Below are 144,179 nucleotides of genomic sequence, written 5' to 3'. Positions count from 1 at the left end.
TGAAATGTTATATTAACCAAGGACTTAATTGCTTTTTAAAAGTATTATAGTTTGAGTCCTTTTCCTTTAACATGTTGACACTACTGTTTCATTGTCTTCTTGCCTCCTATGTTGCTATTGAGAAGTCTACCTTCAATGTGATATTTTTAATTTTCTGGATCATCTTTATATTAAGAAACTTGTATAATTTTAATTTTTTCTCTTTGAATTTGATGTTCTTAAATATCACACCTGTAAGTGTGAGGTTTTCCTTCTTTAATCCCCATGAGGGTAATAAAATTCCACCTCTTTTTCTTTTTTTTAAGTTTATTTATTTGAGAGAGACAGAAACAGCACAAGTAGGGGAAGGGCAGAGAAAGAATCCCAAGCAAGTTCTTCACTGCCAGCACAGAGTCTGTCGTGGGGCTCGAAACTCACAAAACCATGAGATCACGACCTGAGCTGAAACCAAGAGTCAGAAGCTTAACTGACTGAGCCACCCAGGTGTCCCAACCTCCACCACTTAAAGTGAAAGAAGGATCAAAGAATTTGTAAGCATCTTTAAAAATAACCACTGAGGTTATTTTTAAATAACCTAGATGGCTCAGTAGATTGAGTGCCCAACACTTGATTTTGGCTCAGGTCATGATCTTACAGTCCTGAGATCCAGCCCCACAGTGATGGGATCAAGCCCTGCATCAGGCTCTGCCCAGGCTCTCTCCTGCATCAGCATGGAGCCTGCTTAAGATTCTCTCTCTTCTGCCCCTCCCCGACTCATGTTTATTCCCCTCACTCTCTCTGGCTTTAAAAAAAAAATAAAAGGAAGGAAGGAAGAAAGGAAGGAAGGAAGGAAGGAAGGAAGGAAGGAAGGAAGGCAGGAAAGGAGGAAGGAAGGAGGGAAGGGAGGGAGGGAGGGAGGAAGGAATAAATGATCTCCCTTGGTCAACATAAGGTGTAACAAATCAAATGTCATATCAAACTTTGGAACTTTCTTTGTAAATTAATTTTTTTATCATTTAAGTCAAATTAACATACAATGTTATATTAGCCTCAGGTGTACAACATACTGATTCAACAGTCCTACACATCACTCAATGCTAACCACAACAAGTGTAGTCACCATCCATCACCAAACAACATTATTACCATATTATTGGCTACATTGCCTGTGCTGTACTTTCATCTCTGTGACTTATTTCATAACCAGAAGTTTGTACCTCTTAATCCCCTTCACCTATTTTACCCATCCATCCCCCCACTTCCCTCTAGCAACCACCTGTTTGTTGTCTATATTTAAGAGTATTTTTTTGTTTATTTGTTGTCTCTGTAAATTAACAAAGAGTTTTAAGGACATAAAAGCTATATGTCATGACATAGCAAATACTATTCAATCATTTCTCTAAGCCTTTATAATATTGAAAAATGCTGTTTAAAGTTATAAAAATTCTAAGATGTTAGAACTGTTCAGGAAAATTATCCAAAACTTGGAAACAAGGCAAAAAATGTCAGAATTACTTTTCAATGTCATACTAGAACACTGTCCAGCAGGTCTGCCCAAAATTTATTTAATTTCCTAGGGGATTATATCTTTGACTCATTATTTGCTGTTCATCATAGCCAATACCCTGTGACGATATATATTAATTTGTGGATTTCTGTCTGATTAAGTAATGAATTCTCTCCAATAGAAAAAAAATAATCCTAATGCTTATGGTTGTATTTCTCTGTAAAACAGAGAAATACTTACTTGCTCTTACTTAGCAAGCTTATTCCATCATGCCTTTCATAAAATGACTATATAAATCTTTGTTCCTTGAATTCTTCTTCAAATTAGCCAACTTTACCTTCCACTTGGATCCCTCATTAATGAATTAAATAAATCTTTGACACATTCTTTATATTTGTACAAGACTCATGTTTTTTAACTTTTTGATGAGTATGTTCAATAATTTGTGAGGTTTTCTCCACTGAGATAGACTCATCTGCTGGAGTCTATTCTACTGTATTACCCAAGACGTGTAACTTATGAGTTCTTCCCTGCCAGCAGCATCTCTTCTTGAATCCTGGAGTAAATCCTAAAGACATTATAACTTTTCCTCATTGAGTCTCTGTGTCTTTATTCTTCTAATTTTATGTCTTTATTTTTGTTTCTGGCTGTTCTTTCTGCATTTTGTCCAATTTGTGATTTGGGTCATGTCTTCCTCTACCATGCAGCCTAAGGATTCTCAAATTATGAACCAGTAGGTCAATCTCAACTAGGTAGCTAGAAATCACTCTACATATACATGAGTCTGATAAGTTATTCCCCACGGTACAGACAGCGATTGGAAACTGATTTTATGGTATGACTACTTCATGATCTCTGTATATATAATGGCACCTACTTTTTATCAAGTGAGTAACGACAGAAAATCTAGTTTGTTGGACTTTTTCGATTGTTGTTTTGTATACTCTTGAGTTCAACCCAATTAGGAAAAAACTGAAAAGGAGAAAATCTCTTTAAAATCTAAAGTGGTGAGTGCTTTTGTTTCTGTTTACTGTAGACCTATGTCTGTAGTTACAGAGTTGAAGCTGCAAGCTTTCTATGCGTCTCTGTTTCAAAAACTGAGAAAATTTTCTGTCCCAAAAATAAATAAACGTTGAAAAAAAAAATTTTTAAAAAGGGGCGCCTGGGTGGCGCAGTCGGTCAAGCGTCCGACTTCAGCCAGGTCACGATCTCGCAGTCCGTGAGTTCGAGCCCCGCGTCAGGCTCTGGGCTGATGGCTCAGAGCCTGGAGCCTGTTTCCGATTCTGTATCTCCCTCTCTCTCTGCCCCTCCCCCGTTCATGCTCTGTCTCTTTCTGTCCCAAAAATAAATAAACGTTGAAAAAAAAAAAAAAACTGAGAAAAGTATTTTCCTTTCATGTATGAGCACAAAATATTTTCCTGCTTCTGTCAGATATTAATACATTAAACTACAAAACCTCTTAAAGAAGCTCTGTTCTGTTTGGTTATACAAACCAAGTAGGATTTGCATAAATTTAATACTTCTAAAATTCTTACAAAAATAAAGAAACTTAACTTCTAATACTCTGAGTGTATTGCCTTTAAAAAACAAAAAAAAACTTTTCACAGATACTGCCAGCTCAGAAGTATTTTTATATAATAATTCAAGTTCATGTAATTAAAGTGAATATTATTGGACAAATCACAATAGATTTTCATAATTTTGCTTAAAAAGAGTTTCATGTCAGGGCACCTGGGTGGCTCAGTCCCTTAGGCATCTGACTTTGGCTCAGGTCATGATCTCACAGTTTATGGGTTCAAGCCCCACATCAAGTTCCTCATTGGCAGTGTGTGGAACCTGCTTGGATGCTCTCTCTTTCCCTCTCTCTCTGCCTCCCCCCTCCCCGACTCACGCTTTCTCCCTCTCTCTTTCAAAAATAAATAAACTTAAAAACAAAAAAAGAACTTCATGTCTTTTCCCGATTTTTATCAATGTGGAACATAATAAAAGCATACATTCTAAAAATTTTTTTAATGTTTATTTTTGAAAGAGAGAGAGTGCACACAAGTGAGTGCGAGCAGGGGAAGGGCAGAGAGAGAGGGAGACACAGAATCCAAAACAGGCTCCAGGCTCTGAGCTGTCAGCACAGAGACTGATGTGGGGCTTGAACTCACAAACCATCAGATCATGACCTGATCCAAAGCCAGACACTCAACCAACTGAGCCACCCAGGTACCCCTAAAAGCATTTGTATTTTTTAAGATTTGTATTTACTTCTCACAAAGGAACTAGGAATCTGAAGTTCCTAGACGACTTATACTGATTTGTAAGTTCAGATAAGTTACTTTTCCTTTACATAGTGTTTTAAATTGAGAAACATTATATGTTCAGCTAAATAGAATTATAATAATAAAGCTGATAAACATTTTATATCAACAGTAATTATGTCCTAAAGTATGTCTGCTGAAACTTGTTATTCAAGATGTTTTTTTAAACATTCATGATTTGGGTTTTATTTTTTATTTTAATTTTTTATTTGAGAGAGAGAGAGCAGGGAGAAGAGCAGAGGGAAAGAGAGAGAATCCCAAGCAGGCTCCAGTCTCAGCACAGAGCCCAACACAGGGCTCAATCCTATGGCCCTCGGATCATAACCTGAGCAGAAATCAAGTGTCGGTCACACTCAACCAATTGAACCACCCAGGTGACCCAAGATCTTTTTTTAACTTTAAGACAAAAAAAATTAATATTAAATTGAGTTAATTAATGGCTAATTCTTGGATACCTGTATAGTATCTAACTATTTTTATTGCTTTCTAATTTTTTTAATATGGTTGACACACAATGTTACATTAGTTTCAGGTGTAGCATAGCTTTAATATATGTGCTTTTCTTTCTTTTTCTTGTACATTGTAGAGAGGCTATGCCTCTATGCTCTGTTAACAAATGTGTATATTTTTGCTACTATAAGAGGATATAAAAAGCTGTCTGTGACTATCGAGGATGTGTGTGCTCATGAGTTTTGTGGTCACTAAAACACACAGTTCACAATGAGCTACCTCCAGATTTCCTCTGATTAATAGAAATTAGTTATTTTGGTTAAATGCTGAGTTGTTGAAGCTATGCTAAAACTATTAGAGCAGAGAAGTACAAATGTATATGCATAAAAATGAGATGGGTGTGTTTCTCTTCCAAAGGAAAAAAAGAGTGGTTTTGTTTTAAAGTAAAATATCTTATTGTTTCTGAATATGGAAGGGAATAAAGAAACAACATTTAAATGGATATAGAAAGTTGCAGAAGGTTAGAGAAAATAAGCTCTATTTGCTTTGGTTTTGCATACCTGCAAACAATGAACCCGAAATGAGGAAATGAAATACGTAAAAAGAGGATCAGCAGAGTATGTTTAGTTTGATGAATTCATTCAAAATACAATGCTTTTATGAAAGTTCAGGTCATAATCTCAGGGTCATGGAATAGAGCCCCACATCAGGCTCTGCACAGAGCATGCAATCTGTTTAACATTCTCTCTCTCTTTCTCTCTCTCTCTCTCTCTCTCCCCCCCACCCCCTCTCCCACTTGCATGTTCTCTCTCTCCCTAAAATTAAAAAAGTAATAATAAAGAATAATCTTTCGAGATTCTTTACAATTGCGAAGGAGAAGTGATTTGTTAAAAAAAAAACAAAAAAACTTTTTTTCCAAAACCTGAAAATAAAGCAAAAGGATAACAGCTTATCTTTTCAATGTGACACTGAATGTTACACACTCTTTAATAGGTCTGTCCCAAGTCTATTTAAGAATGTACTTTTGAGTTACTATTTACCATTGATTATAATCCAGACTCTGAAGTTACACACTCTAATTTACAGATTTTTATCCAGCAGAGATACAAATGACTTCTTGGATACATGTTCACTTTATATTTGAAGAAGTGCTATTTTCAATTTTTTGAAATATTTGGCAGGATGAAATCACTGAAATACAATTTTTGAAAAGTCAAATGACCACCCGTGAAACTTTGGTTGTAGGCAGAGACTGATACAGAATCTTCTCCAAAGAGCTATTTTGTGTGTTTGTTTTTAGTGGATGATTGATGTAGCCTTAGACAATTTCGTGTAGTCGCTGATTTCATGAGGCAAACAAAACCTGATGTATAGGATTAAATGCTGCTTTATAAATCATTAAAAAGCATCCTAAAATCAATTCAAAAATTGACCAGAAGCCACTGCACTTTGCTCCAAAGAGAAATAACATGCTGAGTAAGCAACGCAAATGCTACTCACTCTTCTCCAAACTGAAGCAACCTGCTGGGTCAGCACTGTGACAGCTAACACCAGTGGACAATGGCAGTAAAAGTCAAAAACAGCAAAACCTACCAAATGAAAGCCAAAATATTGGAAATTTCATTTACTCTGTGGTTAGTAACTATTTTAGTATAAGTTTCTAGGAAAAGGGTTAAGTCAGAATGTGACATAAAATCATACACCAAAAAAAAAAACAAAACAGTTTTTGAAATATACTAGAAACTGATGTGAAATATGCTAGAAAGCTACCTCAAAAATAAGAGAAATGCCATCAATTCCCATAAGATAAAATAATCAGGTTTTTTCATATCATCTGTTATTGACCAACAGACCTAAACTCAAATCAATTTGATGTTTGGACTCCAAAGGTCAGCAGCATACTCTGCAACAGAAGTAGCAGCTGTTTTCCCACAGATTAGGTCTCTTTAAGCCACTGTCACAAGTCTTCTCCTAAAGTCACCAGAATCAGACATTCTAAGTTCCCATAACCATACTAAGGTCCTGCTGTAATGGTTCTTGGGGCCCTCACCCTATGATGTTATTATAGATGATATTTATTAAAAGTATCCTTCCAATGTCTTCAAAGCTTACAGAGTCTTAGTTGAGCTCAATAAATATGTACAATCATTTCCTTTCCTCTCCCCAACCTCTCCCCCCACCACACACACACACACAACCTGAAATAAGTAAAATTCCAGAATATGCCATGTAATAATGAGAGAGACATTGTTAATTGAAGATTAACAATTCCATGCATACATGGAAAATAGTTTGAGAAAGTGGAGAAAAAAATACTCAAAATCTGATATTTTTGAAAAATGTTATGTATTTGCTTTTCTATTTGGGCCTGAGATTACTACATCCAGAAGCTTATCCTGGCAATGCAATAACAGTTATGAAGTGGGAAAGAAATAGAAAGAGGGTAACATTTCAAGTTTGATTTTTTTTCTCATAAAGTCCATGGATTATGGAAGAAAAGTAAAAGACATGAGGAGAAAAATATAGCATTAATTAGAGGACATAGTTTTGAAGAAACTTGGGAAAAAATATGTTTTTTGTTGAGTGTTTTGGGTTTTTTTGTTTGTTTGTTTTATTTTTATAAGCCTGTTATACTATGAGCTCTGTGGTGCAGGGACTATGCTTATATCCCCAACTCCTAGCACATGTAGTATCAAGAATTTCTAGGCATCAAGGAGCATCTGGCTGGCTCAGCTGGTAGAGCATGCAACTCTTGATCTAAGGGTTGTGAGTTCAAGCCCCACATTAGGTGTGGAAATTACTTAAAAATAAAAAATCTTAAAAAACAAAGAGTACAGTAGGCACTCAAATACTTACTAAAGACATGACAAAATTAACCAATTATTGAGCTGTTAACAAGTGCCTATAATGGTTAACATTATTTACAAATCAAATTTTAGTTAGGACTAGATATGAAGAAGTGTTCTGGGCCAGAGCTTCTCAAACTTCAATGTTCACACAAATTACCTGGATATTAAAATGCAGATTCTGACTCCGTAGTCTAGGGCGGAGCTGAAGAGTATGCATTTCTAACATGCTCCTAGATGATGCTGATACTGCTGGTTTGTGGACCACATTTTGAGAATCACCATTCTGGGCAATCTAATGCTTCGTGTCAATAAGGAGGCTTCAGAGCAGGGTATCAGTGAGCACCAGTGTTGGGGAAGATGACTATCAAGGGAAGCAGTCTTGGGCTAAACAGGCAAGGCAATAGTAGGAGGGTAGATGACTACCCAAGGAGTATTCCACTGTCCTGTTCCCTTTTCCTCTGTAAAATGAAAACTGTTATGTTTTATCTGAAAAAAAAAAAGAAAAAAGAAAAGAGAAAAGAAAAGAAAAGAAAAGAAAAGAAAAGAAAAGAAAAGAAAAGAAAAGACAAGAAAAAGTTTCAAGAATCAGTAAGCAAATGGAAGAAACTATCTTGTAACCTTGAAATCATATTATGTCCATCCATATGGCTTTAGGAATGGAGTAATAAGAAGGCTTGTGAAGTCTCCTCCCATTATGGCACTTTCTCAAGGACTTTCATTTCCTGGAGGAGAAATTGTGGTTACAACCACAGGAGGCCTATTCCCAAGAACTCTGAGTTTAAAGGCGAGTGTTCTGGCACCTCTGGCCTCTCAAACAGATTTCACCAATTAGCTACCCTTTCCCTCTCTCCCTCATTCTACCCACTCTAATCCCACCCACTGTGTTCCAAGACTCACAAACTCCAAAGATACCAAGATGATTCACACTCTGCCCACCCTCTCCCCTGTGTCTGCTCAGCCATCATTCTCCATCATGGCTGTCCTACCAATGGCGGCCACATGCACTCAAGGAGATTGTCCCTTTTCTGAAAACGTTATTGAAGGGTCTGAGAGACTGAATCTATTCACCTAGGTTATTGGCTCAGAAGTTATGTCGATCTCTCATTTGAAACTCCTGAAGTTATCTTTTGAGCTCAAGTTTTATAGAAGCACAAAATACTTAAAGATGATAGAACCCAAAGTATGAAAAAAATATATATATACAGTTATCTCCTATTTCTCACTCTTTACCAGAGATGTGATGTGTAGTAAGTAGTTTCCTGCCTCCCCTATTATTACAATAGCGTTTATTATTACAATGCTGCCACAAGCCTCACAGCACCAACTAAGAGGCCGGTATGAAGATGGGAAGGAGGAAGCTAAATGCTACTGGGATGCCACTGTTGGGGCAGCCACTTTACACAGTTCCAGGGGGTGTAATTAACACAGAATACAATGTGAAAGGCACCCCCTGGAGCTGCAGGATCCTGGAGCACTAGAAGGGACTCTGGAGAAAAGATGACCCACAGGAGAGGACTGTGGAAGGAGAGTGCACGAGGGCCAAGGAAGGGAAAGAAATTCCAGCACTCAGGAACTTTTCTCCAAAAAGTTTCTCCTTGACTCTATATGGATGGATATATGTACTGTAATCATGATTATTAAAATGCATATATTGCCTCAGGAAACTATCAGTGGCCATTCGTTATTTGCTAGAGAACTAATGCAGTTATCTCCCTGGCTTTGTAAAAGAAACACAAATTATTATCTCCTGTGTAGACTATTGAGCATTTATCCCGAATTATAATGCTTTACAAGAAGAAGTATGCATAATACTGAATGGGGTAGTTTATATTGTTGGGAGTCTTACTTTATCATAACAACAACCTATAGATTTTATGGACTATATGTTCCTGAACCTAAATTCAATAAGTGCAAAGGAAAAGAATTAGTAAAATGATCAGCAAGAAATACATGACAAGATGGATGGGCCACCTATAACATAAAGAGAAAAACTGAGTAGTTGAATTTCAGCAAAAACAAAAAACCAATCATGACTCATATGTGCAATCTTATAAAAAATAAGCAATGTTAAATGCATACTTAGTATCATTTTGCTTAATCTAATTTCATCCTAGCAAAAATCCTATTAAATTGGTACACTTATGGTCCCCATTTTATCCCTAAGCAAAGTAAAGCACAAAGAGGATCAGTAATTCACCCAAGGCCGTACAACTGGTAAGGGACAGAACTGGAATTCAAGCCCAGGCAGGCTGGCAGCAGAGCCCAAGCTTTTGTCACTAAGATGTAAATACTCCCTATTACAAGCAACAAACATTTGTTCCTCTCTACCTATGTAATGTTTCACAAACATTATATGAATTATTAACATGGCCATATTTAGTTCTACTTAGGCTAGTCTGAAAAAAGAAACAACATCCAGAAGCCCAGAAAATGTAAGCCTAAAGAAGAATTTCTTAAAATTTATCCAGGATAGGGGCGCCTGGGTGGCTCAGTCGGTTAAGCGTCCGACTTCGGCTCAGGTCATGATCTCACGGTCCGTGAGTTCCAGCCCCGCATCCGGCTCTGTGCTGATGGCTCAGAGCCTGGAGCCTATTTCAGATTCTGTGTCTCCCTCTCTCTCTGACCCTCCGCCATTCATGCTCTGTCTCTCTCTGTCTCAAAAATAAATAAACATTAAAAAAAAATTTTTTTTTAATTTATCCAGGATAATCCAGGAGAGGCAGCACTCTGGCCAGATGGTGTGAGCAGTCAAAATAACTTGACCATAAAGAAGGATGTTTCAGATCAAGGTCATCCAACCAATTGCTCTTGACCCCATACCATAATTATCAACCTTCTGGTTATAATTCATTTTTATTTTTTTAGCTATTTTTTTTCAGTTTTATTGAGATATAATTGACGTATAACAATGTATTAAAGTACACAACATAATAATTTGAGATATGTTATATTGCAGAATGATTACCGCAGTAAGTTTAGTTAATATCTACCACCTCTCATGGTTGCAATTTCATCTTTTAGGTTTTCTTTCCCTCTGTAAGGAGAGAATGGAGAAACAATTGGCACCACTTCACAGCTTTCTCAGAGTAAACTAATAAATTGGTATTCTGAGTTATACATCAGCATTTCGTGAGTTGGGATAAATCAAGACTGTTTGTTTGCTTTTGTGTCATTTACATGGTGACCACACCAAAGTACTGAGACTTTGTTGCTAAAGCAGCTGACCTCCTGGCCTTTCAAGATAATATACCTATTTTGTGTCTAACTAAATGTATATGTCCTTATTTTTTTCGTGCATGTTTCTTCAAGCCCATGCAGTTTTTAAAACCAGGGGAAACTTATTTCTTGACTATGGATTTGTTGACATAAATTCGAAAGTATACAATTTTTTTAAAAGGAGGAAATAAAAGAGAAGGAGAAATAACCACTGATTAATAGCCAGTGGTATGGAATCTAAAAAAAAAGAAAAAAGAATAATGAACTCATTGATACAGAGAATAGGTTGGCAATTGTCAGAGGTGGGAGGCGGGAGTGGGTGAAATAAAAAGTGGTCAAAAGGTACAGAACTTCCAGTTATAAAATAAATACATCATGGGATGTAATATACAGTATAGTTAATAATACTCTATTATATATTTGAAAGTTACTAAGAGAGTAGGTTTTAAAAGGTCTCATCACAAATAAAAAAATTTGTAATATGTGGGGCAATGCATGCTAACTAGACTTATTCTGGTGATCATTTCACAATATATACAAAATCAAATCATGTCATACATCTGAAACTAATATAATGTCATAGGTCAATTATATCCCAATTAAAAATATATGACAGGGGTGCCTGGGTGGATCAGTAGGTTAAGCATTTGACTTCCACTCAGGACTCAGGTCATGATCTTACAGTTCGTGGATTCGGGCCTCGCATTGGGCTCTGTGCTGACAGCTCAGAGCCTGGAGCCTGCTTTGGATTCTGTGTCTCCCTCTCTCTCTCTCTTTCCCTCCCCACTTACATTCTGTCTCTCTCAAAAATAAATAAAGATAGATAGATAGATAGATAGATAGATAGATAGATAGATGATAGATAGATAGATAGATAGATGATAGATAGATGTGTATATAGATATAGATATAGATGTCAGAATGAGGATGGGGGTGTGAGGGAAAAGTCAGAGATTTACTTTCCTGGAAGAGTAATTTTTGTTAATGACTTCTCATTTTACTAAACAAGGCTTCTTTTTTTTTTTTTAATGCTTATTTATTTTTGAAGAGAGAGAGAGAGAGAGACAGAACGCGAGCAGGGAAAGGGCAGAGAGAGAGGAAGACACAGAATCTGAAGCAGGTTCCAGGCTCTGAGCTGTCAGCACAGCTGACACAGAGATAATGACCAGAGCCAAAGCTGGATGCTCAACCAACCGAGCCACCCAGGTGCCCCGTAAACAAGGCTTCTGTATAACAGATCTGGCTACTTCATCCAATCAACTATACTTCAATTAAGAATAAATGACAGACTTGGTTTTCCTCATATACCATGCTTAAATAAGGTGAGTAGTGTGATAGAGTGAGGAAATGAAATAATGAAATTAATAAATAAAGACAGCAGAAGCATTATTGGCAAGAAAGACTGAACAAAAATTAATCATGTTCCCAATAGAAGAAGTTGAATAGAAAGATAATCCAAAGTCACACAAAATCAAGGCTAAATAGAAGCCTCAGAGAAAGTCAGAGTTCTTTGGTCTCTTCCTAATTTCCAGAAAATGCTTTTACAAATGGTCAGGCAACTGAGCATCTGAGATCTAATTGTGTCACGTCTAACAAACTGGTTTGATGTTCTCCTTTTAGAAGAGCAGATGGAGTCGTCTAAAGACTAAGAGAAACCCCTGAAGAAAGATGTGACAGCCTGAGGGACAGACTTAAACTAATGTTTAAAAAATAAATCTTTGATGAATTAGCAAGGATTCTGCAACCCAGATCTAAATGAGATTTTTCACCATTCTTTAAACAAGGCCAAAGTAATTTTCTGATTTTAAGGAAGAAAAGAAGACACAAATTTAAGAAGTTAAATAAAAAGCAGTTGATGAGAAGGAGTTAAACCATGAATACAACATCAAGGAAAGTCACTTTAGATGCTTTCTCTTCATTAAAAATTCCTTTAAAACACAAGGCATTGCAAATAAAAATATAATAAAAGCTATGTATCCACTACCCAGTTTTAATAAATGTTATTATTTTGCCATACTTGCCTCAAATCACTTTTGAGGGATATATATGTTTGACTATTTCTATATTTCCCTTCCCAGTGCAATATTCCTCCCTTTCTCCCAGAAGCAAACATTATTGAGTTTTGATAGGTACTACATCAACTATACATCAACTACACCGACTATATATGTATGAAAACAGATAACACAATACATACATAATATACATATGAAGTACATGCAGTATTAAAATATTAATTGGAAAAACAACAAACTTGTATAGCTCATGTGACTCATGTATATATCTTTTACATATATATGTATATATATATATATATTATTAAAATTGCCTTTAATCTGGGAAATTTTAGAGAATGAATTTCAGAGCTAGTTGGCATGGCTAAAAAACAGTGGTCATTTCTTCTTGGAAAAAAAAATAAGAATAGAAACAAAATTTAGAACAAGGGCTTTGTTATAGTGAATTTGGAAGCTATTTTACAAGCTCTAAGAAGATACTGAGAATGGGAAAGGATTTCAAAAGCGGTAACATGATCAAATTGCTACCAAGAAGCTCTTATTTTATAAATTTGAAATTATAAATGAGACGAGTCCAAAACAGATTTCAAAGGTGAACCCAGGTACTAAAAAAAAGATTACGGTTACTCATTGAACTCTCTTCCATGCATGCTAAACTACTCTCCAGGAGTAACTTACACAGCATCAGAAATTACATTAATTCTTCAAACCTCCAGGGTACTGTTTAGTAAGTTATTATCTGATGTATTAAATTTTCTTAGCGCCTAAATTATTCTCACAACATCAGCTATTCCCTGGGTAATCCCAGTTATGGCCTCCATAAACCCTATAGCTTTCTGATTACTTAAGAGTTCATGTGACTCCCAAAAGTGCTCAATTTATTCACAGAAGTAATTTAGGCCACCTAGAAAATCCAAATAAACAAGTGAAATTCAGTCTGATGCCATTGTGTCCGTATGCTTAAAGACAACAGAGTGGGAAAGGTCAATCTGATGTATGCAAACCTATTAAAGACAGAATCTATTGACTATACAGCCAATCCAAATGGACATTATGATTGGCAAGCAAAGCCAATTAAATAAAGAATAGTTCACTTATTGGTTTTATGTAGTCAGAGCTTTAGTAAGTTATAAATGCTCCATAAGTCTGGCTCTTAGTCAGACTTCCTGGGATCATTAACAGTCTCTTGGTAATTTTATCAAAGAGAGACATATTGATCCCGTATTCCAGCCAAATTCTAATTTAAAGAATTATAGTCTACTCTCCTCCAAATTCCCTCAGATTAAGTGATATGTTCTGAGAGGACAACCACCCACACTTCTAAGGTGCTTCTCCCAACCTCAAGCCTCTCTTGGGAAAACCAAAACTTCTCTCTGGCCCAACTCTATAGCACAGATGCCTTGATGGGTTCACAGAAGCCTCTTTTCTCATCACCCACTTCACAATAAAGTGTACATATTCTAGTCCTTTTTTTTAACAAGAGATGTGTTTTTTATCATTACACAGTTGATCTCAACTGAACAGGTCATGGACAAGTATTTATTTACTACTGATTTCTCTACATATCATCCCAGGAGTGATAAAGAGAAGGTAAAAGTGTGAGGAGCAAAGTTGTGAGCTTCAACTCTTCCTAGAAGAAGGGAAAATAATTAGCTTTATTGCTATTCCTCTTGGAAATAAACATTAGCCTTACTGGTTCATAAATAGAGGCTGGAAAACACCAAACCATCCCATTGTGGTAGCCAACCAGAAATATGATCATTACTTTTTTCATTAAAACACCTAGGGGAGGGCAATCCCTATCAAAATTACACCAGCATTCTTCACAGAGCTAGAACAAACAATCTTAAATTTTGTATGGAACCAGAAAGACCTGAATAGCCAAAGCAATCTTGAGAAAGAAAACCGAAGCTGGAGGCATCACACTCCCGGACTTCAAGCTGTAGTACAAAGCTGTAATCATCAAGACAGTATGGTACTGGCACAAAAACAGACACTCAGGGGGCGCCTGGGTGGTTCAGTCAGTTAAGCTTCCAACTTTGGCTCAGGTCATGATCTCGCAGTTCGTGAGTTTGAACCCCACATCGGGCTCTGTGCTGACAGCTCAGAGCCTGGAGCCTGCTTCGGATTCTGTTTCTGCCTCTCTCTCTGCCCCTCCCCTGCTTGTGCTCTGTCTCTCTCTGTCTCCCAAAAATGAATAAACATTAAAAATTAAAAAAAAAAACAGACACTCAGATCAATGGAACAGAACATAGAACCTAGAAATGGACCCACAAACATATGGCCAACTAATCTTTGACAAAGCAGGAAAGAATAGCCAATGGAATAAAGACAGTCTCTTCAGCAAATGGTGCTGGGAAAACTGGACAGTGACATGCAGAAGAATGAACCTGGACCACTTTCTTACACCATTCACAAAAATAAACTCAAAATGGATGAAAGACCTAAATGTAACACAGGAAGCCATCAAAATCCTCGAGGAGAAAGCAGGCAAAAACGTCTTTGATCTTGGCTGCAGCAACTTCTTACTCAACACATCTCCGGAGGCAAGGGAAATAAAAGCAAAAAATGAACTATTGGGACCTCATGAAAATAAAAAGCTTCTGCACAGCGAAGGAAACAATCAGCAAAACTAAAAGGCAGCCAACAGAATGGCAGAAGATATTTTCAAACGACATACCAGAAAAAGGGTTAGTATCGAAAATCTATAAAGAACTTATCAAACCCAATACCCAAAAAAACAAATAATCCAGTGACGATGGGCAAAAGACATGAATAGACGCTTCTCCAAAGAAGACATTCAGATGGCCAACCGACACATGAAAAAATGCTCCACATCACTCATCATCAGCGAAATACAAATCAAAACCACAATGAGATACCACCTCACACCTGTCAGAATGGCTAACATTACCAACTCAGGCAACAATAGATGTTGGCAAGGATGTGGAGAAAGAGGGTCACTTTTGCACTGCTAGTGAAAATGAAAACTGGTACAGCCACTCTGGAAAATAGTATTGAGGTTCCTCAAAAAATTAAAAATAGAACTACTCTATGACCCAGCAATTGCACTACTAGGCATTTATTCACAGGATACAGGTGTGCTGTTTCAAAGGGGCACATGCACCCCAACATTTATAGCAGCACTATCAACAATAGCCCAAGTATGGTAAGGGCCCAAATGTCAATTGACGGATAAATGGATAAATAAGATGTGGTATATACATACAACGGAGTATAACACAGCAATAGAAAAGAATGAAATCTTGCCATTTGCAATTACGTGGATGGAACTAGAGGGTATTATGCCAAGCGAAATTAGTCAGAGTAAGACAAATATCATATGACTTCACTCATATGAGGAATTTAAGATACAAGACAGATGGACATAAGGGAAGGGAAGGGAAGGAAAAATAATGTAAAAACAGGGAGGGGAACAAAACATAAGAGACTCTTAAATATAGAGAACAAACTGAGGGTTGCTGGAGGGTTTGTGGAAGAAGGGATGGGCTAAATTGGTAAGCAGCATTAAGGACTCTACTCCCGAAATCACTGTGCACTATATGCTAACTAACTTGGATGTAAATTTTTTTTAATAAATAAATAATTTTTAAAAAACCACACACCTAGGAGGGGCACTTGGGTGGTTCAGTCAGTTAAGCATCAACTTCAGCTCAGGTCATGATCTCATGGTTCCATGGGTTCGATCCCTGTGTCGGGCCCTGTGCTGACAGCTCAGAGCCTGGAACCTGCTTTAGATTCTGTGCCTCCCTCTCTCTCTGCCGCTCCCCTGCTCTCAATCTCTCTCTCTCTCTCTCTCTCTCTCTCTCTCTCTCTCTCAAAAATAAACATTTAAACACACACACACACACACACCTAGTAGAGATTATCTATAAGTGAGCATGAACTAACATGGAGCAAAATGGCAGGTCTGATAGGGTAAGCGTGCATGGTGAGCCACCAGTCTGCAGGATAACTTGGGGTGAGATATCACAAACTAGATTTTTTAAATCATCACCAGTCTTACAATTTTGTCAACAGAAAACTAAATAGTTGGGTATTTGTTTGTGTGGTTTCATTTTAAAAATCAGTTAATTCAGTGAGGAAAAAATGAATTACTCTGGTTTGACATCACATAGGCATTAATAGGCATCACATGGGCATTCACAGGTTGACAGGGTTTTAGTTTCCACGTGCATGTTTTGTATCATGTTTGCAAAGTTCGAGCTACCTACAAGTAAGACATTTCTTTGGTAAAAAAGGTAAGAGGCATTGTTATCATGGAAAATAATAAAAATGACCATAGCTCAGAAAGCATTAATGCCATCTCTATGCATTTAAACTACAGCATAGTTGGCTGTGAAACATAAATACATCTAGTTAACACATAAGCACATATTGAGCATCTAAAAAATCATCTTTTCTTTTTTTAAGCAATACTGACACTCATTAGCACCTTTGAATATAATTTCATGCAATATAATTTTTTTATTTATAAAACTGTTTCCAGGTGTGATTATTATTCACCCATCACAAGATATATTTTTAAAAATAAAAACTGACAGCATTCACTTCCAAAATTTATGTATGCTGGTAAAATACTCTAATTATACAACAAGGTAATTTTGTTAATGTAATTTTTTGGTATCAGTTTACACCGCCTAAAGATGTTTGCAAAGTTAAAGAAAAAAAATTTTTAACTCCAAAGTGTAGGTATTTTCCATTAATGCTGTTCACTATTTCCTTATGGATTACAATGGATTACAGCTATATGTAACCCAGGGTGATGTCTGGCAATTCTTTCTCAAATTCCTTTTCTTAATATGCATAACCAGAATCCCAAGGATGGGAGGAAATAGCATCTTTGATATAACTGCAAGCTTATTCTTACCAAAGCAAACTGTGACAGCAGAGTATGAAAGAACTCCTTCAGAAGGAGGGTCCTAAAAGTGAGGAAACGCAGGAAAATTCTAGACAATTCAAATTCACCTAGTTGTGATTCCAGGCAACAAAAGTACAACAAATTACCCCCAGTACTAAAGAACTCCAGAAAGGTATTCCACTTTAGATAGAAATAGAGTTGTAATTATTTATCCACTTGATATTTATTGAATACCTACTGGATGATAGGTAATGTGCTAGGTGATGAGCATCCAGAAATAAAAAGCATGGGTCTCTGCTCCACTCTGATGGGGGAGACAGATGCACGAGGTGATTTGCCTGTAGTGATTAAGTTTGAGTGTGGAAGATGAGATTCTCCTGGGAATGACGGTTATTCAGGAGAAATATCAGTCAGGTCTACTCTGCAGGAAGATCATCTTGATAAAGAACAACAAAGAATAAAAGGTACTGGCCTCAGGGCTCCTCTGAGCATCAGAGTCTGCCAGCAGGGACCCTGGGGTCTCCTGCTTAAAAGGTCCCCCTTACATTCTGAGTGCCCATGGACAATGTGTCCCCTAGAGGGCTTTCCCTGACAACGGGACCTGTTGGGACTTTCTGCTTACTGCATTGTTTATTTTTCCTTTCTCATAATTAAACTTTCTTTAATCCTACAAGGTAATAATATTTGCAAATGAAGAACACCTGCTTATCGAACATGATGAATTTTCCAGGCTTCTGGGGAAAAAGTTGTTCAAGCCAAAGAAATCTAATACACACCTAGAAAGTAACCCGAACTCTCCATGATAGGAATACATGGGCACAGGAGTTAAGTGTATATTCATACAGAGAAACCATGAAAATTGTGCCTCTGTGTGTGCGTGTATAACCACAGAATTCTAAGCTTGTAGGGTGTGCTTTATATCTATATCATATGTTATCCAGATACCAGTTGTATATTATAAGCTGCATATGCAATACCATATGGACACCATAAAATATCACATGTGTTGTCAGGATAATTTTACATTTAGTGCACGATTAAAATGTCTTATATACCTAGTTTTTCTGTGTATACATGGATTTATCTAACAAACTGCTTCCATTATCAAATTTAGATATAGATCAAAGTTAAAGTCTCTTTACTTAAATTTAATAAAAAGCAATATGGAAACGTGAATACAGTTTGTTTTTCTTCACTAGATTTTTCTGCCACGCAGCATTTAACACTGGTGCAGCTGTCAATACCCATTCATCTGCTATCGGGCAGCTTTTTCCTTTCACTCACTGTGACATTTTTAAAGTGGCAAAAAAAAACAGCTTAAAACAGCATATTTGTCACTTTTTTTTCCTAGTGACCTTTTAAGCACTAGGGAAAATTATATGTACTAAACCTTTTAATCATTACACACACATTTCACAATAGTGCTTTAGATAGGGGTATCATTTAATTAAATTTAAGAAATTTACATGGTACGTGCTGCTGTTCATTTAATTATTCAAAAATTTAAACATAAGAAAGCCTCATAGCTCTTAGCTATGGCAACCATGTAACGCAACTATAATTTATATTAAGAATCATTTTTTATAAGTGGAATTTCAGAAATAACTTGTACACACCCGCAGTTTCCAGCTTTTAAGATAAATAGCTATATAAAACACTTTTCTTCAGTAAATAAAAAAGGTATGTGAATGGTTAGGCATCACAAGGAAGGTTTTGAAAAAGAAGATGCAAGAGTGAGTCTCAACCTTATTTTAGATTAGCTGTGTGACCTTGAGGGAGTCACTGTGTATCTCTGATTCGTAGCTACTATCTCATCATGTACAAAATAAGATACTCATAGCCACTTCTATTACAGTGCGATTATGAGAATCAAATTAGCAAATATTTGTGAAAGTGCAATGAAATCTCTACAAAATGGAAAGTAATACTACTTTTAGCTGAAAAACAAATATTGTGTTTCCTACAGGTAGTAGAGAAATGTAAAATTCTTATAACACATTAGAAAGAAATAAAATTTTCAAAACAGGCTAAAATATCAACATTAGCAATACAATATTTAAAGTTAGTGTCCTTTATAAAAATAGAAACAGAAATATTGCCATGCCTGCCATAGCATGACATTAAAAATTGTAAAAGTTAATAATTCTGGATTCCCCATTTAGTCTCATTTTTGTTCTTACACTTTCACTATAACTGACATATCTTTAGAAGTGACCACGTCTTTTTCCTCCGATCCTCTCTACTCTGCAGCCATGAATACAGAAAGTGAATGGGCTTTACACCCTAAGACAGAATAGCCACTTCACCACTTATGAGTTGGTCATCAAGAGTACTTAGCTTCTCAAAGCACCAGATTCCTCATCTCTTCAAAAGAGAACATAATTCCTCTCGCACAGGTTCTTTTGTGGGTCATAAATAGTGTATATTCAGGGCCTGATATGTAATAAGCTCTTGGTCAATGGTATCCATCACTGTTGTTCAGGGAAGAAACTCTCTTACCACATTTTGCTCTGACAGCAACAGGGAAGACTTACTGATTCTACAGTTGAGCCAGAATCCTGTCAGGAATCAAGACACAGGCCTTCCCATCCTTCAGGCGGTCCTCTTGGAGCCCTCCTCATTTGGCTTTGGCATCATGGTGAAGCGACAGCTGGGAAGGACAACCCTCCCTTCAAGGTCAAGGGTCACTGTTGGTTTGCAACCTCAGGAGTTTGTTTTGTAACCTGGGTGAAATTTGAAATTGGCCCCCATACAGAGAGGACAAGGAGAGATGAAAGAAGGAGGCAGGCCGCTCCAGACTGGTAGGTGGCAGTTTTAATAAGCAAGGGAATTTGCAGACAAGGCTTATCTTGAGCAATCACAAAATGAGAAAATCTCCACACATGCCCTTGAGAATCTTAGACGTTTACACACAGGCTTTAACTGGGTTTAGTCACACATGCTATCCAGATGATCTTAATAACACTTTATTCTCACAAGGTTATGTCCAGGAAATAGTTCCTCGTGTGGGAATAGTGGGGTGAAACATGAATTCTAAGGACAGGGGAAGGGGTGAGGAGCCTCCAATTATCTGCATCTAGCTAGCGGATCAACCAGTAGTCACATCCTTTCAATGAGCAACTCCAACAATCATGGTGTCCTTCTCCCCTCCATGCCAGTCTCTTTATATAGACAGGGAAATGGGGGGAATGGACTCAAGTCATGCCTGGTAGTAATAGGACTGTTCTAATAGAGATCACTAAACATCATAAGAAAGATGAGTGTTAGGAGAACTCGAAACCATCATGTCTAGGAGATTTGGGACAACTTGGGCTGGGTCTTAAAGGATGAATGAAATTTGTCAAGGTGGCAGGATTGAGTAGAAAGATTCCCTGACAAAGACAATAGCACGTTCAAATCTCAGAGAAGTGAAACAGTATGAATGGTTCTTTTCATATCACTGAAGCATTGTTTGGGAGCAGAAGGAGATCAACAGTGATTGCATCATTATGGTACCATCTTGGAAAGTCTAAGTTTTATCCTCTCTTCAGCTAGGACCCAGTGAAGTTTTCAGCAAGGAAGCAACACTCCCAGATTTGTGTTTTAGAAAGATTGCTTTAATGTTTATATGGAGAAGAGGTTGGAAAATATTGCACAATGAGAGATTAAGTAGCAGACTTTAGAACAGTCTAGACAAGAAATAGTGTGATCCTGAGCTAAGGCCATATGGGAGTAAGTGGGAGAAGGGGGCAACTAAGAGAATCAACAGAAATTAGTGAATGAAGATAGGGAGTGAGAATACAAAAGTTGAGGATTATTCCTAGTTTCCTGGTTAGTGTGATTAAGTGGATAGAGGACAGATTACACATAACACAATGAGCTAGATTTCATAATAAAATGAACTTGTGCTAAAACACAATTACACCAGAAGACAAAATGAAGCAATCTCATGTTTACACTTATTTATGATAAATGTCTGGATTTAAGAGACACTGTTTTTCAGTATCTGACATTTTGAAATAAAGCCTGAATAACTGTATTCCTGTAAACTTAAAATCACCTTGAATGTGTAGCAGATGCTAGGCCATCTTATGGGCAATGATATGCATTTCAAAACTGGGACACAATTCTTAGTAAAGTTATATCATGCTCAATAATGTTCTCAACAGAACATGGTATAATTCCCCTTCCATTTACATTGTAGTTGCCTTAGAAAATTCTGCATATGTTTAAACTTACATAAGTACAAACTTATTCATGTTCTTAGGTAAAATGGAATACATTCTAGGCTTAGGAAATTGTAAACAGCTTTTTTTCACCTACATGAATGGCTACTGGGAATATCTGAAGTTGTACAGAATACAGGATAATTCTTTGGGTGGACTGTTCCGGGTAATAACAAAACCTTGAGAATCCCTGCTTCCTCATATGCCAAGTCACTGTGGCACCTAAATCATTGAGACAATTAAAAATCTTCCCAACAAATTTGGGGCGCCTGGGTGGCTCAGTCGGTTAAGCGTCCGACTTCGGCTCAGGCCATGATCTCGCGGTCCGTGAGTTCGAGCCCCGCGTCGGGCTCTGTGCTGACAGCTCAGAGCCTGGAGCCTGTTTCAGATTCTGTGTCTCCCTCTCTGTCTCTGACCTTCCCCCATTCATGCTCTGTCTCTCTCTGTCTCAAAAATAAATAAACGTTAAAAAAAATTAAAAAAAAAATCTTCCCAACAAATTTACAAAACATTCTCCAGGGAATGGTATCACTCTGAGCCCTTAAGAATGAGTACGCTTAGAAAATGTTCCAGAGAAAATATCACAGTATCCTTTTCCTCGGCATCTGGGAGGACTGTTTCAGCCCCGAAATAAAAAATCACCTTCCTTAAAAGGAATATTGATCCTACTAATTGAGATCATCTTAACTCAGTTTGAGATAACTCAAACTGTAATGGCCAATCAGAAAGTATGAGAAGGGAAAAGACAGTATCATATCTATTCTTTAGTTTTTAGAAAAAGCCTCCTATCTTTCTCTGAGTGTTTGTGTGACCTTAGACAATGCAGGAACTCTACAGACCCTGCTAGTCCAGGGGTAGAGTGGGGTTAGATACGGAGAATGACCATATCTTTACTTTATGGCTGCCCCTGCCCACTGGCTTGTTGAATCCAGGAGTCTATTGGAGGAATCTCCCACTGGCTTTTGAGAACCAACCTAAATTTTCTAGAATTCTTCGAGCTGGTTGACAATACATTGGCAGCCTGAAATTGGCCATGATTGTAGCATTTAAACTGCAGAAATTGGCAAACACTACAAATCAGGGCTCTCCCTAATACCCAGAGACAGTTGTTAAACATTACTGGTACCTCACTGGTTGAAGTTTTCTTTTATCCTATAGGAAAGGGAAAGATCGTCACTGAGAAGGCATTTTACAAAAGCCCATCATCCTCTACATCCTGTCTGGCCTCACAGCCTGCTCATTATAACCTTAAATCTTGTTAGTGGTGGACTTCACAATGCTGTTGCTCTGAAGCACCCATGCAAGTGTTTCATGGATGAGCAGCCTCTGTGCCAGCCACAGATATATATATAGGCAACTAAAATGACTCACCCTAAATAGACACTTCTGGGAAATCCTAGCACTTCTACCTGTCAAGGAGTGAATTCCAGTCCTCCCTTAATCCTCGTACAGCAGCTAAGTTTTACTCAAACCTCCCCCTTGGGCATAAAAACAGACACGCTCAGTTGTCCCTCACTCTGCTGCCCCTGAAAGATCAAGCTTGGGGAAAAGCGACAATAGCCTCAATGCAACTTGAAACTGACAAATCCCTGAGCTTCAGCGTCTGGGCCAAAAAGAGTTAAGAGTTTTGTCAGCTCCGAGTCACTAGAGGCTTCAGAAGTCAGTCAAATCTGCCCACTCAACACATTTTGCTTTAAATAGGAAAGATGCCAACTGAAGTTGAATGGCAAAGGAGATTTCCAGGCAGTGGTAAAACTAAGAAGAAGGCAGGGAAAGGGAATACGTAATAATAGCAATGATTCTTTCTTCGAACAATATGACCTCACTTTGACTAGCTGTTCTGTCTCCTTTCTCACATGTCCTCTGAGTTAAGTGTTATTTTGGCCATTTTACAAGTGGCAAAGTTAGAATGGTCAGATAAATAAGCCATTCCAGAACATCTGGAGAAAACAGAACTAAAATCTGGGTCTTCTGATATCTTTCTCTCAATCATTCTGACCCTAGGTACATGTTTCCCACTTAGTAACAAGAAGATAATGTAACTAAATATCCCTCCAACCACAAATGTGCTTAGGCTTTTATGCACAGGAACCAGTTTTTAAATAGCTGAAGAGTCAAATATCCATTTACTTCAATTGAATTCTAGCATGTTTAAAAAAAAATCAATATAAACTACAAATAACTCCATATGCTATCTACTCCTTATATCTTTTTTCTTTTTTAAAAAAGTTTTATTGAGCTATAAAAAGCATATGATAAACACAGTAAGTGTACAATGTGATGAGCTTCGATATATATATATAAACCCATGAAACCATTACCACATTCAAGATAATGAATATTCATCACTCCCAAAATTTCCTTGTGCCTTTTGTAATCACTCACCTACCCATCCCACACACCAGGCAACACCTGATCAGTTTTCTGTCAATACAGATAAGTTTTCATTTTCAAAGTTTTATAAAAATAGACTCATACAATATATAGTCTGTATGCGTCCTCTTTCATTCAGCATAACCATTTTGAGATATATTCATGTTGTTGTACATATATGTTGTGTTCCATATAGTTCCTTCCATTTTATTACTGAGTGCATTCCATCGTATGGATATACTACAATTTGTTTGTCCATTCACCTATTGAAGGACATTTAGTTATTTTCCAGTTTGGAGCTATTACAAATAAAGCTGCTATGAGCATTCATATGAAAGTATTTGTAGACATATGATTTCTTTTCTCTTACAATAATACCCTCCAGTGGAATGACTGGCTCATATGTAAGCGTATGCTTAACTTTTTAAAAACTGTCCAACTTTTCCAAAAGTGGCTGCATAATTTTATATTCCCAACAGCACCATCTGAGAACTCCAGTTCCTCCGTATCCTGGTCAACACTTGGTAGGTCAATCTTTTTCATTTTAACCATTCCAATAGGTATGTATCTCATTGTGTGGTATCTCATTGTGGTTTTAATTTGCATTTCCTTAATGAATAATTATATTGAGCATCTGTTCATGTGTTTATTTGCCATCCATATAGCTTCTTTGGTGAAGACTGTTTAAATCTGTTGCCCATTTTTAATTGGGCTGTTTTCTTATTATTGAGTTTTAAGAGTTCTTTATATATTGTTCATACAGTCCCTTCACAGATATATGCTTTGTGCATATTTTCTCCCAGTCTGTGGTTGTCTTTTCAGTCTCTTAACAGCACCCTTTGGAGAGGAGAGGTTTCTAATTTTTATGAGCTTTAGTTTACCAATATTTTATTTTATAGACTTTGGGTGTCATATCTAAAAAATCTTTGTCTAACCTAGGGTCACAAAGATTTATACTTTCTTTTTCTAGACACTTTATAGTTCTAGGTTTCACATTTAGGTCTATGATCCTTTTTGAGATTTTGACTTAATTTTTGCATATGGTAGAAGGTTTGGATTGAAGTTTGTTTTTTTGTACATATAGATATACAATTATTCTAGCACCATTTGTTGAAAATACTATCCTTTTTCCATTGAATTATCTCTGCACGTTTGTCAAAAATCAGTTAGCCATGTGTGCCTGTTTCTATAGTCTATTCTGTTTCAGTTTCATTGATCTGTCTATCCTTACATCATTACCACAGCTTGATTACTGTAACCTTATGATAAGTCTTTAAATCAGGTGATATTAGCCTTCCAGTTTTATTCTTAATTTTCAAAGTCATTTTAGCTACTCCAGGTCCTTTGCATTTCCATGTGAATTTTAGGATCAGCTTGTCAACATCACAAACACACACACACAGCCTGCTAGGATTTTAATCAGGTCTGTATTGAATCTACAAACCATTCTGGAGAGAAATAACAATTGTATTTTTATATACGTGCAACACTCAAAAACTAAAAATAATGCCACTTACAATAGCATCAAAAATATGAAATATTTAAAAATAGGTCTGATAAAAGATATGAAAGACCTGTTCACTGAACAGGTGAACTAATTACAGAAGATCTACAAAACTGGAGTGATATGCTCTGTTCATAGGTCAAATACTCAGTAGTGGAAGGATTTCTTCTTCCTTTTAATAAAAGAAAAGTCGTCACCTTGTAGCTTCTCTTGGAAGTAGGTGTTCCCATTTCACTAAAAGTATCTAAGCAGAAGAGATATGTATAATCTCTGGGTCATATCTTTTTCACTTTCTGTTTTTCCCTTCCCGTGGGCTGGTGAGCATGAGGTCAGCACTCCAGGCCAAGCCTCTTCAGTGTGGTTTCCTGACCTGCAGCAACAGCATCACCTGGGAACTTGTTAAAAATGCAAATTCGTGGTCCCCACCCCAGAGCTATTGAATCAGAAACTCTGGAGTTGGAGCCCAGTACTCTGTTTTTAAAAGTGTTTCAAAGGATTCTGACGTGTGCTAATGTTTGAGAAGATCCACCCTCAGAAGTGCAAAACATCAGTTAGAACCTGGTTGGCTGAATATCCCCACAGAGCAGAGTTGTCCACTCTTCCAGGATTACCAGCCCATCTCCATCCTCACACATGACAGAGAAATAAACTTCTCTTGCTTGAGACTTTTGTCATAACTGTCTCTCTGTTATACCAATTTACCCCATCCCTAACTATAACTCCATCTTACCTCTATGTGATAGTATCTTGCCCTTGTGTCAGGGAAGATGCTCTTTTCGGATATACTGTTTACCTCAATGCTGGTATCAAAGGAATCACTTCATGGCAAGGACTGTGTTTGCAAGGATTGCACACTGATGGGTAGACCACAGTAGCAAGTAGTACCTTTCCCACATAAATTTTTACGTTCTGAAAAGTTGGATAGGGGTGCCTGGCTGACTCAGTCAGTTAGGCATCAGACTCTTGCTTCCAGCTCAGGTCATGATCTCATGGTTCAGGAGTTCAAGCCCCACATCAGGCTCTGACCTGACAGCACAGAGCCTGCTTAGGATTCTCTCTCTTGCTCTCTCTCTGCCCCTCCCCTGCTCATGTGTACTCTCTCTCTCTCTCTCTCTCTCAAAATAAATAAATAAACCTAAAAATTTTTCTAATAAAAAAGGATAATAAAGTTACATTAGTATGCTACATTCAAATAGATATAATTTGGGGTGCCTGGGTGGCTCAGTCAGTTAAGCAGCCGACTTCGGCTCAGGTCATGATCTCGCAGTCCGTGAGTTCGAGCCCTGCATCGGGCTCTGTGCTGACAGCTCAGAGCCTGGAGCCTGTTTCAGATTCCGTGTCTCCCTCTCTCTGACCCTCCCCTATTCATGCTCTGTCTCTCCCTTTCTCAAAAATAAATAAAAAACATTAAAAAAAAATTCAAATAGGGGCGCCTGGGTGGCGCAGTCGGTTAAGCGTCCGACTTCAGCCAGGTCACGATCTCGCGGTCCGGGAGTTCGAGCCCCGCGTCAGGCTCTGGGCTGATGGCTCAGAGCCTGGAGCCTGTTTCCGATTCTGTGTCTCCCTCTCTCTCTGCCCCTCCCCCATTCATGCTCTGTCTCTCTCTGTCCCAAAAATAAATAAACGTTGAAAAAAAAAATTAAAAAAAAAAATTCAAATAGATATAATTTATAAATTGTCATATATAAGTTAGTCATAAAAATTAAAATAAGAAACATATTTTCTGCCACTTTCCCTTTTTGCATAATTCCCTTTCTTTTCTCTAACTTTGAAAAGGAACCACAAGATTTTTTCTTCCCCTCCAAAGTGTTTACTCTTTCCAACTCCTTCACCTCATGTAGGTACTTTAGTTGTCAATAGCAGCAAGAATGGCCCAGAAGACTCTTTCAAAGGAATTAAAAAAGGTATGAATAGCCCTAGTTCCTAAAAGTAATGGAAGTAATACTTAAAGTAATATTCACACTTGATTGTTCTAATCAAATCTTCAATCAGAAAAAAAAAAAAGAGAAAGAATTATGACCTGGAAAAAAATGTATTGTTTTAATTAGTTAGATATTTATCTTTTTATATATCATGATAGATGTATATAAATATATATATATATATACTTTCACTATATTTGAAGCATCTTTATATTTATAGAAATGCTTCAAATATAGTGGAAGTACAATCCAGTAACTCTTGGTGGAAACTTTTCAGTGGTTCATCATGAAGCACTTCTTATGATGCTTGAATGAGCCTGTCAAACAACTTAAATATTTCCTCCTGGTGGCACAAGATTCAAGTCTTCACAGCCCATTCAATACTCTACTTATTTGTTAAGTACCTACTCTGTATCAGGCAGCCTCTTCAATTTTTGAACAACTTTAATTGTTTAAAAGTTCTAACTCATACGGAGATTAACAACCTCCTTGTAAATAGCTTCAACACAGCTCCATTGCAGAAAAACACTGTGCTTGGAACTGGGGTTATAGATACAACTGCCTTCAGGGAGCTTCTAGTGTCATGCGGGTAGGGACAAGTCATTCCAAGATGACTTCCTCATTCATGAACTTGGTACCTCTGTGCTCTTTGGACTCTCCCCTCTGCCACCTTTTCCTCCTCCTCCCAACAATGGAATTAATCTGACAATGAAATTAATAAATGCCAATGCACAGATGCACAAAGTGTTTTGACAAAATGGAGGAAGAAGCCACTAACTCTGCTAAAGGAGTGTTCAGAGAAGGCTCCAGAGAGAACAAAGTATTAGAGAGAGTGCTAAAAAATGAGTAGGGGGGCGCCTGGGTGGCTCAGTCGGTTAAGCGGCCGACTTTGGCTCAGGTCATGATCTCGCAGTCTGTGAGTTCAAGCCCCGTGTCGGGCTCTGTGCTGACAGCTCAGAGCCTGGAGCTTGTTTCAGATTCTGTGTCTCCCTCTCTCTGACCCTCCCCCCATTTGTGCTCTGTCTCTCTCTGTCTCAAAAATAAATAAACGTTAAAAACATTTTTTTTAATTAAAAAAATAAATAAAATATGAGTAGGAATCAAAAGAGAAAGAACATTGTGGGTATAAGAGAGTATGACATTTTTAGGAAACTTCAAATAGCTCAGTATGTCCAGAATAATAGGTCGTGGGATAAAAGATAAGACTGGCACAAATCTGCAAGAGACAAATTAGGAAGAGACTTGTACATCATGATAAGGGGCTTGGTTCTTTATTCTCCAGGCACTGGGGAATCAGAAAAGAATGTTCAGCTATGATTAGAACAATTAGTCTGACTGGGGCACTTGGGTGGCTCAGTCAGTTGGGTGTCTGACTCTTGACTTCTGCTCAGGTCATGATCTCACAGTTCATGAGATAGAGCCCTGCATTGGGCTCTACACTGACAGCATGGAGCCTGTTTGGGATTCCCTCCCTCTGCCTCTCCCAGCTTCTGTCTGTCTCTCAATAAATAAATAAATAAACTTTAAGATTTTTTTAAAAAAGAACAATTACTCTGACTGAAGTGTAGATAATGACTCAGAAAAAGGGGAAAATACAAGAAAGCATAGAGAAGAGAACTATAAAATGTTTATAAGCTTCTTCCTGTTTCTTTCTCCTACGCTCTCCCTGTTCCTTCCTTCAGAAATAGGAAATATGTCTAAACCAAGGTTGCAGAAGTAAGGGTACAGATGAACCAACATATTTGAGAGAGAAGGAAATAAGATCATCATCAAGACTTAGCAACTAATTCAGTACTGGGATTGACGGAGAGGGCTCTTATTCCCCTTGGAGCATCACAAAACTCTTCCCTAGGATCTCTCTTCAGTCATTTGAGAAAAATTATCCCATTCTTTTCCTCACTCACTACTCAAATAAACTAATCCTCATCTCTTCAACCTAAGAACAATAAAATGCCATTCCCCAGTCTTACCACCCTCCAGTGTCTAATTAGGTAAAGAGGGTGCCTTATGCAAAATTTCTTCAACTCAATAATACACTCAAAACTTAGTAAGTTGATAAACTCACTCCTCTTCAGCCTATAGGTATTTACACGAGCCAAAACATCTCCCTCACTGTTCAGTTGTCAAGAAAATATATTAATGCCTCTAAATCAAGAACAAAAATAAAATCACTCAGAAATAAAGTTTAACATTTCATATTTTTGGCACTTAAAATATTCTTCTATTTGTGCTATCCTAACATGAGCATATGACTTGCAAAGTAAGGTAGCCATAAATCAGGCTACTATAACACCCCTCCTCACAGATATTTGTCAGGAAAAAGAATTAGTATACTGGCTAAAGGAACACTAATAAAGTAGTGCATTTCATTTCATTTGGTCCTTATTTAACAATGGCACAAAAGACAAAGAAAATTAGAATTATCATTATCCTGTAACCAGCCCTACTGATGAAACACATTTCTTGCTGCTGGCAAAACTCCTGGACCCAATCTTTATTTTTTAACCTATTGATCCTTTTCCATCAGTGACAGACTTGTTCTGCCATAAGAGTTGGGTTTCCAAATTGGCCTTAAGGAGGCATGTGGGTTAGAAACAATATTGTCATTCGCCTAGTTTTGGCAGGATTGGTGGAAAATCAGACAACTGTTATGTTTTGGAGTTGTAGGCTAATAGTGCCCTCTGTTTTCCATTTTTGCTCCCATCAACAGAATTACCAGATGGCCAAGAAGCCACTAGAATAGAAGTAATGTTCCAATATAGTGGAAAAAGACCAACCCCATAAACATTCTAACATCTATCCAGTGGTTTGAAATAGCAATTTAAATGTTGAAAGGTGAAGAGAAAAAAAAAAAAAAGAAAAGAAAAGAAAAAAGCAAAAACTCTGTAACAGGCAGTGCTTTCACCATCATATCTTGCCTTTTAGAGCAATAAATTCATTACATATTCCAGCACTCTCAGAATATCACACCCATCCTCCCAAATGTCAGACCTTATAGCTCAGAGAACCACAATGACCTGAAAGATTTGTAAGATGCCTCCTAAGTCCCCACAGTGGGTCCACAGTGAAGTACAGGAAAGTTTTAAAAATCTTTCCAGCTGATTCTGATGGTCACAGTGGCGAATGATTTAGAAGAGTCTCAGGTCTACCTAAAGGAAAAATTTTCAAGTGAGGGTGCTGAACAGGGAAGTCATCAGTTGGGTAGCATGTCAGTTTACATACATCCTCTGCTCCTACCTCCCAATTTCTTCTGTGTCCCCCAGTGAAGAGAAGTATATTACCCAGGGTGACTGTGGTCCCCAAGTTGAAAAACAATGCTCTTTGGAATGACAAGTCAGGGAACTGCCTGAAGAAACAACAACAACAACAACAACAAACATTCCTTTCTGAAAGTGTGGACATGTAGAACTAGTAGAATTCAATCATAAAATCACTGTCTTCTTCACTACTGCCTTTGGTTTTGGTTCATTCCATGGAGCTGATTCTTCCCTTCTGCCTGTAAGAAACTCTGGAAAGATGGAACTGGGTTTTCCAGGCATTCTCAGATAACAAAGTCATTTTGTCTGGAAAAGTCTCATTTTATAATTAAGAATCAATTCAAAACTACAGGGCTTAATGTGAAAATTTTCTTCCTTCCCCATTTCAACCTGCACTCCCAGTTTGGGCCTGCACATTCAACTTTTTCTCAATTTCCTTTCTTGCTTCCCCCCACCCTTCCCCCACTCTGTGGGCTTCCCTTTCTCCATGAAAGACTGAAGGTGGGACTGGGGTCAGAAGAGGGAAGGGGAAAAAAAACTAAGGATACAGAGAGAAATGCCTTGCTTGACCAAAACTGATTCAATCTGACACGGTTGCTGATTCTTAAAACTGACTCTCACCCCTGAGATGTAAGGGACGTTTCCTTGGAGGCCCCTGCTCTCACTGAGACTGCTTACCTGAAGAACTAGAAGGATTCATTTGCTCAGGTTCATGACTCACAATTCCTCCCTCCAGCTCCTGACTTCCACCACATGTCTGTAGCCTTTCTTGGACGAGCTTCCCCTGCCTTCTCAACCCCAAAGTACCTGGGCAGTACCTAAGGCATTTTGAGGCCAGCTTTCTTTCTCACTGGCCCACCTTTAATGCATGGAAAAGACTCATGTGTCAGTCCCCGTCCCACCATCAAGACAGGAAACTCTAGCCAGAGCATCTTATTTTTAGGTTCTTCAAGCTTGTCTCAGACACCAGTCAACTGTGTCTCCCAAACAGTAGAGAACAGTATCAGGATATCCACTTTACCCCTTTTAAGCCCGTTTTGCTTGACTTGAGGCTTAGAAGAAGCCTTTCATTCAGTCCATCTGAATGATGTAAGAGAATGAGCAGCATACTAAAAACTCTCTCTAAAAAATCCTCGCATATCTCCAACCACCTCCTCCTGATCCCTCCAACTTCCTTGGGAGATTGGAGGTGAATGCTCTGTAAAATCAGTTCATAGCTACCATCTTCTCAAAACGTGTTTAAGTGATCTTGCACTCACCCTTGGCATGCAGTGTTTCTATTGTCTTCAGGCCTTAGATGAAAAAGGGTTTAAAGACTCCCATTTTGCAACTGGGTGGCTAAAATCCTAGTCCTTTAGACTGCCAAACTGAGAAGGGCAATGGATTTCCATTAGAGGATCTGAACATGCCCTGCATTCAGTTGGCTCTTTGACATTTAAAGTCTGGGCAGACTGGCAGGTCCCATTTGCCAAGGAGCAATTACTTCTGTAGTAATTAGGTCTGAAATGATGTTTCCTCTTTGAATCAAAAGCAGTTATCTGCACAAGATAACATTCAACCAGTGCAGACACAGAAAGTAAATAAACAACCAATGTTTCTTCAACCAGGCACAGCACTGAATTTCATAGCAGATAAAGATTCTGAGAGTATTAAACATTATAAGACTATAATCATAAGGATACCAAAGACATTTATTAATTAAAGCCAAAATCTGGAAACATACACTGAAGCTATTATTTATATTATAATAGAAAAGGAACAGAGGGAAAAAGGAGGAGAAAAGAAAAAATCCTAAATGAAAAGCAAAATTATAAAAATTTAGATAAACCAAGTATTCTAAAGATCAACTAGTTTAATTCTTATTTTACATAAAACAGTAACAATAGTAATAGGCAGCCCTAATGAGCATTTATTGTGTTTCAAGTACTTTATATGTGTTATTTCACTTAATCATATGAAAGGCTGTGGTAAATTTGATTATTGTTCTTTTTTTAAAGTTAATTTATTTATTCTTTATGGGGGAGGGGGGATAGGAGCAGAAAGAGAGTAAGAGAGAGAATCCCAAGAGGGTTCCATACTGTCAGCGCATGAGCCTGATGCAGTGCTCAACCCCACGAACCACAGGACCATGAATTGAGCTGAAACCAAGAGTTGGAGGCTTAACCAACTGAGTCACCCATGTGTCCCTTGATGATCTTGGGTCTTCACTCTCTCCCTCTCCCTGCTATGGAACCTTATAATGCACTGTAAGGGGAAAGTATAATTTTCCCCCTCATCCCCACATTGATACCGGGCTTGGCCATGTGACTTGCTTTGACTAATTTGTTATTAGCACAGGTAACACAAGTAGAGGAATTATGTGTGTTTGTATGATTTGACTTGTCATCTTGTATTCTTGATATCATTGCTGGTACAGGGAGAATTAAAAAACATAAAAATGGAAGGAAAACTTCCAAACTCTTTCTATGAAGCCAGCATTACCTTGATTCCAAAACCAGACAAAGACCCCCTAAAAGGGAGAACTATAGACCAATTTCGCTGATGAACATGGATGCAAAAATACTCAACAAGATATTAGCCAACAGGATCCAACAATACATTAAAAGAATTATTCATCACGAGCAAGTGGGATTTATACCTGGAATGCAGGCTGGTTCAGTATCTGCAAAACAATCAATGTGATTCATCACATTCATAAAAGAAAGGACAAAACCATGATTCTCTCAATAGTTGCAGAGAAAACATTTGACAAAATACAACATCCTTTCTTGATAAAAACCCTCAAGGAAGAAGGGATAGAAGGATTATACCTCAAGATCATAAACTCCATATATGAAACACCCACTGCTAATATCATCCTCAGTGGGGAAAAACTGAGAGCCTTCCCCCTAAGGTCAGAAACACAATAGGGATTTCCACTCTCACCATTGTTATTGAACATAGTATTGGAAGTCTTAGCCTCAGCAATCACACAACACAAAGGAATAAAGGCATCCAAATTGGCTAGGAGGAAGGCAAACTTTCACTCTTCTCAGATGACATGATACTCTGGAAAATCCAAAAGATTCCACCAAAAAACTGCTGCTAGAACTGATCCATGAATCCAGCAAAGTTGCAGGATATAAAATCAATGCACAGAAATTGGTTGCATTCCTATATGCCAATAATGAGGCAACAGGAAGAGAAATCAAGGAATCGATCCCATTTACAATTGCACCAAAAACCATAAAGTACCTAGGAATAAACATAAGCAAAGAGGTGAAAAATCTAAACACTGAAAACTATAGAAAGCTTATGAAAGACATTGAAGAAGACACAAAAAAAATGGAAAAGATATTCCATACTCTTGGATAGGAAGAACAAACATTGTTAAAATGTTGATACTACCCAAAGCAATATACATATTCAATGCAATACCTATCAAAATGACACCAGCATTCTTCACAGAGCTAGAACAAACCATCCTAAAATTTGTATGGAACCAGAAAAGACCCAAATAGCCAAAGCAATCTTGAAAAAGAAAACCGAAGCTGGAGGCATCACACTCCCAGAATTCAAGCTGTAGTACAAAGCTGTAATCATCAAGACAGTATGGTACTGGCACAAAAACAGACACTCAGGGGGCGTCTGGGTGGTTCAGTCAGTTAAGCTTCCAACTTTGGCTCAAGTCATGATCTCGCAGTTGGTGGGTTCAAACCCCACATTGGGCTCTGTGCTGACAGCTCAGAGCCTGGAGCCTGCTTCAGATTCTGTTTCTCCCTCTCTCTCTGCCCCTCCCCTGTTTGTGCTCTGTCTCTCTCTGTCTCCCAAAAATGAATAAACATTAAAAATTTAAAAAAAAAACAGACACTCAGATCAATGGAACAGAACATAGAACCTAGAAATGGACCCATAAACATATGGCCAACCAATATTTGACAAAGCAGGAAAGAATAGCCAATGGAATAAAGACAGTCTCTTCAGCAAACGGTGCTGGGAAAACTGGACAGCGACACGCAGAAGAATGAACCTGGACCACTTTCTTACACCATTCACAAAAATAAACTCAAAATGGATGAAAGACCTCAATATAAGACAGGAAGCCATCAAAATCCTCGAGGAGAAAGCAGGCAAAAACCTCTTTAACCTTGGCCACAGCAACTTCTTACTCAACACGTCTCTGGAGGCAAGGGAAATAAAAGCAAAAATGAACTATTGGGACCTCATGAAAATAAAAAGCTTCTGCACAGCAAAGGAAACAATCAGCAAAACTAAAAGGCAACCAACAGAATGGGAGAAGATATTTGTAAATGACATATCAAATAAAGGGTTAGTATCCAAAACCTATAAAGAACTTATCAAACCCAATACCCAAAAAAACAAATAATCCAGTGAAGAAATGGGAAAAAGACATGAATAGACGCTTCTCCAAAGAAGACATTCAGATGGCCAACCGACACATGAAAAAATGCTCCACATCACTCATCATCAGCGAAATACAAATCAAAACCACAATGAGATACCACCTCACACCTGTCAGAATGGCTAACATTACCAACTCAGGCAACAATAGATGTTGGCAAGGATGTGGAGAAAGAGGATCTCTTTTGCACTGCTGGTGGGAATGAAAACTGGTGCAGCCACTCTGGAAAATGGTATGGAGGTTCCTCAAAAAATTAAAAACAGAACTACCTTACAACCTAGGAATTGCACTACTAGGTATTTATCCAAGGGATACAGGTGTGCTGTTTCAAAGGGGCACATGCACCCCAATGTTTATAGCAGCACTATTAACAATAGCCAAAGTATTGGGGCACCTGGGTGGCTCAGTCAGTTAAGCATCCAACTTCGGCTCAGGTCATGATCTCGCAGTCCATGAGTTCGAGCCCCACATCAGGCTCTGTGCTGACAGCTAGGAGCCTGGAGCCTGCTTCAGATTCTATGTCTCCCTCTCTCTCTGCCCCTCCCCTGCTCACACTCTGTCTCTTTCTCTCTCTCAAAAATAAATAAACATTTTAAAAAATTTTAAAAAAACACAACAAACGATAGCCAAAGTATGGGAAGACCCCAAATGGCCACCAATGGATGAATGTATAAAGAAGATGTGGTATATATATATAATATATTAGTCAGAGAAAGACAAGTATCATATGACTTCACTCATATGAAGAATTTAAGATACAAAACAGATGAACACAAGAGAAGGGAAGCAAAAATAATATAAAAACAGGGATGGGGACAAAACATAAAGGACTCTTCAATATAGAGAACAAACAGAGGGTTACTGGATGGGTTGTGGAAGCGGGGATGGGCTAAATGGGTACGGGGCATTAAGGAATCTACTCCTGAAATCATTGTTGCACCATATGCTACCTAAGTTGGATGTAAGTTAAACAATAAATTAGATATACATCTTTACTGAAAGTCATAATATTTTACTGAAAGGCATAAACTATAAATAAATGAGAGAGGTACCACTTTCATGGGTTATATAAACATATGTGTATATTGCAACCATGTTGACTATCACTAATATGTTCTATATATTCAATTTAGTTCCATTCACCATCCAATAAGGTTTTATGAGACATTAAAAGCTATTTTAAAAATCATATGTAGATTAGTAAACGGATAGTTATGTGACAGAACAATATGGTAAAATGTTCGTTGTAACATCTAAGTAGTGAGTTCACCAACGTTAGCTTACTATACAATTCTTTCAACTTCTTTTCATTTTTGAAGCTTTTCATAATGAAATATTGAGGAGAAATCATATGGAAAGATCAAGGGCTAGAATAGGTCAGACATTCCTGGAAAGGAAGAACCAGGTGCTTTACCATATAAGAAAAGTTTGAATAGAAGTTATAATAATTGGGAAGCCTGCGTGGCTCAGTTGGTTAAGTGTCCTACTGTTGGTTTCTGCTCAGGTCATGATCTTATGGTTTGTGGGTTCAATCCCTGCATCGAGTTCTGCACTGTCAGAGCTGCTTCAGATCCTCTGTCTCCCTCTCTCTGTCCTTACATTCTCCTGCGTGCTCTCTCTCAAAAATAAATAAACATTTAAAAAAAAACGTTAAAATAATTATGAAAGGGTGGCAGTTTGAGAATAGAAAAGTGCAAAATGGAATATAGTAGAATGCAGACATTTATGCCAGATCTGACATTATTGATCTTAGGGAAAGGATGGGCCATTCAATAAACGGTGCTAGGAAAATTGGCTATGCATATTAAAAATTACAAGAATATTAGGGACAAAACTTTAAAACTTATTTCAAAAAAGTAAATACATCTTCTAAATATCTTTGTAAATGGGAAAGTTTTTAATGACAAAAAAGCATAACCCATAAAGGAAAAGAGAAATGTAATGTATCATAAGATAAATTTTATTACATTAAAATTAAAAAGTACCTGGGGCGCCTGGGTGGCTCAGTCGGTTGAGCATCCGACTTCGGCTCAGGTCATGATCTCACGGTTTGTGGGTTCAAGCCCCACGTTGGGCTCTGTGCTGTCGGCTCGGAGCCTGGAGCCTGCTTCAATTCTGTGTCTCCCTCTCTCTCTGCCCCTTCCCCGCTCATGATCTGTCTCTCTCTGTCTCTCAAAAATGAATAAACGTTAAAAAAATTTTTTAATAAAAAATAAAAAGAAAGAAAGAAAGAAAGAAAGAAAGAAAGAAAGAAAGAGAATTAAAAAGTACTGTTCAACAAAACATGGCATTAAGGAAGTAAAATATTGAGGTACCTGGCTGGCTTAATTAGAAGAGTATGCAACTCTTGATTTCAGGGCCATGAGTTTGAGCCTGTGTGGGTGTAGAGATTACTTAAATAAATAAACTTTAAAAAAAGAGAGAATAAAAGATAATTCCACAATCTGAAAACAGTTACTTTTCAACTCCTATACCTCAGTAATATCCATATTCTATAAGGAAATTGTGTAAGTCTTTGAGGAAAACGACAAACAACCTCATGGAAAAAATGGACAAAAGACACAAACAGGCATCTCACAAGAAACAAAGTACAAATAGACCATACATATATTAAAACACGTTCAAACCATTAGTTATAGAGGGAATACAAATTAAAACCACAATGAAATGTTTTAATTGGGCAATATGTATGTGAATGTTTATTTTGTTAATGTTTTTAAACTGTACACATATATACAATTTGCTATATGATTTTATGATACCTGTCTCTTAAACAAATATATTAAACATATATGTCTTAAACAAAAATTTAAAGTGGAAAAGAATGTTGAAAGCCTAATATGGAAGTAAAAATCTAAAAATCTCATCAAGACGGAAAGAGATAAGCAAATTCCATTGGAAATCTTAAACATTTCAGTACCCTTCGACTTCAACAGAAATAAGGCAAAACAAAGGTGCCACTGGTTTATAATATACTTTAGTAACTTTCCTAAACATTCCATAAAATATAATCTAGAAGCTTAAAAGCCACATAGGAATTGATGAAGTCTTATTTATTACTGTCATCAAAATTTATGAATTGTGGTTAAGTATATCTCTGTCCTAGGAAAGAGAGCAAAGGATGGAAACTATGAGCAAATATCTCTTTTTTTCCTTCCTTTCCTTCTCCCTCTTTTTGTCCCTCCCTCCTTCCTTCTCTTCCTTCCTTCTCCTTCTCTCCCTCCTTCCTTCCATCCTTTCTGTCTCCTTCTGTATTCGTTTTCCATTATTGCAGAACAAATTACAAAAAAACAAAAAACAAAAAAAAATTAGCAGTTTAAAATAAAACAAAACAAATTAATTAGTTCAAGGTTTCTGTGGGTCAGAAGTTTGGTGGCAGATTAACTGTATGCTCAGGATCTAACCAAGCTGAAAACAAGGTGTGGCCAGGGCTAGGATTCTCTTCCAAGCTCATTCAGGTTGTTGGCCAAATTCAGTTCCTTGTGGTTGTAGGACTGAGGTCCCAGCATTCTTGCCGAGTATGGGTTGAGGGGTCACTGTCAGCTTGTAAAGGCTGCCCTCAGGTTCTAACTACATGGTGCTCCTTCAACAAGCTTACTTCTTCAAAGTCAGTGGGAGAATCTCTCTCATGCTTCAAATCTCTCTTGACTTCTTTTAAGGGTTTGCCTGATTATGTCAGGCCCTCCTAGGATAATCTCTGTTTTGATTAACAGAAATTCAGCTGACTAGAGACTTTAATTACAGCTGGAAACCACAAATTATTTAAGATCTCTGAAACAGAGTGACAGGTGGCAAGTGGGAGAAAGCTAAAGATATAGAGGCTAAGTCACACAGGACTTTGTAAGCCATATATGGAATGTGGCCGTTGTCCTAGCAACAGTTAGAAATCACTGAAGGAGTGAAGGTTTTTAAGAACAAAAATGTTAGAATGGAAGGGTCAGATCTGCATTTTAAAAGGATGGCTCTAGGGAGGAGTAAGAAGGAGAAAAAGGGCAATTGACTTGAGCAAGTATTTGTGGGATGAAGAGAGAACATGTGGCAAAAAATAAGTCTAGAAGCTATTCCAAAACACTATGGCATGCTCTCAGAAATTCTTTAGTTTGAAAAAATTATGTAGCATTTATTCCATGCCCACGAACAAAGCATGTAACCAAAAAAAAAAAAAAAAAAAAAAAGAAAAAAGAAAAGAAAGGAAAAAAATTCTGCCCCTTCTCCTCTAGCTTACTACAGATATGCAAACATGACTTTTGATAAAATAGTTGAGAGAGAGCAAAAGGCAAAGTGCAAAAGAGAATAAAATTTAGGGGCGAAGATTAGCACATTCCAATTCACACCACGTCTTCATCTATTGTTGCCAGGTAGAGTAAAATTTCATTCTTAAATGTCCTTGAAGTCAAGGTATGCAGGAAACGTGGTCAGTTACAAATGTCATTGTATCCACAGGATAAACTGCTCAGGAGAAGAATAAACATGCCTGATGGCAAGCTTGAGCAAAACTTTTCCCAAGGATCCTCTGTTATTTTAAATAATACACGAAGCATTGAAAGAGGTAAAAATAGAAGAGTGACCAGTGCACAGCTGGGTTTGCCAAAAAAGGTCTCCTGATGAAGGAAAGAGACTATGTCCCTACAGAGAGAAGAGGTAAATCCTACTAATAAATTTATATCCATAAGCAGCATTCGACTGCTTCTTATTCGATTTGTCAAAGTGCTTATTTTGTGATTGGAGCATCCCATGTGTATAATAAATTGCTAACTTCATCTCTGACTGATTTGTAAATCTTGGTCCTTTTCAGGGATTAACTACTTGCTAAATTCATTTATCAAAATTAGAACTAGGTTTTCAGTATGCTGCCCTCCAAATCCCAAGAAACTGTGAAAGATTAACCTTTTGCAGATCCTTCCAGACTGAACACCAGTGGGTGACATCAATGCAAGTGATTAATAGGCACTATCTAAGGTCTGGGGGAGATGCTGACAGACATTCCCCATGGTGACAGCATAAGTCATCTCATAATCAACCCAAGAAAACACACACTCCGATACTCTCCACACTAATGTAACATCTCCAATTCACATCAGAATATCCATAGGCATTCTATTTTGTACTAATACCAGAGGTTTTAGAAGTATATCAGACCTCCTTGATGCTGTAAAACAATTCATTAGCTCACTCTTTTTTTAATTATTCTAGAAGAATCAGTAGCAGCAGCAGAATGAAACATCAAATCCAGAATGAATTAGTCATAGCGTCTCTGTGATGCCATTCTGAAAAAAGGACACTGGCTAACACTTTTGTATCCCACTGACCCTGAACCATTTGAGTTGTGTAGTCTATGTATTCATCGTAGAGAAGCACACTCCTCTTCTGGCTTCTTTCTCCCTTGTCTATTTACAGCCTGCGGTGCTATCTTGGGGCCTTAGAGGCATTTCATCCGAATATCCACATTCACACAAAATGTTCCAACACCTTCCCAGTACAATCCTTGACATTTTCTCTTCCCTCCCTGAGAGGCGCATGCTGTGAGCCTGCTTCTTCTTGCATGTGAAATGGCAGCTGGCCTCGTTAATGGTTCCCTCAGATCCTCTACCTCCTTTATTCCTCTAAACAAACTCTTTGCCTCAGTTCACAACAGGTCTGATGATATCCTAAATAAAGTGCCACCAATACTTTGCTTTCCACTAAAAGGTACAGGTTAGACCCAGTTGGAGATATAAAACGGCATGTGCCCTATCAAAGTATTCCCAGATTCCCTTAATTACACTTCATGGAATTATTCCCTTTGAATCCTCCAAACCAGTTGTGAGTGATCTTTTTTTTCCCCCTTGGGGGTACAGTATATTTTACAGTATAATCATTGGGTGCAGATCATACAGGTTATGCTAACTCCATTCATTTTACAAGCATCTGTGAAAGCTAGCATTACTGAGCAAGTAAGGTTACCATGCACTGTGTGAAGTGATTTGTATGCATTATTTCCACCAAACCTTACAATTCTGTGAGATATATTCAATTACCAATATCCATTTAAACATGAGGGGACTGAGGCACTGGAAGTGTATGTAACTTGCCCAAAGTCACATAGCTAGTGAGTGGCCAGACCAGTAGTCAGACCCTGGCCTGCCTGGCCCAGAGCTCTGGCCTTCTGATTCACCACCTGGGTGAAGCTCCACAGTAGGTCCTAGAATCACATGGATGGGTGAGACACACGGAAGCAGAAAACAATGTTTCTGCCACACCTCCACCTGGGGTTTTAATTCCAAGGAAAACATGCTAGAAGCTATTACAGAACTAAGAACAGTGTGGTGGTCCAGCATGGAGGATGGAATTGATAACTCAACCTGAAAGACTGAAGAAAGCTTCCTGAGATGGATGAGATTCAAGCTGTAAACATGATGAACAATATTCAAGGCAGAGGAATAGGCAATGATCTAAAGTATAGTGTTAGAAGAGGGCACATGCTAGCAAAGTCAAGAAGCTGGACGTGACATCAGTAGAGTGGGCAGTGACAGGAGACTAAAAAGGTTAAGTTGGGCCTTAGTTGCCATGCTAAAAAGTTTGGATATTATTTTTCAGGTAGGGGAGCCCATTGTTTTTAAGGGAAAAAAAAGCATTATTAATGCTGACTTTTATTTTAAGGAATATTAGCCAAGTGGAAATATGGATAATGGAGGAGGCAGTGGAAAGACTAGAAACAAAGGCAGGATAACAGTAAAAAGGAGAATGTAGAGAAGGCCTGAGCCAGACCAGTGGCAGCACCAGTGGAAAGGCCAGAACAAGATACATTTAAAAATTTCTCTACATTATTTGCCATCATCTTTTACACCATGTATTTACTTAATGATTTGTGTATTTTCTGTCTCCTACTAAGTTGTAAATTCCATAAGAGCAGGGATTTTTGCTGATCCCTGTTGCCTAAGACAATTTACCACAGAACCTCCATGGGCATATTTAGAATAAATGAAGTAAATTTAAAAGACTTTAAGAATTGATTGGATTTAATGGATGAGAATGTTAGATGACTAAAATTTCAAGCTTAGAAAACTGAATGGATGGTGACAGAGATCAAGAATTCACAAGACAGAATAGTTCTGAAGCGGCTGCAGAATTCGAGATTGATAGACGTGCAGGCCATTTAAAGTTGGAGACTGGAGCACAAGAGAAAAATTGAAACTACTTTTAGAGAGTCTGGAGGCATCAGTATAGAATTAGAAATGGTGTTGAAGCTATGGAAATGGATAAAACCAGGCAGAGACTATGAGGGGTGGGAAGAGGGGAGTAGGGAAACCATGAGCAACCACAAAATTTAAGAGATAGGAGAAGCCAGACAAAGAAACAAAGAAGCAACAGTGAAAAAAACAAGAGGAGAACCGGAAGAAGAGTTATTCCTGGAAACACCAAGAAGACAGAGTCCAGAAAAGCAGACACCAGCACTTTTGGGGATGATCAGTTGTGCCATTAGTTAAAAAAAGAACATGGAAGATGGGTCATTTGTTTTTGACTGTTAGAATCTCTAGAGAGAATAGTTTGTGGAACAGAGGTGAGAACTGAATGCAAATTGTTGACATTTATAGAAGAGGTAGGAGCAGGGATACCACTAGCTCACAGACCCCTTTGTGCACATTAGAGGAAAGCACCATTCCTTGCACAGGACACATAGACTAGCAGGCAGAGCACCCGCTCCCATGTGCCCAACACCATCAATTGTTTTAGGATACTGAAACCAGAACACAAGGACCAGTGGAAGAGTCAATCTAAGATGAAGGAGAAAAGATCACCCACCACAGGGTACAGGCAGGATGCAGAAAGAATATGCCTTAGAATTTAAGGAGCACAGTAAAGGTTTGATATAGGAAAATAAAATGTATTAGGGGCAAGAAAAATGACGATTTGGTCTGTATTGATACTCATGCCACAAATTGTGCAGTTGTGTAATTTTTTTCCATTAGTGTTCAGAAGTTCAGCAACAGAAACAAAGAAAACAAGTGGTTAGCTTCATCTTAAAATGTTTGAGAAAATTACAAAATGCTTCACTACTCATTTTAAAAATTGACATCAATCATAAAAATCTAGACTGTAGAAACTACAGGAAAAAGAACTTAGTTCCCTCAACAAATAAACTGCAAGTTGAAAAAGAAAGCAAAAGAAAGCAAGGAACGTATATAGTAAAACACATATATATACATATATACACACATATATGTATATATACACACATATATACATATATGCACATATGTGTACATACATATACACATATGTGTGTATATACACATACACATATATGTGTATATATGTATATATATATGAAAAGATATATATATATGAAAAGAAATCAACCAATTACAATGTATGTACTTTATTTGAATACTGATTCCAACAGACAAATTTTTAAATAATATTTAAAAATCTGCAGTGGGGGAGGCATTGGAAATTTGAACATTAATTGGATTTTGTAATATTAAGGAATTGTTAACATTTTTGAAGCAACAGTGCCAACAGTATTGGCATTGATGTTTTGTTTAAAGAGTCCCCATGTATGAAAGATATATACATATATGTTTACAGATGAACTTATTACCGAACTGGAGCTTGCTTCAAAATAATTTGCAAAGCAGTGAAGTGGGTGAAGATACAGGTAAAATAAGATTAGCCATGAGTTAACTTTGCATAAGGAAAATAGGTACATAGGGATTCATTATACCATTCTGTGCCCTTCATACAGGTTTCCATTGTTCTACAATATCCTTTGTTTAATTTCATGACAAAGTTCTATTCAGTGAATAATGGAAAAATTGCATCACTGCTAATGATGGCCAGTTAAGGAGGATACAGATAAGGGAGGATATATAAAGCAGAAAGAGGCATAAAAATTAAAAGGACTGAAACTCAGAGAAAAAAAGGCATAAATATAAACAGAAAAAGAGGAAGCAAGGAGAGTGAAGGACAGACTTGTGAAATGACATTACCACCTTGTGGTCTTTTAGGATATTGCCCCCAAATATGTACACCGTGATGTTTTTTCACACCTATAGGCATCTGTGGGGTTACTGTGCCTATAACTACACCAGGTGTAACTGAGTTAAAGGCCATCCCTAAGCTTTAGTCTGCAGGTTTCTTACTTGTGACTTAAACTTTCTTGACTCGCCTAATATTTTCTGATTGTACCTCCACTCATTGTCACAAGGTCCCTACATTTACTAAGCTTTATTGTCCAAAATGTCCCTTTTTATATATTCATGATTAGTTCCTAATGTGGTTTTTCAGGACTTTATGAACAAATCCTTGTTCACTTTATCCAAACTCCTAATGGTTTAATTTTAAAACAAAGGGGGAAAAAAAAGCTTTACTGAGTTACAACTGATATACAAAAAACTGGACATACTTAATGTATACCATTTGATGAGCTTGAAGATACACACACACATGTAAAACCATCACCACAATCAAGGTAATAAACATATTCATCGCCTCCATTTATGTCATCTTTTCATCATTTTGTCTCCAGCCTGACTAATCTTAATTTATAACTCTTCTTTGAGCTTTCTACTCACCTTTCTCTAATGTTTTCCAACTCCACAGAAGTTATTTTTCTTGCAGTATATGACAAAGCAGCATAATGTATTCATGTATATGGGGTGGCACCATAAGACAAAGGAAACCAAATGTGGAATCAAAGGGATTCTTTTTTCTTAATGTTTATTTATTTTGAGAGATTGTGTGTGTGAGCAGGGGAGGGGCAGAGAGAGACAGAAAGAGAGAGAATCCTAAGCAGGATCTGAGCAATTAACCCAGAGCCTGAAGTGGGCTTGAATTCCCAAACCTCGAGATCATGACCCGAGCTGAAATCAAGAGTCGGACACTCAACCAACTGAGCCACCCCGGTGTCCCAAAACAAAGAGATTCTCAAGCTAAAATGGCCCCTCAACTCAACCAGATGACCCATGCCATAACACTCCACCTCTCTCACAAATAACAGCCCAAATAGCCCAAATGCTATATCACCTGTGTTACCTTCTAAACTCACCCTCTTCTCTGTCCACTTTCTTTCTGTGTGAGCACATGCTCTCCTGAGTGCGTGGACTAATGCACTAGAGTCCTAGCTGGTCTCCCTGCTTCCAGTTGGCAGCCTCTTCAATTGACCTCCTCACTGCCTCCAGTTACTTCTCCAAAATGCAGGTCTAACCATGTGACTCTGTTTAATACCTTCCAGCACTCCTCAACACCCACAAGAAAAGAATCCTAAATGTTGACAGCCAATGTTTTCATAACCCAGTTTGTGCTGCTTTCTACTCTCATTCTTTCTGCCCTTCCCCCAACTTATACACTCTGCTCCAGCCATACCAGGCTGCTTGCTGTTCCCAACAAGCCGCCCAGTGCTTCCCACTTCCTTGCCTTGGCACACATTGTTATCCCTTTCCAAAAATCCATTTTTGGTTTGTCTTAACTCTGATGCTGAGTGAACACTCAGACCTAATATTCATGGCAAGCCTCACTTCCCAACTGAATGTTCCCATAGCTCATTCACACTATTACTCTTAACTCATAGTATTGTAAGAATATGTATACTGGTCTCTCTAAATCCCTTCCTTTAGTCTCCTTAAACTCAAATATAAGGCAACCTGACAAGTGCTATGTAGTAGTCCTTCTTTACCCACACAGGACACGTTCCAAGATCCCAGTGGATGCCTAAAACTACAGATGGTAGTAAACCCTATATACACTATTTTTCCCCCATGCCTATATACCTGTGCTGAAGTTTAACTTATAAATTAGGTGCAGTAAGAAGTTAACAATAGCTAATAATAAAACAGCAATTATAACAATATACTGTAATAAAAGTTATGTGAATGTGGTCTCTGTCTCTCAAAATATCTTATCGGACTCACTCACCCGTCTTCTTGTGGTGATGTGAGACGATAAAATGCCTAGGTGATGAGATGAAGTGAATGACGCAGGCATTATGACATAGCGTTAGGAACTATTGACTTTGTGCCGATTTGTCAGGAGGATCATCTGTTTCTGGAGCGTGGTTGACCAGGGTAACTGACACACGGAAAGCAAAACTGCGGATAAGAGGGGATTACTATATTTACTTAAGTATTCCCAGAACTTAGCACAGTGCCCGGAAAGGCATGGGTATGCAGTAAAGATTGGCTGCCTTCTACTACAGCTATCTGCTGGAATCTAATCTCCAAAATATAGGAGGATAAAAATAGAGTGAGTGAAATGATGGGGCGCCTGGGTGGCTCAGTCGGTTAAGCCTCCGACTTCGGTTCAGGTCACAATCTCAGTCTGTGAGTTTGAGTCCTGCTCGGGGCTCTGTGCTGACAACTCAGAGCCTGCAGCCTGCTTTGGATTCTGTGTCTCCTCGTGCTCTGTCTTGCTCTGTCTCTCAAAAACAAATAAATGTTAAAAAAAAAGATTAAAAAATAAAAAAATAGAGCAGGTGACCAAAGCTTTAATGAAGAAAAGAAGATACCATTTGGGACTTACTGGATTGAGTAGTGTTTTGTTTTTTTTTTTAAATATGAACACTTTTTTTTAAATGTTAATCTTCGAGAGAGAGACAGAGACAGACAGAGTGCGAGTGGGGGGGTGGGTGGCACAGAGAGGGAGACACAGAATCTGAAGCAGGCTCTAGGCTCGAGGCTGTCAGCACAGAGCCCAATGCAGGGCTCAAACTCAAGGATCATGACCAGAGTGAAGTTGGACGTGAAACCGACTGAGCCACCCAAGGGCCCCAGATTGCATATTTTTTTAATTACAATTAGCCAGTGTTGCAAGCATTCTCAAACTCCAAATAGGAGTATTTGTTTAAGTCATCTGGAAGTAAATACAACAAAATATATCAAAAATATGTGCATCATTAGACCCAGAACTCTACTCACAGGGATTGAAATTGGCAGTGTACACAGATTTAGTATTAATACAGTTTTTTTTTTTAATCAAGAAACCCAAAATGTCCAGAATGAGAGCTTAGCAAAGTAAATTGTGTTATAACCATAGAATGGAATTCTAGGCAGCCATTAAAAATGATATAGTATGAAACTGAAAATTATTCTCCTAGAAAGCAAAAAACAAACACTAGTTATAAAACAACTGTGGTCAATTGTGTGTGTGTGTGTGTGTGTGTGTGTGTGTGTGTGTTTCTATCAAGGACTAATGCAATAGATTTATGTACATACATACACCTAATAACAAACACAAGATAACCATGCACAATGGAAGTTTTAAAAATATATATACCAAAATGCAAATCAGTTTATAAATAATTTGTTGACTTCTCTGATTTTTCTCCAGTGAACAGGTATTGTCTTTATAATGATAAGGGGAAAAAAAAATTAAGTGGTGAGTTTTTTCAAAAGACGAGGAAGAAGAAAGGAGTCTAAGTCCCCAAGGCCATCAAGAAAGAAGAATATAGAAAGCTGGCCTGAATTTAAAAGAGCATCTGAATCTTAATAACAGAAAGACCTATGGAATTTTACAGAAGGTTAAGCCAATTGGTCATATGTGCTGTAGTGTCAAATACTCAGATCAATATGTTCTTGAGGTCAGTGTCAGTGAATGGAAATGATCTGGAGAGGAGGGAGCTAGGAGGAAAAGGTGATATGTGTCAATATATTGGGTCAGACTATTCACATAACCCTTCTTTCCTTGGTTGCCCCAGCCCTACCCCCCTATCCCCCACTATGGCTTCCTCCTTACTATAGGGATTTGGAGAATACTAGAAACTTACCTTTATTCATGGAGAACAGGAAGGTTACCTGTGGAATTTGTGAAAGAATATCTAGGCAGTACACCTGTCCAGTATATCTGGATCTACTTCACTAGACTTGGGCTTCCCTCTCCTAACCAGAGGTTAGTGGACAGACTGATTCTTTCCAAATGCTTGGAAACTTATTTAAGTTCAGGTTTCACCCAAAATTTTGCACTGGTTTATTTACAAAGAAAACCAATAAAGAAACTCTCTGCTCTCACTAGAATGGATATCATATATTCATTTTTAAAACCCTTTTGTTAAAAAAATGAATAAATAAACTAAAACCATAATAGATGAAAGAGGAAGTTGAAGGTTATAAGGTTATCATTTCAGGTGTTAACTTGACTAGGCCAAGGGATGCCCAGATAGATGGTTAAACATTATTTCTGGGTGTGTCTGTGAGAGTATTTCCAGAAGAGATTAGCATTTGAATTGGTAGACTGAGTAAAGCAAATGGCCCTCCCCAGTGTGGGTGGGCATCATTCAATCTGTTGAGGGCCTGAATAGAACAAAAAGGTAGAAAGGAAGAAATGCTCTGTATCTCACTGTTTGAGCTGGGCCATCCATCTTTTCCTGCCCTGGATGCTCTTGATTCCCTGGAGTTCAGATCCAGAGTGGAATCAACCCTATTGGTTCTTGGGCTCTGAGGCCTTTGAACTACACCACCAGCCCTCTTGGGTTTCCAGCTTGCAGACGGCAGATCATGGAACTTCTCAGCTCCCATAATCATGTGAGCCAATACATTATTTTATATTTGTTTCTTACTGGTTCTGTTTCTCCAGAGAACCCTAATAAAAAAGGTGAAGAAGTGGAGATAGCAAGAGTAAATTAATATTCCAAGAACTTTGGTTATGAAGTTAAATATAGAAGTCTGTAAGTAAAGGGAGGTATTTACTTATTGTTATTTTGTTTCTCTGTTTTAAGGTATGAAACTTCAGTATTTTCATGTCTTATGAGGAAAGCTATTAAGGGGAAATATTGGACATAAAGGAGAGGACACAGAGGGAGGCACTGGTATTGAACAAGATAAAGGGCATTAAAGCATCTCTACTTCTAAAGCTGCCGAAAAGCAGATGATGAGGATACATAATACTGTGGTTTTGAAGATGTGATGCAGTGGGACTTTTTGATTCTTTGTTAAACTGGAGGCAAGATCAACTGCTAGAGAGAGAGGGAGGTACAGGGGTGAAATAGTGGTTTTTAGGAGCATGATATATTTTTGGAAGAACCACCACAAATAATGCCTTCTTGGAAAAGACATGTCACAGGAGGTATTCTCTGGAAAGCAGACACAGAGACAGTTGGGAGTACAAAGGATCACTGGAAAGTAACACCTATAAAAGAGGACTTATGCCATTCCAGAAGCTCAGTGTTGTTCTCTTTTGTTGGTTGGATATTCAAAGGCAGCAGATACAACTTCGTAGGTAGGAATTCATGCCATTAAACCTACACATAGCCTCCATCACTGCTAATGTGGCCACTCCGTGTACCTATCATGCTAACTCCAGGGTGGCCACTAATAAAAACTGGCTAATGTCAATGGCCAAGCCATTTTGTCTACCTGGTTGGTTAGTGCCTCTTCGATGATGGATTGCTATCTGGGGCATGTTAATGTATGATAGAAAGATATTAACATTTTTGCCCACTCCCATATATCCATCTATATGTCTCTATCTCAGATCTTGTCACTGATTTCTCAGTCTTCTTTCCTTTCATCTCTGACCAGCTTGTCCCTGCTTACTAGTCCTTATATAGTGTAAACTTCCACACAAAGTGAATAGCCTATGATACCATACAGTACTCCCTCCACTGGGAATGTTTTCTTTTACCACTATTTTTCAAGAACACCCTGAGTGGAGTGGTAATTCAGCTGCTGTCCACATCCAGTTTACATCTACATACCAAGCCAACTTGTCTATAAACCAAGCTGAGGCTCTTTCTCCTTCCTTCAGCTGGTCATACAGGACCTCCCATATGACCATAGGTATAAGTTGGAGAAGGGACAATGTGCAAATATGATGACATAGGGAACAGGTTATCTGCTCAGTCTACTTAAATCTTTTGGTACTATTCATATTTTGTCCCAGACATTCTATCGTCATCAAAAACCAACCTCCATCTTTCAGAGCCAAAATATAATGTGAAGACAGAGTTGGGGTTAAAGAGGGACAATAGTGTTATTGCTTTGCCAGGCAAAGGAGGCTGCAGCAGGCTACAGCCTTCAAAAACTGAAAGCCTTATGTAAAGTCATCTACCTTGTCCAAGGGCCAAACTGGCAAATTAGATATGACAGGATCGACCATTTCTGCATCTTTTAGATCTTTAAGAGTGGGACTAATCTCCATCATATTCCTCAGGATGCAATATTTTTTATTATTTTATTGGCTTGGGTGAGGGAAGTGTCAAAGGCTTCCATATGGCCTTTCCCACTATGAAAGGCCACTGATATCCCACTGATATCACCTCATAGGCCAAGGATCCAATATGGAAGTTACTCCAACGTCCAAATATATAAACTCCAGTTTTTCAATGGTACTGGGAAAATGACCACCAAGAAGTTTTATGAACCTAATAGATCCAATACAGCCAGACTTTGATAAGGACTCCACTTAGAAACTGATCTCCACATGCCCCAACTCTAATGGGGGGGGGGGGGGGACCATCATGATACTTCTGTCTCCAGTTATTACTACTCTATGTTCAACAGACCTCAGATTTTCCAGGTAAGTCTTCTTTTTCCAGTGTACAGTCTCAATGGCTATAAGTCCCTTCAGATAAGGACTGGAGAATCATTACAATTTTATTTAACTATGGTGTTACAGTTACCATCCCCCTGAGAATCTAGCCAACTCCTTTGTAAATGGATTTCAGATGTAAAAATTGTTCCTGTCTTTTTTTTTTAATTTTTTTAAATCTTTATTTATTTCTGAGAGAGACAGAGCGTGAGCAGGGGAGGAACAGAGAGAGAAGGAGACACAGAATCCGAAGCAGGCTCCAGGCTCTGAGCTGTCAGCACAGAGCCCGATATGGGGCTCGAACCCACGAACTGTGAGATCATGACCTGAGCCGAAGTCAGACGCTTAACCGACTGAGCCACCCAGGAGCCCTGAAAATTGTTCCTGTCTAATGATTGGGCAGGAGACTTGTATTAGCAAAACTGCCCTCAGGCTTTTGCTCATCCAGTTTTGCTCTTATTTACATATAGTATGCTCATCTCTTTTGCCCCAGGGAATGCTATTTTCTATTAACCATCTCCACCAGAACCAATCCTTAGGTGCACAGGGCTCTGAGCAAATGTTTTATTGTGGGGTTCAGTCCATATTTTAATTAGATTTAAAGTGTAATACAAGGGGCACCTGGTGCTTCAGTTGGTTGAGCGTCCAACCCTTGATTTCAGATCAGGTCATGATCCCAGGGTGGTGGGATCGAGCCCCACACCAAGCTCTGCACTGAGCATGGAGCCTGCTTAAAACTCTCTCTGCCCTTCTGCCCCTCTGCCCCTCTCCTGCTTGCTCTCTCTCTAAAAAATAAAAATAAAAAAATAAAGTGTAATAGCAAACTTATAGGCCCATGTGAAGTATGGTGACTTATCAATGAAGTTCTAGAATAATAGAGAAGAGGTAATTTTACATATTGTTTTTCTGCCCAGTCAGTGCATATAAGGATTCTTTGTAGTGTCCAGAAACCATCTCTTTGTGTTTAGGTCTAGGAACCATCTCTTAATGTTCTTTATTCTCAAATGCACCATGACTGGCTAATTTCCGAACCTCTACTGTAAAAAAAAAAAAAAAAAAAAAAAAAAAAAGTAGCAACACTATTATTAATCACAATGTTATGGCTCTTCAGAATGTTTGCTTTGAAACAATAAAGATCTTTTTGCATCTGCCTGCAGTTCCTTTATACCATTTATTTAATGCTTGTTACATCATTACTTATGATCCTGCATCATCCTTTGTAGTTTCCATGAATATTGGCTTCCACTGACTCTCTCAAAGTTATTCCTGTGCTTTATTGATGATAACTGCAAATGTGAGTCTTATCCAGAATGCAAGAAAATGTGAACAATAATGTGTTAAATTTACCATTTTGGGTTGTATAGCAAAAATATGGAATAATGTATCTTCCAACCACGTCTTCTCTTGAACTCTTTAGGCCGTATCACTGCATTCCAAGAATATAGTCCCTTTTTACTTGACATCACTGTCTTCCATATACTACTATCAGTAGGGAGAATAGGTGAGGGATGCTTTAGTGGAGTAAGAACAAGGGTCTTATTTGCAGAAAGAATGTCTATCTTTCATCTGGCATGGCTCAACTGTGATCCACGTTAATCAGAGGCAAAAGACCCTTTGTTATCACAGAGCCATAGTCTTGAAAACCCTCAAAAGAGTTAGCTGCGATCACCCCGGGAAAATTGCCTATGCTTAAGGAAAGAGTGGAGCGACCACTCTCAGTACTAGTGGGAGGAGAGCTAGCAGAGTAAAGGATGTCTAAAGCCATACCAGTTGCCCTTGTGCAATAGAACAAAGCTAGTACCATGGTCAAAACATACATATTTGAGTCAATGCATGGGCCTACATACATGTGGTTTAGTCCCAAGAGTCAGCAGTAGACCATTGGTAAGCCAGAACCCTAAACTCATTCTGGTCCTACATGAGTCAATCATTCCAAAACCAGCATGTCAGAACTATTTAGGTAGTGGTCTTAAATGATCTGTGATGTGCTAGAGGTGGCTGGTACTAGCTCATGAAAGCCAACTGTAACATCTCTTCCAAACTCTGCATTCAGTGACATCATGTTAGTAGCTTGAAACTGGCCATCATGAGAGTTATCTACACCTTGGGAATCAGCAAACTCTTCAGGGCCTTTTTGTGAGAGAGCTGGTTGTTAAACATTTATCAGCACACAGCTGACACGATCCCATGAAAAAAATATCATGAGTAGTAGTTGTGATCCACTCACCGGCTGGCCTCCTATAACTCAGGCCTGGCCACAGGGCTGCAGGACAACCTCATAAGCATGAGTTCCTGAGCTCGTTGGGACATCTGGTTAACTCCAGATGAGGGAAGGGGGCCAAAAAGCTCTTAAATGGAAACATAAGAACTGGAGCCCAGGGGCACCTGGTCTAGTATTGCAGTATTCTGCCTGGATGACAGTCCCAGCCCCACCTGGGACTAGGCACCAGAGGAAGACTTAAGGTTCTCCAAAACACAGAGCCCATAGTAGGGGCTCTGCTTGCTCACATTTAATAATCTCTGTTAACTCTCAACTCATCAGGCTCCCTTGGCTGCTACCTCATGCTTGTTGTTTGCCTTGGTAATCATGACCATCTCGTTAACCATCACCATCTGGCCTATACATTAAGGAGCACCATTATCCTTGCTATCACTGAGAAAAGTTCTGTGATAGCTTCTCCTATTATCAACCCTGGCTTCCATAGAAAGGCCATTACTGATCTTTTTGGTGATGCTGGTAACCCTTTCAGCTGCCCGTTACAGATGTCCTTTGTGAAGGGTGTATCCTCCAAACCTCCCTGTGAAACATAATCCTCCGTTGAGTCTTGTGGCCTCATACATCCAGTTTCAGCATGTATACACTTTCCTGCCCCTTTAGTACCTTTTTCTAATGTCTATCCTGGCAATTCAGGCATTTCAATCTCACCCACTGCTTTTTGCCTACTTCTAGGAACCACCCTAGCAGCAAGTCTGCATCACCCTCTGGAGCTCTGACTCGGATGTTAAACTGTACACCCCAAGAGAATGCCCGCAAATCAGTCAACTCATTGTAAGCTACCAAAGAGACGAGCTCTATTACTTGACTTGTAATTCCTCTGTTAAGTGATCTAGCTTTTCATTATCCAACTGCAGGGTGTCGATGTAATTTACTAACAATAATCCAATTCTATTATCTTCAGATTTATCATTCTTCCTATTATTTCAAACTCCTGAATGATCACACTGGCCAATGCATTTCCATCTACCAGCACAGTACCCTATTTCATCATCAGTGAAAGTTTAATCAGGTAGTTTGCCACTTAGTGCCAGGGCCTGTCTGTGTACCACCTACTAGGATAGTGAGTGAACCAGCTCCAAACTCCTATCTTACTACTGCTTTCTTGGACCACTCATCACCAATTGCTACAGACTCGGTTTTCTTGGAAACAAATGCCAAGACAAGAGTTTGACATGTAAAAGACTAATTATTAGGGAATAGCACCTGTGAAAGAGGAAGAAGCAGGATTTGTCAGGGGAAAATTCCAGATGATGAGGCATGCCTGACAGTCTCTGCCAGATCAATGGGGAGCTCCAGGGCAAAGACTCCCCACTGGAAGAGTTCCACACTGGGAAGAAATCATTAGGTCTTTGTACCACTGGCTGGGGGCTGCCCTGAAAGGAATGTGATGTCAGTTTGAATGAGGCAGAGCCTGAAGGAGCTAACAGCTGGAGGCTATCAGCTAATCACACTCCATACAAAGTTTTTTCTTTGAGATCTGAGCACCACATTTCCAAATCTTCCATAAATATACAAATATTGATAAGTTCAAATACTTACCTTGTTAGGGTAAATATATATGAATGTGTTTATAAATTAAGGTTAACCATCTTAAGAATAAAAATAGAACGCATAGGGGCTCCTGGGTGGCTATTTATGTTAAGTGTCCAGCTCCAGATTTCGGCTCAGGTTGTGACCTCACGGTTTGTGGGTTCAAGCCCTGTATCTGGCTCTGTGCTGGCAGTGAGGAGCCTGTTTGGGATTCTCTTTCCTTCTCTCTACCCCTCCCCTCCTCTCTCTCTCTCTCCCTCTCTCTCTCTCTCTCTCTTTCAAAGTAAATAAATAAGCTTTTAAAAAAATAAAAAAATAAATAGAATGTATCACCTTTAACCCAGTCATCGTAAATTTTATATATACAATAGAAAGTAGGGAGTAAAACAAAACAGAAAGTACAATAAAACATAATATGAGATACTGAGAACGAAGTTTTAATAATTGCACTAAAAGTAAATGTTTTAACTCACCAATTAAAAAAGACCCTCAGAATGAATTTGGTGATACACAAATTGTTGCTTTTAAGAGCCATTCAGAGCAAAAAGACACAGAAAGGTTGAACATAAATAAGGGAAAAAGGTATACCAGGCAAATATGAACAAAATAAAGCTAGGTAATCTATAGTAGCAGGTTTAATATCTGACAAGAATATATATTCTTTTGAGATAGATGATAGAACAATATAGATGCAATAGAAATGTTATTCACTGATAAAAGGAACATTAGAACAGTCCAAAGAGCTACCTGGCACTTCTTGATCAGAATAAATATGTGCATACTCTACAACCCAGCAATTCTTCTCCTTGGATATAACCCCAGGAAATTGTTACTCGTGTCCACTAGTAGATACGTAATAAGGAAGTTCATTATTGTATCGCTGTTGGTGGTGGCAGAGTTGGAAGCAACCTGGGTGTCCATCACTGAGAGAAAGGATGAGCATAGTGTGTTAGAGGAGCACCATGAAGTATTATGCAGCTGATGGACACAGTACCTTAGAGATGCATATTCACACAGCTACACAAATTCATCTTTACAATGTAGTACTTGGTGAAAAAGTGAGAACAAGAATGAAATCAAGAACATCAGTTGTGTGAATTTAAAACTATACACATACTGTCAAAGTACATTCAAATAAAAAGGTATATAATAAAATGGTTATTTATGAGAAGTAGGGAAATAGGCATAGAGGACATACCTGAAAAAAAGGAATCAAAAAATTAAACAGCAAACTAACTAGAAGGGCTTTGTTAGGACCAATAGTGATAACACAGATTTAGCAGATGAGTACAATAAACTCAGCCCTCTTAAAGGTCCATGCTACATTACAGATTTTGGAACTAACTGTAGAGGCATCAACTAGCAGAACTGCGTTACCCAGAGGAGTGGATGAGGCACATGGTTGGACACAGCCAAGCCTAAAAATTGGCTGGACATTGGTGGGAGAAAAACAGAGGTGGTCAATAGTTGAGGATGCTTGGCAGGAGGTTCTGAGGTGACATACCAGTATCTAGTCTAGGGTAACTGATAGACCAGAAGAAGGATGTTTGCACAGAAAAGGAAGAGGTCCAAGTTCTGTAAGTTTTAATGGGCTAAATGAAAAGGTAAGGTGAAAGGAAAGAAAAGGAAAGGAAAGGTGAAAGGAAAAGAAAGGAAAGGAAAGAAAGGACAGGAAAGGAAAGGAAAGGAAAGGAAAGGAAAGGAAAGGAAAGGAAAGGAAAGGAAAGAAAGGAAAGGAAAAAGAAAAAATGAAATCTGGATAAACAGGAAAATGTAGACAAAAATAGGTATAATAAAGGTTTTACATTTCTGCGGCACATTTCAGATGATGAATTAGGCATGGACTATATCCATGCAGTTAGGCTGTTCATATGAAATGGAAATGAAGAATACAGAAGTTTGAAGACACCAAAGAACTTTCAGCTTGAGTTACTGGAAGGGATATTCACAGGTACAGTTAGGTTTTCTGTGGTGATGCCAGCAGTAAGAAAAAGAGAGGACTGTGACTCAGATACTGAAGCTCTTCATGAGTAAGGAGGTATAACCAGAAGAGTAAGAAAGAATAGTGAGGACAAGTTGAGTATGATCTAGCCATGTTTCATGAATTTCACATAGGGCTAGTGTTTGTTGGAGAGAAATAGCAGTGAGGGCCTAAGAAAATATCCTCCATGCTGAGCCCTGGACACAGGGTTAATGAAAGAATGCACAGCCTTTGCTTTGGGGACTGTGACTAAATGGTACCCTCAGAAGAAAGGCTATTCTCACTTAAGGCAAGAAACTACGTACCCTGTAAAACAGCTAATATTTATATATTCTCATCCCTTAAACCCCACCTCCAACATACACATATACACACACACTCACTCACTCACACCCCTTCCCTTACGTACTTACAACAGAAAAGTTCTAAGACAAGCCATGTTCCTATGATCTGTATTAATTGGTTCAGGCTGCCATAACAAAATATCGCAGATGTTGTGACTTAATCAGCAGACATTTACTTTCTGTCTATAGGCTGAAGTCCCTAATCAAGGTGCCATTTTATTTGGTTTCTAAGAACTCTCTTCCTGGATTGTAAAGGCTGTGTGCTCACGTGGCCTTTCCTCAGTGAGCGTGTACTTGGAGAGGGAGGGAGCAAGCTCTCTAGTCTCCTCTTATAAGGACACTAATCCTATTCCACCCTTATGAGTTAGTTCATTTACTCTTAATTACTTCCTTAGATAAACTCCATCTCTAAATATAGCCACACTGGGGGTTAGCAGACTATAGCACATGAATTTGAGGGCAACACAAACATTCAGTTCAGAATAATCCAAAAAGTAGGTGGAAATGGCCCCATTCAAAAAGAACCTACATAATATTTCATAGATCAAAGACTTGAAAAAGTAAAGCTCAAAGACAGCTCTCCAAAGACAAGATGCCTTCCTGTGGTAGCCAGTGTTCTGATACAGTGGGATCATCAGCTCATGTACCTTCTGAAAGAACAGGGATTTTAAGCAGGGAATGCAACAAAGGAAGAAAAATGATATGCCAAAGTGACAAAGTTATATGAAAGAGTCCCAATTTTTATGTGACATCTTTTCAAAGGTATTTTGGTTATTGTAATGAGAAAATGAAGCCCATAAAACCCATCATCCTTGTTGGGAGTTCCTGCCACCTGACCAGGGTCTTTCCATTACCCAACACTTAACTCTAGTTTCTGGATGTCCCCAAAGAGATACTCTGAGTTGACAAGGAAAAAGAAAAGCAGAAACTAAATTCCATTCAACTATTACAGTGTCTATTAGCAAACCCCCTTAGCTTTCATTTTTTTTTTTTTTATAATTTTTTTTTCAACGTTTATTCATTTTTGGGACAGAGAGAGACAGAGCATGAACGGGGGAGGGGCAGAGAGAGAGGGAGACACAGAATCGGAAACAGGCTCCAGGCTCTGAGCCATCAGCCCAGAGCCTGACGCGGGGCTTGAACTCACGGACCGCGAGATCGTGACCTGGCTGAAGTCGGACGTTTAACTGACTGCGCCACCCAGGCGCCCCAGCTTTCATTTTTTTATTGCAAAAGATAATTTAAGCTGATGTTGTCAACAAAATATCAGCTAACATAAGAGGAAAGGAAAAACAACAACAACAACAACAACAACAACAACAAAAAACTGCTCCTCAAACTGAGGAAGGAAACTCACTAGCAATGGGAAATGTGGTCAAGTGGTTACATTTTCTTTCTTGTTTATTTTTCTTTTTAGAATATTTCAAAGCTGGAACTCAAAATCTTTTTTAGCAGGATTGCTTTGGGTTCTTGTTAGGGATGTCACTAAGACAGCCTTTTACAAGGCACCTACACAGCCTTCTGCTTCCATGTGAAAAAAAAAAAAAAACTGCAAGAAGCACAATAAAATTTTAAATTCTTTCCAAGTGTTACAAAACTGGGAAAAAAGAGAACAGTTTGAGTTAGACTCTTAAAATGTGGTGAGAAGACTAAAATGGCAATCCTTTATCAACCAATTACTAATACGTCTTTGTAAGAGACGAAATAAATTTTCAACTATTCAGATTCACAATATAAATAGTTGAGAAAACCAACTAGAGAAATTGCAGTACAAAGTAGGACATTTGGTTCATGATCTTGCATTGCAATTAATTAATTAAAATAATACAGTAAAAAAAATATGTCAAAAAGTAGCTTTACACAGATTCCTCTTTTGTGATATCCTGGCTAAGGAACAGAGGACATAATCCAATGCAGCTGCCAAATCTTTAGAAAAAAGTAAACTGTTGCTTGCATAATGAATTATTAATGATGGCCACTTTAAATAATAAATTTCAAGTACAAGTTGGTGATGCTTACCTTGGGTTTTATTGACATTTACACAATATTATGACAATAACAATTACAGATTTTGACTGAAACTCATGTAAAGAAAAAAATCTTGTTTCAGTGTTATAGACATATATATTTTTTATTTGTTTTTGAGAGTGAGAGAGAGCCCAAGTAGGAGAGAAGCAGAGAGAGAGAGAGAATCCCAAGCAGGCTTTACACTGTCAATGCAGAGCCCAATGTGGGGCTTGAACCTACGAACCATGAAATCATGACCTGAGACAAAACCAAGAGTCGGACACTCAACTGACTGAACCACTCCATTTAAAAAAATATACTTTGGGTGGGGCTTGAAAAGCTGCTGGCATGCTAGACTCTAAGAACATTGTATTCTGGTCTCCCCTAGGCAATCAGTGAGAGTTAACAAAATATCTACATACTTCGGTAAGTTTTGGTTCAAGTAAATAAATTAAAACCAAATCACGCAGAAGTACATGGTAAAAAAAATGGATCTCTAACTTCCAAAGTAGTTAAGTACAGCTTCCCCAATGAAGTAGCTTTTCGTGTATCCTATAAACTCAGGAAAAGTTATTCTAAATCGTCATTCCCAGGGTTTCTCTCTCTCCAAGATCAAATACTGTCTTTACTGATTTTTTGCTTGATTGGAAATACTTCCTATTACTTTGATTCATTCATTTAATGAACTAAGTGAGGTCCTATTATGTACCTAGCACCATGTTATAAAGAAAGCTCATGTTGTTAAGGAACATAAAATCTACTCAGGGAGGCAAACTCATAAACAGTAATATGATGAGGTAAGTTCACTGATAAGCGGTGTTCTTGGGCACTCAGTGAGGTGGAGGAAGAGGACCAGAGAACCAGAATGGACAATTAGCCAAACAGAGAGATGGCTTTCTGGAAGGGACACTTCCAAAGGAGTTTGAATTGTTTTTAAAAGTTTTGGCAAGGTAAACATTAACCTGGTCAAGAGGATGAGAAGCATGAAAAAAACACAGATATGTGAACAAGACTGGCAATGTGTGCCAGAACCATAAGCAAATAGACAGGTGTTGCTCTACTCAAAGTATAAGGCAGCGGGAGGTGGAGAGGGACGGGGAGGTGAGACGATCTGAAGCTGAAGGGAAGCGACAGTAAGCCAAGCAAGTCTTCAGCACTATGTGTGAGGGCCATTTTAAACACTGAAGATGCCAACAAAAAGCACAAAAAGTAAGATATGTGGCATTAAATATATGGTGAAAGGGACACTTGTTTATGTCAACGGTTTATGACAGTCAAATAAGAAGGCAGTGTCAGCTTGCTCCACCTCAGCTGGGAATGTATATATCAGGCACTCAAATTTTTCACCACTCTGCATATGTGCATATCTGCAAACGACCACAAAAGAGCCCCAAGAAATGACTTGAGGCTACAAATAAATTTCATAAAATAAGCAAATATGTAAATATGGAATCCATGAATATTGAGGATAGACTGTGTGTGTGTCTGTATGTGTAACACCACACCCTAACAATAGAGAATATTCCTTCTTCCCAAGAATGCATGGAACATTCCCAAAAGTGGATCATATGTTAAGTCAAAACATCAATAATTTCCATAAAGTAGAAATATTACAAACACCTGGAATAAATCAAGAGATTAAGAACAAAACCAGATATTAAAAATGTCCTTCCACCTAGAAATGAAATAACGTTTTATTAAACTCTTGGGTGCAAAGGAACAAATTACAAAATTCCTGAAAAATAGTAACTAAAACACTGCAAGTTAGAATATACAGTATTCAGTTGAAGATAGTATATAGAGAAAATTTTAGAACATTTCACACCCATACCAATTTAAAGGATCAATTATATTCCCAACCAAAAAAACTAAGATAAAAAGTTCTCCATTGAGGGGTGCCCAGGTGGCTCAGTCAGTTTAGCATCCAACTTCGGCTCAGGTCATGATCTCCTCATTTGTCAGCTCGAGCCCCACGTTGGCCTCTCTACTGTCAGTGCAGAGCCTGCTTTGGATCCTCTGTCTCCATCTCTCTCTGCCCCTCCCTTGCATATGCTCTCTCTCTCAAGAATAATTTTTTTTTTTAAAGTTGTACACTGAATGATGGAGGAATGACTCCTACTGGACCAGGATTCCCAAGAAAAACCATAAACTTGGGATATACTATATAAAACTACCTAAAAGTGCTAGCAAATAGCAACTTGTAGCAAAAAAAAACCAAAAAAAACCCCAAAAAACAAAAAACCAAAAAACCTAGAACAGAATTTACACTTAGAAAAAGGGAATGACACCAAAAAAATTTTTACTAACACTATGCCTGAGGACAAGCCATGAGTCAGAGGTTTGTGCTGTTGCTAAAACTGAGAAAACCTGCACTTTTACTTGAAGAATGAAAAGACAGAATTCAATGCAACCTCAGCAGCTGGAAAGTATGAAAAGGAATTCCAAGAAGAACCAGAGAGAAATGGCGTTAAAATCTGTGTATATCCACTTTGCCCAAATGTCTGACAGACCTCTGATCTATGCATGTGTGGGGCGGGGGGTGGGGGGGTGGGGGGGGGGGATACTCCAAGCAGCCAAGCTAAAGCGAAAAGAATTGAAAATTTTAGCTGCCGCTTACCAAAGAGGTACCAGAGTTTGAGGTTTGAGTACAGCCAAGTTATACTGCCTACTAAAACAAACAAAATCAATACTTTTTAGATGATCGTAACAGAATCAAGAGTCACTATAACATATCAATCATAATGTCTGGTATACAAATCAAAACTACTAGACATACAAAGAAAATATAAACCATACTCAAAAGAAACCTTATCAACAAATAATCAAATGGAGATTCCAGAACTGAAAATAATATCCAAAATGAAAAAAAAGTCACTGGAAATGAGATGGGGGAAAATGTCCATGAAATATGAAGACTGACCAGTACAAATATTCCAATCCAAAAAAAAAAAAGAAAATAGATATTGGGGAAAAAATGAATAGAAAATCAGTGATGTGTCAAACAGTATCATACAGTCTTTGGAGACTCACAGCAAAAAGAGAATGAGGCAGAATATGTATGTAAAGAAATGGCAGAAACTTACCTCAAATTTGGTAAAAGATAAATTTACAGATTCAAAAAAGTCAAAACTGAAGCAGGATAATACAAAGGATGCACATTTATATACATCATAATCAAATTGCTGAAAACCAACTAAAATGAAAAACTCTTGAAACCAGAAAAAAAATAACACTACATATACACACACAAAAAAATGGAGGTGAGAAGGCAGTGTTCTTAGGACATACAAGTATTGAGGGGTAAATGATATTTATGAGCACGAACTGCTCTCAAATAATTCACAAAAAATAATATAAAAGAGAAAATGATAAAGAAAAGGAAGTGAAATATTGAGGGACTTTGAAAAAGATATATGGCAGTGCACTGAACTATTATTGTAACTTTTCCTAAGTCTTAAAGGATTTTAAAATAAAGTCATGGGGGAGGAGCCAAGATGGCAGAAGAGCATGGAAGTTTTTTTGTGTCTTGCATCCATGAAATACAGCCAGATCAACACTAAAACATCCTGCACACCTGGAAAACTGATTTGAGGATTAACAATAGACACAACCTGAACCACAGAATTCAGCAGGTACACAGCGTGGAGTGGTGAACTTGGGGAGAGAGAAGCCACAGAGGGCAGAGAGCTGTTTTTGCTTGTGGAGAGAGGATGGAGACAGGGCTGGGCGGGGAGTGGGGGGAGATACAGGAAAAGCACCCCCCCCCCGCCCCCCACCAAAAGCAGCTGGAGAGAAAGTGAGCTAAAAAAGGAGAAAGGAGAAAGGAGAGGGTGTGAATTCCATTAAGACTCTATAAACAGGGAGTGCAGAGTCTGAAACTCTGCAGTTCAATACCTGGCGGTGCTCTGGTGAGAAGGGCGAATCCCCAGGTACAGAGTGAAGTCAGGGGTCCTCGGGCCACTCAGGGACAGGTGGTTCCCCTGCTGGAATGACATCTGGTAGAGGCTGTGTGGCCCCCTACTGGCAAAGGTGCCAGCAGACCCCGGATAACAACCACATTCGCTGGTGCTGGAACAAGATCATTAAGCGTGAAGCCTGGTGCCAGAGGTGTTTGTGATTTCCCATAATCCCTGAAACGCTGCTGCTAGGCGACCGCGGGAACATTTTCTGGAGTGGGCTGGCACCCAGCCGCAGTCTCTGGGCATCGGCAGCAGCTCGGTCAAGCAAATGTTCCTGGGTGCTGCCAGCACATTGCTCGGTGAGAGACCCTCCCCCAGAAGGTCTGAGCGGGTCAAAGCCACAGTCCCTCAGAAGTGAGGGGTTAGGAAACACAGCCGCATCTGAGTTAAAATTCAGAAGGGAGGTGCCGCCTGGCAACCTGACGGCTTGGTCACCAACAGTATACAAGCAGGCAATGGAAGGAGGCCAGAGACAAAGGCCGGGTGCACGATTGCTGACCCAGGAGAAGAGAGTTCCGACACTACACACTAGAGCTCGGAGACGCCATCTTCACAGCCCCGGCGCATGTTCGTGAACACACCTACAAGCGCCACAACAATCCACCCTAGTAAGCTAGGGAGCGCCATCTAGTGGAGAACGGAGCCATTACACTAAGCCCCGCCCAACTGGACAACCTTTGCTCTTCAGGAACACAAGTCTCTCCGCCTGCTTAGTTTATGGACTATAAATGCTTCATAGTTTGAATTCTAAGGAAAAACAATGTAATTTCAATATTTCAGTCTGTTCACTGGTCCATCTGTTCAATTTTCTTTTTTCTTTTTCATTTTTCTTGAGTACAGAAAGGAAAAATATTTTCAATTTTTATTAAAAATATTAATTTTTTCTACTATATTTTTTACTTATTTGTAAATTTTTCAAATTTTATTTTACTTCCATCATTTCACTTTATTCTATTTCATTGTATCCATTTTTTGAAATTTTCAAACATCTTTCTTTTTTTTTTCCTCTTTTTTCCTCTAATCTATCAAGCTCCTTTCAAAAACCAGACCAAAACACACCTAGAATCTAGCATCATTTATTTGATTCTTTTGTGTGTGTGTGCTGTTTTTAATTTTTTAATTTTAATTTTTTCCCTTAATTCCTTTTCTTCCTTCAAAATGACAAAATGAAGGAATTCACCCCAAAAGAAAGAGCAGGAAGAAACAACAGCCAGGGACTGAATACAGATACAAGCAAGATGTCTAAACCAGAATTCAGAATCATGATAGTAAGAATACTAGCAGGGGTCGAAAATAGATTAGAATCCCTCTTTGCAGAGATAAAAGAAGTAAAAGCTAGTTAGGATGAAATAAAAAATGCTTTAACTGAGCTGCAATCATGAATGGATGCCACGGCACCAAGGATGGATGAGGCACAGAATAAAGACAAACTTATGGAGAATGATGAAGCAGAAAAAGAAAGGGGGACAAAGGCAAAAGCACAATTTAGGAATTAGAGAAATCAGTGAGTGACTCATTAAAAAGGAACATCAGAATCACATGAGTCCCAGAAGATGAAAAGACAGAAAAAGGGGTAGAAGGGTTATGTGAGCAAATCATAGCGGAAAACTCTCCTAACCTGGGGAAAGACACAGATATCAAAATCCAGGAAGCACAGAGAACTCCATTAGTTTCAACAAAAACCAACCATCAAGGAAGCATATCATAGTCAAACACACAAAATACTTAGGCAAGGAGAGAATCATGAAAGCAGCAAGGGAAAAAAAGTCCCTAACCTACAAGGGAAGACAGAACAGGTTTTGCAGCAGACCTATCCACAGAAACTTGGCAGGCCAGAAAGGAGTGGCAGGATATATTCAATGTGCTGAATCAGAAAAACATGCACCCAAGAATTCTTTATCCAGCAAGGCTGTCATTCAAAATAGAAGAAGAGATTAAAAATTTCCCTGACAAACAAAAATTAAAGGAGTTTGTGACCACTAAACCATCCCTGAAAGAAATTTTAAGGGGAAATCTCTGAGGGGAGAAAAAACGAAACAAAAACAAACAAACAAAAAGACCAACAGCAATAGATTAGAAAGACCAGAGAATACTACCAGAAACTCCAACTCTATAAGAAACATAATGGCAATAAATATGTATTTTTCAGTAGTCACCCTAAACGTCAATGGACTAACTGCTCCAATCAAAAGACATAGGGTAACAGAATGTATAAGAAAACAAGATTCATCTATATTCTGTTTACAAGAGACCCACTTTAGACCTAAAGACACCTTCAGATTGAAAGTAAGTGGATAGAGAACCACCTCTCATGCTAATGGTCAACAAAAGAAAGCTGGAGTAGCCATACTTACATCAGACAATCTATAGACATTAAAATACTAACAGTATAAAGAAGGGCATTATATCATAATTAAGGGGTCTATATCCAGAACATTTCATCCTAAAGCAGTGGAATACACATTCTTCAATGCACATGGAACATTTTCCAAAATAGATCACATACTGAGACACAAATCAGCCCTCAGCAAGTACAAAAAGATCGAGATCATACCGTGCGTATTTTCAGACAATAATGTGAAATTCGAAATCAACTACAAGAAAAAATTTGTAAAGTTAAGAAATACTTGGAGACTAAAGAACATCCTACTAAAGAATGAATGGGCTAACCAAGAAGTTTAAGAGGAAATTAAAAAGTACCTGGAAGCCAATGAAAATGGTAACACCACAGCCCAAACCCTCTGGGATGCAGCAAAGGCAGGCATAAGAGGGAAGTATATAGCAATCCAGGCCTTCCTAAAGAAGGAAGAAAGGTCTCAGATACATAACCTAACTTTACACCTTAAAGAGCTGGAAAAAGAACAGCAAATAAAAACCAAAACCAGCAAAAGACAGGAAATAGTAAAGATTAGAACAGAAATCAATGCTATCGAAACAAACAAAAAAGGTAGAACAGATCAATGAACCAGAAGCTGGTTCTTTAAAAGAATTAAGGAAATTGATAAACCCCTAGCTAGTTTTTATCAAAAAAATAAAATCAAGAATGAAACAGGAGAGATCACAACCATCACAGCAGAAATAAAAACAACACGAGAGTATTACCAACAATTATATGCCAATAAAATGGGCAGTCTGGAAGAAATGCACAACTTCCTAGAAACATATAAACTATCAAAACTGAAACAGGAAAAAAGAGAAAATTTGAACAGAACCATAACCAGTAAAGAAATTGAATTAGTAATCAAAAATCTCCCCAAAAAACAAGAGTCCAGGGCCAGATGGCTTTCCAGGGGAATTCTACCAAACATTTAAGGAAGAGTTAACACCCCTTCTCTTGAAGCTGTTCCAAAAAAATATAAATGGAAGGGAAACTTCCAAACTCTTTCTATGAAGTCAGCATTACCTTGATTCCAAAACCAGACAAAGACCCCACTAAAAAGGAGAACTGTAGACCAATTTCCCTGATGAACATGGGTGCAAAATTCCTCAACAAGATATTAGACAACCGGATCCAACAATACATTATTCACCACTATCAAGCAGGATTTATACTGGGGATGCAGGGTTGGTTCAATATCTGCAAAATAATTGATGTGATTCATCACATCAATAAAAGAAAGGACAAGAACTACATGATCTTCCTAATAGACACAGAGAAAGCGTTTGACAAAATACAGCATCCTTTCTTGATAAAAACCCTCAATAAAGTGAGGATAGAAGGATCATACCTCAAGATCATAAAAGCCATATATGAAAGACCGAACACTAATATCATCCTTAATGGGGAAAAACTGAGAGCTTCCCCCCTAAGGTCAGGAACAAGACAGGGATGTCCACTCTCGCCACTGTTATTCAACACAGTATTGGAAATCTTAGCCTCTGCAATCAGACAACACAAAGACATAAGAGGCATCAAAATCAGCCAGGAGGTAAAATGTTCGTTTACTCTTTGCAGATGACATGATACTCTATATGGAAAACCCAAAAGATTCCACCAAAAAACTGCTGCTAGAACTGATCCATGAATTCAGCAAAGTTGCAGGATATATAATCAATGCACAGAAATCGGTTACATTCCTATACACCAATAATGAAGCAACAGAAAGAGAAATCAAGGAATCGATCCCATTTACAATTGCACCAAAACCCATAAAATACCTAGGAGAAACATAACCAGAGAGGTAAAAAATCTATACACTGAAAACTACAGAAAGCTGATGAAAGCCCTTGAAGAAGACACAAAAAAATTGAAAAACATTCCATGCTCCTGGATAGGAAGAACAAATATTGTTAAAATGTCGATACTACCCAAAGCAATCTACATATTCAATGCAATCCCTACCAAATAACACCCGCATTCTTCACAGAACTAGAACAAACAATCCTAAAATTTGTATGGAACCAGAAAATACTCCGAAAAGCCAAAGTAATCTTGAAAAAGAAAACCAAAGCAGGAAGCATCACAATCCCAGACTTTAAGCTCTGCTACAAAGCTATAGTCATCAAGACAGTATGGTACTGGCACAAAAACAGGCACTCAGATCAATGGAACAGAATAAAGAACCCAGAAATGGACCCACAAATGTATGGCCAACTAATCTTTGACAAAGCAGGAAAGAATAGCCAATGGAAAAAAGACAGTCTCTTCAGCAAGTGGTGCTGGGAAAACTGGACACAGACATGCAGAAGAATGAACCTGGACCACTTTCTTACACCATACACAAAAATAAACTCAAAATGGATGAAAGACCTCAATATAAGACAGGAAGCCATCAAAATCCTCAAGGAGAAAACTGGCAAAAACCTCTTTAACCTTGGCCACAGCAACTTCTTACTCAACACGTCTCTGGAGGCAAGGGAAATAAAAGCAAAAATGAACTACTGGGACCTCATCAAAATAAAAAGCTTCTGCACAGTGAAGGAAACAATCAGCAAAACTAAAGGCAACCGACGGAATGGGAGAAGGTACTTGCAAATGGAAAATCAGATTAAGTGTTAGTATCCAAAATCTATAAAGAACTTATCAAACTCAACACCCAAAAAAACAAATAATCCAGTGAAGAAATGGCAGAAAACATAAATAGACACTCCTCCAAAGAAGACATCCAGATGGCTAACAGACACATGAAAAAATGCTTAACATCATTCATCATCAGGGAAATAAAAATTAATACCACCTCACACCTGTCAGAATGGCTAACATTAACAACTCAGGCAACAACAGATATTGGCAAGGATGCAGAGAAAGAGGATCTCTTTTGCACTGCTGTTGGGAATGCAAACTGGTGCAGCCACTCTGTTAAACAGTGTAGAGGTTCCTCAAAAAATTAAAAATGGTATTTATCCAAGGGATACAGGTATGCTGTTTCGAAGGGACACATGCATCCCAGTTTATAGCAGCCCTACCTACAATAGCCAAAGTATGGGAAGAGCCCAAATGTCCACTGATGGATAAATGGATAAAGAAGATGTGGTGTGTGTGTGTGTATATGTGTGTATATATATATATATATATATATATATATATATATATATATGAAATGGAGTATAACTCAGCAATCAAAAAGAATGAAATCTTGCCTTTTGCAACTACATGGATGGAACTAGAGGGCATTATGCTAAGTAAAATTAGTCAGAGAAAGACAAATATCATATGACCTCACTCATATGAGGACCTAAGATAAAAAACAGATGAACATAAGGGAAGGGAAGCAAAAATAATATAAAAACAGGGAGGGGACAAAACATAAGAGACTCTTAAATATAGAGAACAAACAGAGGATTACTGGAGGGGTTGTGGGAGCGGGGGATGGGCTAAACAGGTAAGGGGCATTAAGGAATCTACTCCTGAAATCATTTTTGCACTATATGCTAATTTGGATGTAAATTTAAAAAAATAAATTAAATTTAAAGTCATAAGAACAGATGGATAAGGAAATACAGATGTGTTATTTTCGAAATATATACATATATATATATATATATATATATATATATATATATGTATCCATATAAAATTTCCTGATTCTGTCAACTGAAAGAATATAGAAGCAGTAACACTCTCCAGTAACAATGAGCACACCTGGCACCCAGAGCTTAGTTTCTAAATCTCATTCTCTATTAAAAAAAAAAAAAAAAAAAAAAAAAAAGGCAGGGCTCCTTGAGGGAATTACTGAATTGAGAGCTGGGGCAGGGAAAGTCCAAGCCTCACCTGGAAAGCCTTATGTTGCCATAACAGAAGTGCTCAAGGAGTAATAGGAGCATACTGAAAGGATGTAGCAACCAACTTAACAGAGCTCTCAATCACCAAATGAACAAACTGAACAACAAAATGATTGTAATGGATTACAGCCTATATAATTAAAGATCCTTCTGTTGAGATATAGTTATTTAAATAAGTAAACTTAAGGAAACTATAGCTCTCCCTTAGAGTAAAATTCCAATTTTAGAATTAAAATTGAAAGAGAGAAAGAAGGAAAGAGAAAGAGAAAATCAACATTAGGCAAACATCACAATAACTGCTGCAGGCGAAAACTGCTAATGGATGCTAAAATAGCACAAAAATCACATAGTTTCAAAGTATTTCCTCCCACTAGATACTTAGTAATTGTAAGTAGAAAATGGGGAGAAACTTGGCAGCCACAACTTTAATGAAATGACCAAGGTTAAACTCACTAGTAATACATATATCAACATTTTATACCTCGTGTAATACAATGAAAAGGGCACATTAATTCTATGGTATTCCTAACAAAAATACCTATATTATCACAGTAAGGAAAAGGGAGAAACAAATATAAAATAGGAGAGGCAAGGGAAAACTGTGAAGGTAAATTAAAAATTGGAAGTGTCAGGGGCACCTGGATGGCTCAGTTGGTTAAGAGTCCGACTTCGGCTCAGGACATGATCTCGTGGTTTCTGAGTTTGAGCCCCACATTGGGCTCTGGGCTGACAGTGAGGAGTCTGTTTGGGATTCTCTCTGCCCCTCCCCAGCTTGCTCTCTCTCTCTCTCTCTCTCTCTCTCTCTCTCTCTCAAAATAAATAAAACCTTTGACAAAAATTGGAAGTGTCAGTATGCACTCACAATTTCTAAAATATATATTTACGTGTGTGTGTGTGTGTGTGTGTGTGTGTTTCCTTGCTCTGCCAGCTAAAAAAGGCCAAGAATGTCATAACCTAGAATTAATGAGCATACCTAGTTCTCAGATTTAAGTTTCTAAGTACCATTCTCCCTAAAAAACAACAAAAATGGCTGATTCCAAGACTCTCAAAGGTTCCAAAATTAGTCTAGAACATCTTATTTTACTATAAAGGAAGTGCTCAAAAAAATGTTTTGGTACACCAAAATAAGCCAGAACTAATTGGGCTCCCCTAAGCAAAATCTCATTTTAACATCAATGTAAGAAAGTACAGTAACAGATTATATATAATCCACTAAGAATAAGAAAAAAAAAAAAAAAAAAACCTAAGGGGGTGCCTGGGTGACTCAGTCGGTTCATGATCTCACAGTTCGTGAGTTCAAAGCCCACATTGGGCTCTGTGCTGACAGCTCAGAATCTGGAGCCTTCTTTGGATTCTGTGTCTCCCTTTCTATTTGCCCCTCTCCTGTTCATGCTCTGTCTCTCTCAAAAAATGAATAAACGTTAAAAAAATTTTTTTTTAAAATAGCAACCTAAGAGTCTGTACTTAAAATACAGTCACATGAATGCTAGATGATACACACACACACACACACTTATACACACGGATGATTCCTTGCAATAAAATGCTGATACATGTGTACCACACAGCAGAACTGAAAATGACTATTTTGCAGCCATGATAATAAAGATTGGTTTAGACAATTATCAAGTGTTATGGAAATGAGATGTTTGACAAGCAAAATACTTACATAATCTTTTTAGTGTTTCTCTCCATAGATTACTTTATTTCCCCACAAGGGGAATAATAAATACTACACAGTGAAGATACAGAACATTCAAAATCAACATCAACATCAACAATGAGTTCCTCAGATGATCAAAATCAACATCAACAATGAGTTGATGTGATACTCTAATAAGGATACATCACTTCTGTAGTATTTTGGCTGGTGATAACCTCATTCTAATCATTAGAAAAACCCAAAAGATAACCCATTAGATAAACCCAAATTGGAAAACATTTTATAAGACACACACTGACACACAGCTATTTTTGCTATAGAGAACTGATCTTCATGATTATCTGATGGTAGAGATATCTTTGTATCTCCACTATCACATTACCTGATAATTAAAGCTTAATAAACAATGGTTGAATGGATGGATATTCACTGCCTCTACTGTAAGATGCTAAGTTCCAGACAGTTTATCTGTTTCCAGCCCTCATCAGAGTGAAGATAGATACAAATCACAGTGGTTAGAATAATTAAATTTTAAACAAAGTAAATAGAATCTGTTCATTGAGTTACATAATATCCCACACTCTCATCTCAACCAAATTTCCGAAAGCAAACTTTTTTCAAAACTTTTTAGGGGCGCCTGGGTGGCTCCAGGCTCAGTTAAGCATACACCTTCAGCTCAGGTCATGATCTTGCGGTCCATGGGTTCGAGCCCCAGGTCAGGCTCTGTACTGACAGCTCAGAGCCTAGAGCCTGCTTTGGATTCTGTGTCTCCCTCTCTCTGTGCCCCTCCCCTGCTCGTGTTCTGACTCTCTCAAAAATAAACAAACATTAAAAAAACATTAAAAAAAACTTTTTAACACTGGGGCGCCTAGGTGGCTCAGTCAGTTAAGCATCTGACTTCAGCTCAGGTCATGATCTGGTGGTTTGAGAGTTCGAGCCCTAGGTCAGTCTCTGTGGTGACAGCTCAGAGCATAGAGCCTGCTTCAGATTCTGTGTCTTCCTCTCTCTCTGCCCCTACCCAGCAGTCTCCCTCTCTGAAAAATAAACATTAAAAAAAATTTTTTTAAAGAACCTTTTTTTTTTTTTAATTTTTTTTTCAACGTTTATTTATTTTTGGGAGAGAGAGAGACAGAGCATGAACGGGGGAGGGGCAGAGAGAGAGGGAGACACAGAATCGGAAACAGGCTCCAGGCTCTGAGCCTGACGCGGGGCTCGAACTCACGGACCGCGAGATCGTGACCTGGCTGAAGTCGGACGCTTAACCGACTGCGCCACCCAGGCGCCCCTTAAAGAACCTTTTTAATACTATAAACCAGAGAATTAGAAATTTAAAGAATCACTTCAAATATATAGTTATACAATAACTTTGAAAAGTCTTGTTTTCTAACCCCCCAAAAAAGAAAATCCACCAAAATAAGTTGAAAGAACAAGATTTATGGTACACTGCAGTTAGAACCCAACTTTATTGTTACAACCAATTTTTATTTACAGAATATAAATCTCTTCAAAAAGATACATTCCTTCATTTAATCAATGATAAAAGGCCTTATTAAGCAGAAATAAAGCCTAAACATCACTTATATTCAAACAGAAATACAAACACCTTCATTAAAAGTTTATGAACATACAGCAAAAATGTATTTTTTACGTAAGCAGTTACATGAATGAGGCTGTTTTTTTATTGTCTTCACTGGCAACCCCATTTTTATCCACAGAATAAATTTTATGCTTAAATTAACAGTAGTAAAAATGTAAAAATTAAATTTTAAACATGAAAATATGCAACCAAAAACAGGAAGTATCTCCATTATCAAACAGATTGACAAGTTCTCAGACACTCAGATACTTTCTGAGGCATATCAAAACACCTACATCAAAATTTGCATTCATCTGAGAGGTATCAATACATTTTCAGTGCTGAGACTATTTGTAGCACTTACAGTATATACAAAGCAGCATTATACTACTATGGTTCACATTTGATAAACACAAATTTAAGGTTTATGCCACAATTGCCCAATTCAACATACAGCTAACGCAGTGACAATTACTCATTTTGTTTTTTCTTCTGAAACTCAATAAGGAAATTATCACTTAAGAACATGGAATAATGCCATGTCTTATTTCTTATGATAGCAGTATATTTTAAAATTCAAATACTTCATATCATGGAAACTTCACCCAGCTGTAAAAAGGTTCCTAAATACAGTACAGTTTAACTTTCCTCTTAGCAGATTCTACCAACTGAGTTACTTTAGTACACATAACTAACAGGAAACTTCTTCAGATTATTGGACAATAAGATCTCAGTGTGTCACTACCTAAAAAGTAGCAGCACACCACAACCATGGCAAGTAAATATTCTTGCCTCCTCCACTGTGTTTCTGGGGTTTTCTTCAGGTCATGAACGCTGGTTTACATGGAGATCAATGGGTCTCAACCTATCTCTGAACATTCCTTTATTAAGAGTTTTGAAATTTAATGAAAACAATTCAAATCAGCAGCGTTTTCTTACCCTTCACTAACTAGTTCAAATACAATATGTAATGTTTTCAATTTTTATAAACATCTTGTGTTTTGTTACAATAATTAATGGTATTTATACCATTAATGGGTAAGATGTAAACAAAAATATGCCTATATTTAGGGATTAGGAGTACTTTACAGAGCAATTTTTCATAACCAGAAAAGCTGAACGATTCATAATGAACAAAGATTTTATTTTAACCTGCTATCTGATATTATCTATAGCATAGTAAGTGCATTAAGTACAGGAGAAAAAAAAAAAAAAAAGCAGATCTTAGGACAGAAACCTAAGAAGTTGAATTTGGGATGACTGAAACACAAAAGGGAATTTTTCTATAAACCCTGTCATTTTTATCCATTCAAATAATTGAATCCTCTGTCCATTTCAAATTATCCAAAAATGAAAGTTGTTAATGTAAAAATTGGAAGTATCTAATTCATTATGTAAGATACCTTATTAATTTCGGTTTTCAAGTATTCAAGTAATGCAAACCCAAGCATTTTGTTTTACAAGAACACATTTACAGACTAAGCTTCAAAGATAGGGGAAAAATCATTTAAAATAACTGATATGCTTTTCTGTCCAAAGACCTCTAACCCAAGACATAACACTATAATCACACACGTGATATATATAACTGGGAAAAAAAGGTGGTTCAATAACTAATGTCTTTAAAAAAAAAAAAAAAAAAAAAAAGGAAAAGAAGAAGCAAAACAGATTACCTTAATATGTTAGTTTCCAATCAAAGGACATTCTAAAATCAAATGAACTAAGGAAGCAAAATCAGAGCATATCAATTCTGAAATAAGGAAAAGGCTGTTTTACCACATACTTATAATTCATTTCCTTTGTGCATATTACTCACATTTGCTTTTTGAGGAAATTAGTGCAAATTGCTCCCAATAACAGAACTCTCGTCCTAGCATAAAGCACTGGTAACTCTGTCTATATCAACTGAATGACTGATTAATATTAGAAGTTTAAGTCTGTATCACTTTGGAATGCATATAAAATGCTTATTAAAAGCAATTTGAAGCAGAGTATCAAACTGATAGTATTTTCATATGTACTATGAAGGAATTTAAAAATGGTACAGAAAGCTTTGTGTAATATAAAAAAGAAAAACCTATATATTTAAAGTGGAACTTTTTAACTTTTCACTGAGAGTGCTTGGGGGAACTTTTTTCCTTTAACTTCCTTTATGAAGTTGAAGTAAATACTTTCAGTCCAGCAAAAATGAAAATAGCACTATGTCATTAAAAGATTACTCATTACTTAGGTCTTTTCTGTCTTTTACAATCCCGTAATGAACAACTTTATACTTATAGAAGCCAACTGAGATATGTTTAAGTTGAGCTACGAGCTATTATTTATCAAGATCTCATACATATGGGATTTCGATTCACACAGATACGTAAAATGTCAAGGTTTGTTTGGGGGTTTTTTTGGTAGAAAAAAGCTAACAACCTTGAAAACAGGAAAGGGTAATACTTCAGTCTGCAATCATCACATTATATTTTTAATTTGCTTTAGCTTAGAATCATGACTCAAAGAAAGGAGCTCTAGAGTGTATTAATTTACTGCTTATAGCAATCTAACCTCACAAAAACTAATGGCCAGCTAAAGAATGAAGAAAAGTCGTATTAGGCACTGAGAGGCTAAATAAATAAGTAATGACATTGACAAAACCTGATAAACCCTATTTCCAGTTCCTCTTGCTATCCCACTGTGCAGCCAGAACTTTTGGCTATTTTGAGTCTAAAACCAAAGAGCTGAATCATTTCCTTACCCCCCCTCCCCTAAAAAAAAATAAAACTACAAAAGGGAAGAGAATGCAAAACAATACACAATCTCATATGCAAGATACAATTCACACTAATTTACAAATGTTTATTTACACTGTTTTATATACATTCCAGGCAGACCTAGTTGAGTTTTTGTGCTCATGTTGATCTCAAACGACCATGTGAACAGTATGATTTACTACCACATCTCTTTGATTTCTGGAAAATCAAGTGGTAGCATGGGGTCAGGAGGGAAAAAAAATCAAATATTACTGGTCAGGTAAGATCATACAAGTATGTAAGGAACAAAAGGAAAAAATGTGGAATTTTGCTTGTTAAAGCATCCAGGCCACTATGGTCTATTGACTACTAACAATGAGTACACATGAATGCCACTTCTCTAACAACCATTTTCATATTTACAAAATGAACTTACTACCAGCTGAGTTATTAGGTAAGGCATTCAAGTTCCTTAGCTTAACATAAAAAGGCAACAGACATCTCAGCAAGCCACAGGACAAATTTTAGAGGAAGTTTTTCCTTTAGGTTCCCTTAAATGGTCAATAAAAAGGGAAGCAATTTTGAACCCTATTATTAGGCTGCAGCATGATACCAAAAACCTGGGAAGGTTTTGGAGCATCACAAAGGAAGTGGGAGCATCATAACTCCCAAAAATTAGCCATAGAGTGGGGAAAGTATCTTAAATATCTTATTTTGTTTCCAACTCCCACTGCATACTCCTAGGGCTAAAGTGAGAGCCTTTATTCCCCTTTACATTCACTTCTAATATGAATCTCTCGAAGAGTACCACAGCTAGCAGCTATGCACAGTCTACCAGAAAAGGCTCAGTGAATCCCTATTCAAAATAGTTTGAAGAATATGGAATAAAGTAGAAAACTGATCTTGTCTCCTCTCATACACACAGTTCTCACTTTAAGAAGTCAGAAAGCAAAAAATCAAGGGTATTACATATTATTCATTGTCCTAAGAAAATGTTCCAACCACAAATAAAAATTCCACCAAAAACAATTTTTCAAGTTCATTCTAACATTATGTAAAAAGCTACTGTTTAATTGGTTCCATTCATTTAGTCAATTAGGTAAAATTCTATTGATCCTTTACTAATACAGTTTAAAAAAACAGAAGTGAACATTAATAACACTGGGGAGGTAGAAAACAAATCTTAGTCTAACACTGTTACAGACACAAGCAGATTTTAAGATTCTATTTATGTAACTAGAATTTACCATTTAAAATGGCCTTAAGTGTTTCTACTTACTTTATTAGCTTTAAACATCTTGAGATAATCCAAGTATTTTAAAGCACTTATCTGAGAATATAAGTCATTTGGAATAATACATCAAACTCCCCAGAAGATTTCTTAGAGGATATATTTGTAGTTGCATATTCTGAATATGCAGATTCATTAAGCCAACTTTGTACATGGGCACTTATGTGACCAAAGTGCAAAGCTTGTCAGACTAATTTTCTAAGTTAACCATGACTGCTCATCCCCACACAGGGGCAGTCTTCAAAACTTGAAGCCTACTTATCGCAAAGATCTAACTTCCTTCCATATAATAATTACCACCCTCTCATTCCCAAACAAAATTAAAAAAATACACAAACAAAATCAAGAGAAACTAAAACAAGATGCCCTCCTACCACAAGTATATCTGCTTAATTCACATTTGTTATATCAGATTCTAAGTGTAGTAGATCAAAGTCCTAAATGTTCCTTATTTCTTTCTTTTAACTGCTTCAATTTAGTTCTCTGAACCTGCATATATCATGTAATCATGTCATTCTAAAGACATGGAGCAACACTAAAACATGAAATGAAATTGTAAGGAATGAATATGCAAAGGTAAAAAAGAATATCTAAATAATATTTTCTTGTTCCCAAGTATGATAACCACTCTTTGTTTCAAAAATTAGCATTTGTTCTACTAGCTAAACAGACAAAAAACACAGAATATTTCATTAAGTAAAACAAAATTTTTGGTAAAAAACAGTATGATACAACCAAGTTTTAAAAATAAACTAGCAACTTAAATGACCATATTTAGTATGTGAAAACATTACTTAATGCAGATTTTGGTAATACAAAATCATATCTATTCCAGGATTATATGGTTAATATTTATACTGCCAGACTATGTAAGGAAAGGAGAATTTAAAGATAGATTCCACCCCCTCCCCAAAAAACACTATCCAATATTCAATTCAAAAAGATGTACCACTAAGCATAGACAGTAAATGCAGTTTACCCTCATACACAGAAATTTTTCTATGAACACCCTAAGTTATCTATACCAGTATCTGGCATTTCAAGACTGAATGATTCATATTTCTTACAGTGTATCGAGATAAAAAAGTTACACTGAACACTTAGAATGTTTACTAAAATTAATATTAAAGTAAAACTTAAAAAAAAAGTTTCTCTGGAACATTTTCATTGCTTACACTCAACCAACAGATGAAAGCAGTCACAGAATTATGTTAAGTTTATAATAAATAATTCACATAAACAGAGATTAAATTATCAAAGAAAGGATTAAACTGATATCTTTATACCTTTTTGCAGATTTAACAAACTTCTAATCCACCACACACTGATAGCAGTAGGTGTACTTCCTGACATCATTCAGTCTATTTAAAAAATAGATTGGTTTAGAGGCATAATTTGTAAAGCAAGATAACCAAATTAAACAACAGAATTTTAACAAATATTGGCTTTTCAAAATTTCTTAAGAAAAGATTTCACAAGCATTGTTCAGCTACTTGAGAATAATCAAATCTCTTCTTTACTCAGGCACTTTTAATGCGGTAACTTCAGGCTTCATTTTAAAGTATTGGTTAAAACGAACAATTGCATACCTAGTGAGAAATGAATAACAACAATTAATCAAAGGTGAAAATCTTAATCCTTCCTTCATTTTCCATTCACCTTCCTAAGCTGATTTTTTTTTTAAGTTTTAAGATTTTCAAAGGACATATTTTTGGTTTACTGCACCACCTACTGGACACTTTTCTAATAGAGTATTTAACAGATTGGTATACCAGATTTCCTTGCAAACCATTAAATGTATGAAACCTTTAGAAGATTTGACTGAAAATAATAATAACTACAGTGTACCCCATGAGTTCTACACGTACACCAAAAAAAACAAACAAAAAAAGTAGAGACAAATGCAATACACAGAATATAATTAAACTTACCCAAGGAAATCAAAGTCAATAGTGGAGTATTTGGCTTGAATCAAAGCCCACAATCCCCAAAAGAAATGAGAAGCCTAAAAAGGAGGAAAGAAAAATCAAGAATTATGGTAATACATTTGTTAATAAAACAACTGTCAAATAATTAATGTTCTTTTTCTTCAACTCCATGCTGAATACAATCTTGATGCTCTGTCTAAAAAACAGCAAATACTGAGCATACAGTTATCTGGATGACTACCTATGTCCACACCAAAAGACATTATAATATGTTTATAACCTCTTAAGAAAATAAAGCCCAATTCCTGTAACTGCTTTGTGGAGACAGAGTTCAGCATCAGTACTAATAGATGTTGGTTAATTATTTTTAATGATTAAAACTGCCAACAGGCTTTTCCTAAAAAATACAGGATTATCAAAGGACTTTGGCTTTTTGACATAAAAATATAAACAAAAGGGAAAATCCAAATCTCAAAAATGAAAAATATATTTAAATATGAAAAATGTTCTAGACATGCCAAACATCTCAAAACAATTGTTATTGGCCCAACAATTTTCTATAACCATGACATACTGTAACATGATTTTACCTACGCCAGACAAAAATGGGTCTTAAGACTTCAAGAGAAAAACAGATGACTGTACGAGCTATAAAATAACTGCTATGTGTGTGCTTTACAATCTATTTCCAGTTAAACAAGAAAATATCTTAAGATTCGAATATTAGCTAATAAAACCTCACTTCCCAAGAAATAGTCTATTCTAACTAGAAATATAGCTAGAAAAAAAGTCTTGAAGGGTTTTATTTCAACTAAATTCCTTATAGTAACAACAAAAGGTATCTCAGAAAAAAAAATTCCTCAACAGCTGTGATCTTGGTATTAAAATAATCAAACAAACCAATTGGGTAGGTAAAGCAACACAATGAATGAGGAAGGATTCTTAATTTGAATTGTGAATTGGGGGGTTTCAAGTCCAGGTTCTGTCACTAACTCTTTTTGCAACTAGTGTCAGAATTATCACTTAAAAGATAAGAAACTATTAGCCATTCTGTATTCCACACAGGATTGTTTTAAAGATTAATGGAGGGGGCATCTAGTGTGTAGGTGGTTCAGTATGTTGAGTGTCCAATTCTTGATTTAGGCTCAGGTCATGATCCTAGGGTCATGGGATCCACACTGAGTGTGGAACCTGCTTAAGATTCACTCTGGAAGTCGCCTGCATGGCTCAGTTGGTTAAGTGTCTGACTTTGGCTCAAGTCATCATCTCATGGTTCAAGCCCTGCATTGGGCTCTCTGTTGTCAGCACAGAGCCCCCTTCAGATCCTCTGTCTCCCTTTCTCTCTACCCCTCCTCTGCTTGTGCTCACACTCTTTATCTCTCAAAAATGAGCATTTAATAAAAAAAGATTCTTTCCCTCTGCCCCTCTACCCCCTACTCGGGGGCCTTGAAGGAAGGAAGGGAATTATATATATTGTGGGAAATAATCTCACTGACCCAATCAAAGGAGGGACACGGAGACTCGGAGCACAGTGAAGCAAGACTTTAATCAACAGTCTTGCAAGAGCAGGTGTCTGACAGACAAGCACACTCGGAGCAGTCACAGCAGACAATTTATCTCCTAGTGTGCAAGTTCCTCCTCTGGATCCTCACTGGCTGAGTACTACAGTGATTATAGCCTTACCCCATCACCTATGCCCATCTAAGGCAAAAAGTAGTCTAATTGGAATAATGTACATTTCCTGAGGTGATGCACAGACTTTCAGTCCCTCTGTTGTTCTTTGGTTCATGCTCACTGCAAAACCTGTAAAAATAAGCCTGCGAAACGGAGAAGGGGAAGAATGGGGAAGTGAAGTGTCCAAGGGTTTGGCACTCATTATGGGGGGAGAGGGGTTTCATATATATGTCCAACAGGTTGTAAACCTACTATTAACTAGACAGCACAGCTTTTATTTGGTATTTCTGAAAAAGAATCATCTCCCTTACTTCATACACACACACACACACACACACACACAGATATCTATAAAACTTTTAACCTCTAAAGATCTCTTTAAAGTATGTTGTTGTAATAATATCCATTTAAAAAATATTATCACACTTTGCTTTTAACTTCCTCAAAAAATCACTAGCAGGATATATAACTTCCCATCAAATACAGATATAGAAAAGAATAAATATTGTAGTAAAGAGTAAACAGCTAAAGTCACATGCACATGAAGTCTAATGGTTAAACAAAATTTAAGAAAAGCTGAGCTCTGGAGTCAAATTGCAAACATTATTACCTATATGACTTTGAGCAATTAACCTCTCTGTACCTTTGTCTGGTCACCTGTAAAATGCAGGTGTGATATGATTTATAATGAGAAATAAATATTTGGTTTTTATCCACTGTCTCTGGCTCACAGTTCCCCAAATCCTTGGAATTTTCTAAGCATAACAGCAATGGAAACATCTTTTTGTTATAATATTTGGTCTTTTATTATAAGTTCCTGAAATAGCTCCAGAACAATAAACGTAAAAGGAGTATCTTGTTATTCAAAACAAGTCCCTTTCAACCACACCTGAGTTTTGGAAAGCACCTCTAGATGAGAACTGGTTGCCAGGGAAACCAATCAGATGATTAGAGGGGTGGGCATCTCACAACCTCCAGGGAGGGGAAAGGGGAGAGAGACGGGAGTTCAGTTTTCAATGCCCAATGTTTTAATCAATCTTGCCTATGTAATGAAGGCTCCATATAACCCAAAAGGAGAGGGTTCAGAGAGCTTCCAGGCCTGGTGAACCAGAATATATCCACACGCTGGAGGGTGGTATACACTATCCTCCTTGAGAACAGAAATTCCTATACTCAGGACCCTTCTAGACCTTGCCCTATGTACCTCTTCATCTGACTGTTCTTCTGTATCCTTTATAACAAACTGGTAAACATATGTAAATGCTTCTCTGAGTTCTAAGTGCCACTCTCGCAAATTAACCGCACCCAAAGTGGGAATTTTGGAAACCTCCGATTTATAGCCAGTGGGTAAGAATCACAGGTAACAAATGAGACTTACAACTGGCACCTGAAAGAGGGAACAGTGGAGTGAAGTGTCGTGAGACTGAACCCTTAACCTATGGGATCTAACACCTATGGAATTGCAGGACACTGCTGAGAATTGGAGAACTACTTAGTGATGTAGAAAAAACACACATCAGAACCGAGTATATATATCTGGTATATAACAAACATTCAATAAAATGCTAATTACTATAATTATATAAAATTAGAATGATAAAAATATAAAAACTTTCAAAAATGGTTTTCTGAGGTGCCTAGTTGGCTCAGTGGGTTAAGCATCTGACTTCAGCTCAGGTCATGAGCTCAGTTTGTGGGTTAGAGCCCTACATCTGGCTCTGTGCTGACAGCTCAGAGCATAGAGCCTGCTTCAGATTCTGTGTCTCCCTGCTCTCTGCCCCTCCCCAACTTGTGCTCTTACGCGTGTGTGCACGCACACTCTCTATCAAAAATAAACATTAAAAAATAAAATATTATAAAATAAAATAAAAAATAAAATAAAAATAACATAACAAAAATGGTCCTCTTTCTACCTGAGGAAGTCCCACATATTGAGAAATGAATTATGAGATGAGATGTGCTTCCTTCTTTTTAAAGTCTAAAACAGTGGTCGTCAACCCAGGGGAGGTGTCTGAGACTCAAAACTATTTCCTATACGGCACAAAAACAGACACTCAGATCAATATAGGAGAACAGAGAACCCAGAAATGAACCCACAGACATATGGCCAACTAATCTTTGGCAAAGCAAGAAACAATATCCAATGAAATACAGTCTCTTCAGCAAGTGGTGCTGGGAAAACTAGACAGAAACACGCAGAAGAATGAACCTGAACCACTTTCTTACACCATACACAAAAATAAACCCAAAATGGATGAAAGACCTAAATGTAAGACAGGAAGCCATCAAAATCCTCAAGGATAAAGCAGGCAAAAACCTCTTTGACCCTGGCTGCAGCAACTTCTTACTCAACACATCTCCAGAAGCAAGGGAAACAAAAGCAAGAATGAACTATTGGGACCTCAACAAAATGTAAAGCTTCTGCACAGCGAAGGAAACAACCAGCCAAACTAAAAGGCAACCAAAAAAATGGCAGAAGATATTTGCAAATGACATACCAGAAAAAGGGTTAGTATCCAAAATCTATGAAGAACTTATCAAACTCAACACCCAAAAAACAAATAATCCAGTGAAGAAATGGGCAAAAAACACGAATAGACACTTCTCCAAAGAAGACATCCAGATGGCCAACTGACACATGAAAAAATGCTCCACATCACTCATCATCAGGGAAATACATACCAAAACCACGATGAGATACCATCTTAACACCTGTCAGAATGGCTAACATTAACAACTCAGGCAACAACAGATGTTGACAAGGATGCTGAGAGAGAGGATCTCTTCTGCATTGCTGGTAGCAACACAAGCTGGTGCAGCCACTCTGGAAAACAGTGTGGAGGTTCCTCAAAAAATTAAAAATAGAACTACCCTAGGACCCAGCAATTGCACTACTAGGTATTTATCCAAGGGATACAGGTATGCTGTTTCGAAGGGGTACATGCACCCCAATGTTTGTAGCAGCACTATCAACAATAGCCAAAGTATGGAAAAAGCCTAAATGTCCATCATTGGATGAGTGGATAAAGAAATGGTGTGTATACATACATACACATATATATATACACTATATGTATATATACATATACTATATGTATATATACATATATACGTACATACGTACATATGTATATACATATACTATATGTATATATATACTATATATATATACGTGTATATATATGTATACACACACACACACATGCATACACACACACACACACACACACACACAAGGAGTATTACTCGGCAATCAAAAAGAATGAAATCTTGGGGCGCCTGGGTGGCTCAGTCGGTTAAGCAGCCGACTTCGGCTCAGGTCATGATCTCGCGGTCCGTGAGTTCAAGCCCCGCGCCGGGCTCTGTGCTGACAGCTCAGAGCCTGGAGCCTGCTTCAGATTCTGTGTCTCCCTCTCTCTCTGACCCTCCCTCGTTCATGCTCTGTCTCTCCCTGTCTCAAAAATAAATAAAACGTTGGGGCGCCTGGGTGGCGCAGTCAGTTAAGCGTCCGACTTCAGCCAGGTCACGATCTCGCGGTCCGTGAGTTCGAGCCCCGCGTCAGGCTCTGGGCTGACAGCTCAGAGCCTGGAGCCTGTTTCCGATTCTGTGTCTCCCTCTCTCTCTGCCCCTCCCCCGTTCATGCTCTGTCTTTCTCTGTCCCAAAAAATAAAATAAAAAAAAAAACGTTGAAAAAAAATTTTTTTTAAATAAATAAATAAATAAATAAAACGTTAAAAAAAAAAAAAGACTGAAATCTTGCCATTTGCAACTATGTGGATAGAACTAGAGGGTATTATGCCAAGCGAAATTAGTCAGAAAAAGACAAGTATCTTATGACTTCACTCATATGAGGCCTTTAAGACACAGATGAACAAAAGGGAAGGGAAACAAAAAAAATATAAAAACGGGGGGGAGGGGATAAAACATAAAATACTCTTAAATATGGAGGGTGCCTGGGTGGCTCAGTTGGTTGAGCATCGAACTTCGGCTCAGGTCATGATGTCACAGTCTGTGGGTTCGAGCCCCACGTTGGGCTCTGTGCTGACAGCTCAGAGCCTGGAGCCTGTTTCCGATCCTGTGTCTCCCCCTCTCTCTGCCCCTACCCCACTCTCACTTTGTCTCACTCTCTCAAAAATAAATAATGTAAAAAAAAATTTTTTTTTAAACATGGAGAACAAACAGAGGGTTACTGGAGGGGTTGTGGGAGGGGGGTTGGGCTAAATGGGTAAGGGGCATTAAATCACTGTTGCACTATAGGATATCTAATTTGGATGTAAATTAAAAAAAATTAAATGTAAAAAATTAAATAAAAATAAATACTAAAAAAATTAAAGCAAGCTCCAAACTCTGAGCTGTCAGAACAGAGCCCAACATGGGGCTTGAACTCATGAACCATGAGACCATGACCTGAGCCAAAGTCGGATGCTTAACTGACTAAGCCACCCAGGCACCCCAACGGTGTATTTTTCTTTAACTTTCTTACATGAGTGTTGAATTTTTCAGTAAGGGAAAAAATTATTTGGTTTTGTTTCAGTGCTGTGTCTTCAAATACTGATGATAGCAGTATTAAAGCCCTTACTCTCTTGCTATTAAAAAAAAAAAAAGGATCAAGTATATTTTAACTTTGGTTCTATTTTTGTTTTAATAAAACATTGGATTTAAAAAATCTGTATTTCTTATAATACTATTAATATGCTACTTGCCTTCTTGAATATGTTAACATCTGCAATGATGGTTTAAAAGCAATGGTGGGTAAAGCTACTAGTACCTTACAATATGTCAAGGCAGTGTCACCAAACACACACACTCACATCACCACTACACACAGTAAAAGACTAGTCTTGTCTGTGTGAAGAATGTCCTTTACGAAGCCATTGAAATTATTAATTTTATTAAATCTCTACCCTTGAGTACACGTTCTAATATTCTGTGAGATGGTGTAGGAAAGTACACATAAAGCAGTCTGCTATACACCCAAAAGAGGAAGGTTGTTTCAAGGAAAAACATTTATGACTGAGTTGTGAGCTGAACTTGCACATTTTTAATGGAACATCATGTTTACTTGAAAGAACAACTGACATTCGAACCACTTATTAGACTTGGGCATTTGGCAGATATTTCTCAGATATAAAAAAGAGCACTTGTCATTTCAATGAAAATAATTGACAGTATTTGTTGCCAATGATAGTCTTCAAGTATTCAACCTAAAATTAGAACTTTGGAAAATTTGTATTTGATTCTGTGAGCCTACCAGCTTCTCAATACAGTATTTAAAACTTTTCTGATGGCACTGATTGTGATATCAGCAAATGTGATATTTTTATATCATATAATGAGATGTATTAACATCTGTAAGATCTATACAACTCAATGAATCAATATTTCCCAAATAATACTGAATGGTGTTAAAATTACAAAATCATGCACTGCCAAAAGAGCCATTCAAAGTGCAAAGTAAATCAATGGATTATAATAGAATAGAATACGAAAAATTAATTGATGTTTTCTGACTGCACATTGCAACTAACCTTTAAGAAATAACCACCTGTTGAGTTCTGGTGATGTATCAAAGAGAAAATACACAATTATCTGAAAAGGCAATGTACTCATTTCTTCCAACACATGTGTGACACAGAACTTTCTTTGTATACTTTAACCAAGCCAATATATTGCAACAGATGAAATGCAGAAGTAGATATAAGAATCTAACTTTTGGGGCGCATGGGTGGCTCAGCTGGTTAAGCATCCGACTTCGGCTCAGGTCATGATCTCGTGGTTTGTGAGTTTGAGCCCCGCCATCGGCCCTGTGTCAGGCTCTGTGCTGACAGCTTGGAGCCTGGAGCCTGCTTCAGATTGTGTCTCCCTCTCTCTCTGCCCCACTCCTGCTCATGCTCTGTCTCTGTCTCAAAAATAAATAAAACATTAAAAAAAAAATTAAAAAAAAAAGAATCTAACTTTTATTAAGCCAGACATTATAAGGATTTGCAAAAGTGTGAAATAATGCCATTCTTCTCACTAAATTGTTTTTTTGTTTTGGAAAAATAGTTATTTTCCATTCAAAATGATGTTTATGTTAACAAGTTTATTATTTTTTACTTAATAAATATTTTGAATTTGTTTTAATTTTCAGTATGACAAATACTGATAATTAACTGAAATAAACAAAAGCACATAGATGTCTTCAAAAAAATCTTGAGGGATGTCTGGGTGGCTCAGTTGGTTGAGTGTCCAACTCTTGATTTGGGTTCAGGTCATGATCTCAGGGTCATGAGATCAAGCCCCATGTCTGGCTGTGGGCTGAGCATGAAGCCTGCTTGGGATTCTCTTTCTCCCTCTCTCTCTGCCCCTCCCCTACTTGCACTCTCTCAAAATAAATAAACATTCAAAAAAAAAATATTGGGGCGCCTGGGTGGCTCAGTCAGTTAAGTATCTGACTCTTGATTTCAGCTTAGGTCATGACCCCATTGTTTGTGAGTTCAATCCCTGTGTCAGGCTCTGTGCTTGACAGCACAGAGTCTGCTTGGGATTCTCTGTCTTCCCCCTCTCCCTGCCCCTCTGCCCCTACTCTGCTTGCATGCTCTTTAAAAAAAAAAAATCGGGGGGCGGGGGGGGGCGGTCCTGGATGGCTCAAGTTGGTTAAGTGTCTGACTTCATGATTTCGTGGTTTGTGAGTTTAAGCCCTGCATCAGGCTCTGTGGTGACAGTTCGGAGCCTGGAGCCTGCTTTGGATTCTCAGTCTCCCTTTCTCCCTGCTCCTCCCCTGCTTGCACTCACGCATGCATGCTCTCTCAAAAATGAAATAAAAAACATTAAAAAAAAAAATCTTGGAAGTGTAAAAAGAAAATCCTGAGATGAAAAAGTTTGAGAACCACTAGTTTAAATCACCTAGCCATATTTAAAGTGATATAAAAATCATCTGTAATCTCTTATCAGGCCAGTTCTGTGAGTAGAAAAGACTGCAATCGAGAAATTCTACACCTAAAAATAACATCAAACCAGCTCTTCCCGCCATTTCAAGCAACATTCATTCATATACTAGTATAAAATAACTAAACAGTTCTACATTAGAGATGCACTACACACAAACTTCACAAAAATCCCTTTTTGACAGGCAACACCTTTTATAGGATGAAAAATGAAAAATTTATATACATTAGACTCTTAAATGGATGAAACGGAAATGCAGGAAAACAGCCCATTCATCATTTCCCCAAAATATCAAAGAAAATACTTAAGTCCTAATAAAATAATGTAATATTCTATGTGATTTACTTATACTCTTATTATTTCTTTCAAATTTGGAAGTTATAGATATGTAAGTCTATTAAAGGGCATTTTAACTTCTAGGCTATTGTTCTGTATAGAAGTTGTTTGTATGACCTGTCATGCATTTCTGACAGCCGCACAAACACAATCGGCGGGGGGGGGGGGGGGGGGGGCTCAGTTGGCTTATTCTGCATCTGGCCTCAGGATCAGAACTGACGCTTCTGTTCCTGACAACAAGAAGGATTAACAAGCCTCACCTTCCTCCTTGAGCCAGACCAGGATGGATCTGGGAGGGATGAGGAATATGCAGAAGCCCAGGCTCCTAAGATTGTGAGATACGATGTAAGAGAAACAGAGAAAAACAGTATAGCTCGGGACTGCACTGAGGCAAACTTAATGACTAACCATAAGTCACACAAGGGTAATATATATTGCCCTGGCGGGAATAGCTTGTTTGAAGTCCCACCTGAGGGGAGGATGCTCTGCCCACAACCCTCTATCAGGACTCCAACTGGGCTATTCACCACGGGGCTTCCCTAGCAAGAAGGTTGGATGTTATAAGTACCTGACTTGGTGTACTAACCCTTCTTTGTTCTTCTCTATACTTCTCTCCTTCCTTGTGTTTACTATAATTGTTTAATTCCTTATATTCTCTTCCCCTTATAATTAATAAAGTCTCCCTCCACAAAGCCAGAAGTGCATCTAGTGTGAATTCATATTACTGACAACAGGTACCCATCTCTGTGGCAAAGAACAATTCAAGGCTTTATAAGACAAACAAGTAACTAAAATGAATCCTCAAACTGGTTTCTGAAAACCTGAAAACTGGTTTCCTAAAACTAACATTTTCTTAGAAATAATCCAAAGTCTGCAAACAATGTGTCTAACAATTAAAAAACCCATATGTATACTCTATTTGATTTTATAATACAAATGCCTACTTTTGTTTACCATCTCAGTATTAATTACAATAAACAATCAGCAACATATGAAGTCTTTTAATATTTACAAGTCTACTCACGCCCTCAGCAGTAAATATTTAACCAGCCATTCATTAAAAAACATCTATATCCTAATCTTACTCAAACCTCTTTTCTCCACTTCAAATCAGCTTTATAATGTATGTATATGCTGTCTTCATGACAAGTGATCAAGGAAGGAAGGGTCTCAGAGGAGGAAACAATATATAAGACACGTCTATAAGGAACAAAAAGAATTTGCCAGAGGATGCAGGGAAGAGGGCACTCTAGGGAGGAAGAAATAACTTATACAAAAGCATATAGGCTTCAAACATGGAATGTACAGAAAACAAGATGACTCTGCTAAAGCAGAAGTGGAGGTGGGAAAGAAGACAGAATTTACAGACTGCTATCATTTGGATTCACCCTGTAGGTCACGGGGAACCATAAAAATGGAAGAGACTTATATTCATGAATTAGATCTAGTTATTAAAAATATTAACTTTTTAAATGTACAGGATGAAATATAGACAGGAGAAACTTGGAGGCAAAGAGACCAGTAGAAGTTGACATAGGTGAGAAACTAGCGGCTTAATCAAATGTCACATAATTAAGGAGATATGGCTGGAATTGAGAGAATTTTAGGAACTAAGAGTAACAGAACTTGGAAATAGAAAAAATTGATAATAAAGAAGAGGAACACATGACATAAAAGAAAATTACTTTTTTTCCTGATTTCAGAATACAGCAACTACATGGATGATATTTAATTAAATCAAGACAGAACAAAGAATAAATAATGGAACAGAGGACAGGATGCATGAAATAAAATTCAAATTTGGACATACTGTGGTCAATTACTAATGGTATCCTGGATGGTGGCAAATACTGATCTTGAGATCAACAAAGGAAAAAAAAAATCAACTTGGGATCATTAATAGGAAGTACAATAAAGTCACAGGACTAGGGGCACCTGGGTGGCTCAATCGGTTAAGAGTCTGACTTCGGCTCAGGTCATGATCTCCCCGTCCATGAGTTCGAGCCCTAAGCTGGGCTCTGTGCTGACAGCTCAGAGCCTGGAGCCTGCTTCGGATTCTGTGTCTCCCTCTCTCTTTGCCCCTCCACTGGTCGTGCTCGGTCTCTCTCAAAAATAAACATTAAAAAAAAAAAAAAGTAATGGGATTAAATCATCCAATGGAAGTATTTAAAGTGAAAGGAGCTGGGAGAACCCAAAATCAGGACAATAGGAAACACCAGTATTGTAAGAGGACTGGGAGAAGAGGAAGAAAAGGAGGAGCCAGGGAAAGAGACTGAGTAGGAAAATACAAAAGAGAACCAAGGAAGAATGGTTATCACAAAAATTAATAAAAAAAAAAATTCTAAAAATCAATGGTAAATACTGTCAAATGATTTTGGCAGAACAAATAAGATAAACACTGAAAGTTCAAACTGTATTTAGTAATTATGTCATTATTGGTAACCCTGCCATGAATTATTTTTTATTTTTAGAATAGTGAGGGGAGAAGACAGATTGCAGTGGCCTGAGGAGTGCATGAAAGATAATAAAGAAAAAAGAGGGTTTGCTTTTGTTTCCCCCTACCTTCCCAATTATTTATTCATTCCAACACTTGAGATTGTGACAGACGTTTACTTAATTACTGTGGGGTGAAATTAAGAGTTGGTAAAAGAATTATGTAAACTGGGCTAGCTTAAAAAAAGAAAAAAAACTGCAAAAAAAATCTTGAAAAAGAAAGGCATACAGGGACACCTGGGTGGCTCAATCAGTTAACTGTCCGACTCTTGATTTCAGATCAGGTCATGAACTAATGGTTCATGGGATCGAGCCCCCATATCAGGCTCTGCACTGACATCAGGGAGCCTGCTTGGGATTCTCTACCCCTTCCCTGCATGTGCATACATGCTAAGTAAATAAATATTAAAAAAGAAAATAATAAAATGATTCTTTAAAAAATGAAACGAAAGGCATATACATCAAATCTCAGGAGAATTAATAATCTCAAGTAAGAGGGGCTGTGAAGCCAAATGTGAGCATTCATCTAAATTCTGCTATATTCTTTCTATTCTAAAGATAGCAAGAGAGGTCCTGATGCAAGAAAGTAACCCACCTCTGGAGAGAGTTGTCAAGAACAGCACATAAAAGAGGACCGCAGCACAATTTAAATAAAAAGAGAAATTCAAACCAAAATTGGCTTCATACCTGGTTCTCAATGGTTTCTTAATGAGGAAAAATCGGAAATTGGTAACAGACTCTCAGAGAATAAACTGTAATGTATATGAAAACTAAAGATTATGTAAATTAAGGACATGCTAAATAAGGAATACTATTAAAAAGGTATCGAAGTTTTATGTCTCTCTCATTAACCATCCTTCTGTTTTTTCTTGAAGTTTTTATTTTGAGAGAGAGCACATGCACATGAGCAGGGTAGGGGCAGAGAGAGAGAGGGAAAGAGAAAATCCCAACCTGTGCTAACAGCACAGAGCCCGATGTGTGGCTTAAACCGTGAGATCGATCATGACCTGAGCTGAAATCAAGAGTCAGACGCTTAACCAACTGAACCACACAGGTGTCCCTCATCAACCATCCTTTATTCTTTTTCTGTAAGACCTTCTACTGATCATGACATTTCATAAATGTTTGCTGTACATGTCATATATTTTTTCTTCTTATTCAGGTTAAATTGTGGTGCCTGGGTGGCTCAGTTCATTAAGTATCTGAAGTCAGCTCAGCTTATGATCTCACAGTTCTTGAGTTTGAGACCTGCATCGGGCTCCATACTGACTGTGCAAAGCCTGTCTGGGATTCTCTCCCCCTGCCCCCCTGCCTTTTCTCGTTTGTGCTCGCTCTCTCTCAAAATAAATAAATAAACTTAAAAAAATAAAATCAGGTTGTTTGTTTAATCAGGTTAAGTAAGTTTCCCTCCAATTCTAATTTGCTATGAATTTTAAACAGGGATGCGTGTTAAATGTTATCTAAAAAGTATTTTGTACATATTATTTGCCCTTCCAAATTGTAAGTACTTTGAAGCAATGCACTGTTGTATTCTTCTTTTAATCCTCCAATCTACATGACCTAGAGTAGTAAGTACTAGGTATCTTATTAATGGGTATTATAAACAACTTGATAATCAAACCAGAAGTAGTTATTTTTCAATACCATGATATATATACAACTGCAGTATCCAAAGCTGTTAAATTTTTATCATCAAAAGTTTACAAGAGAACCCAAGTTAGCTAATAGTAAACAGTGTTTTTGTTTGACTAATCAATAAGCTATGTGGACTTTCTGTGGAAATTAATGAACTCAATGCCTTAGGAATAATTTACGTAAATAGGTGCATGAAAAAATATAAATTATAGCGACAATAATATTCCTCATATTAATATAGACAGTGGCTAAACAGAACTATGTAGGTAAATTTTGAAGTTTATTAAGTAACGTCATGAGAAAGAAAACCCTACATTCTCTACTTTAAGATCATGCTTAAATAAAATAAATGGGAACAGCAGGCATCCTAGGACCAGCTGGAGAGCAGGCCATTAATTTAGCCAACAGTTCACTGAAAATAGATATCAGAACAGAAGATGAGTCAAGTTTCAGCACACCCTCTTATTTCAGATGTATTCTGAATGGCTCTGGGAAAATGCTGCTCTTAAAACAATGGAAAAAGTACAGCCATGAGCCATCAACAGGGTTTATTTGTAAAGACAACATAGCAAATATTCCCCATGTGAATTGTACCAAATTGTATTAAAACTAAGAAGAAACAGCTAAAATAACTTCAACCGAGTATTCAATTTAATTGTGTAACACCTTAGCTGAAAGCTCATTCTAATTCATCACACCACTCTCAAAAGATAATTGAACTCTTTTTTAAAAAATAAATGCACTCGGGGCACCTGGGTGGCACAGTCGGTTGAGCGTCCGACTTCAACCAGGTCACGATCTCGCGGTCCGTGAGTTCGAGCCCTGCGTTGGGCTCTGGGCTGATGGCTCAGAACCTGGAGCCTGTTTCGGATTCTGTGTCTCCCTCTCTCTGCCCCTCCCCCGTTCATGCTCTGTCTCTCTCTGTCCCAAAAATAAATAAACGTTGAAAAAAAAAAATAAAAAAAAATAAATAAAAAAAAATAAATGCACTCAAGAGTACAGAAAAGTGGGTCTTAAAAATAATAATAAAGCATTAACACATCAAAGAAGCTGGAAATAACTAACTGCTTATCAAAAGAAGACCAAGACAAAATACTAGGTAAGTTATGAAAACATAATTCTATTCCTTCCAATCTACTTTTATCATCTTAACAGTAAGATGTGATGATTAAATGTACTGTGGAGGGACACCTGGATGGCTTAGTCGGTTAAGCGTCCGACTTCAGCTCAAGTCATGATCTCACTGTTCATGAGTTCAAGCCCAGTGTCAGGCTCTGTGCTAACAGCTCAGAGCCTGGAGCCTGCTTTGGATTCTGTGTCCTCTCTCTCTTGCCCTTCCTCGTTCGTCTGTCTCTCAAAAATAAACAAACATTAAAAAAAAATTTAAATGTACTGTGGAAAGCCTCGTTTCCCATAAATCTTTCCTTGATTATATGTTTTTTGTAACATAAAGAGAATAGATAGAATATAAAAAACTGCTTCACAATTAATCCTAACTCTAGCTAGAATCCATTCATCATGTAATTACTGAGCACTTACCATGTGGGTAAGGCACTGTTATTTTAGAGGTTAAGAATAAAATAATGAATAAAACAAAATCTCTGTCCTCAAAAGCTCCTTAATATTGGAGTTGTAAAAAAATCATGTTTTGTCCTAATTTTAAACAAAAATACACAAAAGATGATGAAAATTAAAAAGCTTTTTAGGGGCATGTGGGTGGTTCAGTCGGTTGAGCATCCCACTTCAGCTCAGGTCATCTGACGGTTCCGTCAGTTCGAGCCCCACATCGGGCTCACTGCTGTCAGTGCAGAGCCCACTTCAGATCCTCTGCTACCTCTCTGTCCCTCTTCCCCTGCTCCCTCTCTTTTGAAAATGAATAAACATTTTTTTTTAAAGCTGTTTAAATTATATTAAGAATCTTTCATTGTTTATATTTAAACTTACCAATGCAAACTGATTGACCTGAATGAAGAGTATTTCAACCTCCTTTTCAGTGACTTCAGTCCCAAAGCCTTTATACTCTTTGTAAGCTTCAAGGTAAGAACGCAGCCACTGTCCCTGTAGTTGTCTGTCTGGATAGAGACTATAGTCTACATCACTCACACCTGAAATGGAAAAAAGGAACACTAAAACTTTTAAAAACACGATATCTCGTATATACTTGAATAATTCCTAAAGTAATCCTGAAATAACTAGATGTTAATAGCATTTATTAAAATAAACCAAAAAATCTAACGTGCTGAAACTTGAATCCTAATGTATGACCTGTTTCATTATCATAATCAATTCTCATTGCTTCAATTTCTCCTCAAAGTGTGAAGCTTGAACCACCCATATCAGAAGCCCCAAATCTTCATTCTAACAAGCACCTCAGGAGATTCTTAAGCACACTAATATTTAGAGCATTTCCTAGAACTCCAGCTCTAAAAACATTTTTTACCATTACTCACAGGGTAAGAAATACATTTTACATTGAAACTTTATACATTCTCCTGGTACTAAGTTCCACAAAACAATATTTACCCTAACTACTCCTTCCAACTCGGATACCTTCTATGTCTTTTCTTTTCTGCTGCTTGTTTTAAAATAATCACCCACCAAATCTGGTTTTAAGATGTGCTATTTGAAAAAGAGTAACCTAGGGGCACCTGGATGGCTCAGTCAGTTAAGCATCCAACTTCAGCTCAGGTTATGACCTCGTGGTTTGTGAGTTCAAACCCCACATCGAGCTCTGTGCTGATGGTTCAAAGCCTGGAGCCTGCTTCGGATTCTGTGTCTCCCTCTCTCTCAGCCCCTCCCCTGCTTGTGCTCTCTCTCAAAAATAAATAAACATTAAAAAAAAATTTTTTTTTAATAAAAAAAGAAAAAAGAAAAATAGTAACCTAGAAAATAAAGTTTATACTATTTTGTCTACCCCTCAGTGTTCTTCATGAGTTGGTCCAAACTTCACTTCTCTGGTCTTGTAAGTCCTATATGCTCCTCCATGAGTTTTATATCCTACCAACATGTACACTCACCTTGAAGTTTTATTCCTCCTTCCTGCAGTGCTTTCCTTTCTCTTCTATCTGCACATCTCAAATTCTACCTAACTTGCAAACTTCAGCTCAATTTTTTCCTACACAAAATCATATTAGGATCACCAGAGCTTCCTCTTTTATATCTACAGCAGTGATGACCCATTATACTAAGATGGATATGGTGATATCTCATTATATGCACAGCTGCTTTCCCTTTTAATATGTATAGCACATGTGTGGGGATATAGGATGTATATGAAAGGTCTGGTGTAGGGAAATAACTGAAAACACATAAATTAAAACCCTCTCCAACTTCTTCCCAGTTTGCTAAGTATATGTAAATATAAGAATGCATGAATGGTAACAAATACAAATTCAGCAATGAAAAGTTCCTACTAGGTATAAATCATCCAAGAGAATTTTCTAATCTTTAGTTTTAGAGCATTTCATGTTTCTAAATATAGTCATAAAATGTATTTTTTAAAAAATTTTTTTCAATGTTTATTTATTTTTGGGACAGAGAGAGACAGAGCATGAACGGGGGAGGGGCAGAGAGAGAGGGAGACACAGAATCGGAAACAGGCTCCAGGCTCTGAGCCATCAGCCCAGAGCCCGACACGGGGCTCGAACTCACGGACCGCGAGATCGTGACCTGGCTGAAGTCGGACGCTTAACCGACTGCGCCACCCAGGCGCCCCATAAAATGTATTTTTAAATTAATTCCTTTTAACATAAAAAAACCTAAAACTTTTATACTTGACAGTGATAAAAGATTAATTTTCAGGGGTAAAATGACAAGGCTTTCTATTATTCATAGCCAAAGACAAAATAAAAAACAAATTATTTAGCTTCTTAGTTGTCCAACATTCCAAAGCTAAAGTATAAAATGGAAACAACAAACGCTTTTAAAGGATTAGAAAAAAAAAATGCAACTCTAAGTTCTCTGTATTTTACTGTGACCTTTGGTGAGTTACTTTCTCCATGTGTAAACTGGAATATAACCTAAGTTATGTTGTTGTGGAGGGAAAAAATGAGATTTATGAAACACTCTGCATTATGTCAGGTCTTAATGTTAACCACAATGATTATTTATTATTTTCCTTAAAGGATTAGGAAAGAGTCATCTCCTCTTTCTTCTAGTAATAAAGAAAAAAGTCAGTAAAGGGTTAAAAAATGTTGTTCCTACTCCCAGGTGAATTTCCCTAAAGATAACAAACAAAAACAACTCTAAAAGTATCATTTCAGTTAAGCCTCTGACTCTTGATTTCAACTCAGGTCATGATCTCACAGTCTTGAGATCTAGCCCCACACACTGGGCTCCACACTGAGCATGGAGCCTGCTTGGGATTCTCTCTCCCTCTCTTTTCTCTCTGCCCCCTCAAAATAAATAAACATTTAAAAAAAAAAAACTTTTTTAAGAATCACTTCAAAGTTATACATGTTGCTCCATTAGTTAAGCCCTGGATTTTACCTGCAAATTCATTGAAATGATTTCCAATATCATATGCCAGGTAGTTGTATCCAGAATATTCATAATCAATGAACTGTACATCACCTATGTGAGACACAAAAAAAAAGACATAAGAAATCATATACAAGATCAGAAAATCCCTATGCTATTTGTAATTAAATAGCTTCCAAAATTTTGTCTCATTGTATGTGCTTGGTTACATGCACTTGTGAGACAATACAGGGTAAGGCTGTGAATTTTATGGCAATGAGCTTTACAAAATTCAAATTACATATCGTCAACAGCTTGTGAACATTAATGTCCACTTTATTAAAGAAAAGTCAAAGTATAATTCTCCAAATTCAAACAAAAGCAAAATATGTCTTTCACCACAAGGGGGCATCGGATACTTAAAAACTAAAATTTAATTAAAAAATAAATACTATCTTTGGAAATTGTTAATAACCTGTGCAATTTTAACAAATCATGATACTCCAAAAGTGAACGGACAAGCCACTTTACATATACAAATCAAATATAAACTTTAATAGACTTGAATTCTGTGAACCCTGCAGTTCTGCTATAATATTTGGTCAATTTAACGATATTCCTAATTTAAAAAATTAGTTGCTATAAACTCATAGTTTCTAGGAATGCTACATAACTAAAATTTACAATAGAATACCTGAGCAGCATTAAGTTGGTTGTTTTATCTTTTAAAAAGAACAAAGGAATAGTTGCGTGTGAACTTTTTTTAATTTCAGAGATTTCTATATAAGCTAAATTCCTATTCTAAATTAATGCTAAATATATACGTGTATTTCATTACATTTCTCCCAAGATAAAAGGCAAAGTCTGCCTGTCCAGGGGAAATACTCCTGCTCAGGAACTTTCATTTTTGAGTACTAAGTATAATACAGGGTTTGTCTCAAAGATACAGGTCTTTTTAAAAGAGACGAGAAAAAGTTTTTGAAAGAGAGAAAGAGCTAAAGAAATTAAAAAAAAAAAAAAAAAAAATCAAAATGGGTCACTGTCGACACCAGGCATCACAAACTCAAAGGCTTAAGGAGCCATACAGTTAAAATGGATACACGCACAGAGATGGTTGTAAGAATAGTTTCTAAGAGGCTTATATTGAGAAAATGCATAGCATATGCCTTAGTTACACTGTCTTTTAAACATCAAACTGAAGTAACAAAACAAACTCCTGGTCCACACACTCTGGAATTTCCCAAATAAAAGAGCTTTGAATGATACTATCTTGATATGTATATGTATGTTTAATTTAGGGGCATATGTTGATCATATTCAAACTCAGAAAAAGAATTACATGACACAAAAATATCATGGCAAATGGCATATTTTACATAAAAGCAAAAAAAAAATGTCTAATGTCGCAGCATTTAATATATTAATCCTAAACTTGTATAAGTACTAGTTAGGTCTAGAGTAAATTAAGTGAGCATCATCAGAATATCAAAGCTCAGGTAATTAAAATCTATATGCATACTGATGAAATAAATATAAGGTTCTAAAATGCTGGTGACTACAATGAATCACTGCTTTGAACCACCACAAGTATTATAATCTTGAATTCAAAAAACTATCCCACAGAAAGTCTTAAAGTTAATCAAATCACTTTACTGAATTGCAGAACGGGGAGGGAGAACATGTTTTAAAGTTTGTTCTGGGTAACACTGGTAATAAGAGGGTGAATTCCACCATCACAATAAAATACTCTGCAGCCATGAAAAAAAATTTTAATTTTCAAAAATTATTTGATGACCAGGAGAATTACATGAAATGCTACATGAAAAAAAGATACAAAATAGTAAACACAGTGATTCAAATTATTAAACTATGCCTAGAGATAGGGAAAGAACATAATGCACAGGAGAAAAAAAGATGAATGGAAATTAACCAAAACAGTATGTTTCAACTGGTTTCATTACAGGTGATAGACAAGTGACCTTTTTCCCTTGTATTTTAAATTCTTTACATTAAACATTACTTTTAGGAGGAAAAAATCCCGATAGTTTAAAAAGATTAAGATGAATTCTCTAAATAAAACTGTCAATAGATGAAGAGACTAAACCCAATGATTTTGGATATACCTATCCACCCAGCCTTTAAGAAATCAGGATTCAAGAAGATTCGACAAGTCGCACAACTGAGCCAACCAGTTTTATACATATTTTTTTAATTGCAGCTGTTGATTGCTTTAACTCTTTAGACACAAATTCTTGTAGAGCTCATATTAACTCTTACATGCCAATAAAAATACACAGCCCAGTCCTGAAGCTTACTTTTGCCACATAAACAAAAGCTTCAATTTCAATTTTCAAAATTATATTTAGAATTTGGCAAATATAGTTAAAATGGCAGGTAAAAATCCCTGCTTACAAATACAATTTAAATAAGACATAGATCATTTTAACAAAAGTTAAAATCTGTTTCAGTATGAAAATTTTAGCAATGACTGTTTGTAGTAGCATTAATTCATTAAAACTAGCCTTTATTTTTAAATGCAATGTTGAGTTTATAAATAATGAAATTTAAAAAATAAGAAAATGAAGCTAACAAGATACAGATGAGGCTGTTACCAGGCTCCGTGCATGTGAACAAGTGATGCGATAAACCTCCAGTCAGTGCGTTTAAGAAGCACGGGGTGCGCCGCCACATGGCAGCAACAATGGCATACCTAATCTGTAGCAGATGAAGAAAATTTGGCAAACTCACATTTTACAACACACAAAGCTTAAAAGGAAAAAAAATTTTTTTTAAAAATCTGCATTAACTATTCTTTTTTCAAACTATTGCAAACAAAGTGGAACTCAACCTTAAATTTAATATTCTGCAACAAAATAAAATTAAAGAGGCCTACTTCACTTATTTTGGGTGCCAGAAAAATCAAATTACTAGGAAATGCTTTCCTAACAACAGAAAATATACTGAACTTTTTTCTTATATAAATTTAATTTCTGATTTCTAAAATTATCAATTATTTAGAGAAACATCCACATCACTATTAATAATTAATAGTTCACAGGGCATGACTATCTTGTTAATTCTTTAAGACACGAATTTGTAATTGGAGTTTCAAGGGTAGGGAAAAAAATGAGACTACTCCCTCAAAGTTTTTATAAAATCTTATGTGTATGTTCATTTTCTGAAGGCAATCTCAATCTTCCAGATTCTAAAAGGGATCCCTGACCTCTAAAAAAATAAAGCAGCACTGCTTTAAGGCCTAAGACCATGTATCATTGATCTTTATATAATAAGGCACACTGCACATAATGGGTAAAACATAAGATTAATGAATAAAATTATAACCTGGGTTTTCAAAAACTATGTTTCTTTTTATGACTTTATTTTTTGTATGGCTTGAGAGTAATAAAATCCATACATTACTGGGTTTAATTGTTCAAATCTCAGTATGGCTGAAAACAGCCAAATTTTAAAGTCCTTTGAAATCAAAAAATTTAGTTCATTAACTAAGGCTATATAATTCACATGCTACATTTGTTTGGATACCTTTATTTTGCTAAGGGGAAAGGGATAAAAATAAAAAGCAAAATAACCAATATGAGAACCTGAAAATCTTTTCAACTCACTCTACTTGCTCTGCAGTGTTAGGTAAGGCAGAAAGAGAACAAAGAGAAAAATAACCATGATTTCCTACTGTTAGCAAAATGCTTCTTCTCTTTTACAGAAAAAGGGAATATTCTGCTCTGAGAAACTTTCCCTTCATCCCTCACTCTGGCGTCCAGTAGTACCTGTGTACACCTTCACCATGGCGCTCATCATTCTGAATGTAAATATCTGTTTCATGATCTGACTCCTCCACTACATGGCATATGGCTTCCTGGAAGGACAATAGGTCCCTTCATCTTTCATCACGCAATCCACAGAGCAATCTCTAGCACACAGTAAGTATTCAAATGCTTATAAACAAAGGTTTGGCAGAGAATGCTGAGACACAACGATTGACATACGTTTAAATGGGAGATGGGGGAGAAGCAATAAGCATGAAACACTAAGAACGAACGAAGCATGGCATTTCTGACATTCTTATCCAAGTATATGATTGAACATACAGTGGGAATGAATGTATGAGTAAAGAAAAACACACTTATCTAGTAATTATTTTAGGCAGCTCTTCCTTAATAGTTCAGGCTTTTACACAGTGCATTTAAGCTTTTTACTGATTTAAGGATATTTTATGCTAAAATAGTAATCCAGAATACAAGTTAAAACAAGGTTAACACTATCTTTCATTAAAAACTCCACCCTGGAAAATACAGGTTACCAAACACAAAAATAAATTTGTATTTACTTAAATTTTAAAATAAAACCAACAACAACAAAACTCTATGTCATTAAAATACCAATGAAACAACCAAACCACAGTATCTTTCACAAATAATAATACACTGGGTAAGATTTAGAGTCAATCAAGTGACTGAGAATGGTGCCTCATCCATTTTCTCTTTACATTGTGTAAAACTCTCAAGAAAAACCTGGTTTACACCATAATTCCCAGGAAAAGATTCCTTTTTCTTCCATTCATTTGTATTTCTTTAAACAGCTGTAAATCAGCTTCCTGTATTTCACAGAGAAATAATCAATGATTGCCATCACTGAAATTTAAAGTTCTATATTATATCTTTATATGAGCTTTTATGAAGAAATGGGGGAGAATAAATGAAACAACCACCAATAAACAGAGCATCAGACATGAGAAAACATACTGAAAAGCTTTAGCAATTACTTCTAAAATAGCAGTTAAAGAGTTAGCTGAAATTAAAATATTAGAATTAAAGTTGGTTAGTCAATAAGCAATATTACAACTTGTTCTACTTCATATAAATTTTTTTTTAATTAATGATTAATATAAAATACAACTGGTAAGTCTTAGTTCTGGAACAAGAACCACTGCTATTGGGTTTTCTTATCACGTAATAAATTTTATCATCATTAAGTATTCTTTCCTTACCTTTTTAAGATGTCATTTCACTGAAGGCAAGGAATGGGCCGCTGTTTACCAACCACCTAATTCCTGGCACTGCCTAACATTTCAAAAATCTTGATAGTTACCATCAACTTCAGAAAGGAAGCTCACTCTTCTCCCATGTTCCTGAGTCCTGTCAACTGACATGGTGAGAACAGGTAGAGGCAGTGTTTCTTCCTGTGATGCCTACTATCTCCTGTTAACATTCACAGGTACAAAAAGCCTATGAACTGCAGGGTGCTCATCATCCTGTGTGTGTATAAATATGTACTTATGTATACATACACACATACATATATACATTTTTTAACTTTACTCAAGTTACAGTTAAGACAAAATCTGTAAGCTGCACCTAAAGACAAAGTGAATTGTCATCTCACATCTATAAGCCATAATTACCCTATATACAAGACACAACCACTAGCTTACAGTAACCACTCTTTTTCAGAATCAAATACATTTTGTAAAATGCATCCTATAAACATAATAAAGGGGTTGGCAAACTACATATGCTCAGGCCAAATGCAACCCACTGTCTGGTTTTGTAAATAGTTTTACTGGAACACAGTCACACACATTTATTGATGTATTATCTATGGCTCTGTTAGAGCTACACTGCAAAGGAGACTATCTGGTACACAAAGCCTGAAATGTACTATCTACACCTTACAGAAAAAGTTTGCCAACCCCTATTATAACAGCAATAGCTGGGAGCTGCTAGGTACCTACTCCAGTGCTATACACTTGTATGCATGATCTAAAATCTTTCCAGGAAACATATGAAGTAGATGTTAGAAATAAGTTAGGAATAAGGCAAATTAAATTTCTAGGCTATCAGAAGTATAACACTGCCTGGAAACCCATTTAACATGCAGATTCTTAAGCCCAACTACAGAAATTCTTGTTCAATTAGTCTTAGATGAGACTCAGAAACATCCATTTTTCCCAAGTACCCTGGGTGATTCTGGTGCAGATAGTTAAGTTCAAATATAAACAGTTCATAAAGAGATAAAATGGGGACACCTGGCTAGCTAAGTCAGTACAGCATGCAATTCTAGATCTCGGGATTGTAAATTAGAGCCCCATTTTGGACACAAAAATTACTTAACAATAAAATTTTAAAATAGAGAGAGAGAGAGAGATAAAACAATGTGTCTAATACCACCTACTTCTGTATGTGATTGAGCAGGGGTGTGAACCTAAGTGTGCTTGGTTCCAACATCTATACCCTTTCCAACTTCTCTTAGTTGTAACTAAGCTTTAGCACATCTACTTTTAAGAGTTACTTAGGGGCGCCTGGGTGGCTCATCCGGTTAAGTGTCCGACTCTTGATTTGCGCTGAGGTCATTATCTCACAGTTCGTGAGTTCCAAGCCCTCATCGGGCTCTGTACTGACAGCACAGAGCTTGCTTGAGATTCTCTCTCTCTGCTCCTTCTTCCCTCTCTCTCTCAAAATAAACTTAAAAAAAATTACTCAGAAATGTTTAATCCAGTGACAATATACAAAATCTAAAGTATTATGGTGAAAAAATACATGTGGAAACTTCAAGATGATCCAGTATCAATTCATGAAGTTTAATAACTAAAATCTGCACTTCTGAGAAATTAAAGGTCTGAAACATACTAGAGATACTAAGCTTGATGATGTCAAAGCCAGTCCCTTGGCTTTCATCTTATTATGTTTACATATTTATATCTCATAAGTGGGTACAAAACACTTAAGTCCTGAGCTCAAATCACATGAATGACTTAAAAAGTGGTAACAAATTAAACACACCTACGATAGGATATGCAGCTTAATCACTTATTCTATGTAGAAATTATTTTAATCTCAAAAGACTTCACACTTGGGCTTTTAGATACCATAACAAGGTAACTAGTTAAGATAAAGAACTTTTGCCATCCCTATTTCTAATTTTAATTATCCTCCTTAAGACTGCGGCTGTAAAAATTAATGCTAGTTTAATTGTTTGCTAATTACATTTACTAAATGTATAGAATTTTACAATTTTTTAAGCATGAGGCATGGTAGGTATCTCCTCCTTATAACTAAAGGTAAATATGCCATACAGTTATATTACTTCAAAACCATTAGCTCCTAATTTGAAACAGATAACAATACAAAGAACAAACCTCATGCCACACTTTCATGACCTTTAGATTCTACTGAACATTCCAACCCTATTTGCTTAATACTATGTATCAACTAATCACATAGCAATTGACTTTTTTTTTTAATGGATGCCATAAAGTCCAAACTTGCCTTCCTAACAGACACTGTTAAAACCACTGGTAAGGAAAAATAACAGAACATATCCATAACTAACACACAAAATATAACCACAAAGACAAGAAGAAACAAATGGTACACAATAGACTTTCTGAAGAGAGGAAAAATAGATCAAAATAATTACATTTGTTGAACTGTGAAATTCATTCTTTCTGTGTAGGGAAGAAAAATTAGGTAACTCTTGGTAAAATAAACAAATGACAACATAGGAGTCAAACTGAAGCATAAAGATTTTGTTTGAAAAATGAGAACTTTTCATATCACTGATCAATAGTTTAGATAGGCAACTGATTAAATAAAAAAGTAAAAATGCATTTTTTTAATGCCTAAGACAAAGTAATCTGATTTTTTTGGTCCCTTGTATTTTAGTTTCATAAACAAGATTGTTCTGTGAAATGAATATGCAAAAGAAACTTATAAAATAAAAATATGAAAAGTTAAAACTATATTCCAAAGGAAATAACAGATTCTCTTTGATTAACTTGCAGTTAAAAATAAAGCTGAGTGTCCACTTCAAAAGTAAGATGAAGTCCCTCACTTGAAATTCTATTATAAAATGTGTTATTTGGTCTTGCACTGAACTAAAAAGCTAACACATTGTTTAATGTAAAACTAGTACTCATGTCTCACAAATGGCATTGAGATTTGGTTACTAGTAATAATGCAGTATATACATGACAAATGACAATTATATGTAATAAATGGACAATATATAATGAAGGACACTGTCAAGTACTTCATGTTTTAGGGTATACCTTAAGTTTTTTTAAAAAATATTTCTACACCAAAACTTCAAGACATTCAAACTAAAGATGTTAGCTCACTGCATTTAAAAATAGAATCTCTAATCCAGATAAAAATATAAAATATAACAGATACTCAGACACGTTTTTGAAAATATGTGCTTCAGTCTACCATCCTTGACAGTGCTTTTTGGTTGACTTTCTTCAAGCTAAAGGCAGTTACAAATATTAATAACCTTTCCATTAGAACAGTCTCGACTTACAATCTAATAAGAATGGTCATAAATAGCAATTTAATAGAATTATGACCATTTAATCAGAATTCTTTGACTTTAGCATCTTCACAAAAATACTTTTGACTTAAAATAATCTTCCAACTATAATGACTACTCTCAAAACGGATTTCCTTTAAAATGCAAGGGTCAGAGTTTCAGACTTTCTGGATTAATACTAAACCTTCAGCCAAAATTATATTTTTTAATTTCAACTTATTACTAAAGGGAAATCTATGCTTTAGCAACCAAACCTCAAACCACTTTATCCAATAATATAATACAACCAAGAGTTTCTTAAATATGGAAACAGAGAATTTGAATACAAGATATAAACAATCACAGAAAAACATTTCACCAAAAAGTATCACTGTCTATACCTCAAAAATGTTAAAACTATTTACCAAAGTTTCATGATTATTAGTTGAGTAGGTACAAATTTCAGCAAGTACAAATAACATTTCCTCCATATGTAGCTCTCTCCTTATCATCAAAATATCTAACAAATCAGAATAAAGAGGTAATAGAGAACCTGGAGACAAATTTGTTTCTAATACTGCTGTCCTCCCCAACACTGAGAAAATTATGTATTTATTAAAAGCAGTGCAATGTCAGTTGCCTTTTCAGTAACTCCCATTACAAGCAGGTACATTTTCAAACCATAAATTACCAAATAGGTTTTACAGTTAAATTTATAAACAAAATCATTTTATCATTTTTCATTTAATTCTTAACAAGAACCACAAGCTTTCTAAGAAACGTATTTTATACAACTATATAAAGAATATATTCCTAATTTAGCAGAGTTACCATGACTTTTTAACCTAAAAGAAAATAAAGACTTCATGAATGTTTTTAATCCTAACACCTGAATTAAATTTATTTACTGATACATAGATCAAAGGACCATTAAGAACATCAAAGAACTCAACTTTACTTACTGCTAAAGTCAGATACCTACCTTGTTTCTCATTGTAGATTATATTCTTACACAATAGGTCATTATGGCAAAGCACAACAGGTGACCCCAGGTTGGAAAGAATCTCCTTCATCCAAGTCATTTCTTCCTGAAGAATCTGAGAGCTTGGGATATCACTTAAAAACCTTTAAGTTTAAAAACAAAAAAGAAATTACATCCTGTTTACATTAATGACTTTTTCAAGTTTAATTAAAGATTAAAATCTATTTTTAATAAATTCTTTCCATTCAATACCACAGATTCCTGAGTTAAAATAAGCCAATTATTCTAAAAGTTGGAATAAAGGAAAATCTTTACAATGAACTTAATATGAATTAAAAAAAAAAAAAAAACCTAAGTAAAAAGGAAAGTAGAAAAGTAAAAAAATCAATTACTATAAAATTGGGGGAGGAAAGGAATACATGACATATATACATATACTTAATAGCTAACATTTACTAAGCTCTAATTCTAAATGTTTTACATTTATCTCTAAGACACAAAGAGTTCAATAAAAAGAGGTTTAAGTACATTATTTAAAGTTATAAAGACAGTTTATTAAAGAACTAAAACATCTATTTCAAGTTTAGAAGGGTGAATGCTAACTTTACCTATCAAAGTCAACAGGCATGATCTATTATTGATAAACCAAGTAAATTATATGATAATCATCAGGTATTATCTGTGATAATCATATCGTAGAATACTCCCATTATCTATTATAGAAATGGTCTGAGTAGTGAAACTAGGAAGTAGGGTAGCTAGGGTGGCAAGCAGGACTACAGATTATGGCTTTTGAATCCTACACTCACTCTTCTGTACCATTATGCTGTATTTATATTCACTTGATAAAAATAAAACAAAACAAAAATAGAATGCTACCACTAACTCTTCCAGGGTACCATCTGGCTTACAAAATTGCTGTTAGTTTACACTTTCTCTTTCCTTAACACTTTAAGCCAAGTTTTCTTCATTCTTCCTTTACAGTCTCTCAAACTACTCTCTTACTTTTCCATTTTATAATAGACTCTCTATCAATTAATTTAATTTTAATGAATCTATCTATTCAAGTGATTCCTGCATTTTCCCACTACTGCCATTCTTCTCTACACAGATTCCAAAAGTAATCCTTACATGCATGCTCTTTTGAAGACGGTGTAACTGTTCAAGAAACTATGTAAAATCTATAGTGTTGAATAGAAATAACTAAAACTCAAAGGATTGAACGTGATAATTACAATCATATACAAACAAAAAGGAACCAAAAAAATATGAAACATACTTCACATACTTTGTTTTTAATGTTTTAGTTGTGTATTATCTATGTATACAATATCTATGTATTTTGCATATACTATCTCAATCCCCATAAAAACCTTAAAAGGTAAATATACTACTCTTGTTATTTCCATTTTACAGGCGAGGAACAGGTAGCAGTTCCAGGTAACAGAACTGCAACAGTTCTGCCCAAAGTTACACAGCAGAACTGTTAAATGGCAGAATTAAGGCTTCACCCTAGGCAATCTGGACTCCAGAATCTTGTGCTCTTAATCCACACAATACTATGCTGCCTCCAAACTCTGCATTATCTTATAAAGTCAAGAAAATCTTACATTCACCATTGCCATCTACTTCGTTATTTTTAAGTGACATTCCCCCAAATTTTTTAATAAAATAGTTATTTCAAAAGAGGATTTTGTGGGGGTTTCTGCTGTCACTTCCTGAATATCTAGCATACTGGACACATTTACAGATGTTTGCCTAACCCAAGTAAAAGGGTATACTGTCCCTATCAAAGTCTGACAAACTACCTGCAAATAAAAACACATACACTGAGTGAATCAAACTAATCTGTGAAATAATCCAACTCAACAGAACAATAGTCATTTTTCTCTAATGAATTATAAAAAGTAAACAGAAAGAAGGAAAGCTCTATAGGTCCTGCCTGCCTCTACTGTCCTTAAAATGAAAAATTCCTGAATAGATATAAAGGGGAAAATAAAATTCCTAATTTTTATACTAGTATTAATCACACTGTATAAAAATGTGTTCATATAACTTAGATTCCAAGTACTAATTTACAAGTGTTTTTATATAAAATATAATGAAGTGCCTTACTTTTTGAACCTAGGGAGTCAGTTTTACAAAAGCCAAGTAAGACTCCAGTAATTGAGGGGCACCTGGGTGGCCCAGTCAGTTAAGCGTCCAACTCTTGATATCAGCTCAGATCATGATCTCATAGTTGTGATCAAACCCCACATCAGGCTCTGCACTGAGGCGTGCAGCCTGCTTGGAATTCTCTCTGCCTCTCCCTACCCCCGCCCCCCACACCTCCTACCCCTCTCAAAAGAGTCAAGTAATTGAATTTTCAACCTTATTACCTGGGGCTTAAATTCTCAGTAAACTAAGACAATGCAAACTTTTTCACACTCCAGTATTACTACACTGTAGTAGTAAATGTAAATTTCTCCGCCTATTTAAAACAGCTTTTAACAAAAAGAATTCTTTAAAAAAGGGCTCCATGGCCAACTCATTCTATGCAAAAAGTACCCCTTCAGAGCAATCATTACTCTATCCTTCTTCCAAATAAATGTTTCTGTATTTGTTTCTTGACTGGTCATCTCTACCATCTACATACTACCCACTTCTCAGGATTGTGTAGATTGTCTTTTTTGTTCTTGAGTTGGCTGGGCGAGAAAGGCAGTTACACTCCTGTAGTGCCATCTTGAGAGTCAGATGAAGCAATGCTAATTTAATCAAATACTAAGAGAGCAACCAAGCCAGATTTTATACACAGAAACCTTGTAAGCTACCTCTAAAACCCTATTATGTATAGCAAAACAAGGTAAAACAATTTCAAATGTAAAAGTAATTTTACCTTTTATTAAGGTCTTCATCTGCAAATCCTGTAGGAATGAGAGAGAAATATTTTCCCATCTTTAGCCATAGATTGGATTTGGGAATCCAGCCATTGTGTGCATGGATAGCATGGATTTTAGCAAGCTGACGTGCTATGAGTCTGTTTTAAGACAAAACAGCATAAAAAGAAAATGTTAAGTATCATAGGTTTTATGTCTACTCGTGGGTAAACTAAAATAACTAGTATGCATTTATTTTAGAACAGGATTTCATTTTTATCTTATGTAAGAGTCAAAATTAATTTGTCAAGGCAACTCTCAGAAGGAGAGGCAAACAAATGATTAAAGCATCAGCAGGAAAAAAACACCTACAATTGATACAGTGAATAAATGTTATATCCAAAAGGGGTTGAGTATCTAGAAATAAGTGGTCTATTCTGATTCCATAAACAATGGTTAGGACCAGCAGAACAACAAAAAATTATAAATGATTTCAAGGCACATATTAGACATTAATCAGCAATACATTTAAATTGCGCTGTTTAAATAAACTTTAAAAAAAAAGGTCTTTTGATGTCAGAATCAATCTTCTCAACTCAACAAAATAATTTGAAGCTATGTATACGTGTATCCATGCTATCTTTTTATCTGTAGAACCTAGAACAGCAAACGCTAGTATAAGAATAAGCATGCAAAACAAGTTACCAAACAGCCTATAAAGACTAGCAGGTGGGAAAAATGACTTAATAGTAAATAATGACTTAATAGTAAGAACTTAAAACTGGCTAATTTTGAAGATGCTCACAATCTAATGTAATGCTCTTCAAAGTACAAGTTTTAGGAGCTATGACATAGCGCCATCTAGAATGTCTGATGCCCCACCTCAGATGTACTGAATCACAATAACTGAGGGTGGGACCCTGCACTCTCATTTTAAACAAGATCTCCAGGTGATCGCAATACACTGTAAAGTTTGAGAAACACTGATATAATGCTCCAATTCCGCAGCCTGGCTCTATACTGAAATCAAACTTCAGAAACATAAACACATACACATCTACATACATAAATAAATAAACGCCAAGGTATTACCCTTAAAAATTCTGATTTAATTGTAGTACAGCCAGGGCATCAAGATATTTAAGTTTCTCAGAGGACTCTGATATGCAAAAGTGTTTGAAAACTGCTGCATTAAAGCACACAATACTCTAGCACTGTAGTACTGTGATTAAATACACAGTTTTATTATATTTTTATAGTATGGTGAATATTCTTATGTACCTAGTTTCTAGTAATAAAAGAGTTCTGATTTTCTTTTGAAGAAATCTCCATTCCCTTCACTTTTAGTTCATGTGGTTCATATAAGCTGACCTCAATCCTAACCCTGTATCACATCTGTAGCACTAATTTTAGGAGTTAGAATATGACACAGAATTGCCCAGAGCATTCCATTCTTCCATATTTGTTCCACGATGATTGCTTCTGAGCATATTATTCAAACTAAGCCAAAGGGAATTTTCGTTGATGCTTCTGACTAGTTGAAACTATTAGAAAAAGAAGAACTCCCCTGCTCCCTGCCCTCCTCCCACCACTGCTAAACTGATTAGATAGGCCTGTAATTGCTAATAATAATAATTGCCATCTTTTTTTTTTAAGGTTTTATTTTTAAATAATCTCTATACCCAACGTGGAGCCCAACCATACAACCCAAAGATCAAGAGTCACATGCTCCAATGACCAAGCCAGCCAGGTACCCCTATTACTGCCACTCTTAAGAAAACTTGTAAGACTATAAAGCTAACACAGAATAAAAGAGAAACGTGATACTGCTCTAATGACAATGTTAACAGTCCCTGGATCCACCCATGCTTGAACTCAGTATCCTCAGCTATATGCACCAATAAATCCCTCCTTCTTTAAGTCAGTTTGAATTTTCCAATTATCAAGAGTCCTAATATATTACCAAAATATTACACAAATTAGATTACCTAATACATTACACAAAATACGTGCGCCTTGGTTCATATCTCTCAAATCAGCAAACATTGCTTTACATAAATTAAGTAAGTATTGCTTGACTGACCTTCCCCCAGACCATATATATATATATATACATATATATATGTATTCATGTCTATATGAATATACACACAAAAAAAATCTAGTTTTAGCCAATCTCACACACACACACATACACACACACACACACACACACACACACACATATATATAAAGGTAGGCCCAAATGCATATATGGTACTTTAAGCACCAAGAAACTTAATGAAAAAGTCAGATAACAAAACCAAAACAAAGTTTTGTATATATACACATACATACATATATACTTACACCTGCACGTGTATATGTGACACATACATCTTAAGCCCATTAAGAACTGATGTTAAAACTTTAAAGAGGAAAGCCAGGACCAAAAGGCTTGAAGAAAGGTACAATCCATGTTACACAAACTCAAAGGGCAATCTATGTCAACCAAACCTTACGTTCTAGAAATGTTTACTGAACAAATGAGACCAGTGATTCAGGAGAAGGATCACATAGTAGAACACGTATTTAACACGGACAAATTTTATTTGCTGTGGTTTTTTAAAATAAGTGAATAGTAGTGTCATTTTTCATAGTTTTACCCCAAAGTCTGTACGAAACCCTGATTTACAAAATACAAAATGTAGTCTCAGAAGTTATCCAATTATCAATTATTCAGCTGAGAGTGACTGAAATGACAATTCTACAGTAAATACTTCAAAACTGAATAAAATGTTACCCAAGGGGCTCTTAGAATTTAAGGGAATTTGTTAAACATGAAGAGCTACTAGAAGAGAAAGCACCTACTAATTTTGAGTGCCTTCAAATTTTCTGACAGAAAGGTGGGTAACAGGCTGAGCCAGGATTTGGAAGATTGCATGATGCAAAAGCCAAGCCTTTGTCACTATAGACACCCCCCCACCAGAACACTACATTGAATTAGTTGGATTTTCATTCTGACTCTGCCATTGTTACTTTCGGTCTGAACTTAAATAAGCAAATCATTTCATTTCTGAGTGTCAGATTCCTAATAAGAAAAACAAAATTATTGGGGGGAGAAAGAAAAAAAAAAGGTAGAAGCAACACAAATATCCATCCATGGATGAGAGGATAAACAAAATGCAATACATACATAAAATGGAGTATTTGACTTAAAAAGGAAGGAAATTCTGACACATACTACAAGACAGGTGAACCTTGAAGACACCCTACTAAGTGCAATAAACCAATCAACAGACAAAAGTGTGATTCGACTTACATGAGGTATCTAAGGCAGTCAAATTCATACAGATAGAAAGTAGAATGAAGGCTGCCAAGGCTGGGGGTAGGGGAGAACTGGAAAGTTGCTGTTTAATGCATATAAAATTTTAGTATTATAAGATGAAAATAACTGTGGAGGCTGGATGCAAAACAATGGGAATGTACTTAATACTACTTAACAGTATACTTTAAAAATAATAGAGTGCAAATGTTATATGCCTTTTTACTGGCCAGCACCTCCACCAAAAAAAATTTTTTTTAATTAAATAAATTAAATGGTTATACAGTTCTTAACAAGACTTGATTAGAGCAATTCAGTTATTTTCTCTTAGTAAATTTTACATACAACAGACAAAAACTACAAAAATATCTCTTCAATAATGTAATTCTGCACTACTTACTTAATAAACCATGATGTTTGGGGGTTTTTTTTGTTTGTTTTTTTTTTTGAGAGAGCATATGTGCATACAGGCAGGGGAGGGGTAGAAAGAGAAAGGGAGAGAGAATCCCAAGCAGGCTCCACATTGTCAGCCTAGAGCACCAATGTGCCTGAATCCACGAACCTGAGACAAAATCGAGTCGGGTGCTTAACTGGGCCATCCAGGCACCCTTAAACCATGAATTTTTATTTGTATATATAACAAAGTAATCAAAAATTACCTCAAGATTTCTGATTTTCACTGTCATAGATTGGTCCTTCTTCTACCTGGTCTCAGTTAAGTAAGGCTTCCCTGCACTAATATCAAGGCAAATGCTACTTTAAAACCCCACACTCAGTAAAACAAAACATTTGAAAATTTCAAGGCTTCGGAGAACTTCTTAAATATTCAATAATACTAATTGCTCCCACTCTTGTAAGCTTTCAAAAAATTAAGAGTATTATAACAATAACAGGAATTTTTTTAATTGAAAAGTAATCTCTAATCTTACCACTCCAATAGAGCTTGTTTCATTTTTACATACTCCCTTTGGGTTTTCACATAAGCAAATTATTGTGTGATTGTAGCAAAGTTCATCTATTAAGTGAATTTTTTCCTCTTAGGCCTGCATCAGCCATTCTGCATTATTTTAGACAATATCCAAAATTATGATTTCAATAATAGTACATTTATTTGTGTTTATATGCCTTGGTTATACCTGACTGTAAGAGCTGTCATGATAGAAACATACTATATAACTTTATTTTATGATTATATATTGCCCTACTGATTTCCGAGAACATTACCAATATCACGTATAACCCACAATGTACAATGTACCAGTTCCGCTACAATACATACAACATTGGAAGTGTTTTTTAGTTATGCATTTTGATAAATGTGCAATAATTGATTTTAAACTGCATTTTTCCCATGATGTCTGTTGATGGGTGGGTTTTTTTACATTTTTTTTCAAGTTTTTATTTTCAGAGAGAGAGAATGAGCAGGGGAGGGGCAGAGAGAGGGAGAGGGAGAGAATCCCAAGCAGGCTCCACATTGTCAGTGCAGAGCCCAATGAGGGGCTTGAACTCATGAACCTTGACATGACCTGAGCCAAAATCAGGAGTTGGAGCTTAACCAACTATCACCCAGTCTCCCCCAAGTGGTTTTAAATTAAACTATAGCCAGGATTCCTAGCAAGAGGCAAGTAAAGTATTAGATAAACACCTGATGAGAAAATTCCCAAACATCTGTGAACTTTAAAAAATTTTCTGAAGGTCTCTCCAATACTTGTTTGCTACAGAAAAGTTCAAATAAAACATGTCATGGTAAACTTCCATAAGCTGAATTACTAGTTAAGCATTAACTTGGTACAACTTGTCTTTATCATACCATTCTCTCACAGCCTCTTGCCTGCTCTGCCTTTTCCTGTAAGGTTCAGTTTAAATGAGATCTCAGTGAAACACTGCCAAATTTACCCAAGTATACACAGTAAATTATCTGTACTTTTTTTTTGAAAACCTTTTCTGTTTTCTGTGTATACTATTTAGCTTACTTTTTTCCAAGATTATTGTCCGTCACACTGCAAATTACTAGGAGAAAAGGGATTGTCTGAATTCTTTTTCCTTCTCTAGACTAAACATAAATATGTATCAAATTTTTATATTCAAAGTAAATACTCTATACAATCATAATATACACAAGTGGCAAGTAGCTATGCCTGAAGGAGCCAAAGCCAAGACAGCACCTTGGACTTTGATCTAAGGCTCAATCAGCACTTACTGAAGCTCTGATTAATCAATCAGTCCAGACTGTTAGCTGCATATCAAGCTTACCTAATAACAACAGCTCAAAATGTGACACCTAACCCGAAATTAGTAATAAGTCCTTATTTAATAAATCAAATCCTTTTACCATAAATATATGAAATTCATTTTCTAAAGGAGAAAAGCTAAATGCAAGCACATCAATCATCCCAAATTTACACCCCTAACCTCTTCTTGGGGCTCCAGAATTATCATTTATTCAATTGCTTACTCAATTTTTTTTTAAAAAGTATTCCACTGTACATATTTGAAACCAGTAAAAACCATATTCCCTTTTAAAATCATTTATAATTCAGCTATGACCTTCTTTCAATTAGCTCTTCTTTTTATATTTTCTGTGTTTTACAGTAATTAACAAAACCTTCTGGGGGTACCTGGGTAGCTCAGTTGGTTAAGAGTCCAACTCTTGATTTCAACTCAGCTCATGATAAGATCAAGACCAATGCTGGGCTCTGCACTGACAGCACAGAGCTTACTTGGGATTCTTTCCCCACTGCCTTTCCCCTGCTTGCACTCACTCACATGCACGCTCCCTCTCAAAATAAATAAACATTTTAAAGGAGAAAGAAATTTTAAAAACCTGAACACTTATACATACCATAAGAGAATTACACTGTAACTTGAAATAAATTTAATAGGAAAAAAGGTAAATAGCTAGTGTTACTACTTATAGTGTCAACTAGCCATATCCTTACCTGTCATCTTCTTTGCTTTCTTTTTCAACCTCCATTCTTTTTTTCAAAAATATGAGTCAATTGGGGGTGCCTGGGTGGCTCAGGCTGAGTGTCCCACTCTTGATTTTGGCTCATGTCATGATCTCATGGTTGTGAAATCGAGCCCTGTGTCAGGCTCTGCGCTGAGCATGGAGCCTGCTTGGGATTCTCTCTTCCCATCTGCCCATCCCCTGCACACATGGGTGTGCACATGGGCTCTCTTCTCAATAAATAAATGAACATTTAAGAAAAAACTATAGGTCAATTCAATATATCATTCACTGTAAGCTAAGTGTCATAGAACTTAATTAAATATATTGTTGGGGCACCTGGGTGGCTCAGTTGGTTAAACATCTGACTTCAGCTCAGGTCATGATCTCACAGTTCGTGAGTTGAAGTCCCAGCTCAGGCTCTGTGATGACAGCTCAGAGCCTGGAGCCTGCTTTGGATTGTGTGTCTCCCACTCTGCACCTCCCCCACAAGTGCACGCTCTCTCTCTCTCTCTCTCTCTCTCTCTTAAAAATAGACATTAAAAAAATAGAGAGAGAGAGAGAGAGAGAACGCGCGCGCTCTTTGGTCTCTAACAGCATGGGTTCTTTTTTTAATGAAATGTATATATACCTGCATTAGTATCATACATATTCTAAGTAGATCTAACTGAAAGTACAGGAAAAGGCTTCTATATAGACTTTTTTTTTTTAGAGCAATTTTAGGTTCACAGCAAATCTGAGAGGAAGGTTCAGACATTTCCCAAATGCCCCCTACACTGACAGAAACATCACCTCCTTCAGTATCAACATCCTCTACCAAAGTGGTACATTTGTTACAACTGAAGAACCCATACTGGCATATTGTTATCACCCAAAGTCCATAGTTTACATATGGGTACACACTTGGTGTTGTACTTTCTATGGCTTTGAGCAAATTTATGACAGGTATCCACCATAAAGTATCATGCAGACATTTTCACTGCCCTAAAAATTGTTTCACCTATTCATTCCTCCTTCCCTACTAACCCTTAGCAACCACTGATTTTTTTAGTGTCTCCATTGTTTGGTCTTTTTCAGAATGTCATGTAGTTGATTTAATGCAAACATTTTTATGACATGGTATCAAATACCAAAATGAGCCTTAACAAAAATTCAGTATTCTTGATCAAAAACTGTAATTTTCCATCTTTCTACTTAAGATTACATACAATTATGAAAAGCTTTCCCTTTAAAACAGAAATTCTATAATAAGCTTAACAGCAATGATTTAATTATAGAGAATAATCACAAATCAATAGATGGGGACAGCTGCATTTATTTTCTTCTTGAATCTTTTTCACTTTACTTGTAATAGGTGGAGTAATAAAGGCCTTACTATTTTCCTTTACATTTTATGTTCTTTTCTCAGTGAGTAAGTAAAAAGATTAAGCTACTCATTATCTTCTGGGATGTACTTGTACTAGTCACATCACTAATTACTTAAAATCTTACTTTTCTCATCTATTAAAATGGATTTTAATATTATCTATTCCCTAGGATTACTGTGAGTTGACTTTATTAAGATACTTAAGGTGTTTCGGGGTGCCTGGCAGGTTCAGTCAGTAGAGTGTGCAACTCCTGACCTTGGGGTCATGAGTTCAAGCCCCCCATCATGCATAGAGTTTACTTAATTAAAAAATATATTTAAGAAAATGCATACACATAAGGTGTTCAGAACAGTGTCCAGTTCATATTAAGTGTTGTATCAATATTAGCAACCATCATCACTTTAATATATCATTTCTCCAATTAATAAAAATTATAACATACCTGTTACTCTATTACCCATTACTCTATCTTTTTTAAAAACATTAGTTAGGGGCGCCTGGGTGGCGCAGTCGGTTAAGCGTCCGACTTCAGCCAGGTCACGATCTTGCGGTCCGTGAGGTCGAGCCCCGCGTCAGGCTCTGGGCTGATGGCTCAGAGCCTGGAGCCTGTTTCCGATTCTGTGTCTCCCTCTCTCTCTGCCCCTCCCCCGTTCATGCTCTGTCTCTCTCTGTCCCAAAAATAAATAAACGTTGAAAAAAAAATATTTGAAAAAATAAAAACATTAGTTAAAAATAAAATCTTCAGGGACAGCTGGATGGCTCAGTTGGTTAAGAATCCAACTCTTGGTTTCAGCTCATGTCATACTCTCACAATTCATGAGTTCGGGACCCACTTGGAGCTCTGCACTGAGAGTGCAGAACCTGTTTGGGATTCTCTCTCCAGCAATCTCTGCCCCTCCTCTGCTCATCCTCCCTCCCTCTCTCTCTTTCCCCTCCAAAATAAATAAACTTTAAAAATATAAAGTAAAATAAAATCTTAACTTTTTAATGTAAAATGGTCTCTTCAAGAAAGCTAAAATAAAAACTAAAACAAGGGACTACTCATGAGTATTAAGTACCTAAAATAGCTTAGTTGAGAAAGATTCTGAAATCTCCCATGTTCATGAGGAAAGAGTTCCAAGACTGGTTAGTATTGTCTATCACAAACAAGTGGGGGGGGGGGGGGGGGTTAGCGGCAATGATTACTTGCTATGCTACATCTACATGCTGTTTGCATACACCACACACCTTAAGGAACAATATATAATGTTATAATAGTACACAAGAGCAAAAAAAAAAAAGTCTATGAAATTTAAAATTCAGAAAATGTTTCTAAAAGCATAATAAAGTCAATTGATTAGTATTTAATACTTCAATTAATGTCTAAGTTCTCAAAAGCTCTCCATAAGTTAAAATGTGAAAAGTCTTGAGGAAAAAAATTGTAATTATAAAAGCTAACATATTACATAGTGTTTAATACATGCCAGGCATTGTTCTAGACTTTTTACATACACTACAACTTTAATCCTTACAACAACCCCCTAGAAATAGGTACTATTATTATTTGCATTTTTTAGGTAGGAAAACTGAGGCACAAAATGTTTAAGTACTATGCCCAATTTCACATAGCTCATAAAGCTGAAGCAGTCTTATTCCACTGTATATTCATAGTGGCAGAGGTATAATGCCATATATAGAATTTCACATGGCTTTTGGGGCACCTGGGTGGCTCAGTCAGTAAGCATCCGACTTCAGCTCAGGACATAATCTCCCAGTTCATGGTTTCGAGCCCCGCATCAAGTTCTGTGTTGACAGCTTGGAGCCTGGACCTGCTTCAGATTCATTCTGTGTCTCCCTCTCTCTCAAATATAAATATTAAAAAAAAAAAAAAAAGAATTTCACATGACTTTTGATTCTGTAACTTTCCACGATCACTCAAAGAGGAAAAAAACTGTCCTGAGCATCTACTTTCCATCATGAGATTATAGAATAAAGAGAAGTGAGAAATCTTCTGAATATGTACTACTGACCAACAGATAGTACCCACTGCCAATAGTTCAACGAAAAGTTTAAATTCAGTGTGTTAAAGATAGTTTAGGAATATCAACATTAAGGCAGTTAAGACGGCAACACCAGGGGCGCCTGGGTGGCTCAATTGGTTAAGTGTCCAACTTTGGCTCAGGTCATGATCTCACAGTTCTTGAGTGTGACCCCAATGTCGGGCTCTGTGCATCTCAGAGACTGAAGCCTGCTTCAGATTCTGTCTCCCTTGCTCTCTGCCCCTCCCCCACTTGCACTCTGCCTGTCTGTCTCTCTCTCTCAGAAATAAATAAAAACATTAAAAAAAAAAAAAAGAATGCTACACCAGTGGGGTGCCTGGGTGGCTCAGTTGGTTCAGCATCCAATTTGGTTCAGGTCATGATCTCACGGTTTGTGAGTCCATGGGTTCAAGCCCTGCATCGTGCTCACTGCTGTCAGCACAGAGTCTGCTTCAGAGCCTCTGTCCCCCTCTCTCTTTACCCCTTCCCTGCTCATGCTCTCTCTCTCTCTCTCTCTCAAAAATAAAAAAACATTAAAAAAAAAAAAAAAAAAGAAGACTGCTATACCAGTTGAAGTTGTATTAGCTTTAAGCAACTTTCTTCTTAAATCTCTTGGACAAGGACTCATTATTTTCCTCCTTGCTTTAGTTACTAGTAAGATGGCCCTTCTCTATGGAGAAGAGAACATTATGGAATATACTTTTTGTATCTGAATCTAACTCCAGCTTTTCCTTTGGCCTAATTTATGCATCTAATCACCTTTAATCCTGTTATATTGATATACTTCAGACACTGTGAACAAGCTTAAGGGTTTATAAATAAATTTCATACACACGCACGCACAAACCTAAACACAACAAAAAATGTAACACAAATGAAAAAAGACATTATCTATTAATTGGGATCCTTCAATAAATTCTAAACAGGGGAGCCTGGATGGCTTAGTCAGAGGGGTGTATGACTCTTCATTTCAAGGCTGTAGGTTGGAGCACCATGTTGAATGCAGAGATTACTTAAAACCTAAAAAAATACATACTAAACATTATACTCATGTAAGGGAGGAGACTCTATCTTGTTAATAACTGGGGTTTGAATAGATTTCTATACCAAAATATTTTTAAATATTATTTGAAACAATTATAAAATACATAAATACTGGTCCACTCCATTTTCATCACTGTGTTAACATAGCAACTCTTAAAATATGACCCAGGATCCCTGGAACCTCAAAACCCTTTCAAGTTTATACAGTAAAACTACTTTGATAAGGTATTGTTTACCTTTTTCACTCTCTCGTGAGTATACAGTATAGTTTTCAAGAAGCTACATGAAGTGGTGTGATAATGTTATCACACTGATAGCTAACAATGTGCAAGTGAGATTCCTGAATTAAAAAAAGTTGTTTTAATTTCTAACATGGTAAATATTGATAGATGTAACTCACAATACCTCTTTGGGTCCTCAATAACCTTTAAGAGCTGTTAAGGGATCTTGAGACCAAAATGTCTGAGAACTTCTGGTTTAAACTATGAATGAATTTGCAGTTTTCAAATCAAGCTCATTTGCTAGTTTTTAAAAGAAAGAGAACTCTAAAAGACAGCAATTTTAGAAAAATGATCAAGCATATGCAAGACGTTATCGTTATAGAAAACATAATACAATGAATTAAAAAGTAATATAACGTTAACAGAATTAAAAGCATCTTAGTAAGCAAAATCTCTGAAAATATGACCGAGTTACAAAAGTTAGTAATAAGAAATGTGTGATGCTTTAATCCACGCACTACTTTAAAAAATTAAGGGGAAGCCTTGACACTCAGTAGCAGGCTGATCCAAAACCACACGTTAGAGTCCTTTCTTTTGCAAAGAGTCAATAACGAGATGGCAGACAGAAAGGATTTTTTTTCTTCAGCAAAGACAAAGCAGAGTCCAAACTAAAGAAGTTTCTAAATTAACCAAATAATTGCTCAAAGAAAAGGCAATTGCCTTTTAAATATTTAAAAAATATTTCCTGGGGCACCTGGGTGGCTCAGTTGGTTAAGCATCTGACTCTTGATTTCAGCTCAGGTCATGATCTCATGGTTCATGGAATCGAGCCCCACATTGGGCTCCACGTTGAGCACGGACCCTGCTTGGGGTTCTCTCTCTCCCTCTGTCTCTCTCTCTCTCTCTCTCTCTCTCTCTCAAAATAAATAAATAAACATTTAAAATATACATGTAATTCCTTAGTGCACTTAATACTCTTATTCATCAGAAAGAAAAATTTAGAGAAAGTAAATATACCTGAAAATGGCAGGGTTGCAGACATGCTTTGGATCCAATGCTTCTCCCTGTATAAATTCATAGCACAGTCCATTATTGAAGGTACAGTAGAGTTGTGGTGCACAACCATGAGCCTGCAACACTCGGAAACTCTTCACTTCCTCATCTCGATCAACTAACAGCTCAGTCTTATTGCCATAAATTCGCACCAGGACTACATCCTCCATTGTATTACTCACGTAACAGCCAATAAGTTTATTTGTGATTCCATCTGTGAAAAGCTGCCAAAGGAAAAAAAAAGAAGAAAGAAAAAAAATGAGTGAAAAACCAATTATACACTTCATTAACAAATGAAATAGCAGATAACTTGAAAATTACTGAAACATCTACTTTCTAACATAAAAAAAAAACTTTTAAACACAATTTTGCCAAACAGGTCTATAATTTTAATTCTAGATTTAAATAAAAAGGAATGCTACCGCTTAATATGTTGCCCTTAATTCCCATAACATTATGTCTTTTCTCTTGATCCAAAAGCATTAATTATTCAATCTCTAGTACTTCTATACAATGTTTTGATGCTATTGTATCTCAAAGTATACCTTGTACTGCAATCACTATAAATGTGTGTATACACAATCTCCTATGTCTAATAGTCCTGAAACTCTCTGAAAACAGAGACACTGCCCTCTTTCAGCATGGCATTTAACGTATAAAGGTCTTTAATAATATTCACAAGTTTAGGGGGTGCCTGGATGGCTCAGTCGGTTAAGCATCCAACTCTTGGTTTCAGCTCAGGTCATAATCTCAGTCGTGAGATCAAACCTCATGTCCACGCTCAGTACAGAGCCTACTTAAGATCTGCTCTCTCTCTCTGCTCCTCTCCCCTGCTCACTCGAGCTCTCTCCCTAAGATACAAAAATGTTTAAATAATAATAATGTTCACAAGTTTAAATATACAAATATAAATCTACCATACATTACGAATTATGGTAAATCTCCAACTTATAAAAAATGAATTTTAAATGCCCATTTTAAAAGGTTACTTAACACAACATGCATTAGAAGTTGTTGTAAGCATTTAGGTTATAAACTTAATTAGGTTTTAAACTTAAATACTGTGGCTAAAAAGAGAAGTACAACCTTAATGAGAGGAAATGAGAGGTTAAGTAGAAACTTCCACAATATTTTCTAAAAGGACTTTTGGGACTTTTCAAGAGCTTATGTCAAGTATGTCAAGTTCTTTTTTGTATCTGAGCACAAATGGTACACTTAAAAGGCAAACAGATGATTAGCAGTGTTAGTTCAAATCTATTCAAAAACTGCAATTTTTATTTTCCTCCTATTTGATACTAAAACTAATTTTTCTATTTGCTCAAAGCTTTTGGAGGCTCTCAGGTGGAATAAAGGGACAAGAGATAAAAGTCAAAGTGTAAGCAAGAGTTAAGGACATTTTTTTCCAAGAAAACTGTCAAAAAAAAAAAAAAATAACAGGAAAAAGAGCCAAGGGATAAGTTTTAAATGTACACATATTTAGTTAATGCCTGAGAAAAAAATGTAAATGTTTCTATTTCAGTAAGATTATTGTAATGATAAATGACATCTGAAAAGGCTTATATCTTCAGGTGAAAATCTGGAACTGTTTACTAAAGTTAATATAATACACAGCTAACTAGGTTTGGGGGTTTTTTGTTTTAGTTTTTTTTTATGTTTACTTATATTTGAGAGAGAGAGCAGGCATGAGCAGGGTAGGGGCAGAGAAAAAAGGAGACACAGAATCCAAAGCAGGCTCCAGGCTATCAGCACAGAACCCAACTTGGGGCTTGAACTCACAGACCACAAGATCATGACCTGGGCTGAAGTTGGATGCTCAACTGACTGAACCACCCAGTCACCCCAACTAGTTTATATATATATTTTTTAATATATACAAGACTTGACTATTATCCTTATTCACATAATGCAGGTAAATTACATGAGTTAAGTAAAGAGGCTTATTTTAAATACTTTTTCAGGTATGCAGACATACAAGTATTGCTTTCCACCTAGATTTCACAAAATTGTATGTAGAATTGACAAGAAGCATATGCACTTACACTAAATGCAAATCATTTTATTAAAATCTGTGTTGAAAAGCATACTGTCTACTACAAGGTCATATCAATTCATATACATTATTCTGTAACTTCAGATGTACGATAAAATATTTCAACTTACTGTAACAAAGACTGAGAAACTAACCCCAGCATCCTCTATTGTGCAATAACTACATACTTCCAACAAAATAATAAACCATAAATTCTTGTAAAAAAATAAATACATGAATAATATCACTTCACATCTATAAAAATATTGTATGTATAAATAAGGATAGAAATGTCTGCAAAGATATTCAAGAAAATATTAGGCAGACAGGTTAAATCTTGTTTTTTGTTTTGTTTCTCTAAACTTTTTCCTTTTGGTTTATGTATGTTTTCTCACTTCCATTTTCCTGCAATGAGCCTAGTTTACATTTGAAAAATTAAATTACTAACAGAAAAGAAGCCCGACAACTAGGAACTGACCTGGCACACACAGTAAAGCCTTGAGGTTCTATTGAACATAAATAATTTCACAGAACACCAACATCAGGTGAGGCCACTCTGACCACAATGGTTCAAGACAAAAACAAAGCCATTCTGTCTGTAATCATGTCTGAATGTAGACAAAATCATAAAATTTTTTCAAACCACAAAAATGACTAAATATCCCCCTATTTTGGCTAGTATGAATGGCTGCTCTTTGTTTTCAGTCACAGCTTTGGCCCTGTTTCATTCCTCCAGTCCTTTAGATAAGATTAATATATCCCCAGTCACAGACTTGCCCCCACTTCCTGACAACACCAAATCCAGAGGAAAGCCTAGCTTACTTGAACACTTTCCCAAATCAGCAAACCCAAATCCTATTAAGTCCTTTGTAACATCCACTTAAATGAGATCCCTACTATTCCTACCTAGTGGTATAAGTTCTCTCTCAAACCCAACTTGTTTAGCTAAAAGTGTGTTCTTAATGGAGAACACTGGCTTTAAAGATGTATGGATAGGAGCACCTAGGTAGCTCAGTCCGTTAAGTGTCTGACTTCAGCTCAGGTCACGATCTCAAGGTTCATGGGTTCCAACCCCACGTGGGGCTCTGTGCTGAATGCTTGGTCAGAGCCTGGAGCCTCCTTCAGATTCTGCATCTCTTTCTCTCTCTGCCCCCTCCCCCCCCCCCCCCCCCGCCGCGTGCTGTCTCATTGTTTCTCAAAAATAAAGTAATAAAAAAAATTCTTTTTAATAAAGATGTATGGATAATGGTTTTTGCCCTTGGATGGTTCCCACCTCATATATAAACCTACAGGAAACTCAGAAGGTGCTGAACCTTCTGAAACATACAGTAAAATATACTAGGTATATACTAGATACATATACTAGATATATACTAGAAATGTAAATTTTCACCTCAATGGAGGAAGGACAAAACTAATACAAATCTCATGGAGCTCCTTTTCTCAGGAACTATATCTTGCACTGTTTGTCAAATATTTAGGATAGTACTAGCTCAGCGAAAAACATTCTGAACTGAATGATAACAAAAACATTTCAAAACTTGTGGATGCTTGCAGGGTCATGTAAATAAAAATATTAAAAATTAAAAAGGCAGAAAATTAATGATCTAAGCTTCCAGCTCAAGAAGCTAGATAAGTAATTCTTCAAATATATATATATATATATTAGAAAGAGAATAAAAGGGCAAAATTATCAATAAAACACAAAAATTCAACCATCAAAAATTGTTATTTTTAAAGATAAGGTTGATCACTTCCAAGCAAAACTATCAAGGAAAAAAAAAAGAAAACAAACTATCAATAAGATATCAAAACATGCCAAGGACATTACAAGAATATTATAAAGACCACTCTCATGAACATAGTTGCAAAAATTCCAATCAAAATATTAGTAACTAGGGTCACTGGACTGGCTCAGTTGGTACAGTATACAACCCTTGATCTTGGGGGTCATGAGTCTGAGCCCCACATGGGGTGTAGAGATTACTTAAATACTTTAAAAAACATATCAATAACTAATATTTAAAAAGGAGAACACGTCACAACCAAATGGGGCTTACTCTAAAAAGCAAAGGTTTTCAACATTAAAATTTTTTTTAAAAAATCAATGTAATTCAGCTCAACAGAAAAATGGAGGAAAATCATGCAATCATCATGAGAAGCAAAAAAAAAAGTATACCATAAAATCAACACTCGTGTATGATAAACACATGTGCAACTAAGAATAAAATGAAACTTCCTAGGATGCTTGGCTGGCTTAGTCCATAGAACATGCAACTTTTCATCTTAGGGTCATCAGTACAAGCCCCACATTAGGGGCAGAGTTAACTTTAAAAAAAGAAAGTTAGGGGTGCCTGAGTGGCTCAGTTGGTTGAACATCTGACTCTTGACTTTGGCTCAGGTCATGATTTCACAGTCTGTGGGTTCAAGCACCACATTAGGCTCTGCACCATCAGTGCAGAGCCTGCTCAGGATTCTCTCCTTATCTCACTGCCCTTGCCCCACTCGTGCCCTCTCTCAAAAAAGTAAACATTTTTTTTAAAGTTTAAAAACAAAAAGCAAAAATGTGGAGAAAAATTAAAGGACTAAATAAATGGGATATGCCTTGTTTATGGATTTTGAGACTCAATATTGTTAATGATTTTACTTCTCAAAAATCTATAGAGTCCACAAAGTATCAAACTCTCATCCAGTTTCTTTTGTGAAAATTGAAAAGTTGAGTCTACAATTTATATGGCAATTTAAAAAGTCAAGAATAGTCAAGAAAATTTTCAAGAACAAAGTTAAAACCCTGTATCATGGACTACAGTAATTGTATCAGCTTCCAACAACCATAGCAAAGCCTGAGAGTAATCAAGATAGTACAGTACCAGCGCAACAGATAAAACAGACCAAAGGGACAGAACAACATAACCTGGCCCACATACAATGCAACCTGATTTATGACAATGATGACACTATAACGGGGAAAAGATGGCCTTTTCAATAAACAATAATGAGTCAACTGATAGCCACATGGAAAAAAATTAATCATGATCCCTTCTACCTAACATCATACACAATTCTAGATCAAGATATAAAAATATCAAAACAGTAAAGCTTGTACAAAACACAGAAGAATGAACATCTTCATGAGGTTGACACAGGAAGAGATCTCAAGACATAAAACAAGCAACCTATAAGGAAAAAAAATTCAAATACTGGTTTTAAGATTATCAAATATACTACTAAGAGTGAAAGTGCAAGCTACATTTTGGCAGACAATAATTGTAATATTTATTTATTTGAAAAGGACTCAACTCGGGGTGCCTGGGTGGCTCAGTCGGTTAAGCAGCCGACTTTGGCTCAGGTCATGATCTCACAGTCTGTGAGTTCGAGCCCCGCGTCGGGCTCTGTGCTGACAGCTCAGAGCCTGGAGCCTGCTTCAGATCCTGTGTCTCCCTCTCTCTCTGACCCTCCCTCGTTCATGCTCTGTCTCTCTGTCTCAAAAATAAATAAACGTTAAAAAAAAAAAAAAAGGACTCAACTCTACAACATATAAACAACATCTTCACAAAGGAAAAACTGAAAAATCAGCAAAAGATTTGAACAAATACCTCAAAATAGAAGACATCCAAATATCCAACACACACACAAAAAAGATGCCCTTAGCCACCAGCAGAATGCAAATTACACCCATAAGGTATCCCTAATGCCCACAAGAATGATAAAAATAAAGACAAATAATACCAGCTGTTGGTAAAAATGAAACACACTGAAACTATCATATACTGCCATTATGGGTATAACTGGGCACAACCACTTTGGAAAACTGAAAATATGTATTGAGGCTGAAAATACTTAAGCCAGATGACCTAGTTTGAGTCTAACTATTCACCTAACAGAAAGGGTCATTTATGTTCACCAAAAATATATATAATTATGTTTGTAACAGCATAATTTTTAATAGTCAAATACTGAAAACATCCCAAATGTCCATCAACAGTAGGAAATAAAGAAACTGAAGTGCATTCTCACAATGGAATAAGTTACTGTAAGAACTATATATACATGAATAAATCTCTCAAAATTTGAACAAAATCCAGCCCCAGAAACAAAAAAAACAAAAATAGTCCACATGATTCCATTTAAAAAATTCATAAACAAAATTATGATGTAAGAAATCAGGATAGGAGTAATCTTTGGCTGGGGAGAGAGATGATGAATAATGACTACAGGGGAACATAAGAAGATTCAGGGGTACTGTTTCCCCAAATCCGTTTCCTGACCTGGATACTTATTACACAGGTATGGTCATTTTGTAGGAACATTCATCAGGTTCTACACTCGATGAATTGTGTGCTTTTTATTATGTGTATCACTTATCAACAATAAATAGACTTTTATTAAAAAGAGTTAACACAATATTCACAGCGGGAGGAATGTATTTTCACGTTAATCTTCTCATTACCTTCAACGATTTTCCAATTTTACAAAGGTGTAAGAGCAATACACATTTGGAAGAAACCATACTTTGAATATGAATTTTGGGCTGGCGATATGCAGTTTGATCCTCTCATGATGATAGTTAACAGCAGCTGCAGCTCTCAGTCAACCACATGATCATGACAATAAACAACCAATGCACTTCCAACCATTCTGTACCCAAATAACCATTCTGTTTTTCACTTTCAGTACAGTATTCAATAAATTACATACCATATTCAATACTTTATTATAAAATAGTCTTTCTGTTAGATGATTTTACCCAACTGTAGGCAAATGTCAGTGTTCCGGGCACATTTAAGATAGGCTAAGCTAAGCTATGATGTGCAGTAGGTTACATGTGTTAAATGCATTTCCGATTTGGGGGATTTTTTTTTTTTTAATTTTTTTTTTTTTCAACGTTTATTTATTTTTGGGACAGAGAGAGACAGAGCATGAACGGGGGAGGGGCAGAGAGAGAGGGAGACACAGAATCGGAAACAGGCTCCAAGCTCTGAGCCATCAGCCCAGAGCCCGACGCGGGGCTCGAACTCACGGACCGAGAGATCGTGACCTGGCTGAAGTCGGACGCTTAACCGACTGCGCCACCCAGGCGCCCCCCGATTTGGGGGATTTTTGACTTACAATGGGTTTATCAGGACATAACCACATCAGAAGTCAAAGGATACATATATATGAAATGAAATAAAATTTCTTAGTCTATTACATGCATTCTCAAAACAGGTATCACCAAAGAAGCAAGAAAAAGCTATTACAATGGTTTGTGGCTCACCAAAGCTCAATACTACCTGACAAAATCCTATTCTTTGGTATATAATTTCTGTTAGATAGAAATCAACAAAGCTTTTTAATTAATTTCATTTTAATTTTTGTTTCGAGAATAATTATGAAAAGGATTGAGAAACAATGGCCTACAACAAAGACATATTCAATAAATGTTTGTTTATGTATAGACTGATTGTAAAATACCTCAGAAATGCTCAGTTTGTAGAATGAGAAAATTATGGCCGAGATAAATTCCCTTACTTATCCAAAATCACACAATGGAAGAACAGGTTAAAAGCTGGTATTATGACTATTAATCTGTTCCAAGGATATCAAATTTGCTAGCATGATCCTAGACTCAGTGTAATATTGCTAAAGCATTTTGGGGGGAGAAAATAAAAGGCGTTAGAGGGTAAATCCTTGATGCCAGGTGTTTGCCAAATCACCCACAGTATCAAACAGCAGGCGTGCTGCCATCTGTTACAGGAGGTAAAAGTAAATGAAACCTAGCAGATAGATCCAACCTGAGAGGAGTTTCATCACTGAATCTACAATAAAATGCAAAATAATAAGAAACTGGCTAAAGGCACAATTCCCTGGCTATTGTTAGCATACTACCTAGAACAGAAAGCTAAAGACAGTTTTAGGGTGGGCTGTGATGTTAAATAGAGCCAGATTCCAACTGATCCAATCCAACATCAAACTGCTCACTTCAAAACCATCACAAAACAGAAAAATCATACTGAGCAGATTTACAGCTGTTTACCAAAATGATTCAGGTAACGAAGAGACAAAGTCAGGAAACTACTGAAACCAGGGGAGATAGCGTAAAAGTTGTCTTATTTAGTGGGGTCAATATAGCTGGTTCCCTGAAGAACCTTTATTAACATGGCTCATAAGAATGGTTAAGTTAGGAGCAGTCTATGAAGACCATGCCATGTTTGAGCTAATGCAGGATCCATAGCTCAGTGACAGTCCTGAATGGCAGTGACTAACCCAAACAAGAGTGCTAGCCTGGTACAATGAATGAAAGTGGCTAGAAAGTTTGTTTATCCTGAGAAGGGGAAGTGTCCTGTCCCTCCTTTGCATGCAAAGTGGAATAATCCAGATGAAGGGCTGATATGCTATATATACAGACCATACTAGATTTGCTTTCCAGTGACCAAGATATTCAGTATGTCTCACCCCCAGGTCACTATGAATACTGTATGATAAAGATGGCTTCTTTTATGGGGCACCTGGGTAGGTCAACTGGTTAAGCGTCCAACTCTTTGTTTTGGCTCAGGTCATGATCTCATGGTTCATGGGTTCAAGCCCCGTGTTGCGCTCGCGATGTTGGTGTGGAGCCTGCTTGGGATTCTCTCCCCTTCTCTCCCTGCCCCTCCCCTGTTTATTTATTATTAAAATAAGTAAATTTAATAAAAAAAAAAAAAGATGGCTCCTTCTATATGGGTCCCCCACGTAACTTTACTGTTACCAACGCAAGAAACCATTCAGGATGCTGTATCAGACTTGCTGTCTAAAGCTTCCCTTTATGGGTCTTAGGAATAATACCAAGAAAATTAGAATGGTTCACTAGGAAGTGGAAAGATAAGACAGATGGCAAATCTATTTGCCCCAACACAATGGAAGTTGTGAGGCTTTTTTTTTTTGTTTTTTGGGTTTTTTTTTTTTGAAAGACAGAAAGAGTGAGAGCACAAGTGTGCAAGCAGGGAAGAAGCAAAGGGGAAAGGAGAGACAATCATAAGCAAGCTCCACACCTAGTGAGATCATGACCTGAGTCGAAATCAAGAGTTGAACACTTAACCGACTTAGCCACTCAGCTGCCCCAAGATTATGGCTTTATTGACACTTAAAAGCTACAGTGGTATTAATAAACTTGAAGGTCTTCTTTAGACCCTCAAATCATAATTCAATACTTCTTTCAATATTTGACACTGTCCTGCAACTACAAACCCTGAGATGGTAAAAATATTAAATTCTACATATCAACTATGAAACTCCTTTAGTCCTAATGATTTAATATGCCAAACAGGGAACCTGTTTTGACACGTATTTATGGTCTAGAATGACGAGTTAACTACTGAATTTAAATGAATAAACTCTCATGCCAATAAAATAGTAAAGGCAAGTTTCAATTATTAAGCTAATGGTTGCTAAACCAACTAAAAAGCCTAGAAAGGTGGAAATTAATACGTATCAGTTAATTGTTTTGTGGAAGAAACCCTTGGAGTCCATCGTCTTCCAAAATAATAAAATTAGAAGTAAAATAAGAATACCATTTTCATGTATCCCACTGGCAAAAAATTTTAAATTCAGTATCAGGGATTGGACAAGGTATAAGGAAAATCGTGTTCTCCAACACTGTATTGAGAAGTATAAATTAATGCAACTTTTGTGACAATTTGGTAATACGAAAGTGAGAAACAGCATGACAGTTTAATGAGTCAACTAGGATTGGCTGTAATACCCACTTATTCAAACACTAATCTAGATGCAGCTGTGAAGGTACGGTAGCTACACTTAACCTGTACAATCAGTTATGAGGGTGGGCTTCATCCAATCAGTTTAAGATATATAAAAATAAAACAAGTTTTAAGTTTTCCTGAAGAAATTCTACCTTAAGATGACAGCATCAACTCCTACCTAAGTTTCTAGCCTACTATCCTGCCCTATATTTCAGACTTACCAGCCTCTACAAGTACATGAGCCAATTCTTTGAAATAAAGCCCACATACTATACCCGTAACTGGCACACAGTTTTTAACTTTTTAATTCCACTAGTAAGAACTTATTCTATGGATATACTTAGAAAAGTTATCCAAAACATATGTATAGGAGCAGTTCATGCAAAACTACTTTAACGTGCAAAAAATAGAAACGATTCAATGTTGTTTAAAAAATATGAGGCAGGGGGGTGCCTGGCTGGCTCAGTGGATGGACCATGCAACTCTTGATCTCAGGGTCATGAGCTCAAGTCCCATGTTGGGTGTAGAGATTATTTTTAAAAATTTTTTAAAAAAAGGTTAAAAAATATGAGGTAGATTACATATACTGACACAGGAGGATGCCTAAGATATATTATTTTAAAATCCAAGATACAGAATAACTCTGTTGCATTACAAAAGGGATATAGTTATACTTACTAATATTTATTAATATCGGTAATATGTGCCCAGATAAACCCATAATCTGATTTTTTAGAAGTTCAAAAAAACTGCTCACAAAATTACTGTGGGGAGAATGAATGGAAGTTGGAAATTGAGGGAGTTACACTTTTTACTTTTCATTTTACATAGTCTTGTATATTTTTTAAATATTTTATTGAGCGTATATTATTTGTATTTTTTTAAACAAAACCAACACGTTTAGACAGTATATGAACCTTTCTAATTTTCTAGTTTATATTCCTCACAATTTTTGTTGGTTTTTTTGGTTTTTATTGAGAGAGAGAGAGAGACAGAGAGACAGAGACAGAGACAGAGACAGAGACAGAGACAGAGAAAGCACAGGGGAGGGGCAGAGAGAGAGGGAGAGAGAGAATCTGAAGCAGGTTCTGCACTGACAAGCAGCAATCCCGACTGGGGCTCGAACTCAGGAACCGTGAGATCATGACCTGAGCTGAAGTCAGTCACTTAACTGACTGAGCCACCCAGGCACAGCTCTTCAGAAATTTTTAAACTTCATTTTAATAATTCAGGAACATGATGTTCAACATGACCAAATATTATATTTACTACTATCAAAAATTATAGTCAATATCATACAAACACAGGAAAGTGAAAGGCCGCATAAAAAAAAGGACTACATAATTATATACTTGGTATGATCCTAACTATGCAAAAGAAGATAATGAAAAAACAACTGATTTTTTTTTCATAAAATATGGATCAGAAATGGGTTTTTCTCCCTACTCAAACTTTCAATACTGTGATATATCTTTGTAGTAAAACTAAATTATTTCACATTCATGTCCCTTATAAAAGGAAATTCATACTCAGTATATTATTTTCTCATAGTACTTACTGACTTGCAAAAAAAATTTTTTTTCAATATATGAAATTTATTGTCAAATTGGTTTCCATACAACACCAAGTGCTCATCCCAAAAGGTGCCCTCTTCAATACCCATCACCCACCCTCCCCTCCCTCCCACCCTCCATCAACCCTCAGTTTGTTCTCAGTTTTTAAGAGTCTCTTATGCTTTGGTTCTCTCCCACTCTAACCCCCCCCTTTTTTTTTCCTTCCCCTCCCCCATGGGTTTCTGTTAAGTTTCTCAGGATCCACATAAGAATGAAAACATATGGTATCTGTCTTTCTCTGTATGGCTTATTTCACTTAGCATCACACTCTCCAGTTCCATCCATATTGCTACAAAGGGCCATGTTTCATTCTTTCTCATTGCCACGTAGTACTCCATTGTGTATATAAACCACAATTTCTTTATCCATTCATCAGTTGATGGACATTTAGGCTCTTTCCATAATTTGGCTATTGTTGAGAGTGCTGCTATAAACATTGGGGTACAAGTGCCCCTATGCATCAGCACTCCTGTATCCCTTGGGTAAATTCCTAGCAGTGCTATTGCTGGGTCATAGGGTAGATCTATTTTTAATTTTTTGAGGAACCTCCACACTGTTTTCCAGAGTTGATTTGCAAAAATTTACTAAAGAAAAACAGAAACGAAACGAAACGAAACGAAACGAAACGAAACGAAACGAAACGAAACGAAACGAAACGAAACGAAACGAAACGAAACTGCTATTGTGGAGCGCCTGAGTGGCTCAGTTGGTTAAGCATCTGACTTCAGCTTAGGTCACGATCTTGTGGTTTATGAGTTCAAGCCCTGCCTCTAGCGCTGTGCTGACAGCTCAGAGCCTGAGCCTGCTTCAGATTCTGTGTCTCCCTCTCTCTCTACCTGTTCTCCACTCATGCTCTGTCTCTCTCTCTCAAAAATAAATAAACATTAAAAAAACAAACAAACAAACAAACAAAAAACCTGTTATTGTGACTACCACTAGAGGGAGGGAGAGATTAGGACCAGGAAGTAAAATGGAGATATTCTGGGTTGCTGATATTTTCTTTACCATGGTTTGGGTTACACAGTATTTGTTCTACAAAAAAATTTACATTTCATAGATTTTTCTGTGTGTTTATTATATCTCACGATTTTTAAAAGGATGATAAAAATTTATTTCCAGCCCATCTATTATATCAAAGAGCAAAATAACTCCTCAGAAGACAAAATATTTCTCAAGTGAGATATCTAGCCTCTGATTCCTTAAGTATAGGTCTTCTATTACCTCCCTATCTTTGTCACCCCAAAAAAAAAAATCCTTAAGCTTCTCTGTTCCCTCACCTGCAAACAAGCAATTAACTCCTTCGTATTTATTTTCCGAAATGCCCAATCTGCCCTTTATTTTCATCTCCAAGGCCACTGTCCTTATTTGAGTAGCAGCAACTCTTGTCTGAACTAACAGTCCTCCTAGGTTAAGTTTTTCTCCAACATTTTTTAATGTGATACTCAGACAAAAATATATTTATCATCTAATTCAGTACCATACTTTCATATGAAAAAAGCTTCACCTTATTATTTGCAAGACTCTCTGATCTATCCTATTGCATCCTATTTTAACTCATCTTTTTAAACTGTAGTAGTTTCAACCCACTCTGCTGACGTAGCATTCTATTCATGTGGGGTAACCACTAGTTTCAAAACCAATGTCCTAAGTGGATCACTTATTCCCCAATTCAAAACATCTCATTCAACTACAGTTGCCTTCAATATAGCCTGCTACTGCTTTTAAAAAATACATGCTATAACTCACCTCCTTAAAAACATTCAATGGCTTCCATTATGTCCTAGATAATAAAATATCACCTCCTTAATGAAGCACAAAACCTTCATATCTAACAACTCCCTTTCTCAAAAATCAGTCCTACTTTTCTTGTTCACACTCCATTTGGCCCAAAATATTCAGTCTAGCTTTGTTCTTTCCCCCTTATAGTCTAGCTTTGTGAAAGTAGTTTTTTTCATTGCCCAGAAATGCTTCCCCATTCCATCTGACCATATATTTCCTTCAAAGCTCAGTTCAGGTATTCCCTCCTCTAGAAAGTGTTCCCTTCTACATTTTCCCATGCCTACCTTTTGTTACAGTTAGTTGTACAAAAGGATGCTGCTTAAAGTTAATATCATGCTAGGGCTGGGCGGGGGGGGGGGGGGGGGGGGGGGGGGTGCTGAATCAGTTAAACGTCTGACCCTTGATTTCAGCTCCAGTCATGATCACACAATACATGAGTTCGAACCCCACATTGTGCTGACAGTGTGGAGCCTGCTTGGGAGTCTCTCTCTCCCCCTCCCCCGCTCTCTCTCACAATAAACAAACTTGAAAAATATTGAAAAAAAAAAGTTATAAAATAGCATCGTGCCTGTTACAAAAAATATATGTCAGAATTACTGAATTTCAGGGGCACCTGGGTGGCTCAGTCGGTTAGGTGTCCGACTTCAGCTCAGTTTATGATCTCATGGTCCATGGGTTCATGCCCCGCATCAGGCTCTGTGCTGACCGCTCAGAGCCTGGATGCAGCCTGTTTCAGATTCTGTGTCTCCCTCTCTCTCTGACCCTCCCCCGTTCATGCTCTCTCTCTGTCTCAAAAATAAATAAAAACATTTTTAAAAAATTAAAAAAAAAAAAAAAAGAATTACTGAATTTTAGGAGCTTACAATTCAGATGAATTATTCCACTTACAAATGGGGGAGGGTGCTGGGGGAGATGGGAGGGGAAAAGTTGGAAGCACGTAGTACTAAAATATACCATGCAGAACTTTATGCATTTCATTTCTTAGGATATTCTATTAGTAGTAAAGTAGTAAAAACTGGTGCTAGTAGTAAAATTACTATTAGTAATAAAGTAGTATTTTTTTTTCTAGAAAATAAGACATAACAGTTTTACAATTTGTTTAATGGCAACTGGTAATCATCACATTGGCAATGGTTATCTTCAAAAGTTGTTACACTAGCTTTGCTGTCATTTCTCAAGGATGTTCAGATACCTAGAGTCATAGACATTTTCCACGGATGCATCATGTAAGTCAGAGTTGGTTTATCACCAGCATTGATAAAACCAGACCTAGGGAAAGAGATAAGTCTGGGGACACATGCATGGTCTTAATATAGCGAATGTTTAGCCTGCCCTGATTATTCAAAATCAATAAAGTAGTATTAAGTGGTAAATTCTACTATTTTCTACCCGTCTGCTGCTTTCCAAGGTAGATAAAAATCCTGTTTCTGAGATTTAAAAACTTGCCAAAGGTTACAAATAGCTGGTATCAGGATTCAAAAACCATCCTCTTTCTACCACATTATGCTGAAGCCCCCGAAAACAGGTCAAGTTACTTGTTTAGTCCAAATCAGACAGCTGTTAATACCTGAAAATGAACTAGCGTATTAGGCTTCTGACTTTTTAATCCCATCTTAATAAAAGACATGGGAGCCTATCAAACATTCATCTTTGGGAAGCCTAGCTGGCTCAGGGTCTCTTGCTCTCAGAGTCATGAGTTCAAGCCCTACGTTGGGTGGAGATTACTTTAAAAAAAACAAAAAAAATTAAGGGCTCCTGGGCGGCTCAGTCAGTTAGGCATCCAACTTTGGCTCAGGTCATAATCTCACGGGTCATGGGATGGAGCTCTGCGTCGGGCTCTGTACTGAAACCTCAGAGCCTGGAACCTGCTTCACATTCTGTGTCTCCCTCTCTCTGGCCCTCCCCTGTTCACACTCTGTATCTCTCTCAAAAATAAACATTAAAACAAAATTTTTTTAAAATTACACATCTTTGATAGGAGCCTATCAAACATCATACATCTCTCTTAGCCACAGTCAACAGAGTCTCAGGGCCTACCACCCATCAAATACTTTATTATAAAACACTGAAAACAGAAAGAGGAGGAATAGAAAATGGAAAATTGGACCCAACCATTTATATTAAAAGTTATGCTGAGGGGCACATGGGTGGCCCAGTTGGTTAAGCTTGGACTCTTGATTTTGGCTCAGGTCATGACCTCACCTTTGGTGGATTCAGGGGATCATGTTCTGCACTGACAGTGGGGAGCTCGCTTGGAATTCTCTCTCTCCCTCTTTCTCTGCCCCTCTCCCTCAACCCACATGCACATGCACTCTTTCTGTCAAAAAAGTTAAAAAAAATTTTTTTTTTAAGTTACGTCGAGGGGCGCCTGGGTGGCTCAGTCGGTTGAGCATCCAACTTCGCCTCAGGTCCTGATCTCACGGTTTGTGAGTTCGAGCCTCATATCGGGATCTGTGCTGACAGCTCAGAGCCTGGAGCCTGCTTCGGATTCTGTGTCTCCTATCTCTGCCCCTCCCCCACTTGTGCTCTGACTCTGCCTCTCAAAAATAAGATAAATGTAAAAAAAAATTTTTTTATTAAAAAAAACTTATGTTGAAAAAACTGTGAACCCTTATTATTTAGCTACACGACTTAAAGTTCCTATAAATATCATATCCTCCTGGCATACTTAATACATTACTTGAATCTACCTAAGACTTTTCAGAAACTTCTCAAAGTAAGGAAAAAACTCATCTTTCTAAAAACAGAAAAGAGGGTACCTGGGTGGCTTAGTTGGTTAGACGTCTGACTCTCAATTTTAGATCAGGTCATGATCTCAAGATTCGTGGGTTTGAGCCATGGGTCGTCAGGCTCTGCATTGGCAGCACAGAGCCTGCTTGGGATTCTTTCTCTACCCCATCCTGGCTCACACTTGCTCTCAATACAAACTATCTCTCCTTCTCTCAAAATAAATGCATACAATAAAAAATAAAAAAATAAAAAAATAAAAAGCCCAGGTGGCTCAGTCGGTTGAGCGCTGAACTCTTAATTTCGCTGAACTCTTAATTTCGGCTTGGGTCATGATCTCACACTTCCGTTCCAGCCTACTATGGGACTCTTGTGCTGATAGCGTAGAGCCTGCTTGGGATTCTCTCTCTGCCCCTCCCCTGCTTGCACATGCAAGCTCTTGGGGGTACGTTCTCAAAATAAATAAACTTAAAAAAAAAAAAAGAAATACCTGAAACTAACGTAACATTGTGTGTCAACTATACCTTAAAAAAAAGGGGTGGGGGAGAATTAAGTTAGAACAGTAAAGACACAGCTTACTAGAACTCTCTCTCTCTCTCTCTCTATATATATATGTTTTACTTCTTCATTTAAAAAATTAAATATCAAATATTGATATTAAAATAAGAAGGCTTATAGATTTTTAATAGACTATTTTAGTAACCATTTCCAACATGGCTAGATAAAAAGAAAGGGGATATGGAAACTGCTATGTAGCTACAAACCAAACACAGCACTGGTTTCCAAGACAGTCTGTGTATGCTTAAAAAAAAGGGGGGATTTCAAAACTATGCATCCAATAACATGGAAAAACTTGTAGTACAAAAGGGAAAAAACCGTATGCTTTTTAAATGTTCTTCTGTAATCTCCGCATATTAATATGAATGTTCATTCTAAAAACACTACATTATGACTTTATTTATCTTCCCCATCTGACTAGGAATTTCAGTAAAATATTATGAAATAAGAAGCACTGACTGGTATTATTGTTTCAAATGTACTCTATCTACTCTAGGGCAGTACAGTACACTCCAAAAAGCTCACCACCCCTTTTATACTTTGTTCTTTCAATTTTGTATGAATAGGAAAACCAAAAACTTAACTTGTTAAAATCCCATCTAAAATGAGATACAGCATTCCATGTGTCTCTTAAGTTCTGAGCAAAGACTGGGCCCTATATCATTTTGACTGCGTCTAAGTCTTTTTTGCTGGCTTCTGGATTTTCCAATATATTCTGAACAGTTCAGCTGACATGAGTAATCGTCAAGTAAAGTGTTAGTAGACTTAGCCTGTAAGGTATGTTTAAAGCATATTTTCATTACATAAAAATTTTAGAAAAAAATGGGCTACATACCAGTATTAATCTGTTGACCATATGATACATACTTCCCTTCTGAAATGTGAATGATTATCTTTATACTTCAAAGGAAATAAAAGCAAATCTCAAAAGAAATATTCCCATTGAGATTTACTAAAGAAATCCTAAAGCATCATAAAGAAGAGTTTAGAGGGGCATCTAGCTAGCTCAGTTGGTAGAGCATGACACTCTTGATCTCAGGGTTCTGAGTTCGCCTCACAATGGGTGTAGAAATTACTTTAAAATAAAATCTTAAAAAAAATTTTTAAAAAGTAAAGAAGAGTTTAGAATGACGGAATTTGGGAGTCAGATTTTCCCAGGTTCAGAAACCACCAATAAATAACCACCAAGTCAGACTTTCTAATCAAAAGAGTTGTTTGCTCATGGAATGATTATATTTCTAATAATCATCCTTACAGCAAAGTAAGTGGTAGTTTTTACTTTTTTTTTTTAATTTTTTTTAACATTTATTCAGTTTTGAGAGACAGAAACAGAGTATGAACAGGGGAGGAGAAGAGAGAGAGGGAGACACAGAATCTGAAGCAGGCTCCAGGCTACGAGCTGTCAGCACAGAGCCCGATGCGGGGCTCAAACTCACAAACCAAGAGATCATGATCTGAGCCGAAGTGGTTCACTTAACCGACTGAGCCACCCAGGCACCCCTGGTAGTATTTATCTTCACTGACAAGTATATTAGAAATTTGGATTATGAGTGCAAAGGTCTTAAAGTCAAAAGTTGCTATGTAGATAAAAGGCAAGAGTCAATCCCAAGTACTTTCCAATAACCAGAAAGTTCCCATTTTGTCCCTTTTTTACCTATACCCTGGCTTTATCTCACTAATTCCACCTAAAAAAAAAAGAAAAAAAAAAGTACCTAATAGTGTTGTTTGTAGGATTAAGTGATAAAATATATAGATCACCTAATTCACAATCTGGAACACTGGTACCACAGGATAGCTATTTTTACTGTTCTACAGACAAATACACCAACAGAAACACGAGTCTCAAGCTTAAAACTTTAAACTCTCTACTTAAAAAATAGCATAGTTTGCCAGCACCAAAGTTTCCCAGGAAGCAGCACTGTCTTTAATTAGTATGCTTAGTTTATAATTGACTTTCAGAGTATAAATCATTTTAATAAATATAAAAGTTTTCTGTAATAAACTACAAATAAGTTAATAAAATAAGGAGTTCTGAGTTTCAATTGGAAGGTTCAATTTTGGAAGTTTGAACTAATTTAACTTTTTTAATTAAAGGAAATATAGCATACTGATTTTTTTTAATTACACATGAAAATCATTTTGATGTCACTATGTCCTGTTTAGTTGGCTAACGCTCCCTTAAAATTTCAAAATTCCGAACAATTTTTTTCCTAAAACACATGAGTCCTTTTAATCTGCTCAAAACTCTTCTAGTCAACAAGAACTGAAACTAACACTCCTGAAAGCCCAAGTGTCAGGAACTGTTCCGGGGCCCTAGAGCACTGTTTATGTTTTATTCATCTTTGTATAGGTGACTACTTTAGCAAAGAATCTGAAATACTGTGAAGTCAATAACACTAATGAATAAATTAGTCAACAAAACAAACCAGATGATTTGGCTACCTCTTAAACAGATCTGAAACAAATTCCAAATACCTCAGCTTTCATGTGTGTATGCAAGGAAAATGGAGGTCACAGATCCCGAAACTCTAAAAGTTAAATTAATATTCAAAATGTCACGTATACTAAATCATACCTTATTAGAAATAAGTTATTAGAAAACGCCTAGATCTCTAAAGATTTTTCTCCCAATTTTTGTCTATCAATATGACACACTGATCGACCTAACATCAGACATTGCTAGTTTTACTAAGACGAATAAAAAAATTCAGAAACACCGATTCAAATAAAATATGTGTAGAGCTACCTAAGAACTCAATCGAGTAATGCCTGACCATGGTTATTACTTTGAAATCGAATACTCTCGCCATTCCGAAGGTTCGAGACGATAATGCAGGGTGAGACCTCCAGGGCAGTTATCCGCCAGGAGGGGTGGCAGGCAAAGTGGGGGGAGGGAGGGGAAGGGGGTGGGGGAAGGGGGAGGGGATGGGGGTACGGGCGGGGGGAAGGGGGTGGGGGGAAGGGGGTGGGGGTACGGGCAGGGGGAAGGGGGTGGGGGGAAGGGGGTGGGGGGAAGGGGTGGGGGCGGGGGGAAGGGGGTGGGGGTACGGGCGGGGGGAAGGGGGTGGGGGAAGGGGGGAAGAGGGTGGGGGAAGGGGGGAAGAGGGTGGGGGAAGAGGGTGGGGGAAGGGGGTGGGGGGAGGGGTGGGAAGGGGAAGGAAAAGACCAGATGAATTAATTAAAGCATTATCCGAGTAAGGAGAGAAGGTAACTAGAGACGACTGAAGAGGACCCCCTAGCAAGGGGAATGGAAAAGGTTCCTTTTGCAGTTAGAAAGGCCAGGGGAGTGGGAGGAGGGGCAACTATCAACAGGGATTTTCCCGGTGTGAATGGGTGCGTCACTTACGTAGCTGCTTCCAGAAAGAAAATCTGCCCTAAGGACAACCTCGCTAAGCAATTGTGAAGGAAGGGGGAGTGACCTTCCTAGGTTTGATGGAGGAAACACAGGGTCACTTCCCAGAGGACTGAGGAAAAAGACGTTCCCGTTGGTTCTCTCGGGTCGGCAGAGAACTAAAGGGATTGTGAGAACCCCCGGGGCCGAGTCTGGGCTGTGAGAGACCCCGTACTGAGATGTGGGCGTTACCTGCAGGGTCACCTCTTGAGGGTCCCAATGCGGCCGCAGGTGTTGCAGGAGGCTGAGGGCCCCCTCCCGGCAACGCTGCTCCTCCTGATCCTGAACCGTGACGTCCAACTTGGGCACCTCCGGGGAGCCGGGCGGAACGTGGATGTAATTGGCCATGGCCCAGGCGACGGCAGAGACTACCACCACGACGACGGCGACGGCGACCACGAGAACGGCGGGCGCCGACAGGCTGGTGGATCCTTCCGTCCCGGGGCGCCCTCGCGGGAGGGCTAGGGGCGCTCAGACTGACGGGCGAGCGGTAGGAAAACGGCTGGACACGACACTCTCACCAACCCAGGTCTGAACAGCAGCTGAACTGAGCCGGAGATGTCCACGGGAAAAATTCCGCTCGTCTGCACTCCACCGCCGGCGGCCGCGAAGCATGCCGGGACTGGCCTGACGCTAGCGTCACGCGCAGGGCGGGGCCTCCGCCTGCGTCAGTTGGCTGAAGACGACTTTCTAGCCCCAAGCACAATGGGCGACTGCAGCTAGCTCGGTACCTAGGTCGTCTAAAGCTCGTCCCGCTTGCTTTTAATCTGAAAACGCAGGCTCCTCTTCCGGAATGAGCCTGAGCTCTGCGAAGACTCGAAAGGCTGTGAAGCTTTAGATCACATGATCGGGGGCGTTTGGGGTCTGAATTTGAGTTGTGACTGAGTTTTTCTCGGAAGCGAGGAACGTGCCCTGAAGTAACCCCCAGATCAGCCTTTGAATTTGGCCGGAATCTGGGCATGGGAGATTAAGTGGCTCGCCTTGATCTCGAAGCCGCTCTGTACTGGCGACCACACAGTTGGGTGGGCAAACAGTATACAGAAGTCATGGTATTTGGGACAAACTTATTTGTGTAAAGACGACAACACTTAAAGATTTATTTTTGATGCCAGATGTTTAACCATACTGAGAATTATTCAGAGCCAGGAAAAACAGGTTATAGTCTAGGATGAAGATGGAAGGGAAGAAAAATGGTTTTGAGACTCAGCACTTACAGTGGCTCCACGCCTGTTTCAGGGTATTCCTGCATGGACCTTACAATAACTACCTTAAAACTTTTAGCTTCAAGTTTTATAGCAGCTATTTCCTCTGTTAAGATAATATTGGAAACTGGATAATCCACAATTTATTGGGACCTCCAAATCTTCATTATGATTGAGAAAAATGATCTGAGATATGATCTGTTAATCTATGTCTTCCCTGAAACATTTAGTACATGGTGAATATGTTTATTAGTGGTAAATCAGTAACTGGATTCAGCTTAATTAACATTCAAATGTTTACCTCCTTAACATGAGTTTACAATGATTGTTCAGAACGAACCTATTTAGCTTTGTAAATCACAAAATAAATAGCTCACTGTCAATAAGGGTAAATTCATAAAAAGAAGAAAAAGAAAATAGCACTGGGTGTTATATAGAAGTGATGAATCACTGGGTTCTGCTCCTGAAACCAACACTATGCTATATGTTAACTAACTTGAATTTAATAAAAACAAGAGGGGCGCCTGGGTGGCTCAGTTGGTTAGGCATCTGACTCTTGATTTCGCCTCAACAAGATCTCATGGTTTTATGAGTTGATGAGTTGGAGCCCTGCATCAGGTTCTGTGCTGGCTGCATGGAACCTGCTTGGGATTCTCTCTCCTTCCCTCTCTCTCTGCCCCTTCCTCACTCACGTCTCTGTCTCTCTCAAAAGTAAAATTTTTAAAATTTAAAAAATAAAAATAAACTGAAAAAAGAAAATACAGTATTATAATACAGCAAGGGAGTTGAATCCACATTTTCCAGATATTTTTTTAAATCATGTACTACAATAAACAATAGATTATACGTTCCAAATTGGGGAGAAATAATATACTAAAACACATATGTATAAAAGATCAGTAAAACCTGAGCCAGATGCTCCGCCTTTGGAGGTGACTCCACTGGGCCAGCACCGGTGCGAAATAAACAGTTTTCTGATTCCCCTAGTGCTTGTTGCTTGTGTCTTCCTGGACGCCAAGTATTTGCTGTAACAATACGTTCACATTTTAGATAGTATCTCTTTTATTTTTGTATAATTTGTATTATTTTATACTGATATAGCATATATAGTACATATAATATATACTATATAGATGAAATTTTAAAATGTTTTAAACTATACTTTGAATTGTAAAATAATTTACTAGCAAATTATAAAAAAATCATTTTGAGGGGCACCTGGCTGGCTCAGTTGGTGGAGCATGCAACTCTTGATCTCAGGGTTGTGAGTTTGAAGGTTGTGAAGAAATGTAATTTCTTCACTACATTGAGTGTAGAAATTACTTAAAAATAAATTCAAAGAAAATAATTATTTTGAGAACTTCACAAGTTTGTAATTTTTTTTAATGTTTACTTATTTTTGAGAGAGAGAGAAAGAGTCAACGTGAGCAGAGGAGGGACAAAGAGAAAGAGGGAGATACAGAATCTGAAGCAGGCTCCAGGCTCTGAGCTGTCAGCAGGGAGATGCATGCAGGGCTCAAACCCACAAGCCCTGAGATCATGACCTGAGCCAAAGTCCAAAGCTTAACTGACTGAGCCACCCAGGGGCCCCATAAGTTTGTAATTTTAAAGAAGAATCCTTTCACAAGAAAAAAAAAATATTATGTACCTAAGAATAAAATTAACAAAAGATGTGCAAGTCTTTTATGGATGAAATTATATCAATGGAGAAATCTTTTCATAAAAAAGAAAAGATACTTATAAAGATCTTTGTTTTGACTGAACTAATCAATAACTATAATGCAATTATAATTAAAATCTCAACAGGGTTTTTCACAGAACTTGTTTAAATGACGTTAAAATGTATGCCAAACTTTGTCCAAGAAAAGCAGCTATAATTTTTTTGTGGGGAAGGGAGGGCTGCAAAATAAGTTGAGAGAACTCCTCCTAGTAGGATTTATTATATAACAGTTTAGGAATGGGCAAATAGACCAGTAGAACCTAATACTGATTCCAGAAAAAGACATAAACATATATGATAACTTTGAATGTGACAAAGGTGGCTTTAAAAATTAGTGAAAAAAGGGGTGCCTGGGTGGCTCAGTCGATTGAGTGTCTGACTTCAGCTCAGGTCATGATCTCACAGCTTGTGAGTTTGAGCCCCACATCAGGCTCTGTGATAATCACTCAAAGCCTGGATCCTGCTTCGGATTCTGTGTCTCTCTCTCTACCCCTCCCCTGCTCATGCTCTGTCTCTCTCTTCTCAAAAGTAAATAAAAACATTAATTTTTTTTTTTAATTAGTGAAAAAAGGATGGGCTAGTTAATAAATGGTACTGGAACAATTGCCATTCATATGGGGAAAATTTTTGATCTCTCCTCATTATGTATAAAAATTAATTCTGGGAGATTAAAAACCTTAATATTAAAACCAAAACCCTAAAAATATATAAGAAATGTCAGTTCTTATCAACTTGATCTATACAGTGCAGTTCCAATGCAAATCCCAACAAGTTATTTTTGTGGCTTTTGACAAACTGATTCTAAAGTTTATATGGAGAGGAAAAGGACTCAGAATAACCAATTAAATACTGAAGAAGAACAACAACAAAGACAGGCACTACCCAACTTCAACACTTACTATAAAGCTACAGTGATCAAGACAGTGAAGTATTAGTAAAGAATAGACAAATCAATGGAACACAATAGATAGTGCAGAAATAGATTCACATGAATATAGTTAACTGTTGAAAAAGGAACATAAGGCAATTCAATGGAGAAAGGCTATTTTTTTCAATAAATGGTGCTGGAACGACTGGACATCCACATATAAGAAAACATGAATCTAGACACAGACTTTATATCTTTCACAAAATTAACTCAAAATGGGTTATTGACCTAAATGTAAAACAAAACTATGAAATTCTTAAGTGAAAACATAGGAGAAAATCTAGGTGACCTTGGGTTTGGCAATGACTTTTTAGATACAACACCAAAAGCACAATCCATGAAAGAAAAATTGGTGAGTCAGATCTCAGTAAAATTAAAAACTTCTGCTCTGGGAAAAACACAGTTAAGAGAATGCAAAGCCAAACCACATGACTAGGAGAAAATATTTGCAAGACACACACATATCTGATAAAAGACTTGTATCCAAAATATACAAAAGAACTCTTAAAACAATAAAGGAAAAAAAAATTTTTAATGGGCAGAGGATCAGAATCTCACCAAGAACACATACAGATAGCAAATAATTACAAAAACATGTTCACACCATGTGTCATTAGGGAACTGAAACTTAAAACAACAATGATACCACTACGCACCTATTAGAATGGCTAAAATCCAAACTGTTGACTACACCAAACTTTGCTGAAGATGTTGGGAAACAGGAACTCTCATTCATCACTAGTGGAATACAAAATGGTATAGTCACTTTGGAAGACAGTCTAGCAGATTCTCATAAAGCTAAACATAGTCTTACCATGCTATCTAGAAATCATGCTCTGATTATCCAAATGAATTCAAAACTTATAGCCACACAAAAACCTGTACTCAAATGTTTATAGCACCTTTATTCATAACTGCCAAAACTTGGAAGCTACCAAGATATCCTTCAACAGTTTAGATTTAAAAAACAAAAACAACAACGAAAAAGTGTTACATCTACATAATGGAATTTTATAC

The 144,179-nt window shown here is 37.1% G+C and overlaps 1 protein-coding gene and 1 non-coding gene across 3 annotated transcripts; both read right to left on the bottom strand.

Moving 5' to 3' along the window:
- Window positions 1–73,111: 73,111 nt before the first annotated feature.
- On the bottom strand, window positions 73,112–139,927 carry ETNK1 (ethanolamine kinase 1). 2 transcript variants are annotated; one of them, XM_047865931.1, is made up of 8 exons: window positions 139,505–139,927; window positions 119,462–119,721; window positions 107,564–107,704; window positions 104,689–104,831; window positions 95,433–95,516; window positions 92,889–93,049; window positions 77,883–77,956; window positions 73,112–77,540 (listed from the first exon to the last, which is right to left on the bottom strand). In XM_047865931.1, the coding sequence occupies exons 1-8, from the start codon at window positions 139,658–139,660 to the stop codon at window positions 77,468–77,470; spliced, it is 1,092 nt and encodes a 363-aa protein (XP_047721887.1). In that variant the 5' UTR covers window positions 139,661–139,927; the 3' UTR covers window positions 73,112–77,467. The 2 variants fall into 2 exon arrangements, with proteins under 2 accessions (XP_047721887.1, XP_047721888.1); XM_047865932.1 differs by lacking the exon at window positions 139,505–139,927 and adding an exon at window positions 136,757–136,792.
- Window positions 133,877–134,007, bottom strand: LOC125171431 (small nucleolar RNA SNORA72). Its single transcript, XR_007154336.1, has one exon. It is a non-coding gene; the product is annotated as a small nucleolar RNA SNORA72 (small nucleolar RNA).
- Window positions 139,928–144,179: the final 4,252 nt, after the last annotated feature.

Source organism: Prionailurus viverrinus, chromosome B4, assembly GCF_022837055.1.
Source record: "Prionailurus viverrinus isolate Anna chromosome B4, UM_Priviv_1.0, whole genome shotgun sequence".
NCBI classification, from domain to species: Eukaryota; Metazoa; Chordata; class Mammalia; order Carnivora; family Felidae; genus Prionailurus; species Prionailurus viverrinus.
This window is presented reverse-complemented; position numbering and strand designations above follow the sequence as displayed.

What these genes read in the sequence shown, in the direction of transcription:
- ETNK1 (XM_047865931.1), bottom strand. Translation starts at nt 139,660, where the DNA reads ATGGCCAATTACATCCACGTTCCGCCCGGCTCCCCGGAGGTGCCCAAG. An exon ending in TGCAACCCTGCCATTTTCAG is followed by an intron (nt 107,705 to 119,461) that starts GTATATTTACTT and finishes GTCTTAAAACAG; the next exon opens with ACTCATAGCACGTCAGCTTG. An exon ending in AGGTCAATCAGTTTGCATTG is followed by an intron (nt 77,957 to 92,888) that starts GTAAGTTTAAAT and finishes CCTCCTTTTTAG; the next exon opens with GCTTCTCATTTCTTTTGGGG.